Consider the following 135,692-nt stretch of genomic DNA (forward strand, 5'->3'; position numbering starts at 1 on the left):
ATATATATATATATATATATATATATATATATATATATATATATATATAACGTTATATATTTTTTCCCATTTTACTTCAGCATGGCTCAGCTAGGAGAGAAGTGGATGTAAGTAGTCCCCTGGCTGTGCCTCTCCATTCTCTGGATTTGGGAAAGGAAGTAACTGTGATGAGAGTGAGTAACCTTTGAGAGCATTTGGAATTATTTCAACGAGGTAAACTATATCTATGTAATACCCAGTTCATTATTAATTTTGTTATTAAAAAAGTACTAGCTGAGTTATATGTATGCTCAGATCTGCATACACTCAGAAATATAACTATTATTCAGGGGAAAAATTAGCTTATTCAGAATTTCTGATTGCTTTAAAAGTATTTTAAAAGCAGGATCCTAGTGATGATTGTGTGCAGAAGGCCTGAGAAGAGACCAAAGATTTATCATTAGACTATATATCTGAATAATTTCTAATACTGTAAAACTTGCTTTTGCAAACTTTCAATTCTAATTAAAATTTATGATGTTTTCATTCTTGATTCTCAGGGTGAATCTTATGAGGTGTCTGTGAAGGAAAAAGACAGGTAAATCTTTGATTTCTTTTGGCTCTCTCCTGTCCTTTCATAGTATCATCTTTAGAGGAAAGCCAACTACAGCTTAAACTAGGTCATTTCAAAAGCAGGAAAAAAGATTGTAACATATTTTAGTCTTCCTTAAAGTTATACATGTTTTTAAATTGTCGGTAAGAGTTCATCATGCAATAGGTGGTAGGTAGTCATGGGTTATAACCAGCCATAATGTTATTCCTAATGTTGACTCTTCCTAATTTTGATGCTTAAGAATTTATCTGTCTCATAATCTTCTATCTATAATACATACAGGTTTCTGTGTAACAGAATATCTATCTATTTATAATATATATTATAATATATATATATTATAATACATAGAGGTTTCTGTGTAACACCTTTCTAACATGTGTTATGCATTTACCAGTCCTCTGCAGGTCGTTTTTCAATGAAACACGTGGACAGTAATTTCTTGACTGGCTTGCAGTGACTTTCCGAAGGGCAACATTACCCCCTACTGATTAGTTAGATACATTGCAAGCACTAACTGCAGACATGATAAATTAGAGGTTTTTACTGAATATTAATTATGGGTCACAGAAGGGACAAAATAACCTTTTGGCTGAAAACCCCCTGAAACAGTAGCCCTGTGAAAATAGAAGTTATAGAATGAACGGTGCGCATGATGTTTGTAATCATGTAAGGGATACACTGAAGAGACATCTTCTGACTCAAGTATTTACAGCACACATTCTTACTAGAGATAAGCCTAACACGATATTAGGGACATTTTACCTAAAGTGTGTTAAGTGACTGCTTGGGCCCCCTCTGCTCTTCAGGAAAGACATACATAGCGAGACAACATGATGAGGTGTCCAAATTTCAGAGCTCAAAATGAAACAGCTTGAATTCGTTCAAGTTCCTTGTTTTTCATCAGCAGAGAATTTGATTCCTTTAACTTCCTCATGATTGCTTAAAATAGTTCAGGACATGGTTCTGGTCTAAAATCTCCACAGGAAGACAGAAATACAGGACCTGTGATATCTATATACCTGCTTTAATTTGCATGGAGCAATATTCATGTGCATGGAAGTAGCCTTTCTTTAAACTGTTTTTTGTTGATGATTGTGCTTGATAGTTCAAGCAGTGGCTCTAGAAATGGCTTTATAGTTAATGTGTCTTGTTCTGTTCTTATGCTCTAGTTGCAAGAATTTAGATTTGCGTTTGGGGTTTGATCTGTGTACAGAGGAGCAGGATTTCATTTGTAAAAGGAAGAAGGTGGTTGCTGCTGCCCTGAAAAATGTTCTTCATCTAGATGAAGACCTGCAGGAGGATGAGGTATGTGGGACAGCATCTTGGGAACTTAAAGTATTCTGTCCCTCCCACTTTCAATGAAGTGGATGTGAGGTACTTGCATGACTACCCATATAGCTCTTCCATATCTTCTAGAATAAAATGTATAGGCCAGATTGTCACTTGCACCTAAGACCATATCCAGGAATTTTTGGCACAGAGGATCCAATCCAAGAGGAACTGACAGGATGTCACATAACTCCTTTGTTCTCTGCCAGCCTCCATCCTCACTCAGAGACACTCAAAGAACAAATTTGTTGAGATGAATGTATGTATAGACAAGCTTGGTGTAATTTGGTTGCTTGGACTGAGACCCTTTCTCCTCAGTTTGGCACCTCTCCCCTTCTCTGCTGCTACACAAGGCCCAGAGAGGAAGGCTGTGACTCTCAGCATGCAGGTACATCAACATCCATCTTGTGTGGTTTTTGGTGTGTTACCTCTTGCTTTCTCCTCTCCTGGGGATCCCTGGATCAGAGGTAGCTGCTCTGTTACTGGAGGACAGTAATGGGCCTGTTATGGGTCTGTGATGCTTGCAGCAAGAGTCAGGGAGACACATTCTTCTGCAACTGGAAGAATGTGCCTGTGTGGGATTTCCTCCACTGCTCTGTTTGGCTCCCAGCACACCCATCCCTTGATGCTGTGTGCAGGACAGCACTTGTCAGCCAAGTCAAAGTGCTCATGAACTTAAATAACAAGTAGAATAGGACTTGTTAGTGTTAAATGAGAATAAAGGGTTATTGAGTCATATTAATTAAAAAACAAAGAACAACCCGCCGAAGTAGATGGTAAAATACAATGAAGACAGGATTAATGGTAATGGCAAGATATGTTCCTAAAACTGAATAAATATGTTGTCTCAGTTTTTAAGTGCTACCTATGGGGCAATAGAAGGATGGCTAACAGAACTGCTGCATGCCTCAGGAAAGTAAAACCAAATTACTTATAGCATTAGTGTCAGGGAAGGGGAAGGTAAACTGGGTAATGAAGAGGATGTTAAAATAAATCTGTAAGTTTGGCACCATCTGCTTGGAGAATAGTAAATGTTGTATATAAACTTAGAGGAAACAAGAATGATGCTTTACTTCTCTGACCTCTGTTATACTGAGGATTTTCAAGGGATGTGTTTTGAGGGAAAGACGTGAAGAAAACTGGAAAACATCTAGAAAAGACTCTTTACAAATCTGAAAATAGATTATGCTTAGAAGAGCTGTACTTACAGCTTCTGATTTACCAGAGCATCACTGATCAGGAAGATACTTTTCAGCACACACCAAGTCCCACCAAAGCATACACAACTCAAACACACTGCCATGAAGAGGGTGAATTGAATCCAAACCTACTCGAATCAGGGTGTTGTTGTTACTTTACCTGCACACCCATCACTTCTCTGTTTTGTCTGGTGATGAATGACTCTGTGCCTTTGTGTTGCGCAGGTGCCGGTGGTGGCAGTCGTGACCACCGCAGGGGGAGTGCGGTCCATGACAGCTATGTTTGGCAGCCTTCTGGCTCTCCAGGAATTAGGTGTTTTGGACTGTGTTTCATACATCAGTGGTTTATCTGCCACAACATGGTAAGAAGGGTTGAGCTTGTGCTTGCTGTTTGTGTTAGCAGAGTGATAACCTGGTGAAGCATATTGTCTTGCAGACGAATTTTATTCAGCGTGATGCTGGGACCTGGCTTTCTCTTGGTGCTCATCCATTTCATGGCACCACCTAGTGCTGTAGCCCTTATTTCTTCTAGCTACAAGAAAATAATTGAGTGAGAACTATTGTATTTCTATAATTGCACGGAAGTGTTTACAGAAACTAAAAGAAAAGAGCACAAGCCAGGATGGTTTACCTGTATCTCCCCGCAGTTCGGTGTAGGTGACAAACCCACCCACAGCTGTTCTGTGGTTCAAATATGTGCCTTTCTGCCATGCCATGCATTATGGGTTCTCCTGGGGGCTGGACTTGTTTTTGTCATAAACTCAGCATCTGGCACACAGAATGGGTGGGAAATGTATTTATTTTTTGGTGAAAATTCTGTATGACTTGGTTTCATTTCTCATTTCCCAGTTACCTGGCAGAAAAGATTTCTATGTTAAGATGGGGAGTAGAGGTGTCTTGGTGTTTCACTTGGAATGAAAAGTGGTTATTTATGGCTATCTGCAAGGGACTGAATAGGGTCCGCTAGGCCAAAAAGCTAGCATTTCCTTAGGAATGTAAGAAATGAGGATTGCTTCCTGGGGAAGAAGTAAACCTTTTGATTGCCAGTGCAGGCGAGTGAGATATTAATCACAAGTCAGAGAAGATGCTGCAGATGTGCAAGAGAAGAAATGCAGCTGGATTCCTGGGGACTAGAATCTCTGAAAAAGATGCAGACCTGATCCCCAAGTGTGCTTGAGAGCAATGAGGAAATGAAAGTAGGGAAATACTCTTTTCCCCTCCCTTGTAAGTCTCGTGGGTTATCTTCCATGTAACACTTCAGAAATTCTCTTGTAATATTTGGCTCAACTCTTATGCAGCTCTGGACAGGAGAATTTAAAAGAAAAGCCTTGAGAAAGAGTGTCATCCACACAATGTTGACTGCCCTGCATGACTAGCAGGGGTCTCGGGCTTTCAAATGTTTTGGCTCTGGAGGGCTGCTCTAAAAAGATACACGAGACAGAACTGGAACAAGTGGGGTGGGGATGTGAAGGGATGACTGGAATCTGCTCGAACTTTGGGAACCGAAATCTCAAGCAGACTTGCCCTGTGTGTGCCAAGAGGCTGCGTGCCCAAGGTGAGGAGCTCTTGCACTTGTCCAGGACAATGTTTGCTGCTAAACTCCTGCTTAATGTTTCACACAGCTGAGGGAACTGGCCTCAGACAGAAGCTGTGGCTTGAACCTGGACAATCGAAGGGTAATTCTAGTAAAAGCTGTGTTAAGTTATGGGTGTTGATTTATTATTTTTCTGATTCTAAGAACAAACAAGATAGGATGATTTTGAATGTGTCCCTGCAGCAAAAATATCACTTTATAGTCTAAATTCTACCTCAGCTTTGAACTGCTCTTCCAAGGTAAAAGTTGAAGGGTGAGAGACTCTTGTATCCTGAAACAAAATACTTATGTGGGGTATAAGCCCATGAATTGTAATGTACCAAGTGATGAACCATGGTATGTCGGTATGTTTCATTTTACCAGGACCATGGCAAAGTTATATGAAGATGCAAATTGGTCACAGAAGGATCTCAGGGAGCCAGTTGGTGATATCAGGAAACATGTGATCAAGAGCAAACTGCAGTGTTTCTCCTTGGATCATATGAAATACTATGAAAAGGAGCTCTGTGAAAGAAAGCAAGAGGGGCATAAGCTGTCCTTTACAGATTTATGGGGACTCTTCATTGATTGTATGTTACATCATCAGGTATTATATATTCATCACTTATTCCAGAGTATTTCTAACTTTTCATGTCTAAAGTTCTGGATTCAGTTATAGGAAAGGCTCTCAAAACTTCTGAGGGGTCTTTCCTTGGCTTTTTAGAAGGAAAATACCACAGTAAGCCTGAAGTGTAAGCATCTAGGGGAAATGTCTGAGCATGTAAAAAGTCAAGGTTTAATGGAACTGATTTTTCCATCTTTAACTTTAGATCAAATGAGCATTTTAGTAACATACAGAGGAGAGGTGGCTCTGACAGAGCTAAGTTCAGGCATAGCAATATATTGCCATGCCAGCAAGCAAAGCTTTATTGAATGAATGGGCCCTGGTAGACTTTTATCTGCAGTACCTCCAAGGTAGCTAAATATTTTTATCTTTCCTTAAAGCAAGTTTTATCCTGGTGACTGCACAGACAAGTTTCTCACATTTTTGCTCCATCACCCATTCCAAAATTCCCAGAAGCATCAGTGATAATGCTTTGGCAAAGGTTGTTATTGGATAATACTTGAACACATTTGAGTGGTCAAACACCTGAAGTACACAGAACAAAATCTGCTGAGGTTTAGGAGATGTTTCATTGATAGTCCATACTTACATACCATATTAAGGCTATGCATCATTTTCATGTTTTACAATGACTTCTGCTCTTTATAAACAGGGAAGTACTCACAAACTCTCTGATCAACAACTGGCAGTAAATCAGGGGCAGAATCCACTGCCCATATACCTGTCCCTCAATGTCAAGGATGACTTTAGCACTTTGGATTTTAAAGGTAATGATTATTATACGTACTTTTATAAATGTAAAGATTTTTCTTTTCATGCCGGCTGAATGCCAGAAGCTTTTACTGTAAGTCCAAGATAAAAAAATCATTTAAATAATTTATTTTCCCCTGTCTTCACATTTGGGTTTGGACTTGGGTGAAAAACATGCATCCTAATGCTATGGTAGGGAGATACCTGTGCAAAGACACTGCCCTGTGAGGGGTGGAGATGCCTTTTGCTGGCAGCCTTGAGAGCCACCACTGCTGTTCATTCTCTCTCTCATCCCCACCTATTCCTCCCAGCGTCTTTCAGCTGCTGGGGTTCCTGCCCAAGCAGCAGTAGTCCAGGAGAGCTCTGAAGTGCTGGGGGAGGAGGGCAAGAAAGGCAGGAGAAGTGGAGATGTGGAGAGGGGTGGGAGCAGGAGGCAGCTCCCAGCAAGCAGAGAGGTGTCTGAGGAGGGGCAGCACTCTGTGCCCTGATCAGTGACGCTGGTTACTATTTCCACGGTGTTTTCTGGCCCAAATGAAGCAGGAGGTTCTACAGCTGAACATAATCATCTGTCTGCTTCTTGACACAATCTGCAGTCCCACTGTGTTCAGCCAAGATTTGGGTGGGTTTTGGTCAGTTATTTTAGATTCCCCAGGCAGTGATTATTAGAGTATAAGAATGACTGGTAGCTAGTGTCACTGCTGACTCAGAAGAACTAAAAGCACTACATCTTGTGCAATCGGTGGTTTTCCAGCCCTTGTTTTTGCTTCCTGGTACAGAAATGGACCTGAACCCCCAGTTGAATGGACGCTCCCAGTGTTAGTGGAGGAGGTGAATTTAGCTTTTGCATTCACCGATCTAACAAGCAGTACCTTGAAGGGCACCTGTTTGTTTCAAGACATGGTGGTTTGAACTGTCTGTCACCTACATGCTGAAGCTACAGGCCTTATTCTTTCAGCTTTTGATTCTGTAAGCTGTTATTTTAAGATGTGTTCCGATGCCTGCAGTAAGTCCTTGATGCCTTATTTGCAGAGTGGTTGGAGTTCACACCTTATGAGGTGGGTTTCTTGAAATACGGGGCCTTTGTTCGTTCAGAGGATTTTGGTAGCGAGTTCTTCATGGGCCACCTGATGAAGAAGATCCCAGAGTCCCACATCTGCTTCTTGGAAGGTGATTTACTATCCCAGAAAAACATCACTTTTATAACCACGTAGTTGGCTATGCAAAATTGTCACCTAATAACTACTGGACTGCAAGTAGCATTGCTAGTGTACCAGTATCTGATGCAATTTAAATCTCAAATGAACCAGCCAAAAGGGACAAAAGAGGAAGCAAATTCTTGAGATGCAATTAATTTGCTGAACTTCTTAAGTTAGACCAAAACACAACACACACGTTAGAAATTAATTTTTGAAATATTTAAAGACACAGTCTGACTTTTGTAAACAGCAGAGTATCTAAAATGGCCTAGTCATAATCCATATATTACGTGGAATGGCATGGCCTTTGATATTTATATTAAAAATAACAATATTTGCTGACTAAAACTTAATAACCACAGGGACTGAATCTAAGTAGATTGCCATAGCTGTGCTCTAAAAATTTTAAGCGGTGTTAAGTATGGTTTTCTTTTTTTTTTTTTTCTTTTTTTAATTTAAACTCTCAAGGCACATGGAGTAATATATTTTCCCAGAATTTTATGGATGCTGTCTACCTGTCGGGTCATTCAGACAGCTTCTGGCACAGATGGACCCGAGACACTGAGCATGACATTGGTTAGTTACTTGGTTTACTCTTCATTTGCATCTGCATTGTCTTCATACCTCTCTGAAATGTGAAACATAACATTTGGTAAAGAATTTGGTTTTGTATCCTATTTCTGGGTCAGGGGACACCAAGGCTTTGGGAATGAAGGAAAAACAGGAGAGAAACAATTGTGCTGGAAAACAGGAAAAAAACATGGTGCTGCTCACTGTGCCATCATCCCTGGGGGGTTTTGTTAGTCACAAGAGTGTTACCATGAGTCCTTTGGGGAGGGAGAGGGCAGGCAGGTAACAACAAGGTGATGCTGTGACACTGAAACCCAGCTCTGCCCAGAACAGTCTGCATGTTGGTGTCTGCTCTCCATCACAGATGAGGTCATGGTGGCTTGACTGCCCAGCCCCTTTTTCTGTGTTATTACTATCAGAGAAACACTCTAAGCAAATGCAGACAATATACCCTCTTCTCATTCGTCTTACAGAGGAACACCCTGCTCTGCCCAGGAAGCCTCATGAACAGACAACTTCCTTATCCATTCCTAAAGGTTACCTTTCCACTACTCTTCGAGAAATGATGACCGGACGCCCAGTGGTTTCAACTTACCATAATTTCCTCAAGGGCTTGCAGCTACATAAGAATTATTTAGGGAATGAGAGCTTTTGCATGTGGAAAGGTAATAGTAAGTTATTTTGGATGCATCTTTGAAGGTGAATTGAGTGCTGATACTTGCTGAGTACAAAAATTTGCTAAGCTTTAGCATAAAGGCAAATTTTGATTAGTAGTATTTGATTAATATGTTTGTGGAGTTGGTTTTGCTGAGCCCCAGATGATTTACTGCTGGTCTTGTTTTGAGAAGCCACAGCAGGCTTGCTTGAATTCTGTTCTTCCTAGGAAAAGCCGTAAAAGAAGGACTTAGAGCTTCCACTGAAGTTAAACAGCCACAAATTTACATGAGTTGAAAAAGCAGCTTAATACCTGACTTCGAATGAATCTGAGTCTCAGAACTGCTCCTTCTTAATGATCTCAGAGTTGAGCTGTAGATGCTAAAATTGTGTCAAAGACAAATATTTAACTGTGGGCTTTGTGTCAAAGACTAATGTAAATCTGGGCTGTCTTTTCTTTCTTGTTATGCTGATTTGGAAAAAAAACGGACTTGTTCCTGAAGTAATCAATTGATAACGTAAGTTTTTGACTTTCAGACACAGTGCTGGATTCTTCTCCCAATCAGCTGAATGAAATGGGTGACTACCTCAAGCTGGTAGATACAGCTTTCTTCATCAACACCAGCTGCCCACCTGTTCTGAGACCAGAGAGGAAAGTTGATGTCATTTTGCATTTAAATTACAGCGGGGGATCACAGACCCTGGTGAGGTTTTGAAATACTGATTCTTTATCTGTATGACTCCAGCAGCTGAATTACCACATTTCTCTTTTTTTCCAGAAAATGGTCTGGTTTTTATTAAGTTAAATGATCATATCAGTGTTACTATTCAACACCATGGCCATAATGTCCCTGTCTTTATTGGGGCTATTTTTGGCTGCTTTCTGGGACACACACCTGGACACAGACACGTAAAATATTACCTATTCTGTGTATCTGTGTGGATTTGTCATTCTGGTACCAAGTTCCTCAGTCGTTAGTTAAGTAACATTTACAGTGTGATTAGTTAATACATAATTCTGCTATTTTTGAATGAAAATTTGGACTTTTTCTTTTGTTTGACTCTCGGTGTTAGAATAAGTTTCAGTCAGGTTTTTGTTTTGCCATGTTTGAAGAAACATTGAGGGGTGTATATGATTGAAATTAATGTGATCTCTTTGTAGGAGGACACAAAGACATTAATTGCTAGATGCACTGAATGCAAACATGCAAGAACCTGTGATCTGAGATACCATGTGTAATCAAAATTTCCTGGTCCAAATCCTCTATTGTGCCCACCAAATTACAAAAAAATGATCTGAATTTTGTATAAATTTCAGAAATCAGTAATCTTGCCTTAATGTACAGTGTTAGCAAATCAACCAAATTTCTGTTTACCTAAGATATGTTAAAACCAGGAGGGTATGCTTGTTTCAGTGCATGGTTAGCCTTATTTGTAAACGTAAGTATGCCTTGGTAGCCTTATTTCAACCTCTGTGTTGCAACTCTTCTCTTTGTTGAACCAGCCGCTGGACCTATTCTCAGAGTACTGTTTGGAGCATGGGATCCCATTTCCCAGCACGGAGCTGAGCCAGGAAGACCGGGAACACCTGAAGGAATGCTATGTGTTTGAGGACAGCTTAGAGGCACCAATCTTGGCCTATTTCCCACTGGTGTGTGATACTTTCCAAAAATATAAGGCACCAAGTAAGTTAACAGCATTAATCATTTTTTGAGGTTGTCACATCCAGTTTACCCACTGAATTTGTTCCTCTTCTAAAACAAGAGACTGGCAAGCTTCTTACTTGGCTAAATTATCATATTCCCAGTCCTGTTGTGATTGATATAGTGCTGGCCAACTAATCAGGGACTGAAGAGTTTCAAAATTAAAAGCATGAATAGCTGTAGCTTGATGAGACAAAACCCCTTATCTGTCATCTGGGACCGTTTGTGTTGCTTTGATAATGAAGGACAGGAGGCAGCTATTATGTTATATCCACTGGTAGATAACACTGTCACTTAACAGTCTTGTAATGAGATACTGTGTTTTCTTTGTTAATAAAGATAGAATCCTCTCATTACTTTGACATGAAAAAAGAAATTGAGAATAGAAAGTGTTGAAAACATACAATGAAGCAAAGGGTTTAGCAAGGTAACAAGCTGCTTTCATATCTGTCATTTTTGAAAAGTTGCCAGATTATTTTCTCTAGTTCAGCAATAGAATAAATACTGATTTGTTTGTTTCATCAGAAAAACTACTTGGCAAATTCAGTTTCAGTTTACAAATACTTTTTACGTGCATCAACCCCGATTTTCTTGTTGCTAATTTAGCATGATCCAGGACACTTTCCTCAAAAACAGAACAAAAATCCATGTACTAATTTACTGGAAAAGATTTCATGTAGCTCATCATCATATTTGTACTGCTGCAGGTGCTTAAAATCTCAGCCACCTGAGAGGGAGGATTACCAATCCAGGAGCTTCCTGGTGTCATTTTCTGCCAGTTGCTCGATAAGGAGCTGTCATCTCAGTACCCAATGGAAAAGTTCAAATAACAAATTTCCAAATCTACAAAAGTGAAATATTCTGATGGAAAACTTTAATTTAGAGAAGAAAGCATTTTGCATGAAAAAGTTGTTCTTCCAGTCAGTTCTGGATCAGCTGTGACTGTACTCAAGGAGCGAAATAGTGCAGCAGATGTAGCATTTATACAGTAATTAAATTTTGAACTGTTTCCCTGAGAGAACTGAGTTTATTGGGGTTGTTACTGTATGTTTTTCTTTGCCTGGTAGGAGTCTTCCATCTCAGTAACAGTGATGTATTGAACTTTGCTATGTTCTCACTTCAGATGTGGAGCGCAGTCCTGCAGAGATGGAGCAGGGAAGAGTAGATGTGTCTAACTGTATTGCTCCCTATGGCACTGGTCTACTTACATATACTGAAGAGAATTTCAACAAGTTGCTGAACCTCTGCAGCTACAACATCCTGAATAATAAACATTTAATTCTTCAGGCTTTGCGAACTGCAGTGGAACGCAAGAAGAAATTTAAAAAGTGTTCGTCACCTCAGTCATCTTAAACTCTCTTAAAGTTTGATGAATCTCATCAGGAGGAGATATACAAATGTTTTGGTAATGGAATAATAAATATTCAGGGAACATGAATCCATACAGAATGAACATCCAAGTTAGCTTGTTAAAAAACAAAATTATGTGTTTTATTCAATACTGTGTGTGAGGATTAGTGCTGGTTCTGTCATTAAAGTCATTGGAAAATTATGATTGCTTTAAAAATTTCTCTTCACTATTTTAGGGAATGGAAAGGCAGTTGTCGAGCTATCGGGTCCTATTTGGATATACAGCCATATAACAATGAGATTTCAACCTCACAAAAGTCTGTGCCAGACTTGGATGCAAATCTTGGTGGTATGTGGTCTTTGAACCAGGGATCAAAGCAAAGATCAAGAAAAGCCTTGCCTTGTTCACAGATCTCTGCTTGTGACTGCACGGAGTAAACCATATACCAAAAATGTTTGCACCAGGAGAAAGAAGACTGATAACTGAAGAATGAAACTGCACATGATGTCTTCTGTTTTCTTAGTATCCATCTGTTAGGCAGAAATCTGACCTTCAGTGAATTTGCTTGCCTGTCATTGCACTGAGTCTGTATTTTTGATGGACTACCCCAGAGTGATCAACACACAACATCCTGATTTTTCTGCCAGCTGCCTGATAAAAATCATCTGACTGCATCCATTTTTGCTGAACTCTCTGAACTATTGCCTAACAAATAGAATTTGCAGCTGAGGGAAGTAGTTAAGTTTTCAAATCCTACACTTAGTGTGTTTGGAAAAACAGTTTTAACAGCCTAGCCTTTGGCCATAACCATGTCTTCATTTATTAATCTGTTGCGAGCTCACAGGTGTTTGTGATGGCGACAAAATTTGTGATAACCAGCTCTGACTTCTGCAGTGTTATGATGGTCAGTGTATAGTTGCTGTTCCAGTTTTATTCTCACAGCTATCCAAAACACAGGCAGAGGAGTGTTCATGAGATTTTTCATATTCATTTGCGATAAATGTTTAAGAAAATATATTTAACTGGTCATTCTTAGATCATATTTTCTCTTGTATATATATCAATATACATACAGTGTAATAGCTACCTTTCAAATACTAAGTACCCATGCATAATCACATTAAAGACTCTTAAAGATGCAATCATTGAAGTTGGTTTTTTTTAAGTTCTATGGACTCAGCTCAGCTAGTGAGTTGATCTGGGAAGAAATGCTTCTTGCTTCTGATACTGAGAAATCAAATATTGAGGGAACAAAAGCATCCAAGAGCTTTGCTAATGACCTTGGAGGAGGGTTGAAAGAAAAACTGCCACTTCAAAGGTGGGATAAAAAAAGGGAAGGAAACTCTGCTTTTAAGACTGCAGGTGATTGGAATGATAACGAGGAGTGTACAAGTCCAAATAGTGGTATTTGCAGACACCAAGGTATTTATTCAGTAACACAGTGTAGCACTTGGCTATCACTCTATATGTGTCTGTATTTTCAATGCCATTGCTGGCAGTAACCTTTGCATCTCCTTTTCATGGAGCTAGGTGGTCAAGTCCAACTACTCTTTTCTTCTTGGTTACTGATAAATCTTTCTTTTACCACTCTGGCTTCTTAACTAGAAAGCGTTTTTCACCTTCTTTTCTTGCCCTTGATTAGGATACCTTGATACTATAGCTCAGCAGTAAGACAGCAACAGTTTTCTGTGAGCAAAAAGGAAGATGTTATTCTGAAAACTCAGTTGTGTTCATAATTTTAAAACAATGAAATAGGGTTTTAAATATTTGAATAATCTTTTTTGCTAAGTGTCTTTTAAGTATTTTAAAGATTTTCAAGATTGATTTTTACAGCTTCAGGAAGATGTAACAGAGGCAGTGCAGTTTGTGCCTGGTGTATTCTACCAACTGGTTTTTGGTGATTGCAACACTTGGCACTGGGCCTTCAGCTTTACTCACCCAAGGTGTGGTGGTGATGTGTGCTTTTGGCAGCAGACCCAGAAAATTAGGGTGACTTAGAACGAGCTGAGGAAAGGGAGTCCATTTTAAGAAATCTGGGCCTGTTGAGCAAGCCACTGAAAAACCATAGGCTGCCTGAAAATTAGCAACTTGATATTTTGACTTGAGGGAAAGCCAAGCTGCGGTGTTTGAGTTGGGACCTGGATCCGAGGATCTAACACTGTATAAGGCTAATGCTTTTCCTGGGCTCCCCAAGCTTGGTGGTTTTACCTTGGTGGCTTGTGATTTTTCTCCACAATGGACTCATTTTGTTTCTTGTCTGGGGAAGGAAAGACTTTTTTTTTTTTTTTTCTGTCCTTTTAAAAACTGTTTGTGTTGTTTGCATTGCAGCAATACCTCAGAATCCTGCCTATGATGTGCGGGTGAAAGGCGGTGGAAGAGGACAGGGGAAGAGATGTTTGTTTGAGTGGCTTGGCAGCTATTAATGAAAAAAAAAAAAAAGGAGATATATTCAGTATTACTGGTGCTGTTTTTTAAGGAAGGAGCAGAGGGTCAATGACGCATCAGCTGTATTTTTCAAAGTGATTTAGAATTGGCATAATTGTTCTATTTAAGATCCAGGTAGGTCAACAACAATTTTTTTTTTTTTTTTTGAAAACACATGTTTGTGGTCTGTCACACAAACTCTGCTAAATATAATGGCACTATCCTGTAAGCAATTAGCTGTGAATCTTTCTGGTCTTTGTTAGGACTCAAACATCTCTCAGGCTGACTGTAGATGAAGTTACCCCCTTAATTAGGTGGTGACATGAGATGACTTCCTGATATTCTGAGAATTGGTTCAGTTTCAAATTGGTTTTAGATTTCCTTGTAAAGGTCCCGGGCTAATGTGTCTTGCCGCATTTATGTCAAAGGAATTACTGGCTAATTAGCTGACACAGGCTGGGGCTGGTATTCCTCACGCCTGTGGTCTGATGGGGTTAGGAAAGAGAAAAAGCTGCTTCAGCAGTGTCTGAAGTGTTGAATGAACCTGAAAACGTCAGGTGACCTCAGACTGTTCCTGCAAAGAGGAAGAGAGATGCTGCTGGATGCTCAGATCTACAGAGCACAGTGAGAGTTGGAGAAAGGGGTTGTGAGCTACTGCTTCTTGAGACAAGGATTGGATTTGAAATTCTGTTGCAACAAAACGGAAGGCGGGATTGCATATATTGGGAACAGCTGGGCCAGTATTTTATTGATGTGTTTTGGTTGTCAAGACTGCCCAATCGCTTCGGGTGACTGAGTAGGAGGAGTGAGATTTTTATCTCTCCAAAACACATCGAAGGCATGTGGAATTGTTTTACAAGTTTCTCAATAGTCTTTTGAAGGCAGAAGTCCTCCTTCATATATGTCATAATCAGAATAGTGCCTTAAGTAAAAATATAATCCCCCCCCACCCCAAACAGCTAATGTCGTCTCTCTCTCCAGTGACTGATTTTGCATCTTTCATTCTCAAGAATTTAATTTCAGATTCAGATTGAAGGTCTCCTGCTTACAGATGGATGTTACAAAAATTTTCAGAAAAAAGAAAAAACTTTTTTCTCTAATCTGTGACCCTTGTTGCCTTCTCCAAGAATGCTTTCCCAGGAAGTATTTTTTTACATCTTATGTGATTTTATTTTTTTTTTTTTTACAAAACATAAGGATATTGTAGAGTATTGAAGGACAGGTATATTGAAAGTGTATGTATAAACATGAAAATGAAATGCCAGCATGGCAATGTGAAAGTTTATTTTATATATATCTATATAAAATATTTATTTATTTATTTACTTATATTTAATGCCAGACAGTTACTTTTTGGCCTGCTACTAATTTAAAGTATCTAGCCAAAGCTCAATTTTTCAGAGGCTGAAATCTGATACCATAGTGAAGGAAGTGACACTTTTCATCCATGGTAAATTTTCTTCTGTGCAGAGATTATTGAGCTTAAATCTATTGTGTAACTGGAATTTGACTTGGATTGCTTGCTGTCTTGTTTGATCAGCAGGATGAGATCTGTGTAGGTCTTGTAGCTTACAGAATCATTTAAAAAAAAAGAAAATAAAGAAAAAGGAAAACAAACTGATGAAAGGCTAGAGCCACGGAAAATCCCCAACAATATATTTGTTTATTTGTTAATTTGCTTTATTTGTTAGTTCTGAGTGTTTATTTTCTAATTTGACATCCGTCTATAACTTTGTAACACCTCTAGTATGGTTTTTACCCTACCTGTTACGTTCAAGGTGTTTAAATGCTGACCAACTGCAGTTGTCATCCCAAATGTGGTACAAGGATACTTTTGTCTTGCAATAACATGAAATCCCACATTAGTCATACATTTCTGTAGTCCTGGGTTATCAGAAGGTGACAAAGTGATATATAAGGTAATTGTGGGATACTGGATGCGGTTATTATTGCTACCTCAACGTATTGCACTTAGATATACAGCTATCTGAATATCATGTTGAGGAAACTAGGGCTTGCAACAGGGTAGTTTAGATGAATTTTGACTGCCTCAGATCAGCAAGATATTTATATTTGCTCCACTTTGCCTTAAGACACAGATACAAAAACATGCGTGTAAATGCACACTACAAAGTAGATGGAGAGAAGAGGAAAGTTATATCTTTTTTACTTATTATTGCTCAGAGTTTTTAAGAGACTGCTGTGTGTTCTCTCATCAGTGACACAGTCTCACTAGTCTTTAAAAAGCAAAGAGTGTAAGTAGCATGTTTATGAAGATCACTACTGGTTTTAAATTATTTACTCAGGAAATGTCGTTGCTAAAAAGAGCCATTTATGGCTCTTCAGACTTTGGGCAAGTTCACCCATGAATTTGCTTTGCTGCATGCTTGAAATTCTTTTTGAGTTGTGGAAGAACTAAGGAAACATGCAAAATACCCAACATGATACTTAACATTTGAAATACTAAACTTTTTGAAATCGTAAACCTAGGGACTGATTCTGTACTCTTTATAGACACCAGTGAATAAGCCATCAACAGTTAAAATTTTCTCAGTGGTGACAGGGACGTCCTCTTACAGGTGTTGTAAGTGTTCAGTGCTTAGTTCTAGCATGAGCTGCTTGAATTAGAATTGTTGAGATTGTAATTCTTGGCTTGTAAAAAGCTTTTAAAGATCCTATATTGCAAAGCTGCCTTCTGTGACTTGGACAAGTAGTAGTTAAGGGAAGACAATGTCAGCTACAAAATGTGGGGGTGGTCACGAGCAGGAGAGGAAGAATTATTTAGGAACATGTTTTGGATATGGCAATTATATTATTTTGAGAAAGGGAAAACATAATCTCAACATCAGGAAACCACTCAGTGGGCAAGATGCACAGACTCTGGAATAATGTTCTAAATTCTGAAGTGGTGATTTATTTATGGATCTTAAAAGCAAAGTGGGTAAGAGAATAGTGTCAGAGCCTATGAAACAGCTGGAATGATTTAAATGTATATAGGTATATATATCTGCTGGGACTACTCAGGGAAGTTGACCTGGGTAACCTACCTTCCTTCCTTTGATAGAGGATGTTTTACAGATATTTTTAATGAAGATTCCCACTTTAAATACTGGAGTTTTTCCAGGGAAGCATTCTTCTTTCAAGAGAAAAACTAGCTTTGCGAGAGTGCAAGTAAGTGATTCTCAGCTGTGACTGCTCCACCTAAATTTGTTCATATATAAAGGTAGAAGTTAAGGGAGATATTTTGTCTTTGGGGTAGAGATGCTCATGTCTGTTGGAAATACCTTTTTGTTGTTCTTTCAAGGAGCATTTCAGATGCCACAGGTTCATCTTTATGAGCCGTCTTTCTTTGATTCCGTATCTATTGAGATGGCTGTGCAAAATGGAGCGAGAAGCAGGCTGTTAAATGCTTTACATGGAAACCACCAGGTAGTACCACTGCATGTTTTGGATAAGACCTCCTGAACAGTCATCACGTATGCATCACATAGACATCAACATAGAACGAAGAAACTTGTGTGTAAAAAGGGGGTTTTACTCTATCAGTGTTCCTTGGACAACAGCACCTCTGTATCTCTGCGCAGAATTGTTTTGATACTGGCTTTCATGGCACAGGGGAGTGCATGTAGGTGGCATCCGCTGCAGTTTGCAAGGTTACTTTCTTTACCTGCATGAATTGAATTATTCATCAATATGAATGAGATTGATTTAGAAGTAATCACTTAGATCTCATGATACAAGAGTGAATACTAGCTGCCTCCTGTCATCAAGCAGAGAGACCGGAAAGATTGTGGGAGAGCCAGAGTCTGGTCTTGCAGAGTCCAAAATCTACTAGCCCGCACATATATGCTAATTTAAGGCTACTATAATACACTGCTCTTAGAGGCAATGAGTCACTGCACACCAGAGTGAAGAGGAATCAGGGAGGGTTTTGTGCCCCAGTGTTGCCCTCTGTGAGACCAAACACACACAAGATCCCTTTGAAGTAAGCTCTGAGTATGGCTGAACTGCTGTGCTCCCTGAGCTCACACAAGGAGAGCACAACATTCTCCTGCCTCGCCCTTCCACCTTCAAGTTTCACCTACTGCTTATAGCTCCTCCCTTCCCTCTCGTTGCACTTAAAATCAAACTGCAAGAGTTTTTGATGTGGATTCACTTTTCTTTTGGATAGATGCTAAATATCCAGGCAAAGAATACTGAGAACATGGCGAGATCACCGAATAGCAAAGAGATGCCCAAAATAGCTTCAGGGGAGCATGTGTCCTGCAATCGTTTAGTTGTGGCGCTGCAATAGGGTCACTTACCTTGCTGAACTACGGGAAGTCTGCTACAGGTATTTGAGTTCATGGTTTAGAAAGAAGCTGTTGAGATCTCTCTCCATTAACCTGCAGTATGATGGTGGCGGTGTAGAGATACTCTGAGAGCTGTGATTTAATTAGTCACAGGTGCTTTGCTTGGGGGTTAGAGTTCTTGCATAAATACAAAACTTCCAGCAGCAGTAGTATTTTCAAGAAAGCAATCCCTGGGCAGAAAGGGGTTTCAGTGTCCCACCCCCCAAAACATCACTGTAGGTAGGAAAGAAATTGTTCTTTGTTCTGCTGACTCAGTTGAGGTGTTCTAATAGGCTGCAGGAAGCAGGGAGGGGACTGCCTGATGACTGGAAATAATAAAGGGGTGGGGCAGGAGAGCCTTGTCATAAAATCCCTATTCCTCCACCCCTAATCTGCATGAGGAGTTCCTGCCAGTTGTACGACTCTGTATCTTTTTAACATTGGACTTACATGCAACTGGGGCTGCGATGGGATCAAATTTAAGTTCAAATGAGGTAAGCAAAGGAGGCCAATGGCAAGCATGAAGTGGGTAAAATTGATGATATTTCAGTTAAGTTGATCACAGAGGAGAACAAGCTGTTTGAGGTGTATGGGCGATCCATGGGAAGCGAGTTTGCTGTTCCTCAGATCTCGTGGTTGCAAGGATGGTTTTCCTAGTCCAGTCTTTTACAGAACTTGTGGCATTTCTGCACTTTCAAACTATGTTTTAGCGCTAACGGTGTTACTTATTGTGCTTCCTTAAGAAAAAGCTTCATGTCAAGGAAATACGAAGCTGGCACAGGGTTGATGGGTTTGGTGGTCCGTAAAGCATCCAATGAGCATTGTTAATGAGCGTAGCTCTAAGTATGTCTCTGAATGCGAGATGTTTTAAAATGTCAGCCTAAAATAAGAGTTTAACGTGTAGATTAGTTTTTCTTAACTTTGCCTTGTGTTGTTTTTCCTAGACACTTACGGGCACTTCAGCACCAGCGGTGAGAACGGTAGGTGGTAATTAGCTGGCCCTTCATTAAATGCTGTCCAGTGCTGAATGTAGATCACCAGAAAAAATGTTAGGAATTCAATGGCTCGGGGGAAAACTGTACTGCAATATTTACTGAACAATGAAAAGCTGAGCTGCGACTTCAACTCTGTAGACGAAATACTGCCTTGGCTTTCAGTAAACTCTAAGTAGTCTGGCCTCTTTTGGTGTCTGATGCTTCTGATGCCGTGAGTGGGTGCTGTGCTGTATCTGGACTGGTTTGTACTTCACCTATATTAATTTTTTAATTCCTCCATTTTTGGTGTTTTGGTTTCTTTGGATGAAACACCCATTTATCTTATATGTTAGTCCTTCATAAGTAGAGTCCATTTAAGTGGGTCTTTCAGCTGTTTAGTTCTCTAATATTCCTTGTAGTATTTCTGTGCAGTGTAACGACCTTTTGTAGAGCTTGCAGTTCTCTGTGTAATACAGTGTTTAAAAACACAGCATGAGAACAGGTAAAACTGTGGAACAAATATCTTGTTCAACCTCCTGACAAGTCCAATCTCATCAGCCTGATAGGAGTGGGAGCAGTGCCCAAACTTCTCTGCAAGTGAAAAAAGAGCAACAAGGTGTTTTGTAAAGGCTGAACTGAGAATGAATTATTTGCACAGGCAAATGAAAACTCATAGGGCAATTAGCAGATGTTCATGTTAACAGATATTAGCATAAAGGAAAATATATCACATAAGCTGCTGTGAGCCAATGAATGGGAATAACAGCAGTGGTAACAGGATGGGGCTGTCCTCAGAAACTTGCAGTGGGTTTGGGGCTGGCAATGTGAGTCGCAACTAGCGGGGGATCTGTAGTTGGAAAGATGGGCTATTGCCCCTGCTTCAGTGACGTGGGGGTTTCCCAGTCTGGTTTGTTCTGGGCTTTGGTTCCGTGTCAGGGATTGCGGTGATACAGAGATTCTCTCAAATGGTGGTAAATTTGGTCTGCCTTGTGAAGGTTTGCTGTACTGACCGTATCTGATGCCTGATTGTGCCCGAGAGCCACTTACCTTCTCTGTTCAAAGTGAAATGCGGTGACAAAGCAAAGACTGCAGAGTTTCTTCAAAAAGGAGCTTTTAAAACGATGTTTAGGCCTCTGTCTACAGTCTCATAGCCCTAAGGAAGTATGCTAGGATCGTAAAAATTGTAACTTTCAGTCCTGTAAACAGCCTGTGTTTAGAAGATCAAGCTGTTTTTTGTGGTGCTTTGTGTTTTCTGTCTTGTTTTTTTGATGTGGTTTATTTTTAATCCTTAGTGCTTTTTACATTGGTAGCAGGTCTCTAGGTGTGAGACTGTCCAGTTCAGTGGCTTTAGATTGTGCCTCTTGTCTTTAGGGTATTTAGGGTGGCAGAACTGACCTGAATATAGTACATACAATTTAGAGTAGGACTTGGAGACCCTTTCTGCCCTGACTCTTTGAGGCTCACAGAGGCAAAAATAAAGAAGGACCTGAGCTTGCTTTTTTTCCCCATTGAAGTTGGTATTTATGATGATAAATATATAAGCTTAGTATATCTGAATTGTTTTTTGTTACTCAGTGGCTCAGTTAAGGAAACCATCTTTCTTCAGAGTCAGTTTAAGGACAACCCATGGAGTGTGTATGATTTAAACTTGAGTGGCCATTTAAATTAAAGGGAATATGTAAAATATTTGGTGAGAAAATGTTGGTAGTGCCCTTAATCTGTCAGGCAAAAAAGTAGTACTTTTTGGATTACTCAAATTATTGTATCATATAAAAATAATGTAGGCTAGTGTGGTCTTGAGAAAAAGCCATGCTGAACTGGGGAAATGCTTGACTTGGTTTCTCTTCTAAGATTTGGATTTGTTCTAACATACAAATCCAGCTGTGGAGCTGCAATCAGGAAGAGGAGAAAAATCACATGAAAGTGGCAGTCTTGAAGCCATGCAAGTTTTATATAGCTCTTGGAAAGAAACAGGCCTTGAGTCACTGCTGCTCCATTTGTTTTTATTCTGGAACAACCCCAGTGACTTCTACTGCTTATTAAGACCCAGCTATGGAATATTTTAAAAAGGGTGAAATAAATACAAAACATTCAGTACGAGGAAAAGTGTTTCTTATGCATTTGACCTTGCCTGAGGTGGTAGACATAGTAAAGTAATGAAATCCTGCCTGCCTCTGAGGCTCCAGAACTCTTTGAAGTTAAAAGGTGCCACATACCTGACCCAGGGTCAGAAGCAAAGCAGTGATCCGTGTTTTAAAGTCCTGCCACTCTTTCTGACAGGGCTGAATGTTTTCTTTGTCGGTCTTCATATTTGTAAAGTAGTGTGAGATTTCTATTCCTTTGAGAAGAGAAAGCTAAGGGAACAGTGGTCTGCTCTAAATAAATCTGACATGGTGTTTTACTTTGGTAACTGCCTTTTCTCTTGATTTTAACTTGTGTATATTGTATGTGTTTCATTCTAGTGTCTTCAGAAAAAGAAAAATCTATAAGATACTTTAAAGCTTGAAATTTTACTGAAATAGAGAAGTTTTAGAGCACAGTTATGTAACTTTAATACATATGGATGAACACTCACATATATGAACACCCGTATTGACTCCCCTGGCGCTAGATATGTAAGGATTGCACAAGTGTGCCACAGGACCTAATTGAACTTTTATCTGACGTAGGATAGTATGACCAAGTCCTGCATTTGCAATCTCATATATTTAAGTAGTTTCAACAGTGATTATTAAAATACCTGGCTTGTGTTTCCGGTTTATGAGGTAACAATCATGTCTCAGACAAAATAAATACAGAAGCTGAAAGTCGAAGTGTGCGTAATAACTGACCTGGGAGGCTTCTAGCCTCAGAACTTACCCAGTCTGCGATATAGTCAGCATTACATTAAAGGGTAAGATGTGGAAGTCATTGCCTATTACTAGCAGATTATCCAGTTTAAGATACAACCCTCAATAGTTTTTCTGTGTGACTTTGAGTAAGTTGCTGACAGCTAGACTTGACAAAGCATTCAGTCACCTAAAAGTTAGGAGCTATAAGGTCTGACTTCTAAGTCTCTAGTATGGGAATGAATTCTATAACCCAGGGTGAAGCACCGAGGATTGACTTCATATGCTTGGAGAGTTAGATACACCAGAATGGGAATTGTAACAGCTGAGAAGGGAACACAAATAGGTACATCCAGATGTCCCCTAACAGGGACAGCTGAGCACAGGAACACCCTGCTTAGATCCTATCTCTGTGTGCCACTTAGGGCTGGAGGAGATGAGCCTGTCTGCCAAAGTAGAGGTCTAGATGTTTTTTTTTAGAGCTGAGCAAAGATTATTCCTTTAAAATGGTGTCAAACCTAGTTGTTATAGCAGTTTCCTGGAATGGGGAACTTCTGCTCAGGTCCATTCTGTGTTCAGGGGATGCAAGCTCCATCCTTCCTGGGTGAAGATATGCTCCACCTCTTCTGCTGAAATAGCACTGCTGAGGATAGAAACATTTGGACGAGGGAAAAGCTGTGGATATTGTCTACCTGGATTTTTGAAAAGCATTCGACACAGTTCCCCACAGAATTCATATAGAAAAACTGGCTGCCTATGGCCTGGATGAGCGAATGGTCTCCTGGATCAAGTGCTGGCTGGCTGGACGGTCCCAGAGAGTGGTGGTCAATGGAGCTAAATCCAGCTGGCAGCCAGTCACAAGTGGTATTCCTCAGGGATTGGTGTTGGGACCATTTCTGTTTAACATCTTTATTGATCTTGATAAGGATGTTAGAGTGTATCATCAGTAAGCTCACAGATGACACCAAGTTAAGCGGGAGTGTCGATCTGCATGAGGATAGAGAGGCTCTACAGAGAGACTTGGAAAGATTGGATTGGTGGGCCAATGTCAATGGGATGAGCTTCAACAAGGACAAGTGCCAGGTCCTGTGCTTGTGCCACAACCCTATGCATCGCTGCAGGCTTGGGGAGGTCTGTTAGAGAAGGATCGGGGGATTCTAATAGACAAGCAATTGAACATGAGCCGGCAGTGTGCCCAGGTGGCCAAGAAAGCCAACGGCATCCTGGCTTGTATTAGAAATAGTGTGACCAGCAGAAGTAGGGAGGTGACAGTCCCCCTGTGCTCTGCACTGGCAAGGCCACACCTGGAGTGTTGTGTCCAGTTTTGGGCACCTCAATACGAGAGAGATATCGAGGTGCTGGAGTGAGCGCAGAGGAGGGCAACGAAGCTGGTGAAGCTGAAGAATAAATCTTATGAGGAGTGATTGGAGGAGCTGGGACTGTTCAGTTTGAGGAAGAGAAGGCTGAGGGGAGACCTCATCACTCTACAACTACCTGAAAGGACATTGTAGAGAGGTTGGTGCTGGTCTCTTCTCACAGGTAATTAGTGATAGAACAAGAGGGAATGGCTTTAAACTGCAACAGAAGAGGTTTAGACTGGACATTAGGAAAAAATTTTTCACAGAAAGAGTGGTCAGAGAGTGGAATAGGCTGCCCAGGGAGGGGGTGGAGTTACCATCCCTGGGTGTGTTTAAGGGTCGTTTAGATGAGATGTTGGGGGATATAGTATAGGGAAGAACTTGTAGAGTAGGGCTGATGGTTGGACTCGATGATCCCAAGGGTCTTTTCCAACTTGAATGATTCTGTGATTTAGAATTTATTGGGTGGGGGCAGGAAAGCATAAATGTAGCAAACTTGCCAGCAGATTTGACAAGGATACAGAAGACTTGGCTGTCAGTCCCTGTGCCTGGGAGTTCTGTGTTTTTACCCAGTTCTATTTAATGCATATGGAAAAGTAGTTCTGGCAGTTCAACTGTATAGTCTGGACATGATGTCTTTCAGTTGCTTTTGATTGGAGACTGTAATAATTTTTTTTTAACTCGAAAGAACTAGTTTTTTTTTCTTTCAAGGTGTCTGTCAAATTTTCTCCTTTGTGGCCATGTTTGGGATAATGGAACAGGCAGAGGTGTGATATACTGTTTGAGACAGCTGAAATGTCCCACAGCTTGTAATCCCAGTGCTTGCAAACTGTGCACCATGAAACTGTGCCCTGTGCTTGAGTCTGGACAGGTTAAGATAACGCAGGACAAATGTGCCCGTATCAGTGTCTGCTCTGACCCTCCTGCTGCTGTCTCACTGACCTTCAGCTCTGCATCTTCAGGCCCCTTACCAACCCAAAGGGAAGTGTAAGAGGGTATGCTGGGGATTACCCAGGCTGGTTTTTTGGAGGCTGTTCTTCATCTCTGCTGTGTTTTCGAGGTGCTCAGGCTCAGAGGACCTGCTTCGTTATATTGTGTTAGTGTCCAATGTCATGTCACGGTCCAAGTTGATGAGCACTTTATCAAAGCATTGTGAAGCACTTCACGATAAGCCTTGTGCAACAGCTGGAAAGACAAATGGTCTGCCACGATGTATAACATGTATGAAGGAAATAGAAACAAGGTACATTTTACTACTTAACATCAGTACATTGTTTTTACTTTTGCTGCTTATGATTAATACAGGCACTGCAGATGCAAAGTTAAAAAACCCCATGTGTTTATTTTAGGACACTGTATTAACTTTACTAGGGTATAGTATATTTATGAATGCAGGAGTGAGAGGGTTTATGGGTAGACTTTATATCTGTTCTTACCAACATATAGATAGAAAGATTAAACAAGTTTTTGGTCACAAAACACCTGTTTCTGTTCTAAACCAGAATCAGTAGTTTCAAAGCAAAATACCAATTTCAGGTAAGTGTTGAGAGAAATAGTATCTGTACATTTGTTGTTTTTTTAAAGGAAAGAAGCTCTCTGAGGAGATACTAGTGTGGGAGAGAAAGATGTTAAGTAGTTATCTCCAAGGTGAAATGGAGAAAGAGTTAAATTATAGCCTGAGGAATATGAAGACTTTAGTATGAGCCATGGAAATTACGAGGTATTATAGAACTAATGGTTCTGAACCTAAGGTGTCTGGTATCGTGAGTTAATTCCCAAGGTCATCTCTGGAAAGAGTTTTGTCGCTTTCTGCTGGTGATCAGGTCTGAAGATCAGAGTCTTCATGAGAAGTCTGTCATGTCATCTGTCAGGTGCATGTCTGGCCTTTTAGGCTGGGTGCGGGAGCTTGTGCTGGTGCAGGAGCTTTTGCTGGTGCATGATGGTTGCTTGGCTCTACTTGCACAGCGACTGTGACAGTGTTTGGTGTCCCAGGAACAGTCTGTTCTGTTGCAGACAGTGGTGTGTAAGAGGCAAGGGCGCCCATGCATGTGCTGTAGGGGTGTTTACTGTGATAATAATGGAGCGGTGTTGGAAAGAAGTGATCTTTATCAGATCAAACTCTCAGCACCTATTCTCAACTCATATGTGGTTTTGAAATCTGCTGCCTCTATTTCAGACCTGAAAAGGGTTCTGTGCCAAAAATCTGTACGGTTTTTCCAGCTGCTCCAGTTGGTTTGATAAATGATACCGACTCAAATCTTGTTTTATCTGCGTCATTAGAACTTCAGGGTTACAGTAGTGACTATAGTATTAATCTCTATGTCACCTTTTTTCTTTTTTCATCTTTTGAATTGTTCATGCAGAGACCAGTATCTCCTTTCAACTTGCTCACTGTAAAAATACTAAGAGTGAGGAATGTCCGGAAGGCAGACTTGCGTGAGTACCTCTACTATTGTTTGATGTTTCTTATAATTCTTTAAAGTAAATAAAATATTTGGTGAATATTATTGTTCTTAAATTGTGTAGAAATAAAAAGATATGTTACTGATTTTTTTTTAATTGTGATACTGTGTAATTATTTTTGTTGTGATACTGAAGCATTGCTTTCTGCTCCTAATTGTAAAAAGGCTAACTCAAGCAAGGTGATGCATTTGATCTCTTGCTTTCATACCTCACTGTATAAGGCATATTTCCTACCCTTGTGACATCAGATTTAGCTGCTGATCAGAGGATTGCTTTTTAAATGATTACAATTATTGTACTTTTGAGTAAGAAACCTGAGTATTCCCTACAGAATTTCTGGACAGAAGAAAGAGAGCTGGTGATGAAAATGTAAAAACAGTAGTAGGAAAGCCTATGAAAATAACAGAAGTATAAGCAAAAACATTTTATTACATCTGCAAAAATTATAAATATGTAAGAAGAGATTATAAAATCCAGTGTGTCTGGGAATTTATTTAACCTAGAGAAGAGAGCAATTTAAAAGTCAGAAAAAAAAAAAACAGAGCACCACTCTGAGAGTTTTAAAGAAGTTTAAGTGAGGGATAGTGAGGGGAAGTGAGAGAGGGCTTTTTATGATAGAGACTACAAGAGAAAAATGTTATAGCCAGATCACAGAACAAAACAAGAGTTAATAGTGAGAAGAGCCCAAGACAGAAGAAATCTTTGCAGTAGGGAAGTCTACAGAGTCTGGCAATATCCACCTGTGGAAGCCCTGCAACAATTCACCTTCTCTGTCCCTGCAGACTAGTGGGCATCAGCTTGTTGAATCAGAGTGTGGCAGCAAATTTAAAATTAAAATCCTTGGTGGGAGAATGAGACTTGCGATAGGTGGAAAGAACGGTTTGTTCACTGTCCAGATGTGGCACTGGCTCACCTAGGGAAAGGAATGGTTTAATTATGAATTTTAAACTCATTGAAGAGCTTCCTCACAGCCTCTGTTCCACAGATGTAGGTCCTCCATAACCCACCCTCCTGGGTGCACTGAAGCTTGTTCAGGCGCCTTTCAAAACGCAATTATGCTACTGAGTCACTTTCATGGGGAAATTTGCATGGTGGAACATCTTGTTAAAGGGGTTGGAAAGTCATGAAAGAAAACAGTGAAATAAAGGCAAGGAGAATGAGAAAATTCAGATGTAAAGACCACAAGAATAAAATGAAAAGATGTAAAACAAAGAGGAAAAGTCCACAGTATGTTCCCCAAAATCTTGCTCAATATGGCTCAAAATTAATTTTCGTTTGCTACACTCAGAATTTCATGCAGCACATCGTAGTTTCTAAGGAAACCAACTGTAAATTTTAGTTAGTCTGCTATATATTTTGAGATTTTTATCTGGTGTGATGTGTCAAGAGTAGAGGGAAAATTTATCTGAGGTTGGATTTGGTGGTTTCTGGCAGGAGAGATGTGGTTGGAACATGTGGAAGTTGTGCTTAACAACAACAGCATTTTTGAATGAATGATGATTATCAGGGAACAAATCTCTGCTGCACTTACTTGTGGTACTCTGGGTTACTCCTGTGTCTTTCGCAATGTAATATCACTGTGCCTGTTTAGCTTTTTCCTTTTATTTTCCAGCTTTAAAAATTCTGCTATGATTTACTGAATGCCTTGTTTTCTGCTTATGTCTTAATTTTACTCTAGAAATGACAGATGATCAAACTGCTTTGTTTTATAATATTTATTGTGTCATTTTGAAAAAGGGAATTGGTTCATTAGACAGAGCGAGAGCACCTTAAAAAATGTAAAGTTCTGGATTTTCTTAGAGATTAAAGACTTATTTTTATGTACAGAAGCACACACTTTGTGGGCTTACAGTTGTATGCATGACTTTTTATTTAACAAAATCCAGGTGCTCAAATGCCTAAGTGGTGATTTGCACCAACCAAATATGTGATCTGACCAGGCAGTCACTGTGGTTGTATCTGCAAACCTGCACGCACAATTGCATGGGCGTTTGTGTACTCCAGCAGGTTGCCTGTTTATGCTTCAAATCGTTGTGTCTGTCCTCCTCAGAAACAACTTGCTCAGTCACTCCTTACTGCAGTGAACCGTACAGCCTGCCTTCATGAAGGCTGTTGGCTTGTCTGCCACATCATACCGCTTTATGACCTTGTATTCTGGTCTCAAGAACAGATTAATATCATATTTTTACACACCTGTGATGCCCTGAATCCAGAACTTGGACATCCCAAGGATTTGTTTAAAGCCTGTCTGGCAGAGAGATTTGAAAACTTTTCAGGAAGAGTATTTTCTCAGCAGAAAATTTGTTTTCTGAAGAAACTCAAATTATTGTGGAAAACCTGTTCATTTTTTGTTTGCAGTGGTAAGAATATTTCAGGCAGTCTTTATCTGTTCTGAAGCATTAAAGAGGCAAACATTTCAGTTAGCTTTCCCCAAAACCTCAGTATTTTCAGCTGTGGGAAAATATCCCTTCTCTACCTGTTTGTAATGGTAACAATATTCTGCCTGTTAGAATTCTGAGTTATTTCCTCCACTTTAGCTTTCCTGTTTTTCTCATTAAACCTCAGTGTTTCCCGTGTCAATGTTTGTTTGGTTGGTGTGGGGTTTTTTTGGTGGGTGTTTTTTTTTTTTTTTAATATATATTTTCTAGTTAGTGAAGTGCTTGTGCCTAATTTATTGAAGCAAATCTTTCTTCTTGGTCTTTGATTCTCACATTCTTATCTACTTCACCAGTGAAAACCAATATGTTTTAAAAATATTTCTCCCTACTATTGTTCCAAAGCAAGATAATTTTAATAGGCCTGGAAATCTAGACTGTGTTTTGGACACTGACACTGACCATGTTGTGGGATCTTGGGCAAGTCATTCAAGTTTTCTCAACGTCCTTATTTGCTTAATCCTTACATTGACACTGTGAAGTAACTCATCAGTGTGTCTCAAGCCCTTTGAAAATGGAAGATGTAGCATTAATCATCATTAGCCATTTATATTTTCATCTGCCTACACTTGTGCCTCTGCTGAACATCTTATTGGTCTTGCATTTCTGATCAGGTTTGGCTAAGGCCACTTTCCGGGAACACTTTCCTTCCCACAGTCATTATCAAGGTTTTGCTGATGGTGATTGCATGGTTAACTACATGATAAAGGCACAGCCTGGAAAAAATAATGGCTGGTAGAAAACCCTAAATCTGTAGTTGTTACTGAAAGATAAAGAGGAAATACTTGAAGAAAATCATACTTAATATGATGTAATAACACTGTTACAGGTTTGGAGCATGATGCAGGGATTGACTGTGGGTTGAACTGTTTGACCTCTTCTGACTCACAGGGTCGCTGTAAGAACCAGGTGACTGGTTGAGCATTGCTAATGTGAAATAGGGAGCATATGTTTTGCATTATAGGTATGAGAAAAAGGCTGTTGCCACCTGCATCAAGCTTCTGCAAGTCTCACTCCTGGCAGTTCTTCCTTCAAACGGGGGGGGGTCAGAATATAGAAGGAGCTGATGTCTTTGTTGGCACTCATGGCTTCCTTCCCCAGATATGAGTGATGACAGGATTCTTCCAGTCTGCAGGCAGAGCAGTAGGAAGGAATAGAATGAATAGTAATTTAAGTGTGATGCTGAAACTGATCTTGTTTTCCGAAAGGATCGCTAAGAAAGACACAACTTCTAAAAATTTTGTCAAATATATGAATGAATATGAAATTGGCACATTCTGATTTGTGACAAGGAAATCAAACTTTTCAGCTTTAATGGAGGAACACTTTTTTTTGAAAAAAAAAAAAAAAATAAAATCTGTTGTTCCTCATTTAAGCCAGCACTTTGATAAAGGCTTTCAATTAGTTAATGTACCAAATCTGGGGAGGAAATGCTAGAAAACAAGTCTCTGCAGCCCAGATAGAAGGTTGTGAGGTGTGTTGTCTGAGCAACAGAGGAGCCACCCTAGAGCTGCTGTGAGTGCACGTGGCAGAGGGCATATGCTGGTAGATATCCTCATGGTTTGGTAACATTAAACTGCCCCAGTTATTTGGATAGTCATGAATATAAACCTAAATGCAGCATGGATAGGTGTGCACGTACTGCATGTGGAGTACAGTGCTATTTCAAATATAAAGTAGTGTTTTAAAAGAAAAGTAAGCCTGACTAAAAGTGCAAAGGTGGGAATGAGCATGGCAAAAGTGTGAAGATGTTTCTCTTTCTGTGAGTGCTTCACTGTGTTATTTACTCCTCACCCTGTATATTTTAGTGTCTTATAAGTGTTAAATGTGCACAGTGCAGTCATTCTCTTTCTGGATACATTATCACTCTGCTTATCTTCTTGTTATCCAGTCACTCTTTCAGACTGTTATGTGACACTGTGGCTGCCTACTGCCTCAACCGAGAAGGTTCGGACCAGAACCATCAGGAACAGCAAAAACCCTGTCTGGAATGAAGCTTTTTGTTATAAGATCGACCGCCGAGTCAAGGTAGTGAAAATAAATGGTTTTCACCATTTACTGTCTGTAGCGAGTCAGTAGATTATGCAAAACTACAATAAACCAAAAAGTATATAGTTAGTTTCCAAACGCAGGAGGTAAAGATTCCTCAGAAAAAAACTCTGTTGCTTACACTCCCCTTGGTATTGTCATGTTCCAGCTATTTGTTACTTAAATATCTACTATACTGAACCAGTGAGAAGCAATTAAATGCCCTGCAGAATATGGCCTTATTATCCTACTCCTGATCTTGACATGAACAAGTGAAACCTAAGATAAAGATCACATAAAAATAACAGTAGTTCTAGGTATGGTGGAGAGGAGGTAACTAGTTCTAGGTATGGTGGAGAGGAAATCCCTTAAACATTCTTTATGTACCTCTGTCTGTTTTATACACTTAGAGCCAAAGGCCATAAAATAAATGTAGAAACATTTAATACGGTTATTATCACAAATTCATGAATGTTCTGCATGACCTGCTTGTCTTGTTTCATTTCCTCAGGCAGACAAGCCTGCTTGTTTATGTACAGTTATCAGTAACATGAAGTCTAATACTCCCAAATCTGTTTCCCTTTTCTGTTTCTCTTTCTCCTTTTGCCGCCTTCACCTAAAACTGGAGAGGGGAACAGAGGAGAACTTAGTTTTGAGGTTTTCCTGCCTTATGGAGTTCTTAGATACAGAGATAACTCCACTATATTGTTATCCTCTTTTTGCAGAATGTGCTGGAGCTGAAGGTCTGTGATGAAGACACGGTCACCAGGGATGACGAACTCTGTACCATTCTCTTTGACATAGATAAACTCACTGTAGGACGTACTGTTCGAGTGAAGTTTCAGCTGAATCCACAGGTGAGCAATGGAATTGGTGAGAACAAAAGCAAATTCTTTCCTTATTTCTAAATATATACCCTTTTACAGTGTTTCATTATAGGAAAAAATCTGCTTAAACTGTATTTTGCTGCTGTTATAAGACTCTAAATCTCTGCATGAGTGCTTCATGCTAGATTTTCTTAGGAACAAATCTCTCTGCTAAAAGTCTAGGATGGAACCACCTAGATCTAATTACCTAGTGACTTAATTCTGAATATTTCTGGCATGTTTGTTGGCTGTTAGTATAATTTCTGAATTTTCAGCCACTTCATATTGTAATAATATTAAAGCAGCTGATTCTTTTTGTGTTGGGAATCAAAATCTTAAAAAGGCTGTTTTAGCACAATAGCAGTTCTTACATCTGCAGGTTTATATGGCATTTAGATTTAAAAAAAATGGTTTTAGCAACTGCTTTTTCAGTATGTTAGAATTCAGTATCTTCAGTTGACACCACAGGATGGGTTTTCTTCAAATTATTTTTATGATCTGGGAATTTTTCTAAGTGTTATTCTAAATATATATTTTACAAATTATATGTGACTTGTATGATGAAAGCTATGAGGAAAAGTGATACACCTTTCTTTTTTCCCCTCTCTTCAGGCACGTGAGGAGCTGGAGGTGGAGTTCACATTGCAGAACACGTGAGTAGAGTCTTAAATTCTAAATAAACTGTTGTATTCATTATAAAAGTAGTCTGGGAAGATGGTTCATATGTGACAGTGCTTCTTAAACCTACAGTCTCTGAAAGCAATGTCTAGATGTTTTCATTCAAGTCTAGTTCAATGGAATTTCAGAATACATATTCTTAGATTTTAAATACCTGAAAATGTCATGTTTGTCCTTCTTGACTGCTACCTCCTAGGCACCAATTTCCTCCTGTTCTATTTTTGTCACTGAATTGATACACAAGTATGAGGACAATTATAACATTCCAGAAGTTTTGACTCCTAGACCCCCTTCTTGGGGAATGTAGCTTTTCAAATCCACAGCATTATAAAATGCTCTTCTGTTGATCTGTTCAGCTCAGCTGGCTACATATGGGTAGCTGCAGTAGACTTGAGTATCAGCTCCATCAGGGAGAGGAACTAATTATTCCATAAAGTAAGAAGCAAAGATCACTGTGGGAGGCTGAAGACTGAGCAACCAGGAAAACTGGAGGAGCAGCACTAGCTTCGCTTGGTAGGCTTGAAAGCTATTAGTGGAGCCTGACTGTTTAGGGGATGTGGTTGCTTCAGGTAATTCATGCTGTGGAGAAATCTGGGAGCCTGTCGCTCTAACTGGAGAGGGAGTCTGGTTTGGGATCACAGATATTCTACTTGAAAGGATTTCTGTTACCAATTTGATCCATGTTATTGGACTGGAAGTGGTGTTAGAGAAGGGATGGTATTGCTGGGAACTTCTGAAGGCATTTGGGGCCCTTCAGGAGTCCTAGCAGGATAATATATTGGTGGAGATTTTTAATAACATGTTTATTCCTAACAGAAGGGGGAATTAGGACTTGATGGAGAAAGGGCAGTAGCTCAGTGTTATGAATGCAGGAGGAAAGATCTCCTAGAGTTCAAAAGCAAAAAAAAAAAAGCCATCAGAGATACATGAGTCTCAGAACCTCCTGTGACAACTCATGAAGACTCACAAGGGTGGATTGTTTGTTGTTTACACCAAAACTGGCAGAAGGCCCAGCAATGACAAGGCAAATGATGCCTACCACAGCTTAGGAGTGTCACGACATCAGTGATGGTAATGGGGGAAGGGAGTTCCAGTAGACATCCCAAATGACCTGTCTCGGGTCTTCCTTCATTTGCAAGTTAGAGGATGGCTTATGGAGTTGGCACATAGGATCATATTCTTGATAATCCTGTCTTTTGAATAGGGAGGTCCAGGTAGGTTGTCTGGCTTGGATATTGTGCCCAAGTGGGTTTGCATAGGAGGACGGGTGCTGGAATTAGTCTCAGAGAATGTGTGCACCAGCTCTGTATCCAACTCTTCTCTTTGACCTTGCAGCCAATGGCCTTTTCCTGGAGATGTGTACAATAGATAAAGTCAGAAATTTAGGTGTTGTCCGAGTAGGAGTTCTACTGGTTGGAAGATGATGGTTGGGATGTACAAATAAAAAGGACCCTTGGAAGTCCCAAGGAACACATTTTAAAAAGAATCACAGTCATGGCTCAGTTGCTACAGTGAGAACACATCTGATCCACTTTTAATTCACAGTATGGTACCTGGGTGACCATGGTAATAGTTGTGATCTGAAGAACTCCACACATAAAGGGAAGAAATTGCTGCATCCTAAATCAGGGAATATCCCTCTGAGGTTCCAGCAGGACAGAGAAAAAGGAAGATGCTTCTTTGGGAAAATGGGCTTGTTGGAAGGCAGATAAACATTTCCCCCACTACCCCTCATTTGCATTTCTTGCATATACATGGCAGTCAGTGCTGTTCTGTCCATCAGTCAAATCTGGAATAAAGGCGTAAGCACATCTGAACTGGTTAAATACTGTGATTTTGTTAGGGTACTGAGAGGGGTATTTTTTCCCCTCAACATAAAAAAGTGTGATGTCAGGAGATAATTAATGAAAGGGTTTGTGTGCTAAAACTGGAGACAGTGGATCACATTACCTGTGATAAACCAAAGAGCCCTGAGAAGTTCTGAAAGACTGAGCTGAGGTAGCTGAGATAGGTCACCAGAAAGCTATGGACCAAACCAACCTCTCCCGTGTTAAACAAGCCCAGCAGGTTTTGGCAAGGATTTTTGGCATTGCTGGATGGAAGAAGTGGTGACAGAGATAATTTTCAGAGGGGGAGAGCCAACCATAGTGCTAACAGGAAGTATAGATAACCACCCGAGACAATTTCTATAAATCTGATATTGTGATGGGAACAATGAGAACATACTTTTCTTGGGTAAAAGTGGCAGTTTCTCTCTGAAATGAACAATTATTCCCACCATCACATTTTGTCTGACACTATAAGTAGTTTTTCATTCCTTCCCCATCTTCATTTCAGATTTTACCGGTTGCAAAATTTATTGTATTTAGCCTGTTCTTTCTTTCCAGCATTTCAGATGAATAATATTACACGTGAAGTGTAACCCCAGGCCAAGAAAGTTTCCTGGGTTGCACCTACCATAGTGGCTTTGTCACTCCTATTTTTGTTTGCCTATTGACCTCACCGCAAACAATTGTGTTTTGTGTTACTTTTACCAAAGAACATTGTAAAATCCCCTCACAATACACTGGTGGGCTGTATGAGATTGGTTCCTGCATTCATTCCTGCTATCTTTTATTTAAAATGGAAGAAAACCTTCATTTTGGTAGCTCGGTTTCTGCAACTGCAAGATGAATACCCTCTCTAGTTTTGCGTGTCTTATGCCACTCCTGCAGTACCTGCAAAGTCACCTCTCTGCTGCCACTACCCGTGGCAGGCACAGAGACACAGATGCGTTGAGCCTAACGACACAGAGAGGAAGGCATGCTCCTTCCTCCAAGTGCCCTTTCACCAGCAACTGAGCCAAGGGATTGCAAATGCCTGCCCAGTGTTTTATGGGCCCGTAACACAAGCCCAGCTGGCGTCAGAGCTGCTGCCCTTGAGCAGCAGTGACGGAAAAGGTAAGGTCGTTGTACACAGGTTGCTGATTTGTGTACTTCAGTGCTTTTGTGTTGTTTTCTGGTGATTATCAACGGTAACGTGGGCTTTCTCCCCTGTGTTTCCACTGGTAGGGTCCAGAATCAACATGAGCCTGTACGAGTTGCTACAGAGACAGGGTCCCGCTGGACTAGGTGGCTTCGCTCGCTCAACATCCCCCTCCCCTCTGACTTCTAATGAAGCCCACACCTGATACTGAGGGGCCACAAAGAGACTTCTGATGAAGGTAACTTGGAGTTTCTAAGGAGAGCTCTGAAGGCCCCAGGGTAGTATTTGCTGGGTCTGCTGATCTTCATTTTGGCCTCTTTCTATCTTTCAGATGTCCCAAGTTGAGGAGGTGCATCTCAAACAACTGTTAGAAGAATGAAGGACCACTCTTACACACCCTTTCTTCTCAGCTCCCCCTTCCTTTTCTTTTTTTTTCAAATGTGAAAGACGATGTTTAAAACAAAGCCCGGCTAACACAAATAAATGTAAATAGGTGTACAAAAAGCTGTATAAAATTTAAATATTATTGAAATATGGCAAAAGCATGATTTTTAGAAAATAAAAGTCTTTTTTTCTTTCTGTAGTTCTGCTGTGTTATTTCGAGAAATTTCTCCCATGTGTCGGGGGGACCAGCAGATCATGCTAGCCATTTGGTTTGGGCACTGCTGAGGAAAGTCTCAGAGTAGGCAGTCTCCATCCATGAGGGGCCAAATGTACTGTTAGTATTTGTGTTTGTGTCAGGAAGTCACAGGGCCTCAGGATCACGGAAATCAAAAGTTTTAAGTTGAAAGATAACAAGCAAAGAATCTTAGAGGTGAATACAGTTTCTTTTTTTTTGTTTTTTTTAATTGAAATAGTACCATCCCCCTTCTCTTGGCTCATCAGAAAGCTCAGAAATGAAGCCTGCACTATGTGTAAGCTACTAAAAGAAGGGGAAGCTGGATCTGACATGACAGAATTAAAATTTTGTAAATAGGTATCATTTTTTTTTTTTTTTTTGTCAAATGAGCACAGTGGTCTACTTCGAATGAGAACCATGATATGAAAATCTGTGTGCCTGTAACTTCCCATACAATATTGCCCCATTTCATTAAGTCAGGCATGACCTGAAAAGGAGGTGGTGTCAGTTGGATGCGTACAAGGTGTTGGGAAGTGTTCCCTGCACTCACGGGGTCAACTTAAGTCTTAGGTACCCCTTCAATAGACATTTAGTGGAGAAGGATGCCCAGGGTCTCTGTTCCTGGCTTCCCTTCCCACAGGCCATAATATGCTCTCAATTCTCATAGTAAAACTGAGGTCTGCATTAAAAAAGGCCACAAATCACAAAGGGTGATGGAGGAGAGGACAGCAGTATTAGTATGTGTAATGAGGGCTGTCTAATAGCAGGTTGGTTGTTAGGGAAATTACCAGCTAGTCCTGATGAGTGGATGTTATTCAGTGCTCCAAAGATAGGCTAAATATTCAAAGGTCCCTGCCAGCCTGAAAAATAAGAGCTCTTCTGCACCCAGCTCAGATGTGTTTCTAGCCACAGTTGATCTCCAAAGCCTCAGAGAAAGGTGAGTGCCTTTGCTCTTCTTAAAACAAGCATATGGATCATCAGGTTAGAAAAGTAAAAATAAAAACCATCTGTCTTACACTGTGACCAGCAGAAGTCTTGAAATTTGGGTTATAAAAGTGGGAAGTGCAGCGTGGAGAGTAACCAACAAGTGACAGCAGCTGGGCTTCCTTACAGCAGTGGTGGCAGAGGTGACACCCCAAGAGGGACATCCCAGATGTCAGCGCTTAATGCCTGTGTTGTCCTGAGCCTTCCAAGCTGTTCTATTCAACAGTGTAGGTTCTTCCACCCTGTTTGAAGGTCATGCCTTGGACCTCCTAACTATCAGCCTAACTTTATACTTTGCTGATACCAGTACCTCAGATAATACTACACTCTACTGGATATTTACCTCTACAAAGAGAGGTCTTTCCCACGTCTTTCCCCCTTCATTTCACCAGGCTATGCAGGCTGGGATCTTTTAATACCCACCATGCTCTTTATCTGCTTTCCTTATTTTTTTTAATGAAGTATTTGAGGATGGTGACACCATATGTCATGTAATGTTACAACTATTTGACTGCAAAATAGCAATTAAGTGCAAAACTTTGTATCTGAAACAAAACTTAAGTGGTACTTAAACCTGTTTCCCTGCACACAGGTAGAAACACTAAACATTTTTTTCCCATTCCTGACCAATGTTCTATGAACTCTTTTAAAATATGCTTTCAAAAAAAAAAATCTTACAAAATTCGTAAGAATAATTCTTTTTTCCAGTGTGTAATTATGGTTTTTTTTGAGGGGGTTTGTTTTGACATTTTGGTTTTGTTTTGGTTTTTTAACTGGAAATTTATTCCTGAGTGTTCTGCATTGTATTTAGCCAGTTAATAATTTCCTCTTAAAGGAAAATACTGATTTGGGCATGAAACTTTAAACTGTTTGAGCTTTGAAATTTTGATAGAATTCTTTGTCATGGGAAATTTTACAAAGCTATTTTCATGTGTGTTTATACTGAAATCTAATAGTTGTGATAAACTTTGTAAAATGGATAACAGTGTTATTCATCTAATTTTAAAGGAAGTGTATTTTCTAGTTTCAGCTGAGGTGAAATATGTATCTGTATAACTATGTGAGACTGCAGAATGTACAATCCATATGTAAAGTCTGAATAAAGAGCTCATGCTGTCTGCAGGCTGAGGAGTTGGTCCTCAGTCCTTATAATCTTATGTACATGTGTATTCCCTTTGGACTAATCTGGGTTACTGAGATACTGTATGAATTTACATCTGCAATTTAATAATAAAAAAAAAATCCTTAATGAGACATTGCCTGATTTTTCTGCGGGAAAATTATTTGAGAATATAAAACTTGGTGTTTGCATTATATGAATGCACTTCTGCCCCTTGATGGATAAGTAGTAACACATCTACACATACAGTGATATATTAAAACCTCCTGTGCATTTTGCAAATCACTTTGTAGAGGTGAGTACAATTTCTTCTACTGTTATGGCAGTTTTGGAAAATTGTGGAAATCTATGCGAGTGTGTTAGTTTTCATGTATAAAACCTTGGGTCAAACTGTGTAAGGATCAAAACCATCAAGACAGATGTAACATCCTCCAGCTCTCCTCAAACTCAGTACGTCACATATCAAAATTCATTACATGGTTTGCTAAATCAAGTATGAAAAAACCCACAGGAGTAGAAGCTCAGCTTCATATTCTATCATGGGTGGATAAAAAACCTTGCAACTTGGCTTGCCATCTAGACCTATGCTTGATAAAAGCTTTGAAGTATTTTTGAGTTAATGTTAAAGTCAGAAATGTCAAAGTTGATGGGGGGGGAAATGAGTAATGTATTAACTCACAGGCTTAAATATTTGAGTCGTCCCAGCCATTACATTGTATTTTCCATTTTATTTTTCAGTCTGGACTATCCTGATGGCATTATTACTAATGGAGTACTAGTGGTAATGTATATTTCTTACTATCTTTCCTGTGCCTTCATAACAAGTGTTCTTATTTTCAACTCTGGAAAATTTGACCTGTGTCCCAAAGTTGGTACTATCAGCCACACTGTCCTACTGAGAAAAAGGATGTGCTGTTGGCACTAAGGATCACTGTTTTCCCATCACTCTGATGTGTTGGCACCTTCTGCAAAGGCGTGCTGTGAGGCTGCTGTCAGCATGCATGTGCCACCTACTTTTCTCTATAAACTTGAGTTTCCCACCCGTTATTCCCACATTACACCCAGAACTATAGGGGTTAATGAAGAAAGTGAAAAAACGCTCATAAGGAGAGTCCCATATCTCAATACATCTATTATTTGAATGGATCTCATCTTTACTTAACTGTCTCCCCAAGTTCAATTAGCTCATGAGTTGCTCCTCTTTACTTTCAAACTTAGAAATGTCATTATTGCACTCATGTTATCTGAAGACATAGCGATAGATAACAATTGTGTTCCTCGTTGATCAACTAGAGGGGTTGGTTGAGAAGAGCATGAATCACTTGCAGTGACATTTACACTTCTTTCAATCGTCATTTATTCTCTCTTCCTACAGGCACGTGAGCTTTCCTGTTTGGAGGTTAGAGTGGATACAGGGAAGCTGAAGCAGCAATCCACAAGTGAGATTATTGCTTCATTAACCTATTGTTTTTGTGCTGTGATTCACTTGTTATAACAGATGTCGAAAAATTAATAATCTGTTGTGCATGTTACTCTAGCTGTGTCACATAATACTTAGTTTCGCCATGCCCCGCCTTGCAGCAAGATTGTATCTGTCAAAATTCAAGTTAGTCAAGTATTTAGTTCTGAGGTAAATCTTAAACTGATGCAAAAATAGAGCCATATATACTAGAATTAAAAATTTGTTCAGAATTGTTAGTCCTCTTTGTTTATTACTTGTTCAACATGAAAAATTTTAACTTAAGTTGGAGCTTCCTTTAAAATTATTTTATAATTAATAAGTAGAAATCTTATCCTGTGTACTTAATTTGGGTTTGAGTATGTACAAAGATTCTACACATTCAGGGTTCTGAAAGAGATTTTTTATTTTGGCTGCTTGAGCAAAAAATAATAAACTTAAGCTCTTAAGTTTAAACGTAGAACTGTATCAAAGGCATCTGCACAAAATGCAAACCACCACCAAATCAGGACTTTGACTATAAAATGTAGCTCTAATAAATATAGCAGGACCCTTCACTAATCCTTTAAGTTCACTCAAATAAACAGTAGCCTGTGTAAAGGTGCTCATGGAGCAAACCTCAAAAAATTGTGGCTGTTTCGAGATAGTTCATGAACAAAAAATTGACCTTTATGAAGAAATTGGTAGCAATGGTTGAGTTGCATTATAGGAAGTTTCAGACTGAAATGTGACATGGGGAGGAAAGGTTAGTGATCTAGAATTATATGCCTCTTGGCCCCAATCTTTTGAGAGAACAGCATACAGTCTTTCTGTAAATGTAAAGGCTTTTCTGTACAAGGAACACAGCCTTTGGGTTGATGGTTTTGGTGATGTGTCAAGTAGTCTGCTTGATTTTGGGGTTTGAATCATTTGACTATTGTAGCGGACACAACATACAATAAAATGCACACGATGAACCAGAATGGACTGGCATCAAACGAATAACTCTTACTCAAAGTGAATAACCCAAAATGTCTTTAAACTGACACTCCTTTAAATCTAAATCTTGGTTTTATTTATCCATGGAAAGCACCCACCAAATAGCATGCTGCAGTATTTCAAAAATATGTGATTTCTGTATGTTAATGATTTATACAGATCCCACCATGATGTTTTATATCAGTTTTCAATCTGTTTTGGTCACCCAAAGTCTACTTAATCATCATGGTGTAAGGAAAATCAGACAAAAAGTGCGCAGAATAGAAGCGGGTTTTATTTATTAGTTATGTGTGATTGCTTGGAATAGTTAAAATTCTCTGTTCCCTGGCTCTATATTTAGACCAGGAGCTTACATTTACAGTGAAAGGATCCCATGAAGGAAGCCAGAAGATTTCCCTGGACTCGGACCCCAGCCTTAGGATCATTGTATTTCACTGTGTCATAAATGAGCAGACGAGACTGGATATCATATTGCCAGAAGAGGTGTGTTCCCCTTCTGTACGTTACCATTAGCCTCAATTAAATTAGAAAAAAGAAATTAACGTAACCATTGAACCGAACTAACACTCTTAGTAGGAGAAGAGATGACAAACCTTTCACATGCGCATCCGTACTACTTCTTACATTGTTTCAGCTGACAGATAAAAATGAAACGGAGAAATCTGGGGTCCTTTCTTTCCCTCTGAATTCACTCCCTTTGCAGAAGGAAATAACAGTAGAAGAGGTGAGTGCTGTGAACCTTTGGAAAGAAATATTTTAAAAGTGTGCTTAATATTGTCCTGCTAGAAATAAAGTTACCAAGTGAACAAAATCTCTGTGTATATTTGTACAGCTCTTTATTGAAACTGTTAAAAAAAATTAACCCTCATATTCACTTTTAAGGAAGCAGGTGTTAATAATTACAATAATACAAAAGTCACTGTAAACCTGCATCCCAAAATTAGAATTAAGTGGTTTCAATGTACGAAAATGACTGTCATGTGCACATGCATTCAAAATTTGTTTTTTGGTATTGGGGTACTTCTAGAAGGCTAGTAATTAAAAAAAAAAAAAAGTCTAGAATATGAGCTTAAGTCAGCTCTTGTCTGAACAGGAGCACTGAGAGTGCATTTGGATATAAATTTTTTCTTTTTTTTTGAATAAGGTAACGTCTCATTCTTCTTGCTCCTTCTAAGTGTGCACACTGTGAGGTTGTGTAACATTCAAGCTCGTGGCACACTAACTGCCCTAAACAGACAGGCCTGTTAGGTGAGGGAGAATTTGATTCCAGAGCAGCGAGTGAGACTTTGGCTAATTGTACCAAAATAATGTCCTTAGCTATGTGAATTATTATTTGAGAACCTTGTCTCTTACTGAGTAAGGGTTGCTTGTGCTTGAAGTAAAGAAATGTTTTAAAATTTGCTGGTAATTAGCTTTATTTTTTGGATTTCCAGGATCATTCCTTTCACTTGTACTTGACAGCAAGAAAATGGTAAGATAGCCTCTTCTTGTCCTATCATCCAGGATTACTGTAAACTAGTTATCTAGGTTTTTTTCTATGACAGGTGGAGAGATGAACACCTGCCACGTGAGTGCTCTGTCCTGTACTCACGTGGTGCCTGAGGTAAGTGTAAATCTGCTGCAGTTACAGGATCATGCACTTCAATATGGGTTTATGAGCCTTGGTACGTTTCTTCAGAGTAAATTAGCCTATTTTATAACCGCTGTTCTTAAACATGAGTAAAACTGCACTACTCATACTCATTGCCCATTTATGGCAGTAGTCAGATGTGCATATGACTGAAATAAACTCTATTCCTCTTTAACTTCACAAAGCCACCCAAACAGGCACAGGGCAGCCTGGCTTCTGCCCCTTCGTCTGCTTACTGAGCAGAATGACAGCTGAGACCAGACCAGCTGCACCTCTGCCAACCTGTTCATAGGCACAGAATTGCGCCACTGATACATAAAATCGAAGACAATGAGCTTTTATGGTACAGCTGAAAACTTCATATGGTTCACAGCACCCTTACTGTTGGGTGATACACAGAAGGGAAGCCAGGTGGATTTTCAGAGCATGGGAGCAGTTTCTGTAGATGAAATGCAGAGCATAGGAGAAAGAGCTACCTGCTCAATCTCAGTCCTTAACAAAGTATATTGAAATGTAAATCTAACAGATACAGATTTGTAGAGAGAGCAAAGGAAATTTTAATCTTCTGCTAAGAAGTTGTTTGTTTTTATAAGTTCAATCAGTTGACCTTGTTCTGTTTTCACAATTATACTGTAATATACTAAATTTGCTGGAGAACAGAGGTTACTAATATTAACTCTTGAAACACTCATGTTTATGAAATAATAGTATGTTCAGGATAAGGTTTACAGCCACCAGAGGGTGATGTGACCCAGAAGATTGTCAATATTGAGTGCTCTTCTCAGTAACAAATACATTTGCGTTGTTGGAGGCACAAAATGTTACCTATCATTTGGTTGGTTTTGTACCTTTCTTTCTGCAAATGTTTTGGATTGAATTTCACCTTTCTCAAAGAAAAAAAAATCCAGTGTGGCTGCCCATGTGGAAAAAATGATGGATATTCTTATATATTTGCAGGATGAAGCTTGCAAATGCTTATATAGAAATTGGTTCAGCGCACTCACAGATAAAAGGCTGGATTTCACAGGACAGAGGCTGAGCAGGGACTGATGCTCACTCTGTGGTTCAAGCTCCATCACACAGCTCATTAGGGCTTTCACTTTAAATACTGTTAGTGAGCTGTCAAAACCTGAGAACATGTGATGGTGGCATCACTTGAGTTTTCCAGGATGTCACAGTGACAAAAAGGAATGAATACAGATAAACTTATTCATGAAATGACCTCTTTAGGTGATCTTTCCCTGACTTGTGTGTCTTGTCTGTGTTCACAAGAAATCTACAGCACTTTGGGAACTCCTCCTCATCCTCACTGCTAGTCCTTGCTGGAAATAGAAATGCTCCTTTTTTCTCTGTTCCTTGATCAATGTGCGGACTTGGAAATAGCTTGTTTTACAGATAATTTGTGGACTTTACTGATTACCTGCCCTAGAGGTCTTGAAATCAGATATAAATGACATGTGTGTTGATTTGTCCTGTTGTTTGTTGCAGCTCAGGAGACCTGGATGTGCGCTTGGGGTTTAGTCTGTGCATAGAAGAGCAGGACTTCCTGCAGAAAAGGAAGAAATATGTTGCTGCTGCTCTGAAAAAGATTCTTCATTTGGAGGAGGATCTGAAAGAGCATGAGGCAAGCCAATACAGTCCCTGGTAGCAACTCCTCTCTGAGAATTGTGGCCTGGCTCACAAATTGAGATACAAATAAAAAACCCATCTCAGTTAATCCTGCTGTTCTGGCAGGATTGGCCACCTAGGGTGGGAGATGAGCAAGAGAAGCAGTAGCTGGTTCATGCAGCAGAGCAGGGGAGACAGATAATAACGAAGAAATCCTTCACTGTGAGGGTGGTGGGACACTGGCACAGGTTGCCCAGAGAAGCTGTGGCTGCCCCCTCCCTGGCAGTGTTCAGGCCAGGTTGGACGGGGCTTTGGGCAACCTGGGCTAGTGGAAGGTGTCCCTGCCCAGGGCAGGGGGTTGGAACTGGATGGTCTTTAAGGTCCCTTCCAACTCAAACCATTCTATGATAATGCCTTTACAGCTTCCAAAACTTCTCAACAGCTCCTCATTTCAACCAATTCCTGTTTATTCTTGATATTGCTCATGGGTCTCGAGAGGAAAATTCATAGTGGTCAGACATGGAACAGCTGGGGGGATGCTGCCTGGGAAATAGTGTGTCTTAGCTCAGTAACAGAGTCAAGGTGGTAATCATGGCATTTGTAAAGGATTTTGAGGGGAGGAAGCAAAAAATTTCACACAGACATCTGAATAAAAATACTTTGGGTGGTTTCTGTAGCAGAAAAAGTGTATTGTTGGGAAAACTGACTACTAGAATAAAACCATCAAGCTGGAAGAGTGAATCTTCCAGCATCTTTGAGTTGTATAGATGAAATAGCTGATTAAAAGTGTAGCTTGGTCACTGTAGCCCCTGCTTCTGCCTCCATCCATAATACAGTCATAAATTTTGTAACTGCTTATGCCTAGCTGGGTTGTTGAAAATCAGAAAAGTACAAACATACTAGCAGCAAAAATTCTCCTTAGCTGACCATTAAAAGAAATGATGCTGTGGATAGGGTACAGATTTAAAAAAAAAAAAAGAAAGAAAGAAAGAAAAAAAAGGATTACAGAGAATAATATAGGCAATAAAATATTCAAGAAAGCCAGAAAGAATATTTTTACGTAGCTAAGAGTTTCCTGACACACAGAAAAGCGGTCGAGGTGGTAAGACCAAAGCTGTTTTTTTGAAAAGGTCTAATTACTGTGGCTCCCGTATTCATGTATTTTGGCTCTCCTATTCATATATTTAAAATTGTGGAAAAAATTCCCTCTACCTTCTTAACTGATATGTTTGAATGGAAAACAAAAAAATAATTAGAATTTTAATTCATAATGAAAAAGGTTACAAAATGTAAAAAGCAAAATGTAACTTTTGGAAATTATTCTAATTTAGTTAAGATGATCAGATTTTTCATTATTATTTTATAAAATTTCTTAGGTTTTAAATTCTTATTGAGTTTTGTGTAGGTAGAATATCTATGTGGGTGATTTTTAATTTCATAAAACGGGAGAAATATTTTCTTCAAGCTGAATTAATTGACTTTAGAACAGCAGATCACCTGATAAAATTAGAAGCTAATAGCTGAAAGGTATAAATAGACATTTTCCGTAGGGGATGTAAGCATCACACAACTCAGGATGCTAACGGAAGCGAAGGGTGTACTAGATCAGGAAAAGATTAAGAGAATAGTCCGTCTCTTCAATTACGCTTGGACCTTGGAGTGGGGGAAGGCCTATTGATGATTGTGCTTAGGACATAAAGTAATTAGTGGCCTGAGGCCAGAAATGCTTTGGCTGTTGTGGGGTCTAGCTGATTACAGGGTGCCGTGCATTCTTCTGAGACACTGTTCATTGTTAGAGGCAGAATCATAGATCCCTAATCTGCTCTGGCATGGTAAATCTATTTTTTTTTTTTTTTTGGCAACTTCTAATAATACACTTTGAGATGAATTCCAGGGTGATGAGGTTGATTTCCAATTGCGTATTAAGTAAACAGCCTCCCACCCTCGCGATCTGAGTGGGTAAGACATAAGCCTTCCCTCTCCCATCGGGCAGGTGGTGGCAACAGAAGCCTTTTGCAACAATCGCATTGTTTTTTGCATGAAGTAACGCCGCTTCTTGTATCAGTGCCTGTAACCTGTTATCTGATTTTGGCGGTAAGAAGGATTGCCTGTCTCTCATACACACACGGTTATCACTCCTTCTGCCTTGCTGTGTTGAACAGGTACCGGTGGTGGCCATCACGACAACTGGGGGAGGGACAAGGTCGCTGACAGCGATGTACGGCAGCCTGCTGGGTCTCCAGAAACTCAATCTGTTAGACTGCATTTCCTACATCGGTGGTTTATCGGGTACCACATGGTGAGAATGACCCAAACAAGGTTTATGTTTGTACATTCTGCTCAACACTGTTGACTATTTGTACAGCCCCATCAGCTTATATGGCATGTAGTAAAGCAAAAGCATTTCCATTTTCCCCACAATCTCCTCTGTGTTCACCTAGAGCAAAGAAAAAAAACATATTGAATAAGAAATCAGTCATCACATTCAACAGCTGCTTTTGTCACCACACTGACATGGTCTATGCCTGATATTTTAATGTAAATGCTCTATTACCTTTTCATATTTTATCAATTATACCTTAGACTGAATGCAACGAATTTGTCTTTAGACTGGAAATTGAAGAAAGATGGGAAGAAGAATTTATGCCTGCCATTTGCTGGTTATTCTCACTTCCATTTTGGATTTAGAGTGCATCTCCCTCTGGTAAAAGATGTATTTGGGGCTAGTGGAATTAATTCTGTCACAGACAGTCCAACAAATGACGCCGAGTTACTGACCTCAGAGAGACTGCAGCTATGGTTGCTCATTATAAAGTGCTCTCTTCTCTCAGTGGGCAAACAGCAGATGAAATCATACTTAAAACAATTTAAGTATTTAATTAAGTGGGTTCTAGGTAGCTCCACTCCTCTGCATCAGGTTGGAAGGGGAGAGGTTTTTTGCACTGAACTGTGTGTCAGTCCTTTATATAAGCCCAAACCTTAACGGCAGGTTTGTCCTAAGTGTTTGCCAAACTTCTTTTAACTTCTGTGTATGTATGTGGAGATCTGAGTGTAGCTGTTACGATTTTAAGTAAGAATGGCTGTACCAGGACATGCCCAAGACACAAGAACCGCCCAGTTCTCTTGCTAGCAGGAGCTGATAGAAGATAGAGGAAAGAGTAGTGACTGCTCCCTAGAACACTCTCCACCTTCTAAGAAATGGATTTTCTGAGGATGTGTGGGGTTTTTGTATTTAATAGCCTTGGATAGTTGTTTCTTTTTTTCCTCCCTTGAATTTCTCATATCATTTTTGAGCCCCCATAAACTTTTATCATCAAAACCAGGAAAGCTTGGATGCTTTGTCTGCTCCTGAAACGAGAGTGTTTTAGGTGTGTTTAATTTTTAGTTTAAAACATTGTAAGAATTAAGAAACAGGCAAACAGTTTGCACAAAAGTTCTCTGAAGCCAAACCACAGCATTATTCCTCTTTCATTATTTACTTGTAATGTTTCTTCAGGACAATGGCAAACTTATATGAAGATGCTAATTGGTCACAAAAATACCTGGAGGATGCAATCAAGGAAGCTCGCAAGCAAGTAACCAAATCCAAGATCTGCTGTTTTTCTTTGGATTGTCTGAAGTACTATTACAATGACCTGATGGAGAGGACTAAAGAAGGACATAACACTTCTTTCATAGACCTTTGGGGGCTTGTCATTGAATCCATGTTACATGATAAGGTATTACTCCTTTTCTTCCAGAAACTTGATGAACTTCTATAGCTATAAAGGAGAAGAAAATAAATCCTGAGATGCCATTCAGGACTAGTAATGCAAATAATTAGTTTAGTGGTTGATTAAATTCTGTATATTCACATCCATTATTAAAACACTACTCTTGCTTTGAAGTGAGGCTGACCTTGAGCTGCAGGAGCCACAGCATTGCAGTCAAAGGTGTTTGTTGTTCTTAAAGAAAAAAAAAATTCTGATGAAAATTATTTTGAAATGTAAACTAATCACTTTGCTAATAGTCTGATTAGAAGACTTAAAAATTTGAAATATTTAACTTCACTAGCATAAATGAAGACATGCATTTATAAAGTGATTTAGTTATAGACTGCATAGGAACATGATTCAAATTGTGGGAAAGACCATTCTCTGAATATGTTACCAAGTTTCAAGAAAGAGTGATAGGTATTTTGGTACTTTAAAAATAGTATAATTTAAGTGGTTTCCTTCTGGCTCATGTTTATACAAGGAAGTTTTAAATTGTCATGTGCAATAGAATATATTCTTGCATATGAATATACTTGTAAAATGTATTAAAATACGATCAACTCTTCACTGACATCCAGCCAAGGAAAGTACCTTACCTTTCACTTAGCCACATATTTCTTCCTGAGAATTTTTTTTTTTCCTTTGCTGAATCTACAGTTAATCTCTCTGCATATCTCAAAATCTGAGAACCCGTATAGGTTGTAGCTGCTTCTTATGGGATACTTGCCAAGCTTGGAATATCCCATGGTAGATATTTCTGAACAACTCAGTGAGCTGAGAACAGGAAAGAGAATCTGGATAAAACTGATAACTCACGTTATATTATTTCAAGTGCAAGCTTTTTTTCATCTCATTCCATTAACCATTTTAAATCAAAACCAGAAAGACGAGCATAGACTCTCGGACCAACGGCAGGCAGTGGATAATGGTCAGAACCCGCTGCCCATCTATGTGGCCATCAACCTCAAGTCCAGCTATAGTGCTCAGGCATTCAGAGGTAATGGGTTATGGTTTAGACTTCCTAACAACTTTATAATTTAAGTAGTCTGAAGTAAGACTAAACGCATGTAATCAGCTTTAATAATACAATAGTCTTTTCATTCTAATAGCAGAAAAAAAAACCCCACCTTTAAAAATTTCAGATAATGGTGACTAACTCTTAAAAATAAAAAATCCAAACATTTTTAGTCTTTAGAATTTGGGTTCTCTACATTGTCAGAAGCAAAAAAATATAGTTCTACCACAGAAGATCCTGGTCACAAAATCCTTTTAACAAAACTAACTTGTGTGATGGTTCCATGTGGTCTTGTTTTGGACAATTAAAGGGAAAACTATGAATTTTTGGGTCTAGTGGCAGGAAAATCACTATTTCCTCTAGTATTTATTTCCACAGTATTTGTTTAATACGAGCAGCTAAGCTACCTGTCTGGTGCCCTAAAGGGAACAAGCTATACATGAGCAATCATACTTTTGGGTAAGATTAACTGCTTATGGTTTCATTCAAACCAGAGGTTTTTCTGCTGGAGATTGCTGGATCACCGCTGGGACTGCCCTCCCTTGATGTGAAAGGACCTCAGGGCATTAGTACTGTAGGCAATGTGGATACAGCTATAGCTGGTGAATGGCATATTATGAACTAGCCAGTGTCTTTCTCATAATTTGTTCTCTAGTACTCTTCTGTTTAGCAATAGATAACATACTGTCTTTTCATGATCTGGCTGCCGTTGCTGTAGAGTGGCTGGAGTTCACTCCTTATGAAGTCGGTCTCCTGAAATACGGAGCATCTGTTCGTGCAGAACATTTTGGAAGTGAATTCTTTATGGGAAGGATGGTGAAGAGGCTCTCAGAGACTCGGATCTGCTATATGCAAGGTGACTACTGCCTAGAGGGAAAAGTGGCCTACGCGGGAGGCAGCTTTTGTGAGTGAGCCCGTGGTCTGTGTTGGAGAGCACTGGGAAGACACCAGCAAACAGGTTCAGCAGGTGTGAATTTAGCAAGGATATACTTAGGAAGTATGCCCACAAAGATATCCACCCAGACATAAAGGAAGCATCCAAAGTGAAGGACTGAAGGTATGTATCAATTAAAATTCTTCCAAGACTACTCCATCAATCAATTTCTATTCTCTCTTTCAATTACAGGCATGTGGAGTAGTATATTTTCCATAGATGTGATGTATGTCTGGAATTTAGCTACTGATTCAGAGGACTTTTGGTGCAGGTGGACCAGAGACAGTTTTTTTTTTTTTTTGTTTTTGTTTTTTTTTGTTTTTGTTTTTGTTTTTGTTTTTGTTTTTTTTTCACCACCGATTTATATTGCTTATGTTCTGTGCAGGGGTCAGATGCCTAAAGAGATACAATCAAAGTCAGAGAGAGAGAGAGAGAGATGAGAAAAGCAAAGCAGAGGTGTCAGCTAAGAAATTTTTCTGCCTGATTTAGAACAACTAAATTGTGCTGCTTTGACAAGGCTGTACCTTTTTTCTAAAGGACATGCAGACACAAAACCAGTCTCCAGCAGGCATGTAAAAATCATGTTGTATTAAGAACACATCAAGATTGTTAGGAGACAGTCCTCCTTGGCCACTAATACCATCAGCAGAGAAAATGGCTCTTTCCGAGGGCTGTTTTCTCCTCTAAACTGCCTGCACATGGAGAAAGCTCGATTTTGTCAATAATTATACAGGGAACCTGGAGTGACTGGCCTCTTAACTTAGCTCATGTTTGCAGCTGGGTGATATTCACAAGCATTCTGAAGGTGTCCTGTTCAAATGCCAGTGTTTTCCTCCTGTATGTTTTGGGACTCGGCTCTCCCCTCCACCACACGCTGCAATAGAGGTGGTCATCGTTCGAGGAAGCCTGGAGTGGGAGGTGGTGCTTGCTGCTTGCAAGTAGCTGCCATTTATTTCACTATCTAATGCTGAGTTTTATTTGGTAGCATAGACTTTAAGGGCTTACAATGACGTTTGATTTATCTATGGGGTGGGGGGATGATGACAACTGTGGTTATCAGTTACTCCATTTTTAAAATACTGATCATTTCAGAAAAAATGTCCTAAACTCTGAACTTTGCTTCTTGCAGAGGAAGACCCTTTTTTGTCCATGAATCCCTATGAGGTAGACACATGTCTATGCACTCCCTCGAGCGTCCTCTCCTCTGCTCTGCGAGACGTCTTAACAGGACGCCCAACCATTGCACAGTATCCTAATTTTATCAGAGGCTTCCAGATGCACAGCAAGTACCTGGAGAGTGAAGGATTTTCTACTTGGAAAGGCACAGTAACACAGTGGTTTTTTCAGTAACATTTTGAGGAGGTTTAGGTTTGGGAATTCCTTTGTGATTTCCAATGAGGAGGAAGAAACAAAACTGACTTCTGAAATTCCACTCCTCCCTACTGCAAATGGAAGATGTAGAACCCAGATTTGAAGAGCATTTCGTTTTCCTGAGGGGTTTGAGGGGTGAAATTGAGTTTGGTTGTCTGGGGATTGTGTTCCAGTGGACAAGTCTCCCCTGTGGGGCCAGAGCTGCTTGAGGTGTCCAGGAAGAAAGGATAAAGCTGTCACCTCTGTAGATCAGTGCTGCTAGTGAGTCAAAGGCAGGCAGGGAAAATGGGGGTGTAAAATTCTCCATTCTTCCCTCTTTAACTTTCTGCAGAGCAACAGTCAGTCCTGTTTTATATTTGTTGTAATGAGAAGTGTTTGTGTTTCAGACACAGTAATAGACTCCTTCCCAAATAAACTGATGGAAACAGCAGATGATGAGCTCTCCCTGGTTGATACTGGTTTTTTCATCAATACCAGCTACCCACCACTTCTGAGATCAAAGAGGGAGGTGGATGTAATCCTGCATTTAAATTACAGTGGAGGGTCCCAGACACTGGTAAGAAAAGCCATGGTATTTTTTCCTTCATGGTCTCTTCCTCTCTAGCATTCGTCACTTAAACCAACTAATTTTCCAGTACTGGAATGGGAATTAGATGATTATTTCCTGATTTATTATTTAGATTATGAGGTGATTTATTTCTCAGTAATTAAGAAGGATATTAGAAGACAATGATGGATATAGGCATTTTAAAATCATCAAGGTCTTCACAGCAGTGGATCCAAGACTTTTTGAAGATCTGATGGATGAGTGTTCTGGAGTTCTAATACTGACTTCTATTATCCTTGAACTGAGCAAATTACAGAGGCAAGGGGAAGTCCTCACAATATTTTAAATGGGAAAACCTGTGTCTCTGTACCTCATATCAGGCTTAGCAAAATGTACTGGCTGATGCTGGACTTAATTAATAATGAAAAATAATATAATTAGTGTTGCATGTATAATGAGAATAATATAAAAATAAACATAGGCTTATAGCAAATATAGCTGTTAAAGTTTTTTTTCATGAGGTCATAAGTTATGTTGATAAATGTATTTCTTAATAGGGAGTCATTATCAAACAATCGGAAACTATTTAGAGGAGAGAAAGATTGGAGAAGTGGTAATAATGACAAGGTCAAGACATTGATGCAGAATAATCTGGACTGATGTGTTCCTTCTCCATTTGTAGTTTCTTTGTCTTACCCTTCTGAACCTGCTTCATTTGACTTATAAAATCAGTCCTGTGGTTTTTGGCTTCACTTGCAAGCTCAAAGAAAGTGACTCTTTTCTTGTTTTGCCTAAAGCAGTGCAGAAAGTAAGTTGCAATTACTGGTGTGGCTATGGCTGTTTCCATCTGAAACTTAACACCTTCCCAGAGGAAAATTCAAGCCTTAGAATATTTATGTTAGCTACTGGAGTTTAGAAAATCCAGGTCTCTGGATCTTTTTTGAGTTTTGATTCTTTGTATTAATTTTGTTTATTTTATTCATACATCCAGCCTCTGGATCAGATTGCAAAGTACATCTCAGGGCAAGGAATTCCATTTCCCAAAATTGAGATAAGTGAGGAAGACAGGGAAAACTTGAAGGAGTGCTACGTGTTTGAAGATGCTGACAGTCCACAAGCTCCAACAGTGCTTTTTTTCCCCCTGGTAAATGACACCTTCAAGAAATATAAAGCTCCTGGTGAGTCATCTGCGGCTATCAATTTTAATAAAAATTCACTTGCCTGGTGTGTGCTCTCCATATCTAACATCTCACCATCCTATCCTCTCTGACCTTCTTTACAATGCCGGCATTATCAGTCTTATCACTGACAAAAATAACTGGTCTGTGTCAGTACGTCTGAACCATCAGAACTCTTGAAACTTTCCTAATACATTTGAGATGAAAATAGCCATTTACTCCAGGCTAGGACTCTAGACTTAGAGACTCTAGGACTCTAGTCCTAGACTCTAGGACTTACTAGAGATAGTACGAAGGTAAAGCTCCCCAAATACGTACAGCATCAGTGATAGATCCTCAGCACAAGTTGTTTTGCTCTACAGACATGGACTTGTTATGCACTGCTGCTTGCAAACAAAGGTGAAGACAAAACCTTCTGGAGGTTTTGATGTTAGCCCATTCATCTGGGTTTTGTTCACATATTTAGAAGTAATCTCCCAGATTGAGGACTCATTCAACAGAGAACTTTATTTTTAATATGAACTATGTCCTCTGTCCGAGTGCCATCATTTCTCCTGAACTTTTGATGAGAGGGTTGTTATTTCATCCAATACAAGAGTATCTTCTTTTCCTTTTGCTTGCTCTTTTCTAGTTTGTGTAGCAAAGACTTTATGTTGTTCAAGGAGTGGTCCACAAGAGCTGCTGCTGCTAATATTATTCTCATTCTGAGGTCTTTTGTGTTCACATCATTTTTGGACAGAGGCTTGAATTAGAGGCTGAAGGATACAGTGCTACTAGAGTAGTTCTGTGTCCCTCTGGAAAATCATATCTTTCCCTCCAAATATCATTTTTCTATCTATAATTACTTAAATGACTGATATGAGAGACATATTATAATAAAACCTTATTGGTGCATGTCCTTGTGGTTTGTCTCTCAGGTGTGGAAAGGAGCCCTGAAGAGATGGCTGAAGGCAAAGTTGATGTCTCCAGCATCCTCTCCCCATTTACGACAAGGGAGGTGTGTTTCAGTGAAGAGAATTTTGACAAACTGGTGAAACTGACTGATTACAACGTCCTGAATAACGAGAAGTTTATTATTGAGGCCTTGCGCCTGGCAGTGGCACGGAGGAAGCAGCGGAATTATTAGCCACTGCCCACTAGCTTTAACATTCCGTTTCTTGGGTTGTCTGTTATCTGGTGAATATCAAGATGTTTGATGATTGCCAGTGATACCTGCGGTAGAAATTGCATCATTCTGAGAACATGCTGGACTTCAATTCATCCTATTTACACGGCTGTTCAGATGAACAGACTGGAATTTACCAGTGGTTTAATTTAAAACAAACTTCAAAGCAGCAAATTCGTGTTTAGTTTTGTTACCTTATTACGTTACCAATTTATATATATATTATGTATGAATTAATACAGTGTTGTGTAAGATAATGGAATATGTAGTACATTAAAATGTGAATCAAAGCAGTATTTATACAGAATTTTTTTTCTATCTGGAAGAACAGCAGTCCCTTGAACTGGATTACCTATTTACCAGATAAATTCCCTTGTGTTAGTCTTGCTTATCTTAATTATTGAAGGTCGTCATCTCTGATTTGATTGTCCACTATGAAGAGTTTTATTTAATTGGTTTTCTTCACTAATCTTGGAAAATAAGTTGTTACTATTGGTGTTGTAAAAATCTGTACAGTTTTCACCATCAATAAAAATACCCTTGAATTAGGTCGTCTTTGTTTCAGATAATCAAACAAGTCCTCTGAGCTGCTATTCACAGAGCCACCTATATTCAGCCGAAGTAGTAGTCATGTTACCCAACTTTCCTTTCATTTTCTCTTGGAGTTGCTGCTGACTATCCTGTCTCACTCATCTCCACTGCCTTGACTGTCCCTGAAATATGGCATCGCAACTTCTTCCAGTGTGTCATAAGATGGGAAGTGGCTGCTAGCTGTTTGCATAGAATAGGGCAATGCAAAAGGGCCTTTTGAGATCCCTTCCAGATGTATTTTTTACAACTGTTAAACGCTTACTTGCAAATGGTCTTGTGCAGGGATTGTTCTGCGAGAGTGGTTTCTCTTCATCAAAAATCCTAGAGGTCTACTAGGGGAAGGGAACTGCCAAAGGCTCTCTTCTCTCAGCTCTGCCACAGACGGGTCATAAGCTCGGTCTTTCACAACAGCAGTCCTGCACTGTGGAGCTGAAATACACGGAGAGACTGGTCACAGCAGCTCAACGAATGCTTGGGATTATCTTCCTTTTGATAATAAAAGGCTCCTACTGTTGCAGTGAACTTCAGACTGAGTCACCAGAGCAGAATTGATGTTGAGATCAGGAGAGTCTTGATTATGCTCAGAAGTGACAAATCTGTTTGTATGGAACAAAGTTCTGGAAAATGGATGGGAAAAAAAGATCCTCTCCTATGGGAAAGAAATAGCTGGTGATGCATTTTAGAGTTAATTTGGATGGTGGAAGAGGGGGAGTGGGCCGTGGTTTCCATCAGTGAGCATGTTTGTTGTGTTCATGCACCTGAAACACTTGAAAGGGCATGGTGTAACCCTGGCTTCAGGTAAGCATTGCATGTTTAAATGTAGATTATTAGCCCTTCACAGGTGAGACAGCTGTAATTGTGGTTCAGCTCCAAAATACTAGAATATCAGCTCATGGTCTTCCTCTGGGTCTTTTCCAGAGATATCTCTGGGTTTACTCCCATGGTTGCTAAGACCTTTTTGCTGAAAATGAAACAGAGCAGGATCGAAGATGTTTCAGTCTGTTTTACAGGGGAAACTTACTCAACAACAGGATGGGAAAAAAAAGCCAGATAGGTGTATGACACAGCCTGAGCCTGATTAACCCTGCTTTTCATCGGGGCTAATTAGCCCATCTTATAACCATGACTAATTGCTGTACTGACATAGGTGTGCTGCATCCCAAGTCAGCCTTGGAGCATATCTGCATTGTGTCCTGCTGGCTGATATGAAACCTGCCTTTCCCTATCTGAGGGAGTTCCTCCTACACTCAGGATTATTCTTCAGCATTTCCTTCAGCTTCTCCAGTATTTCAAGAACATTGCAATAGTCTTATAACTGAGCTGCTTGCAATCTCTCTAGGACTATTTTCCTTTGGGGTTACCTTCCATTGACTACTGCTTTTTGTGATCTGTTAATTATCCATCCTTAACGTGCTTAAAGTTTTTCTGGGTGACATTTGCTGCATCTAGTTCTTAAGTTAGAGTGCCTTAAAATGACAAATGTTTCATGAAATTCAAATGATAGCGTGTCTGTGAAGTTACCCTTATCAATCAGTTCTCAGTTCTTCGCAAAGTGAAAGTAGTTTATTTGGAATTTGATTTTTTTTTTTTGTTAAAAATCATAATAGCTAGGATGATTTTTTTTTTTTTAATTCTCACATTTTTTTACTTATTATGTATTCACTTTGTATGTTCCCTCACTGAGACAGGGACCACCTGACATCACATCCAGTGCCCTGCACAGTGAAGCCTTATAAATATGAGGACATGAAGAATACAAGAGAACATAGAGAATAATTAAGATTAATTTCAACATTAATTTCACCCTCCCAAATGTATTCTCTTCGAGATCATTCACCAAGGCACCTTAGTTCAGATGCACAAAGTAACAAAATTTTTGAGAAAGTAAGTGAATTTTTAAAGCTTTTCCTTTACAAGGGCAACTCTCCTAGAGTTTCAACAGGTGATTTGGGAATTTATTTGTGCAATATTTGTTACTGTAAATGACACTGAAAGACAGCTTACTGCATGAGTCGAGCATGGAACATGAAATGGAAGGTGAGATGTGGATAAAAAAAAATTATTTCAGATGTGTCTTTAAGCAAAGACCCACCTACTTCCTATAGGCAATAAAAAGCTACAAAGTCTTTTGCATGTGCATTCGTTTGTTGGGATGTCCTTGGCCAAAGAAATCCTTGTTGCCCACTCCTGAGCATCCAGATGGACCCTGGCTGGTGTCAGCCATCTCCACACAAGGGGCTGCAGTTGACAGCCCTCCAGTGTGCTGAAGGACTGTGGCTTCCTCAAAAAGTGATGGGGATGCTTTAGAGTGTACAGCATTTGCTCAGCACCCATAACTGTAAAGGGGAGATCCCTTTCAGGTCTTAATGTCCCTCTAAGTAGAGCTGCAAAGCCCGTCCTTCTGCGGTGCTGGAGCCTGCGTGCGGGTGTGCAGCATGCACTCACCTCCCAAGAAGAGGAGGAGGAGTTGGGGATTGCTCAAGTGGTGGTGGCGGGGTGAGGCGGTGGTGAGTCAGTCACTAACACACCTGCCTGCTCCTGGCACCTTAAAGCACAAGAAGCTGCCTGGCTGAGACTCCCCTGTAACCATCGCTGCCACATTTTACACCTGGCTTGGACGCGGAAAAGACCACGATGGGGCTGTTCTACAGTAAGATCCAGGTAAGAAAAAGAAAGAGGACTCTGTTCGATGAGCTGTGCAGGCAGCTCCTTGGCAATAGGGGACCCGCTGTAGGTGTTTTTCTAACTCCTGTATCTTCAGCTGTGAGATTTCTTCAGCACCAAGGCAGAGAGGAAAGGGGCACTTCTGTCTGGGTTTTGTGCCTACTTTGTGTTTTGGCCTTCAGGAATGCAAGGACTTTAATACTGCAGTAATTAAATTATTTTGAAAATCTCCAATTAAAAAAAAAATCTCTTTGTTTGTTGCTGTTTTCTTTTACTTCCATCCAACTGGGCTAGGCAAAATGACCCACTGAGGAAAAACAAGAAGGTACCACTAATGTCAGTGAGAGCGTGTGGAAATCCAGGAAACTAATATTATGAGAGATGTTACATATAGCTCTTAAAAATTGTGGCAGTTTTGGGGCGTAAGGGAATGAATGGTGACTGTCATATATTGATATATTGATCTATGTATTGCAGTACTAGTCCCTGCTCTACTGGCTGAGCACTACCCCATGAACTGCCTCTTATATGCATTTGTTCCATCACTACGTAGTTTTACTCTTTCTTTTTTACTCCTCTTGGTTGTTGGATTTTGGTTGGGTTTTTTGTGGTTTTAAGGGTTTTTTTGGTTGGTTTTAGTAGCTGTGTTTTTGTTGTATGGTTGGGTGTTTTTTTTTTGTTTTTTTTTTTTTTCACTTAGAGCATTAAATGTGCAGCTTTTCCTCCTTTTATTTTCTAAAAAAAGACAATTATCTAGGGAACAAAGTGCCTCTCCTCCAGTCCCCATACTTTTGATTAGGTATCATGTTTGATCCTTGCTTAGGATAAGAGAGGATGACAAAATCAAACCAGTTTCCTGGTAGGTTTTTAAAATGTCTTTTGATACTTAGGTTTAGGTGGTTTCCCAAAATTTTCATTGATACTTTGCTTAAAGGAAGATTGGATGAACTGAATTATTTGGAGAGAAACAATTAGAGTTGTTGCTTTCACTGCTCCCTTCTGAGAAGTTTGGAATAGGTCTCTGAAAGACACTTTCAGGTCCTCATTTTCTAAGAGTCAGCACCGCTCTGCATCAAACATAACAATGGAGTTATACAGCTATAAACCAGCTGATGAGCAGCATCATTACACCATGATATCTTTACTAATTCCTGCCCTGCTAGATTGTCTGCTGGTTGTTGTGAAATATAGTGGATATATATATGACATCCTTTGAATCTGCACAGACCAAGATGTGCGTCAGCTGTATTAGTAACACAGCAAGGCTCGCTATCATGCATGTCTCTGTGATTGGGTTGTAAGAGTCAGACACCTCAAGTTGAGGCTTACCACAGGTTTCATAAGAATGGAAAATGGAGTACACCAGAGATTTGGTCTGTGACTGAATGTACATTTTGGGTCTTGGGCCACACCTGGCCGCAAACCCTCTGGGAAAAAGGACAAGACAATGCACAGGGAAGAACATCTGTTCATGTTTTGGATGGTTGGAATTGAAATACTTAATTCAATGCTCTCTCTGACTGTGCTTCTGTTCTTTCTCTCTGCATGCTCATCCCGTGCATTTTGTATGCTGTTCAACAGACAGAACCCTCTCCATGCAACTTGCTCACTGTAAAAATCATACGGATGAAAAATGCCAGGAAAGCAGACTTGTGTGAGTATCTTTTTTTTCCCCCTGGAGAATCCACATGTTTGTAAAACTACTCAGAAAAATAACCAAGAGTCACAAGCACTACGGAGTATTTATAAAAGGAGAGAGACTGTATGACTGTAGATGAAGGTGAGGTAGCATAGTTACAAGATATTCTTCACCAGTGTAATGCTGAAGTCTAGCCACCAGTTGTAGTTCGGATGTTTGCACAGAGTGCGTAAAATGTTTCACATCGGGATCTGCAAAGAAAGGTTTTTTATTCACAGGGAAGTTTAGATGGAGCACTTATTTCTGTGGTTCCTTCTTACAGTAATGTCCACCCCGTGCATCTCCCTGTGCCTATCGCAGAACATTTTATGTGAGCTCAGGACTGCATGCTTGACATCTCTCAGGGACTGCCAAATTTGATTCAGCCATAGGAACAGCCACGTTTCAAAACTTAGTTGCGGGCTTAACACTGTTGGTTTCTTCTGTTCTTAACTATCTTTACAAAATGCCCAGTTATGATAGTTACGTAAAAGTTTATTAATGCTCCATATATATCTGAATTACAAAGCACTAGGAAAAAAGGTGTGAATGACGATCACCTCCAACCTGAGGAGATGGTGGATGGTCTTGCATTTATTCATTTATGCAAATAAGAATCCAGAAAGCTTCTGTAGAAACCAGGCGCTAATATTGTTCGGTTAAAATGTGTCAAGACAAGACTTCTGTTTGGTCCTTTCCAAAGTGATTTGCTTTGAGTTCTGCTGTAGTTTCTCTAGAGACCAAAGGTATATGAAGAAGTTTCTCACACGGATTTTTATCGAAGAGAAGATACTTTGTTGTTGCTGAATGTATGGGGAAGAAGAGTCTGTACGAACCTTCCCACTGGACTATTTCTAAAGTGCAAAAAGGAGATTTGAAGCTCTGATATAGCCTGGAGAGAAATCCCTTGCTACAGCTAAAACCTATTTGAAGGTACATCCATGTGCTCTGAACCGAAGGAAGGAGTTGTGGAAAATTACAGCCCTCAGATATCTCCCCACACAATCATGTTCTATTAAATCATCTGCATGATAATGAGCTTACCAAATTTCCTCTCCACCTTTTTCTCATCCAGATCAATGCTTTTTTTTTTTTTTTAGTCTTGAAATTATCCTTATTCTGAAGGGAGTTTCCTATGTTTTGATGTTGTCCTTCCCAATACTAGAAAGTTTCTAAGACAAGGGGCAGGCACTGAAATGCTCAGGCATTTCTGCTTCCCAGTGAAAGATATGTCACGGAATGACAGACATTCACCACCAACATTGCCAGGCTATCATCTGTTTGAAATGGTAGTATCAGTCAAAATATTGAGGGGGAAAAAAATTTGCACAAGCAAAACAAAACCCAAACTTACAAAACATTAATGTTTTGCTTGTTGGGTACTTCCATCATGTAGGAAAAGAAAATCATATCAGTCGTGGCACTGCCTTCTTTACGCTTAATTGTCGAATCTGTTTTTGATTGACAGCTGATTAATTTGAGTCACACTCGATTATGCTGAGTGTAAAATCTGTCAGTTGCATTTATCAAAAAGATCTGCTTTCAAACCATTTCAGGATGTAGTTTTCTATGTAGCCAGACTTGTAGAAGTCACATATTTCAATGACGCGTTCTTTATCATATAAAATAAACCTATATTTAAAATATTTTAATAAATTAATTTAACCTCTGGTTAAACTCACCGGCAGTGTAAAAACTAGTGTAAATTGCATGTTGGTAACTGTATGTGACTTTCACTGAGAAGCAGCAAAATGGGAGGCTTAAGACAAAAGATGTACCACTTGTACAAAGTTTTGCTGGCTTGTGTGTAACACTGGGGGAATATTGTTGAGTTGTTTCAGTCATCTTTACAGTTCCCTGGAGACTAGCCTGACACAGCCTTAGGAAACCCAGAATTCCATCACCAGTGATGTAGACTTTTTTTACAGTACTATTTTTCTTAACACTGATTTTTTTGTTCTCATTCTTCCTTTTCTTAACTCTGTTTTTATCACTTCCCTTTTCCTGCAAACTTTTCTAGGTAGCACAAGTTGGCAAGTGTCACCTATTTCTCAGTCACTTTATAAATTTTTAATGTTTTAAATCAGCTTCTTCTACCTCTCATCAATTGTGCCCATCCTTTTGTTTCCAGAGTGAATCCCGTATTGTTATTTTCTCCTCTCAAAATTCCTTGTTGCACTAGGTTTATGTAGAGTTTTTGGATCGCTTTGTTTAACACTCCGATGTTTAGAAGGTCTCCCAACCTGTTGCTGCAGGTTAACTTCATTGTATCTGCTCCATTTCCCAGGTAACAGAGACAGGAAAATTAATCCATAACAACAGACTCTCGAACTCACTTCCTACAGAATAGATAATACAAGAATTTAATGGAAGTTCAGTGCATAAGATGATAGTATTTTTATCTAAGACAATTTAAACAGTTTCATTTGCTTTTTAAGTCCCAAAGCTTTTTTATGCCCTCTTGCACTATTTTCTGTCTCTTTTTCTCATTGATCCATAAGTGTATGAATTATAACACTAATTTCCACTTGTGTATTTATGCACAGCTGGTATCATTGATAACACCTGGGAATTTAGTGCCTTGTTTGTGTTCTCCACATTCCCCCTTCCCACTGAGCACACCCACGTCCCCATCAGGCTCACCGGGGCTCTTGATGTTCCTGGTCCTCTGAACGCTTGCCAGTTCCCAGATTTGGGTGTGTGTCCCATCTTCATCCTGACTCCCTAATGGGGTGACACCTGGATGTGCCACCAATCCAACTCACCCTTAAAAACACGGTTTTCTTTGCAGAGAATTTCAGGTTCAGCCTCTCACAGTCCTTGGGCAAGCACCATAGCTCCAGAACAAACAGAAGGATGTCTTTTCATAGCATGTGCTTCAGTGTGGGAACTCCCCATGGAAGGAGATCACAGGTGCCAAAAGTTTATGTGGGTTCCAGGCAGAGAACTGGGCAAAGTTTCTAGAAGAGAAATACAGTGAAGGTTGGCTTAGGAAGTCTCTGAATTGTGATGGTTGGGAGCACATTACCCTCTCATGCTCTTCCTTAGACACCCACCTCTAACTGTGGGGCTTATTCCCCTCTGGCACTGATGTCCATTCCTAACAAGACCAAAGATCCTTCCCCAAAAAAGACAAAGGGTCTAAAGAACAAGATACTGGAGAGAAACAAAATCATTAATCAGAATTAACACATTAAAAAGGTTAAGGGTTAAACAAAAACATAAAAATAGGCAGCTAGGTGGGAACACTGAGGTCAGCAGATTTAAGCCATTATTCCCTGTTTCCTGAAAACATGCAAGTTCCCTCAGTGGAACTGCTTGTGGGCTCTGGGCTAAATAGACCTTGATTGGTGTAGAGTTGAAAATACTATTCAGCATTTTCTTAGTAAGAAAACTTTATTTTTGAAGCTTTTATGGATTTCTTTTCTAAATTAGGCTTGTTAATTCTGAAAACTTCCAAGTTTTTGACTTTTTAATATAAGGGTTTTATTATTTTGGGTATTTTATAATATTATTAAGTATGTTTAACATTTTAATCAGAAGAAGTATTTTATACCATGGCAATAGCCGTTCTGCCATACATGAGATCAACTCATGGAAAGGCCCTTGACATCCTGAAAAGAAATATAGCCAGTGAGATACATTATTGTTTGAGGAACTATGGTCCAATGTGATACTTATTGCAGGAATCCACGAACTTCCTCTGGTGGGTTTGGGGTTTGTTATGTTTTTGTGGTTGTTTTTTTTTCTTTTTTTGTTTGTTTGTTTTTTTTTCCAGTGGTGTTATTGTTTCATTGTTTATTACTCACTTCACCATTTAAGCAGTTACAATTATATACCAACAGCCTATTGTTCTAGGTGCTGCTTGAAATCTCATTATAAAATAGCAGGAAGTAGATTGATAAAGCCAAAGAGAGGAGAAAAGGAGGAAAAAAGTAAGGTTATTTAGTAACATCTCAACAACGGTATGTTTTAATGAGGGATGTAAATGAGACTAGTGGTACTGGATTAGGGATACTTGTAGGGTGCTTCACCAAACGTGAAGGGCAGGTGGGAGAAAGTGTGAAAGCTTTTTTGTTGAAGTTTAGCTATTAGGAAATTAATGATGAGCCCTCCTTGGAGGCTGGAACTGATCTTCCAGGACTGAATGAATTCTGATAGCCTGACTGTGAAGGCCCTTGAGAAGAAAGATGTTTACTTTTACAGAAGTAACCCACATTCCTATTTAAAAAGGAATATAAAAATTTCCAGTTATCTAAATTATCTAGTATTCTGCACTCTATAAAACAACAATGCCTGCCTGTCTACCCACCCTCAGCCAGATTGCTGCTCAGCTCCACAGTATGGGAGGAAGAAGAAAAATGCTTTTCTCAGCTGGTGGTGACATGGATGGGTCCAAGTGAGGTGAGACATGATCAAGGAGATGATCTTGGCAAACCAGTGTTTGAGACCACATCCTTGGTTCGAATCTCTTCAGCACAATAAAAAAACCTATACGCTAACAGTCATGAAAAAAAATCTACTACTCCCTAGAAATAGCTTCAATGTGAGCGACGAAAGGCAGTCCAAGAGGAGAAGGATGTCCAGGTTTCTGTCTGGGTTACACATGGGCCGGTGGTTGCATCGGTTAGTATTAAAAAGGAGGTAGAAATAAAATATGATCCCAACTTATTTAAATTTGGGTTTTCTATGAGACAGGTGAGATTTTTAGCTCAAGCCAGAACAGCTGTTGCCCTGCTGTTGTCAGGGGTGCTAGTGTGGTGCTTGGGCTATGGTGTTTCTGAGCATGGGTCATGTCACTGTAATGTTTTTTAATGGTAAAACGCAATTAAGATCCAGTCCTGCTGCTATTCTGGAAGATAATTACAAACTTAGTGTAATAACTGGACGAAGAGACCGTGCTGTAATAAACACCTGCTGCCACGCCTGCTTTTGGCAGGATATTGCCCCACAGCGATACCTCCACGGCTGCCACCCCAAGCGTGTTTGACGGCTGCTCACGTGCTGTGGTCCAGGGGAGGGACACAACGTGTCGCTGCTGTGACTCTGCTGTGTGTACCCTGTGCGAGCGTAATCGCCGTAGTTAGGTGCCGGTACGTAGTTACGTACCAGAGTGATGATGATTTGCTTGCATGTGGCTGGCAATGGGAGCCTTGTATGTATACGTGAAGGGGCGTTTGATACAAGGCCATGGGATATTGCTGTGTGGGCACAGAGTATGCTGTGGAGTTCCAGTTCTTGCATCTGCTTGCACCTGGAGCTGGTTGGGCAGAATACAGGCCTGAGGTATCTGAGATGTGTAAAAAGGATTTCTGGGTATTGTAAGTGCCTCTCTTATAACACCTGGAAAATACTTCATGAGCAAGAGGCAAGTAGGTTTCACCTCTGAAGTACAAAAAGCATCACCAAACATGTTTTGCAGATGGGAAGAGAGAAGCGTGCTCGTTTAGTGGCTGTGTCAGAAGTCCCCTAGAGAAAGTCAGAGATCTGAAAGGAGATGTCAGAACTCTCTTGTCTTACAAGGAGTTATTTATTAAAGGCACATGATACAGTACAGTAGCATACAGTGATCACTTGCAGAAAAGAAAAGATTGGTGGACTTCAGAAGAAATATTTTGTTCTTTGCCATAGATCTAGTCCGAGCATGTATTGCTCTTTGGGAAATGTCAGTGAAATAAACTTTGGATTGATCACACTTTCATGGACTCGGGTCCTTCTGATCCTCCTCCGAGTGTGGACAAGAGCCAACAGCAGACTGTGCTAATATCAATCTGAATTTCCCAAGAGCCAAAAATGATTTTCATAGGGACATTTCCTGTATATACACAAAAGTTTGGGAGTGATAAGGACTGTTGCAAACTCAGATATTTTCTATGTGTTTGGATTTTTTTTTTTTGTTAGAATTCATGTGTTTTTGTACATACCACAACTGCCTTCATCAAAGTTACTTTTTTTTGGTGTCATTCAGTTACTCAGAGAAAGATGACTTTTTAGTTTCAGGGGAGTCAGGAAAAAGAAAAAATAGAAGGCTGGCTTTGTTAATTTTTCAATTACACATGGAATGCAGTAAAGGTCTAAGTCAGTTCTGTGTTTCCCAGAGTCAGGTCTACCAGTAACAAGACCAACTCTAGTCAGATGAAGGTGTGTCTGCTATGCAATGGCAGGAATGCTCGAATAGGTGGTGTTACACATAGAGGAAATAGAATGCTAATGATGGGATTGGCATTTATGGGCAATACTCCCCCATGCTATCTTTGGTGCTTGTGTGGGTGGTTGTCCCTAACTAACAGATCATATTCTGTAGGGTGATCATCCCTGACTTTTGAGTGTGGGTCCACAGGACTGTTGATCTCATGATTCACGTTTGCCTTTTATTACTTAACTATGACAAAACATATTTGCAGGCAGATTATTTTGACCTCAGAAGGAAAGTGCTGCTTGATGGTGTAAGCACTGCAGACTGCTGTGAACTGCTGTTTCCTACTGAATCTTTGGGTCTGAACGTCTCTCACCTATGAGGGAGCTCAGGTGGAAATCCAAAGTTTACAATTGGCCTCTTCATCTGGGAGAGGAAAATTAAAATACTAAAGATGCCCTCCCTACATCTAAAAATTTGTAAATCACAGGTGAACTTTATGACCTGAACACACCTCTAATTGAAACAGCGAAGCCAAAGCAACGCAATCTTGTGCAAAGAAGCAACATCACCTTGCTCTGTGCTGGGAAGCACAGACAAGTTTTCACCTGTCCATCAAGTGTTGCAAATACTCTTATTCGTTTCTGGCTGAGACACAGAGATGCTGGTGAAAATAGTGGCATTAAGAAATAAATTTTTATATGGTTTTACTGGTGAAAACTCTCCCTTGGGACAGCTGCTTCTCAAACCAAATGCTACGCCATCAGACTCTTCAACATTTCAATGTTTTTCTTACATGTGCTCATTTTAATCCATGGAAGATTAAATGCAATTCACCTTTTCCTTAGATGATGAATTTATTTTCCTTGAAAATTTTTCTATTTTTTTTTTTTTTCTTGAAAAGCTCTGTTGTTGAATTCTGTGGTGTGGGTGCATGTGTTCCCTTTAACTTTTCAAAAGGGAAGAAGGCACACTGAGATTAAGTGCTTTGGTGGAAGACCTTGCCTTCTGTGACAGCAATGGGGCTTCATGGGGACCTTCAGTGAAATGAGCTTCTATTGCCATTGTGCTGGCAGCCAGATGTGCTAGAGAAAAGAAAGGTGCTCCAAAAAAGTAGACAAGATGGAACTTGCAGCCAGAGCTGCCTCGGAAACATGAAGGCATGTTAAAATTAAATTAAAAAATTAATTTTAAATTTTGAATTAAAAAATTTTAAATTAAAAATTCGCACAGTACAACACCTTATGGGGTGCAAAATGTGCTTCACTGGTCCATTGCTTTCATGCTTTCCGTCTCTTCAACAGTAACCCAGTCAGACTGCTACGTGAGCCTAAGCCTGCCAACAGCTTCAGTGCAACATTTCCGCACCAGAACAGTCCAGAACACCAAGAACCCAACGTGGAACGAAGCTTTCCACTTCACGATTCAGAGCCAGGTTAAGGTAGGAATGGTGGCTATCCCCAACAGGTATTCTTACCAGATATCAAACCTGCTGTATAGCCCTTCCATACTGCAGATCTCTCTGAGTTCCTTTACAAAGTATTCACACTCTTTTACTGTAGTTACTCGCTTTCAGTGGTTGGATAAGACTGTATCTTTCTGAACAGTCTATTGTCTGCAAGAGTACAACTGCAAAATGTCTATTTCACTGTTGCCTTTGCTTTCATTCTTGAACTTCTTTCCCAAATTCCTTTAGCTAAAATGAAGTATCTGTGGCATCTTATGTTTGTTACACCTTATACAAGATTTTTTTTTTTTTTTTTTTTTTTTTTTTTTTTTTTTTTTTATTCCAGAACATTCTGGAGCTGAAAGTTTGTGATGAGGATAAAGTAACTCAAGATGACCATCTCCTCACTGTATACTTTGATGTCTCCAAAATTCAGCTTGGAGAAAACATTCAACTGTCTTTCCAGCTGAATCCACAGGTAAAATTCGAGGACAAAGATAAGGAGACGTGGTCAGGTGAAAATGTGGTTAACGCATCTTTCTTATCATGTCTCCCATACACAAGCCTTTCTTACTGCCTATTTAGCCATCTGAGTATGTCTGTTTCAGAGGTTGTTACCCAGTATTGATTCTGTAATTACTGCAAGTTTTGGATAGTGCTTCTACAGATAGAATTGGCCAACATTGTTCGGCTTGATTGCCTGGTTGCTGTCCTTGATATCAAACTATTGAGAGTTTACCCCAATAGTTTTGGCTATCCCTTTGCAGTTGTATCTGGTGGTTCTGAGCTCTGCATTATGTTCTGCTAATATAGAAGTAGATCTGCAGTCATAAGCTGCAAACTCTATATCAATAAGTGAGTTTTTCAGCGGGTCTTGGTTTCATAAGGTTGAAACAACTTTATACTGAAATTTTAAGGACAGTGTTTAGGCCTAGAAACACTTTACTTCAGTGAGTCCTGAACTGATTTGATACCTTTTATGTAAAGGCTGGCTCTCCATGCTGTGTTTCTGTTAGGGACCAGCAAGGTAATTGGAGTTGCACCAATCCTGTGAAGGAGGAAGGAAATCTCAGGGGGAGGAAATTAGAAAAGACAAAGATGAAGACAGCATGCAATGAGTCTATGTGTGCAGACTCCAGAAAACTGAAGCACACCCTCCAGAACACCCTGGATTTCTTATGCCCAAGTGCCCCACCATATTATTGTGCCAACAGGCCCCTCTGCATAGTCTGGGGGTGAGGGCTGGGAGAGGGGTAGGATGACTTGGCTGCACCAGAGAAATCCAGCCTCGCACGTGCTGAGGATCAGTGGGGACCACTGAGAGCTTGTGGAGGAGGACGGGAAAGTGGAATTGTAGGTGTCCTGCGAAACAGTGGGGGATGGAACCTATGACTGCAGACAGGGGAGCAACCGCCAAGAGTCTTGCAGTAGCTATTACATTTGGCCTGCAAGGTCTAAACTAGGAGTCTGCTAAAATAATGGATATGATGTTAGAAGTATGTGACACTAGAAGTATAGTGGATGGGACATGAAGAAAACCAAATCTGTTGCATGTGCAGTAACAAAAGGTGGACACTAGCTTATAGAGTCCCCTGAAGAGCAGATTCCTTAGGGTATCTCTCTTTGCAGGAGAATCAACCTGCAGTGACTGCATTCATTTTCTTTTGCAGGGAAAAGAGGAGCTGGAGGTTGAATTCACAATGGAGAGCAGGTGTGTAATGTCAAATAGGTGATCAATAGAAATGGAAGCCAGAGGCAAACCGTTACTGACACAAAACATCAGTTTACACTTGCAGCCCCTAACTTTATTCAGTCACCATCTGAATAAAGCAGGGGGGAAGTTTGGGTGTTCAGGAAATGTTTGCGTAGGACACTTAACAGAGAAGGAGTGCATGACCATGCCTGATGTGTGTGCATCTACGCTGGGCATCCAGACATGCAGAGAAGCTAGCACAGATGCTGATGGGAGCATAGGGATGTCCATGATGGCTGCTGCTCACTAGGCTGCAAGGGGCATATTCTGCACAGGAGGAACTTTTAAGTTTCAAACCCCTCTTGTTCCTTACTGTGCGATCTCAGGTGTTTTCTTTGTTGTAAGAATGTGGGAAAATAATACTTGGAATTTGTTTTAGTTGTGGGAATAGATAAAAATTGGTTTTAGTGTCTCTATGCTGACTGTACAGTTGATGGGGAGAATGGGTGTGTAAATCAGTCCTAGCACTGCTAGCTGATTTTTAAGCTAAATGGTATTATTTTTTCTTTTTTTGTTATGGGATGTTGGATGAATTCCCTAGTTTTTTCAGCTCTGATCTCCCAGGTTTTACTGAGGAATACAGGACAATAGTGTAATTATGCTATCCCTGTGTAAATTTGCTTCAGTGTGCCAGAAAACAATCCTGTCTTATACAGTGAGGAGCTTTTTCATTCAGCTGATCTCCAGACATAAAGTTCAGACTCAACCCTAGAGGCAAATAGGATTGCATGACCAGCTACAATTTCTGATGCTGTTTGCTTATGTTGCCTGTCCAAAGATGGACTTTTAAAGATACAGATGATGAAATAATGTTTGAAGAAGAGGGTTTTTTTAAAACAAACAAAACAGAAAAAGAAGAAAGCTGAGTTTTAATTGCTTTTTGTTTTGTCTTTTAGTCCGGATGCTCCTGAAAACATTGTTACTAATGGAGTTTTAGTGGTAATTTTTGTTTCATAATCCTTTCTCTGTCATACAGTAATGCTTATTGAAAAGCTGGTATTAGAGGTGCTGGGCAGCTGCTCCATACAGTGGCATGAAGGCATTGGCCAAGAGGCAGCCTAAGGCTGGTGTCGATGTTGGCTTTCCTGTGCGGTCCTCGCTAGTGACTCATGCTGGGAGAGGCTGCCACTGCGAAAGCTGTGAGCTGTCGCCAGCGCTTGTCTCTGCCCAAACTGAGCTGGGCTCAGGCAGACGACACCCCTCCATCTGCCTGGGGAGAGCCGGGCTGAGCATCCTGCCCTGAGACCCTTCCCCTGTGGCCCATCCTCCTCATGCCCTTGTGGGACTGCTTCTCCAGGCAGGACCGAGCAGATCCCTTCTCTTTCCTCGTCTCTACATGATCTGTTATTTCCCATGTGGAAACCCAACGCCACCTCCTTAGACCTGGTAGGGAGGATTATAGGCTGGTACAATCTCTCCCCTGAGGCCCCAAGCCCTGCACCCTGCATGAGCCCAAGGGACTGGACGAGGCAGAGCTCTGCTGACAGCAAATGTCTCTTTCTCTTTCCCTGGTTGTCTCTTATAGTCCCGCGAGGTTTCATGCTTGGAGGTGCAGGTGAATGGCGGGAGGCTGAGGAAGGACAGTACAGGTGAGCCTTTCACTGACTTATGGGGCAAATCTGGATGCCACTTTATGGCAAAAGCGCTCAGTGCTTTACACTTGAATGCCCTGGTTTAGAGTTATTTACGATGCAAGACAAAATCTCATGGATGTCATTGGCCTGTGGAGGGGGCTGTAGTTGGTCAAAAATATACAAATTATTAAAAAATGCAGAGTGATGACCATGTGGTCTGGTTTCCTCACAAAATACTTTCTTCTCTAATAACTGCTTATCAGATACTTATAACTTTCCAAAATATTTGTGCAGGGGATTGGAATTTTCTGAGTCTTAAACAGGAGCAAATTCCTGTTGTTTCTGAATTCAGAGATAAAGAATATGAGCAGGATGAAGACTGGGCCTCCTTTATCAGTTTAACTTCTCAAAATTCCTGTAGGACTAACAATATAAAACATGGCAATAGGCTAAACACCAGACACACAGTATATTGCCAAAGACACGTGTTGCACATTTTAAGCAGTGCATCACTCCAGTGTCAAGTCCATGCTTGTGGACCTGTGTATCTCCTACGCAATTTTTAAAACATCACACTTGGACATCTGATGGCCCCAATCCTGCAAACTGCTTTAGCACATGGATGATAAGTTGAACTCAGCTGTCACAGTGAAAAATTTTGCTAGATGAGACTGAAAATTCTTGAGTGGGATAATTCTTTTGAAGGGTGACTATATACCTTTGAGTGTTTGAATTTACATAGTGTATTTCACCTTGAACCTGGGTTGATATCATTCTATATAAAAGATCATTTTTCAGTTATTTTAAGAGACATATCTGGGGCTTATTACATGAAGGCCAAAAACCACCAGGCATTACTTTTGTAAGTGTTAGAAATTATTTCAGAAGAAATATTACAGGTTGAAGTAAAGGGAAACATGATAGAGGGGCTGAGATTTTAAAAAAAAAAAAAAAAAAAAAAGTCTCTCAAAAGTCTGAAATTTTCAAAATACCTTACTATTATACCAGAAATATATTTTAGTACCACACACTGTCTTATTGCTGAAGTACTTTGGACATTTCAGACTTTCAGGAGAGAGCACTTTTTTTTTCCCAAAAAACTGTTACCAGCTGTGAATCATCATCTAATGAGTAGAGCAGTAGTCTCAGCAATAACAGTGTATATGGAAGTGCGGTGGTACTGTAGCAACATTTACTGTATAACATATTCTGCACACGAGCTCTAAATCAAAGCCCAAAGGCTCAGAAAGTCAGTCTATTTATCTTATAACCTGGGTATCAAAATGAAGTCATTACTTAGGAAAAGCATCTATTACATTACTGTGCAAAGTAACACATTTTTTTGAAGAACTTAAGTTTGAAACTCCTTTACTTCAGAAAGAAAGTTTGCATTAACCGTGGACGGGTCATACGAAGGAACCCAGACCCACACGCTGAGCTCCTGCCTCTGCCCGACCTCCCCAGCCAGGTTCCATTACATCAAGTATAACCAGTCAGCGCTCACTGTGGCTCTACCGCGGCGGAGGCGGCTCAGCAGGGTACGTGATCACCGCTAATGTGTAGCTGGCTTTTTGCTGTGTATTTCTTTGGGGACCTCCAAGACCCGAGTGTGTGTTGCAGGTCTGTGTATGCAGGGAATTGGTAAGTGTATGTATGTAAGTGAGGCAGGAGAGACTGCTTTTCCCCTTTTTCCCCCCCCTTTTGTACGCTAGTTAACTGTCATTGTTGTTTTTAACCTTTACTTCCAGTCTCTGTCGAGTCAAAATGAAAGCGATATGAACCAGTCTGTCACTCTACCTCTGAATTCGCTTCCTATACAAGAGAAAATAACAATAGCAGAGGTGAGAACAAGTCTTTCTTAATAAAAAGCAGTCCAACACACATTCAGTTTGGTGGGTGATGAGAATCTTACAGTTCAGTGATTCAGTTCCTGTCAGACAAAGTGCATGCTACAGTGTAAGGTGTGAATTACAGTCACTCTACAACTTTTTTTTTTTTTTTTTTTCTCTTTTTTCTTTTATTCTGCATGTGGTTTCAGGCATGCTGTTCAACCCTGTTCTGAGTTTAAATTAATTTCCTCAGGACATATATAATATGTTCATCAACATAGTGTAGAAGCTAACAGTAATGGATATGACAATTAAGACTTATATTTGCAAAGGGAAAGTCTGAAGCAGAAGATAAACCAGAGAATACCCATATTCCTGTGGTTCAGATGCCCAGCTTTCAATGACCTTCCCAGAAAATGAAGGTTAAACTAGGTGTTCAGCTATGAAAAGCTGAGGGGCCCTAAGCCCACCTGGCTTGGATGAATGGCCCACTTCTATTCCACCCAGACTCTACTGGAGCTCATTATATCTCTCACAACCCAGACCTTTGCTGGCCAGATTCTGCAGCTGCATTGCTGATATCAAAAATAGTAAACCAGCCCATAGACGGAGCGGGGGAGGAAGGCGCAGGATTAATGACCTGAGCATGCTTACACTGTTTGTATTGCGATTTTCAGGACAGGACAATTGACTTGTACACAAAGGCAAATGAATGGTAAGTGAGTCTCCAGCAAGACCTGATCCTGTAACTGAGAGATCTTTGCACCTACACAAAGCTCATTTGAAATCAGCAGGGGTCCGTGCAGGCTCAGTTGTAAGTGGAGGTGTGTTCATCTTTGGGTTGCAGGCTTTTGTTTGCCAGGTTCTCCTTTTTCAGTGATGGAGAATTAAAACATGGGTCCCTTTTCCTCCAAGTTTCCAAGCTGTTAGTGCAGCTCAGTAAGTAGATCTCCATTTGTGTGTGCTGTTATGCCCACAGATGGAGCGAGCAGCTCCACAAAGAAATAATATTTCTGTATTACACAAACAAAATAACACCAAGGCATGGTAAGCTCTTTCCCTAATCAACTGCAATGCCTGTTGACAGCAGTTACCTAGTTAGAGGCATGTATGGCAGGCACTATTAAAACTTGAAAAATGAGCAAATAAAACCAGAAGTGTGTTGTAGGAACCTTGTTACCATACCAGGAGAGTCATGTTCTGCTCTGCCTTCCCATTTGCATTCTTGTTAGCAGCTACAGCAATTAGCAGAGGACTGTCTGTGGTGTTGCTCTTTCTCATTTATTACATTATACTGTCCATAAACTGGTCTGTAAACACATACAAGCATAGCTGGAGTTGACCACTGAGGACAATAATGATATTTGTGCCCTGGTCTCAGGACTCAGGGAATGTGTTTCAGGCCAAGAAATCTGGACGCCCGCTTGGGGTTTGACCTGTGCAGTGACGAGCAGGTTTTCCTGCAAAACCGTAAGAAGGTGGTTGCTGCTGCACTGAAGGATGTTCTTCATCTGGAGGAAGATCTGCAAGAGCATGAGGTAACCAGAAAAGGCACTGCTGGGGGATTTTTCTCTTTCTTCTCCCTCAAGCCTGGAGATGAGGAGTGATTTCTCACCTCCATCCAGGTCAGGAGTGAGGATTTCTGTCAGCAGATCCTCCTCCAGGGCACTGTTTGCAGCCAGGGTGATCTCAGCTGGAGAGCTCAACAGTCTATCTGGATGAGCAAAGTCTCTATTTCCACTTGGCTTTCAACTGAATCATTTGAAGGTGTTTCAAACCAATGAGTTTGGTCTGTGTTTCTTAAAAATCCTTCCTGAAGTGCCAAGATCTTCTAGTACATCCCACAGGGATGTCCAGCAACTTGTATTATTTATAACTCATAGAGCAATGTTGCTTTATCTTGCTAGTTTGGATGTTGCTTTTTGATGTCTGTCATCTTTTGACATAGATGTGCTTTAATGCCACTTTCCCACCTATGCTTTCTGCCCTTCTTTGTGTTGAACAGGTGCCTATAGTGGCTGTGACCACAGCAGGATGTGGGATAAGAGCACTCACTGCCATGTATGGCAGCATTTTGGGTCTTCAAAAGTTGCGTGTTCTGGATTGTGTTTCGTACATCAGTGGCTCGTCTGGCACAACATGGTGAGGAGACATTTTTCTGCTGTTGTTTGGATCTTGTTGTGTTAAGCAAACCCCATGTTTTGTCTAGGGCTTTAGATCTCATGGAGAGTAAAAGGGGTCTATCGAATTATTGCTTCCACCTTTGGTCTGTGAATGCCAGGGTCACCCATGAAAGGCTTTTTGTACATCATACATTTGGTGTCACTGAAGTAACTTATCCCTAACCACAAGAGGAGACTTTCTTGCAAGTGCAAACATCCTCAAGTGTATGCAAAATGATCCTTTATGGTTATTTACTGTTGGACAGAGACAGCATAGACAGCTGGTGTAGCTGTTCGTGTTGGATTCTAGTGTAGCTGTTTGTGTTGGATTCCAGATCAATTGATTTTTGACTGATTGCCTTTAGAATTGCATTTCTGTTCAAAGTAAGCTGAAAGAAGAGGGTAACATAAAGATTAAAGAATAAGTGCCCAAAGCTCTGCAAAGTATATCCTGAGTTTCAAAACCATCTTAATTTCTATCTGCTTTCCATCATGTTTCCCGTCTGCAGGACAATGACAAAACTGTATGAAGATGCTGATTGGTCACGTAAGGATCTTGGAGAAATAATTATTGAAGCTCGGAAGCAAGCAGCCAAATGCAAGATGGGGGCTTTTTGCTTGAGAAGTATGAGGAATTATTACAGAGAGCTGAGCCAAAGGACCCAAGCAGGACACAAAACATCTTTTATTGATCTGTGGGGGCTCATGATTGAATCCATGTTAAACGATGGGGTAATGTCTATACATCTTTCTTCTCATAAAGCTGTTGATTTGATCTTTATGACAATTATGAGAAATTAAAACCCTAGGAAGAGACACCTGGCCAATAATACTGTGTTTGGTATGTAGGCAGAACACCACTTATTTACATTAGTAACTTGGAGACATAGTGTATGTCTACACGGCAGCATAAAGTGTAGCATAGAAATGCTCGGACTAACTCTAAAGTAACCAGCATGCTAATAAACACTGTAGCTGTCCAAGAAATTCTTTAGGTTCTTAGAGGTTTTTTTATGGCCCCATGCTTTTGTCTCTACCGTTGCAATATTTAAACAAGCTGCAGTCATACTTTGAACATACTGCAGGTGTACTTACTGCACTTTGTGATTTAGTGATGAGAAAGTGTACAGATCCAGATCTCCTGAGACGTCCTAGTTACAGAAACTGTGCTATTGCAGGTTCTTTTCAGCTACTTCGGATTTGATCTTTTGGGACCTTCCATTCCTAATTTTGCTGTAATGACATATGCAAAACTTTCCATGTAAACTAGCAGACTGATGATAGCTGGAGAAAAAGCTATTTTGTTTTAAAATCCTGTAAGCATAGTTTATATTTTGTCTAGGTGAAACAGATAAAATGAAATACTCTCATTTCACATATTTCACATTTTATTTCTGTCCCCAGTTGTACATAGGAAAAATTGCTAGAATGTAATTTGACTGAAGTACACTCCGTTTCATATATAAGATAAACTGTTAGTATTGGACAGTTCAAGGATTTTTACTCTGTGGATGTTAACTTTCAATATGATTTTCAAAAGAAATCTTGACTAGAAGGGTCTTTAAGAACTCATATGTGTAACAGATAAAGTATGTAATAGGTGAATTACCCAGATCTGCTCTATTGTTTCACTTACATTTAGCACTGCAAAGTTAGCATAGCATGTGAAGCAACTCATTACTGTTATTGCATACTGAATGTAGAAGAAGGCTGGTTATCTTAACAAAAATTATTCCCGTTCCCACATTTTTCTTGCCCTCTGTTATTCAGGCACATGGAAGCAAATTTAGGAGGGAATTCGGGAAAATGGTACCTCATATTCAGACAGCTGATATTTTTAAGGAGCTGATATCTTTAAGGAGCTGATTGTCAGCTAACTGGTTGGTTTTATTTTTCCAAATCCAGAAATGCCATCACAAACTTTCTGATCAACGTCGGGCAGTGAATTGGGGTCAGAACCCACTGCCTATCTACCTTGCCCTCAATGTCAAGGACAAAGTTGCCACCAAAGATTTTAGAGGTAATTTTTCAATTCTGGAAAAGAGCTGATTTTACCTGGGGAGATATAGCATGGGGATACTGTAAATAATGATTTGTTTTAAATTCTCATACCAAGGCAGGAGAAGTCTTGTTCTCCTGGCATGTTAGTGTGCATATTCAGATGTTAACTTCAGACTAGTAGCACAACATAGATCTGTGACATCTCAGAAACCCTATGAATTTTTAAAGAAAGTGATTCACTGGAGCTTTAAGGTTGCTTAATGTATATTTTTCATGGTTGGCTAAAGGCAATAAAAGCAGTAGAAGTCTATCTGTGTTCTAGTCCACCTTCCATGAGAAAACTTCCCACTTGCTAGACAAAAAGAAAGAAGAATTAAAATTTTTCATTAGCCCTGACATTGTTCTTTCACAAACTTGCAGACAGTGCGATAGCTGATTTGGAGGTGGCTGTCAGTGGGGTTTGCTCAGGGCACGTGTTAACCCATTTCTCCTGTGAGGGCTGATGCCTGAAAGGTTTATCCCGTGATTGGTGACCTGACCATTTTTAGGAGCAGAGCTAACATTGTTGGTGTGTGTTTTGGCAGAGTGGGTAGAATTCACACCATACGAGGTGGGCTTTCTGAAGTACGGCGCCTTCATTCGCGCAGAGGATTTCGGCAGTGAGTTCTTCATGGGTCGCCTGATGAAGAAGCTCCCCGAGTCCCGGATCTGCTTCATGCAAGGTGACTCACCTGCCTTAGGAAGTGACAAGAAAATACAAACACTAACGGGTCTGAAAATTAGTCCCCAGCAACCTGCTGTTTCGCATGTCACCGCAAGGGTACTGGGTCACATCAGAAATGGCTCAGTATCTCAGCCAGCTGAAATTCAGCATGTCTCCTAAGACTTGCTCAACTGCTCAGCTAGCAGAGATGGTTTTACCATTTGGATTGAGATAAAATGAAACTAAAATGGTAAATAAGTTGTTATGTACCTTTGTGAGTGCTTTTGAGGCATCACCATTTCCTGTAGCTTGCAAAACATTTTGAAAGTTGGAAATCTATGAGACTTTGTGGAAGCTGAAGGAAATGTTGAGAAGAAATAAATAGGGCAAGAAAGAGGGGAATCAGGGAGGGAACTGGCTGAAAAGATTTCTCTATCAGAGGAAAAAGGAAATGAAACCAAGAGAATGACAATGTAAAATTAAAAAAAAAAAAAAAAAAAGTTGTTCCAGGTAAAACATGGTGGAAGGAAAAAAAAATTGAAATTTCTTCTGAAGTAAGTTTGCCTTTTAACTCAACTCTACTACTGAAATAGGTGTGCGGGCTTATGCAAAAGTTGGATAGAAATGCAAGAAAGTTAGAGAAGATCTGTGGAAGGAAGAGAGGCAGCTTTAAAAAGAACTTCCTTGTGCTTACCTCAGTACTACTTATTACACCATTCCCACTTCCTAGGAATGTGGAGTAGTATCTTCTCCAAAAACCTCTTGGATGCCTGGCATGCAGCTGACAATTCAGAGGACTTCTGGCACAGGTGGACCCAAGACAAAGTGACTGAAATAGGTAAATCACAAGTACCCTTTAACTTATGGCATCCTTTGTCCAGGCCCCTCTGATATGGCAGCTGTGCTCAATTTTCTCATATTCTGAGTTCTTCTGTCATCCTGGTGCTTTCATACTCTGGGTATGGGAGGCACTGGGAAAATAAAGTGATTTGATATAAACAAAGAAGATAGGGATGGATACATAAGGTGTGTTAAAACACTTGGAAGGAAGAATTTTTGTCAAAGCCTCGTGTCAAATATTTGTTAGCCCGACAGAAGCTCGAGCACTTCCTTTTCCAATATCTGTCCTGCATAGCACACGCCTCCCTCAAAATCTGATTGATTTAGAGGAGGTCAAAAGAGGTCAGTGGAGTGGAGCTCTATTACACCAGCTGAGAGAGGCAGCTCTGTACTGAAAGACTATTCTTTGAAAATACTCATGAGCATCTTCATGTAAAAATTCAAGCAAAATCAGTGATTTCATAGTGAACAGACTTGAGTCAGGATTCTGTAGACTATGTTTTTGGAAAAAAACACTCAAATCCTTATATTTGGGTTTATATAAATAATTTGCAAGTTTGTGTTGGATTCAGCTGACCAAACCCAAACCAAATAGAGAAAATTGTTTGGTTTTTTTTTAAATAAAAATATTTAATTGAAAAATAAAACATTAAAAATTTTATTTTCATTTTATAAATAAACTTTGAATTTCAGATTTAACCTACATAGAATCTAAAAGCACTAATCCCCTCAAATATAGAAATAAAATTATTTTCCCTGTTTTTCAATATATAATGTGTACTAAGATCATGGGGGGTTTTTATGAGAAAACTGCTCCTTTAGACAGACATGACCAACCATGCTTTGGAAAACAAAAGTAATTTTATATTTTGCCAAAAGATTGAATGGAACTCACTGCAGACCACAGGGAAAAATAATTCAGTGCTGAGCGCTATGAACACATGGTTACTGTTGACACAGAAGAGTCGCTGACCCTTTCCCCTCTTTGGGACTTTCCCCTCTTTGGGACTCCTCTCAGTCGTGGTTATAATTCAGTTGCATGTCATTGATGCCATGTATCTCCAGAGGAACAACCAGACTTGCCTGAGAAGCCGTATGAGATGGCTACGTGCATGTTCACTCCTACGAGCGGTCTTTCCACGGCTCTCCGGGATATCCTGACAGACCGCCCTGCCGTCTCCAAGTACCACAACTTCCTGAGGGGCTTCCAGATGCACAACGAGTATATCCAGCAGGAGCATTTCGCAAAATGGAAAGGTGTGGACAGCACTCCTGCCTACGTGCCTCAGCAGTCATTGGGGAAGGCACAGGGGCTGCGATTTAGCAAGGGGCATTTATACAGCCCAAAAAGGACTGAGTGGGTTTTGTGGTTAGTGGTTGGTGCTTCCTAAGAGGAGAGGAAGAAGAACGGTTACTCCTCACATCTTTCATTTCCAGTAACACATGGGTTGTTTGGTACTGAAAGTCCTCACTGGGATGAAAATCACTGGGGTGGGGCTCTGCACATATGTAAAACCTGCCATGGCTTTGGTGCAGTTCATGGGTAGGAAAGACCAGCACAACACGAGAGGCTGAATAGAGCTTTGGGACTGCTGTGAAAGCAAAGGGAAAATCCTGGATGGGAGGGAAGCTTGCCTTCCTTTTGCTTTCTAACTTGACAGATGTCTTTCTGCAGTTTGCTAATATCTCTGAATCTTTTTATCTTTAGACACTTTGTTAGACACCTCTCCTAATGACCTGAGAGGCAACGCGGAGCACCTGGAGTTGGTGGATGCAGCTTTCTTCTTTGAAACCAGCTGTCCACCCCTTATGAGACCAGAGAGGAAAGTGGATGTCATCATACACTTAAATTACACTGGTGGATCACAGACCTTGGTGAGAACTCTCAAAACTGTCTTTGTTCAGTAATGGCTTTTCCTTTACTTTCCACAGCTTTTAGACAGGTGTCTGTAAAATGTGAAATTTAGTGGAATTTAATAACATGGAGTTGCCAGACCTTAGGAGAAGAATAGCAATTCCCAGAGGGGAAAATATCTCTATTCTCAAACCACTTTTGAAACAGTCCTAAGTGCTCCACCAGTGAAGTACAGAGAGAGTGGTACAGTGAAGTTATGATGGTTGAGCTGGAACTTCCATTACAATATGTGGAAGATTTTCTAGCATAAATATAGCTGGAAAAACTGTGTCTGTGACCCAGATGCTGAATTTAATTTGCATTTTCCTTAAACATATAAATTTTTATTTGTCTTTATTTTAATATGTGATTTTCTAACTGTGCAAGAACAACCTAGCAAGTGAAGAATTTCTCCATTTTTATTTTTATCTCTTTTAATAAATACAATTTTTATCCTTATATAGTGGGCTTGAAGCAAGATATCAAATGCATCTACTAGGTTTGCAGAAAATTTCATTTGATTAAAATGGTTATATAGATTTTGAAAGTGATACCATGTAAAAAGAAGATTTAGTTTGCCAAATATATACTTGTAATTGTAAGCCTGTCCCTGAACGGCACCACAGAAAACGCAAAGTTCACTGGCTAAAGTTCCCTCATTTTCTCAAGAGGAAGATAACCTCAATGCTGTTCTTACATTGTGATGCCATGTGGAAAAGTATTGTTCCTGTACTGTAGCTGAAAAAAAAAAAAGCATATGTCATAACTTGCATTACATTTCTTTCTTGTAATCCAAAGTCTTTTGGAAATAATTAATTCAAACAAACTGAGGTGGTGCTTCTGTGTTTTGTTAGACAGTTTAACAAAGTTGGTCATCACAAATGAGCTTTCTGATGAATGCTTTTAGAACTATATTTTGAGACCTAAAATATGTTAGCTTGAAATCTCATATTGTTTCTAAAATTCTAAGTTATAGAAATGGTTAAATTGGTCTCAAAACCTTGCTAAAGCCTACTGAGGTCAACTCACAAGTTACACTGCTATTATAAACTGCTATGACTTGATTGTGAATCTTACTGTCTTGGGCTGCAAATTTAGTTTTGATTAGATCTAAAGTTTTCTGTCTTATTTCTCCTTTAATTAATGATGCTTTATAACAGTCTTTGAATTCATCTGTTCTGTTCCTAAATCATACTCCCACTTTAGTGTCTTGGTACATATTTAAACTCTCTTTACCATCTTGATATTGGGTGTTTTCCTGCAAGACTATTTTCAAACAGCTTCTCAGGTAATAAAAGAACAGTCCCTGGGGTTGCAGGTGCTCACATTATTGCCAGATGTCCAGCTATCAGTCTATTTTTTTCAGTCTGGCAAGAATTACTGGGCTTTTGCAGCAGCCTGATCTTGTGTATCTTCCTTTCCTTGCATTGCTGCTGTTGGTCCATGACCAGCCCCTGGAGCAGGCTTGCAAATACTTCTCGGAACAGGGAATTCCATTTCCCAGCGTCGGGCTGAAAGATGACGAGAAGAACCTGAAAGAGTGTTACATGTTTGACGGTGCAGACACCCCAGGAGCTCCTATGCTGCTTTATTTTCCTCTAGTGAACGACACCTTCCAAAGATACGTAGCACCTGGTAAGTTAGTACCCTGCTAATTTTATTGACCCGATGAACTTTCTTACTCCCTAATTGGTTTTTTTCCTCATTCCAAACAAAAATCCTTTGATTGCTTCTTTCTACTAGCAAATACATTGCAAATAGGATGACACAAACTATTTGGTATGAAATCTTGTGCATAGTTTTAGTTTGAGTCCCAGTGCAATTCAGTGGAAAAGAAAATGTGCTCCTGAAGCAGATGAATGGGAACCAATTTATTCTTGTGATTTCCAAAAGTTTACTTCAGGGTGTAGAACAAAACGTAATTTTTAGATTATATATTTTTATGACAGTCAGATCCAGGGGACAACTACCTGTAGAGTATAGAATGGTTCTATGGAGGGCCACTGTTCTTTCTGTTTGGGTTGTTTAATGTGTTGGTTGTATATGTTGGAAAATCAAAACCATAGTACATAAACTAATGCAGTCACAGTGTCCTTTTGGAGCAGTATTTGAGATGCAGGCTTTGTTTTTATGATGATTTCCAAGGCTATTAATATTCTGCTTCCCTCTGTCCTATACATCTCAGTATTTCTTCTACTATTAGTATACATTCTACTCAAGAACCTGCAGGGTAAGATGAGCACTTGTGACCACATAAAAAGACATGCCATGAGCTGGCCAGTAGAAGGTGCTGGTTGCAACGGAATGATGTATGACACAACTATGTTGTTTTTTTTTAATTCCAGCAGGCTTTGTTCAGAGGTAGATTTTTTAGAGACTGTAGCACTGGACTTGTCTTCATATCAATTGTATCTGCGACTTCTCTAAATTATTCTGGACTGTCTGTCAGAGGAGTGTAATTCCCTGGGACTATACAAAATCTTCCTTTTTTACCTTAACAGGCATGTCACGTAGTGCTGCTGAAATGGAACTGGGCAAGGTTGATATCTCCAGTTTCTGCTCTCCATATTCAACCAGGGAGGTCTCGCTGAAAGCAGAAGATTTCAACAAGCTCTTGAAGCTGACCAATTACAACATCATGAACAATGAGAACATGATTCTTCAGGCCCTGCGCACGGCTGTGGCACGGAAGAAACAAGCTCCGAGCCAGCCAGTGTCACAAGCACAGCTCTCTGATTGAACAGCATTTTCCTCTCTCTTACTAAGTATTTATCAGTTATATGTTGAATGCAATAGCTACTTCACTGTTCGTGGCAGGCACCATCTCTTTCTAAATAAGTAGCTTTCTCAAAAAAGAAAACTTGAAGCATTTGTTTCACGTGGTTTGGTTTACTAGGCACTAGTTGCTTTTTGGTCAGGAGTTGTGATACCAAAAATAGCTGTCTATGTTGCTAACACCTTCTCACTGTGATGCTCGAAAGGTGAAGATTCAGCTATGTGTGATAGGGAAATAGCTTTAGGTCTCTCTGTAAACTCGTATTGTGTTGGTGGCTACTCACTTGCATTTTTTCCATCTGCAAAATATTCTGGCATTTCACTGGGACCATTGGCAGGAAATCCATAAAGCCCTCTTCACACACAGAAGGTGGTAGGTAACCATGCAGTATCAATTTAAATAAATTTTACTTGATTTTAATAACTTGAATTAAATGGTGTTCTACCTTTCAAGAATTTTGTTTCACAGATGCTTTTTTTTTGTTGTGAACTGTCATGAAATATATGCATCTTATGAAGGATATTTAATTTTTCAACTGTGTGGATGACAGATGCATGGATGGTGGCCTTTTAGGTCTTTGATGACACCTGGTCTTATGAATTAAATCAAACTTATGAATTTGTTTTGAAGGACCATTGCCATTTCCTCAAAATCAGCTGTGTTCTGTCTCCGATCACGTGTGTGCTGCAGTTCTCCCTGAAACGCAGGTTTGCTTCAGCATCATCTGGAGCTCGTTCGTGAATTGAAATATTACTGAAACAGCCTGTGAATTGAAATATTACTGAAACAGCCTGTGAAGGAGATTGCAGGATGTATAGTAATTGCACACACAGAATCACACTGGAGAAATGGAGTAAAATATCAATATTCTGTTCACTGCATCACAGTTGTTAAACAATGATAAAACGTAAAATAGGGCTGCTAGGCATGCTAGGGCAAATTAAGATTATATGATTGTCACAGTCTAGCTAGTTATTTGACAAGTACATTGAAGTGCAGTGGCTGAGGGGTAAAAGCTGATTTATACACACATAGCACAGAACCATAAAGGCTCTCAAACACCAGTGTGGTTGCCAAAGAACAGAAGAAATGTCCATCTTGGGAATGCACCAAATGTTGTCTGCGCACATCTGATGAAGGACCTGATAAGCCACCCACTAACAAAAAGTGGCACTCCTCTTCAGGTTGTACAGGGAACAATCATGTATCATTCACAAGGAGAAAGAGTCTTTTCCACCAAATCATGGACATTGATCAACCAAAATTACATACCTAAATGTGCACATATAACAGAACAAATACCTTACATTTCTTCCTCTTCAGCTAATGAGACATTTCGTAAGTAAATCTTTTGCCCCTTTGGACAGTTTTTCAGATGTTATGAAAAAAATATTAACTGTTTGGATTTAAAAGAAACAAAACCAAAACCCCAGGTGTTTTGAGAAGGGAATCTACTCAGACACACTAAAGGCCAAAAAAGGTCCAGCAAAGAGACATGTAGCTTCTGTTTCTAGTTTGAATAATTCCTCTGAGGCAAGTTACTGGAGAAAGAGAGATAGTTTTTTTTCTAGAACTGGAGCTGGTTAAGAAGTTGGTTTTTGCTGTCTTTTTGGTTGAGGCTGAGACTCACAGGAGTCACCTCCTATGTAGATTGGCCTAAAAGAAGTAGGGAAGAGCTATAGAAGAGTGTTTTCTCTCCAGAAATTTACCAACAAGGTACGTAGACAATTTTAGTCTTATCTTCTAAAATTCTGTCCACTCTTTCATCTGAGAAGCCACTGATAAGCTGAAAATAAGGTACCCAAACTGTCAAAATGGGCATCGTGACTGACTCCTTAATGTCTGCCAGGGAGAGTGTCATCATGTTTGTCAGTCTCCTGTTACTGCAAAGTTCTGGGTATTGCATCAGCTTTGCAAAGTCTGTGCTCTCCCTGAGGTACTCCTGTCCAGTTTCACTTTTCAGCTGTTGGCCGCCTTTGAGGACTTTTTTGTCAGGATTGACAAAAGACTGCTTGACTTCACCTGTGGACTTTTTGATAGTAAATGGTGAGCACCCGCTCCTTCCTGGTTTTACCAGCCTCAGACTGGTCAGAAAACACGTATTTCTGAGACAAGTGAAACAGTTCTCTGAGGATCCCTCCTACAGCCTGCTTCACCTTCTGCATGTCCCTTGTCAGAATTTGTGATGCACCCTAAAATCTCAGACAATGTAAACCAAACCAGAGATAGAAGTTTTTCAGACACAATGTTTTGGGTTACTGGGTGCGCTATTTGCTGTACGTTCACGCTAGACATCTTGTCCCTAGCGCCTGTGCTGGGACTACTACGAGGTCCAATTCCAGCAGAGACACTTCCTTGCCCGCCTGTGTCTGGGACAGGCTCCCCCCAGCACCTTGTTCTGCAACACTGGCTGTGGAGGAAACTCCTGTAAGGGCCAGTCATGAGTGGTGTCCCCCAGGGCTTGATGTTGGGGCCACTGCTGTTTAACATTATTGATGATCTGGACAAGGGGATGGAGTGCACCCTCAGTCAGTTTGCAGCTGACACCCAGTTGGGTGGGAGTGTTGATCTGCTCGAGGGTAGGGAGGCTCTGCAGAGAGACCTGGACAGGCTGGAGCCATGGGCTGAGCCCAACTGGGGGAGTTTCCATAAGGCCAAATGCCGGGGGCTGCCCTTGGGCCACAACAACCCCCAGCAGCGCTACAGGCTTGGGGAGGAGTGGCTGGAGAGCTGCCAGTCAGAGAGGGACCTGGGGGGGTGATTGACAGCCCGCTGAACAGGAGCCAGCAGTGTGCCCAGGTGGCCAAGAAGGTCAATGGCATCCTGGCTTGTGTCAGCAATAGCGTGGCCAGCAGGGACAGGGAAGGGATCTGACCCCTATATTCAGCACTCGGGAGGCCGCACCTCGATTCCTGTGTTCAGTTTTGGGCCCCTCACTACAAAAAGGACATTGAATGACTCGAGCGTGTCCAGAGAAGGGCAACGGAGCTGGTGCAGGGTCTGGAGCACAGGTCGTACGGGGAGAGGCTGAGGGAACTGGGGGGGTTTAGTCTGGAGAAGAGGAGGCTGAGGGGAGACCTCATGGCCCTCTACAGCTCCCTGAAAGGAGGGTGCAGAGAGCTGGGGATGAGTCTCTTTAACCAAGTAACAAGCGATAGGACAAGAGGGAATGGCCTCAAGTTCCACCAGGGAAAGTTTAGGCTAGGTATGAGGAAGTATTTCTTTCCAGAATGGGTTGTTGGGCGTTGGAATGGGCTGCCCAGGGAGGTGGTGGAGTCCCCATCTCTGGAGGTGTTCAAGAGTTGGGTCGATTTAGAGCTTAAGGATATGCTGTAGGTGGGAACTGTGATAGGCAAACGGTTGGACTAGATGATCTCCAGGGTCCTTTCCAACCTAGATGATTCTGTGATTCCCCCTAGGTAGGTGAGGTGATAGAGGCCTGGAGACCGGGCCTCCATTTCTTTCCTAGAGTTATTCAAGAAGCATTTGTTTCTCAGCTGTTTTGGGGGGAGCCAGCCATTTCCTACCTCTTTCTTTATGTCAACTAGACACTCCTCAGTGTTGTTCAGTTGTGTTGTGTTTTGTTGAATTTGGTGTTTTTTTTTTTCCCCTGTGGGCAGACATCATCTTCCGTAGTCTTGGTGCTACCATAGCCCGTCATCCCCAGGTTAGACTTTCTCAGGGGAACAGCTCAGGAAACATCAGTTTTGCAGAACCCAGCAAAGAAGTCCAGGTTTAGGCACTTTCAGACCAGGTTTCAAGTATCAGTTTTGGGACTGATAGCCAAGGCTGCTTGTCTGATTCAGGGTCTTATTTTGCCAGACACGATGTTAATGGGAATGTTATCTCGTGTCACTTTACATCTTCAATCAGGAGAGCACTGAGGGCAGATTTCTAATCCGGAATTCATTGATGACAAAAGTAATTTTAATTCAGTGAGCAGTTGTAAGGCCTTTACTGTGCATTTTCTCAATATATTTGTATAGAAGGGGAAGACAGGTCATTGGTACTGTGAGTGTGTAGTGTAACCTCCTGCAGTTCTCAAGTTGTCATTTCAAAGCAGATATCTGGTCATTTTAGCAGCGGGACCTGTGCAAGAGCTATTCACCTGTGTATCTGATGCTGCAGTTTTCTGCCAGAAAATGAAAAAGTTGAGTGTCATTTTTATATCATAATTTGATGACATCGTGTTTAAAACATCTAGACATTAGCATTTGATCTAAATCAGTGTATACTCTAATTTGGAGAAGAATTTGTTCCTTTTGTCTTGGTTTACTCAGGAGTTTTGTGTTTGTGGAAGGGTTCTGAAAGCAGGAAAACATATCTCCATCTGACAAGTGTGTATGAATGAAGGTAGGGAAACATCTACCAGCAAGCAGCTCAACTGCCCCTACCTCCAAGAAAAGGAAAATAAACAAAATTTTGTTGAAATAGAGGGCCTTTCAAAGTCATTTTGTCCACAATACTTTTGATTGTCGATTGGGGTGCTGTAGAGCTGTTTTCCTCCAGCCTATAGGTATCTGCTATTATTTTCTCTGATCTGTGCATTGTTTAGGCTGCCAGTTCACAGGTATCCATGCGTAAGTGCTGTGTGTTATCACTCCCTTATCTTAAATAGCTAATAACTTGGCACCTCCGTGAGTACAGCCTTCCCCCAACACACACCTCTGGTGCTTAGCATTCAAATATCCCTCCCCTTCTCTCTCCGTACTTTCCCTTTCAGGCAATGAGGAAGGTGGGGCATGGCTAAGACACTTGCTCCTCAGCAGGTGCCTCCTTAAAGTTTGCAGAGGTACTTTGTGAGTCACTGCCAGCCATTGCCTCTAATGCTGAAGTGACATCCATACTGCCTTGTATGCAGCTGGGAGCACAATGGGATCATACTGGAGTGCTGGTGAGGTAAGAGTGAGAAAATTCAAATGGTAATTCGTTAGAAGCTGAAGATGACCTGAGGTGGGTTTGTGACTGGGATGCTGGTGCCTAGAAGAGGACCTGGGAATTGTTAGTCCAAATTCACGTATGTATTTACTTACTTATGTCAGGCTGACTGATAGCTTTGCTGATACTGGCTGCCCTGTGAAGGCACTTCTGGTGGTGGAGGGAAGTTCAGCTGCAGTGAGTGATCCACACGGAGGCTGGGAAGCAGTCTGAGGTGCCTCAAGGAGCTTGTTGTGCATTTGGGCTAAATCTATGTTTTGATGCAAGCTTCATGTAAGTTCGGCTCTTCCATGGCACAGCATCTGCCAGCTATGAGCATTGTCACATGCTGTGCCCATGTAGCTGTGTTACCAGCTGCTTGGTAGTGGTGTACGCAGAGAAGTCGCTGACTAAAACCAGTGCTTAATCATGGAAACAAAGATGACTCTAGTTCAACATTTGTGCGTGGCTAAGACCCAAGAAATTATTGATCTGCCTTTGTCCATAATCTCTGAGATATTTTTTTTAATTACTTTTTTTTTGGTGGACTGTAACTCAGGCTGGGGGAAGCCCTAAAACTGCCTTTAGGGCTTGAGGGAGTCACATGCTCTGTTCTCTCCTAAGCTCTGATATTAACCCGCTGTTTGACTGTGAGCAAGTTATTAAATCATTCTGTGCTCTGCTTCCCCTGATGTAAAATAGAGATTATAGAGCTGATTATAGAGCTTCTCTCCATAACATGGATGTGTGTTAGCATAAGTGTGCACTGATGCTTGGAGGGACTTCAAATGTAGGGCCCCCATGGCTTAACAAATAAAAACCATGAATGTCTAACCAGACTGGTTAAAGAAACACTAAGTATCTACAGGTTCATCCTTTTGAAAGAAGGGGTGAGTAATGAACAGTCTGGCAATGGTCTGTGCAAAAACTATGTGCACAAAGCAAGGAATAGGACTGCCCACTCTCCTCATGCCCCTGCCCTTAACACTGAAGGAGGCTTGTGAGAAAGAGTAAAAGCAGAGGCTTCTTGGTGAGGGGAGGCAGGATAATTGTTCCAGTCAGAAGCTGAATCCAGACAGAAGCCATTAAAACATGACGTTCTGTTTTGGAGAGAGACATAAAATACAGACCAAGGTTGGCTTATTGTAATTCAAGAATGATAGGAGAGTTTGCATCCAACTTCTCAGCTGGGTCAATTTCTAACAAGAAAAAGGAATTACATAACCCCCCTAAAGTATTTTACAGAGTCATTTTGCTAGCAGAGACTGAGAGAGGGATTAGGTAATGACCTTCAGTGAAGCATTAGCTAAAGTTTCAGGTACTAAGATCTGCAGGAATTAATAATTTACTTGGGTTGTGTCTAGTTAATTGTCTTTCCGTCTGTATTTAGTGTTTCAGCTAATGCTCCTTTTTGCAAATATCCAGCATCTGGTTTAGGTGGGGAAGCTTAGATAACATCTCTTCCTAGGTTGTTTTCTTCTGTGCAGATTCTGCTGCATTTGTACTGGTGGTGTCTCAGCTGAACAGTTTGATTTTCCTGTGGGGTCATGATTCTTTTGAACGTAACTAAGACATTGAAAACTACAGTATCATGACTGTATGTTTTACCACGGATTGTTTCTGTTTCCTAACAGTTCTTTGTATCCCTTCATTCTCCTCTTCCTGACCACAACAGCTGAACACCTCACTACCTTTCATGTATCTGCTCTCCACCATTTCTGGGAGCAGTTCCTTATAAAGATTTTAAATGGAAAGTTGGAATTTTTACTAAATAATCTGCTTTCCATGTGAAATTTCAACTGTTCAAAAGAATTGAAAACTCGTTTTTTGTCTACAGATGTTTAATGAAGAGGTTTCTCATGCACACCCATTCTTTGATAGCTTATTTTCCCAGCTTAATTACTGATAAAGATTTATTTTAAATTAAAATACCCTGTCATGTAATGCAAGCATCAATTTAAAACCATTGCACTGTGTTACATGTTCTACTGTTACTTCTCTCATCAATAGCCTCCGTAGACAGAGGACTATTTCCTCTTTTTCTGCCCTGTTTTTTTAACTCTACATAGACAGGGTTTTAACTTCCAAAGCAGTGCAAGTAGTTCATCTTCCAATTTTGCTGCATGGCTTTCAACATTGCAACATGTGCTTATGGGAAGGCACGTGTTATGAAGCATAAACAGTTTAACATTTATGCAGGTAATAACTTTGCCATTTTCCTGCAGAGTGAAGAATGCCCGTGCTGCGCTCTCTCTGTAAAAATCATAGGAATGAGAAATCTGAGAAAGGCAGATCTGTGTGAGTATAACAGTCTTTCCTTGTGGTTCCCAGTAGTTCAGTTCTGAAAGGAGAAAGTATAAGCAAGCACTGTAACTTTTATCTGTGCATGAAGTGTCACCATGGTTTCAAATATTGATGCATATTTGAGTTCAGACTATTCTTAGAATACACTTTTGTATAAATGATATCTTCCAGTTTAGAGAATGTTACTATTAGTGGAAATATCAAAGGTCTACTGTGATATAAAGTATTTTAACCGCTAACAAGCTTCAAATTGAGTTAGAAAAAGAGTATGAGAGTGTCATATCGTACATGTTGACCCTTCGCTATTGCCGAAATGTTGTGCAGAGAGGTTTTACTACCTAAACAAAGAGAGAAGTCCTCAGAGGAAGAGATCTAAAGGAAGCTGTTAAAAACCTCTGCCACAGAAGAGAGAGATATTGGCATGTATAGCAAAGTTCCCTTTGTAGTCTATACCAAGTTGAGAGTTGTTTAGGCTGAAGTGCATTTAAGGACAGTGAAACAAGTGGAGACTTTGAAAGCAAGTTGGGGATTCCTAATCTATGCATTTCATTGTATATAGAAATAGTTGCTTGAATGTAGCAACAGTAAGAAAGAAGATAACTAGTTACACATACGTATCTGTATTTCTGTAGATATTTACTTTCTTAAAACTAGTCTTTGCTCAAAAATGATTAATTTAAAAAAAATAATTTTTGTGGGAATGCATTTTGTCATGTAATTCACATATATATTCAAACATATGTAAAAATTTGAAATATATTTAATTCAAAATCTATTTTAGGAGAAGGAGAATCAGTTACGTTTACCCCTCAGAGTTATTTGTTTCAGTCACTATTTCTGTACAACTTGAAGTTGTTAAGAGACAGAGATGAGATCAGAGAGCTGAAAGATGGCACAGAAATAATTCAAACTGCAAAGATCCATCAGGTCTTTGCTAGAGTCAGAGTCTTATTAGACCAAGCTGTGGGTTTTGGAAGACCAGCTGTCAAAGATGAGTATACTTTGCTTTTCTTCAGCTGTGTCACTGTGCAGTTGGTGTCCTCCTTGTGCAGAGGAACTGGTACCCACAACCCACAGCATCCATGCCTCCTTAGATCTTGCACATGTCATATAATATAGGACTTGTTTTTTTATTATAGGATAGCTGTGGCAATCATCTATAATCATGATCTCCTGCCCTTTTCCCTTTATGTGAGACAAAAGATTGTATTTGTACATGGTATGAGCATAATAACAAGAATTAGGCTACTAATGTGTGTTGAAATCTGATACACATAAGGCTTACTCATGAATCAGTTGAAATCTGATACACATAAGGCTTACTCATGAATCAGGAGGATTTGCTCCTACATTATGTAGGTTATCAGGCAGCTACAATCTGAATAGTATATATCACTCTCAAGGCACTGCTGTTGAAATTTCTGGGAAAATTTGAGTTTGGCTCAATTTCCCCTGTCGAGTCATAAGAACAGTGATACAAGCCTGGTCCAGATCTGGTTTCTCCAGATCAACAGTATGACCCCAGAACTGACCTATAATAAATGCTTTCAGACAGGGCAAACACCGAGACATGCTTTTCCTTGCCTCACTCTCTCAAGACACCTGCAGTTCATGAGGTTTGTGGCTCAGAGGTCTGGCTCCCAAGTCAAAAGTAGTGTTTGCATTTTATTGCCATACCCAAAATTTCTGGCACTTGGAGCTCACTAAGGGATTTTACTTCAGTATCTTTCAGCTCACTTTGCACTAGAGAGGAACTCAGATGCTCTTTCTTGGTGTCATAGGAAAACACCAAGCCCACTCTCAGGGTATTATTCTTTGGGGACATCTGTATACTTATATTGCTAATTAAATAGTTAGAGATACTTCCTTTTTCTCTTGTTTGCCTTGCATGGGCAGCAGAAATGCCTACTTGAGAAAAGCTGACCTTTTTCAGGTTGGCCTAAGAAGGTCTTTTCTGCACATTATTTAGGGTTAACTCTTAAACAAAGACAACAGACCCCTTGTATTTATTCAAAAAATGGCAGAAAACATTATTAACAGCTGCATGACTGCAGGTGTCTCTTGCTTAAAAATTGTGGAAGTTCTGTGTCTGTCAAAAATCTTCATAAATGCATCCATCATTCCTGCAAAATCTGGATTCACTGCCTGGGTGGTTCTGTTTCTTTGCAACTGTACAGGATGATATGAGGGGATCTTGGAGAGAAGTGTTTAATTGCCCATAGTCCAAACATTGGTCATGCAACCAGGCTGGCTTGAGGCACAGGCAGAACAGGGAGCCACGGGCAGCATTAGGATCATGGGTCACAAGCTGAGGTGGCTGGACTCTCCATGTTCCTGCGCCCTGTTGCAGTGCACAGGGACACAAGAATGGCTGCGCTGGATCAGACCAAAGGTCTCTCATGTCCGTGTTTGAGAGTGGCCAGAGGCAGGTGCCTGGGCAGGAATATGAGAGTAGAGCAAAACTAGTGTTCTCTGCACGTTGTGCTCTCCCAGCATTCGATCACTTCAGAGTTGGCAACTTCCCAGGCCAAATACAGTTTTTCTATGAGTGCAGCAACACCTCCAATCAACTCTTGAACCTACATAAACTCCATACATCAGCAACAGTCTTTGTCCAGCCTCTGGTTTCCGTGTCACAAAAGCCTTTGCTGCAGTCTCAAAGCCTCATCCTTGTAGTGGCAAAAATCAGTTTGACCTTCAGTGCTGAAAGGCTCTGACTTCGTTCCGCCATCCAGTGACTTCCCTTAATTTGTTTGTCAGTTGACATAGTGGAGATTGACTTTCAGAAGGCTTCCCATGTGTGGGAAGGGATTGGTTACACAACTCTTACTTGCTAAGGACTGGTCCACCAGCCAAGTTCACTGGAACTGGGCATATCTTTCATCTTCAAGTTCCCCCACCCATTTCTTCAGAGATCCCCATGAATCCACCTTTATGAAAGGCTCTGCATTTTTGCCATTTAACCACGGGAGACTGCTGTGCCGCCCAAGCACCGCTGCATTTCACTCCTTGTGTGCCGACTGTAACAAGAACTAGTCCCACAATGTGTAAATTCCCCAGAGCAGATGTTCTAAGTGTGGCTGCCCAGACCTGCCTCACCGTGCAGGGTCTCGGGGCACACCCAGCACTCACTGCTCCCCGAGGCTGCCACTGCAGTCACAGCAGGGCATGGGCTGCCTCTCATGGCTGGCAAATCTCGTTCAGTGCTGCCCTTTTCTCGGTGGCAGAGTTCACTGGTCTTCCAGAAGGGAAAATAAATACCTTCTACACTTCAGATTGACACCTATGGGAGAGAAACCTGTTTGTTTCATGGGCTACAAGTCAAATATAAACTAACATTTCCTATGTACCTGCATTTTACAGGAATACTCCCTTCAGGAGGCAAAAAATATTTTAAAAAATATTGGCTTGCCCTACTTTGTATTTAGCAAAGTCCAAGGCTCCAGAAAGCTTTTTCTGGAATGGTGTACAACTACTTTTTCTTTTCTTTAATATGACAAGTCAACCTCAATCAGCATTCTCATTAGATAAAACCATAGGCTTGTCTTTAACTGTAGTATTAAATCTGGTTCTTGTTAAATCTGGGCCTTGTTGCTATGTAATTTCGTAGCAAACTCCCAATACTACACTGCCTAGTGATTTTAAAAGTTGGAAGGCAATATTACTAACGTTTTCCCTTATATCATCTAAGTCCTCTGTGATACCATCATAAGAAGCATTCCCCTTTCATTGCCGTGTTCTCCAAAGGAAACTACTGTGTGCAGAAAGGACCAGTTGAAGACATGCACACAATGAGCTGCACATACTTCTTACCTTTTTCATTGACAGTAGCCTTGATGTGAGGGGCAGCAGCAAAGAGGGCAGGCAGGCAGCACGGGCAGTACCAGCAGGCAGCCAACTGGGCTGGCCAGTGCTAACAGCCTGTGTGCTTTCAGGGAGAAATCACTTCCCTGTCACAAGCTGGTGTGATCACTGACTTTTGCCATGGTTGAGAGAAATCGTGGGACATGGTCCTCTGAAAAAGAGTGCTGATGTCTTTGCAAGGCACCGCACCTAAGTTCCTGATGCCGCTGGCTGTTCAAGCTGCATTTGCATTAATGGAGAGAAATCCTTAAAGCAGCCCAGGACAAACGCTTGGCAGTAGGAATCTGCACAAGGACAGACAAGTAGTTACATGAATAGCTTCCAAGTTGCAACAAGGCCTGTAAACAAGGATTTCCTCACTGGTTAAGAAACTGAAACAGGTACAAAAGCAACTGTTAATCACCAGAAGCTCCTCCCTGTGATGTCATATCCTGAAGCAAGGCTTTTCTTGTTGTAATTGTAAGCTGGTTAGATCAGGATCAAGAGTTAATTGCATAACTACTAAGGTACCTGTCAGAATGGAGCCCTGGTCCTGACTGATGTTTAGAATAACAAAGTTATAACAACAGTTAATAATACGATTAAAAAATCAGTGGATAATCTCGATAAATATGATGTGGATCAACTTCACAGTTGCAGTTGTTAACAACCTCTGCTTCTTTCCATTCAATATTTTGTTTGGTTTTATCCACTCATGTTACCCAACTCTGCTCCCACTCTTCCTCAGTTCATTGCTACCATCTAAACACATGCAAAACCCTGGTTTCCCTCAGATCACCCATTTTGTGTTCTCTAGTCTAAGAGATTATTTCAAGTTTTTTTCCCTTTCTCAAGTCTTTAATGTATTATCACCAGAAATGCCATGATGGAGGGTATTGTATAGACCGTAGTGTATATTGCATTATACACAATTGTATTGTAGACATGGTAAGAAGTGTGGTGATGAAAAGCCTGCGCTGTGCCTTCATAGTGTCATAAACTGCCACAGAAAAGGACAATGGTATGCATAATCAAGGAGCTCATTAATATGTTATTTGTTTAGGGATCTTGGTCAGGGCACTTCCTTACAGCTGTGAAAATAATTGCATCTCTACTGCTAGGTATCAGCGGTTTGTAAGTAGGTATCCATGCATCTTGCAGCCATGCTGGCTTCTGTGTACTCCTGTGTGCAAGAACAGAAAGCTGTTCTGGCAGTTAAAAGATTATGTGTGATGTTCCCCCATGATGTCCTCCAGATTGTTGGTGTAACCTTGGAGATGAATTTCCTCAAAACCTTAGTTGCTCATCTCTGAAGTAAGGAATGCATCAAGGGCACTAGGAGCCCCACAGGGGCATTAGGAGGATGAACTGATTACTAGCTGAAGGACAGGTTAAATGAGTAAACAACCTTACATAAATGTTAGGCTCATCTCTGTCTCAAAGGCAAAGATGAGAGCAGCTACTGTGCTCTAATACCATCTTAGCACAGGTGATATTGCAGCTGTTGTCCTTCGTTGGAGATGGATGATCTTTAAAGCCTTTTGTGACAGTACTACATGTTCCTAGTAGACTTCATTATCCTCTTGTTTAGAGGAAGCTTCTGGTTAACAAGTGGTTGAAACAGGTTTTTAAATGTTTAATAATTTTTTTTTTAAATGTCAAAACCTGTTTTAAAACAGGTTTGAAAGGGTGGAGGCAATGGAAATGAACAAGGGAGAAGCTTGGGTGGAGAAGAGAGGCTGGAATGGTAGGTGACAATGACAGCAATGTAGAATCACATAGTGCTTTGAGAGGACACGGGTCCATGCAGTGATTCATGACCCTTCACTCCTCCTCTGCTATTTGGCTTACAGAGGCAAAAGGCAGTGGCAGACTCTGCTCAGGATGTGACTTTATAGTTTGCACTCAGAAAGTTACAGCAGACCTGGATGGATGTTGCTGCAAAAGCTGAGACACGTTTCATGAAGTGCTGTGCTAATAAATGATACAGATAGCACGAGACCAGCATGCAGCTTCTTTTAAAAATATGTAAGCAACTTCTGCGGTTGTCAACAGATAAGGATGATGAAGTACGTGCTTTGATTTCTGCATAGGCTTTCTATGTTTACAAATTTCTTTGGGCTAGTTGTGTAGCCCATGTCTTCTCACCACTTAAGAAATTAAGCTCAGCATTGCCTTTTCCCATGCTTACAGTCTCCCACATCTTCCTAAAAGTTGTTGTACTGTGAGGTTTTTGATCATCCTTGATAAGGACCAAATTTTACTCTGTATTTTGCTTACTATTGCCCAACAATGTATTGAGTTTAAGACCAAAGCATACTTTGCTTGACACTGAACAGTAACCACAAATTGAATATCAGCTGATTTGTGTTTACAGGACTATTAGTGGTTATGAGGGACATTCAAAGAAATTCATAAAGAATATGAAGATTGATACAGGGATTTATACTTATTGCAGAACTTGCTTCAGGATTTTTTTGAGGTAGTTCTTTGATGAGAAGAAAGTACAACTTCTCAGCTTCAGTGTTTTATTGTGAAAAATACATTTAAATGCATGTTTGTTCATTGATTCCCAATAGATTTTCTTATACGCTGTTAAAGAACATGCACAATTTGTTCTAGTTCTGTCCTGGTTGTTTTGGTTTCAAGACAGCAGCATCTGCAGTTCCTCCAACTGTGCATTAAGCAGTGTGACTGATACCTGTAATCAGTGTTACACTCTTTCCCGTACCATCTGAGCAGAGACAGGTTTTGTTTTATGCATCTGTGTTCCCTTAGTGCTCTTTCACACACATCTAGATGAGTGCTGCTGAGGTGAGGTGTACTCTAAAAATGCAATGTGATAAGGTCTGTGGTATGCCTTAGATCCCATGGAGGTTTGTTCTGAGGGCTCAGAGCAGCGCCAGGGAAAGCCTTACTCACAGGTGGGATTCACAGAGCTTCGGGACCTTAGTCAGTGATGGTCTCTAGAGAGGAGCTTCAGTCAACCTTTTTGCTGAACCAAGGACATTGTTTACCTTGTAGATAAGGACCAAGAACCCAGTATGTGATTTGCTGTTATGTGGGAGGCCAATGTAAAGTAGAGAGGCTGGATTTAACATGGCTGTGATCGTCCGCATTGCTGAAAAGATGTGTGAGAATGTCCACATGAGACTATGGCTTCTCTCCCAGGCACTTTGTTTGACTGTATCCTCAGCAGGAGCCAGTAAAGTAGTGCTGCAGTAGTAGCTAGTGAAGGTTAAAAGTAAGATTCACTCACAAATATTGGTGCTGGTTTGCACTAAAAAATTGGTGCTTGCACAGTATTCTGCTATTAAGTTGGCAATCTGTTTGAATGTCTGCCTGGCAACGGTATTTGTCTTTTCCTATTTGTTAAGAACCAATCTTTACCCTTTTTTAAAGAGCTCCCTTTCAGTTCAAGGATGAGAACTAGACAAAAGAGGTCTTGGGTATAAATGCTCCTTGTAAGCTGGATATCTCTATTCTTAATGCTTTCATTCATTCTTACTCACAGGAAAGTTTCTGTAGACTGCTAGATCAGTTGGGAGTCTTGGAGGACTCCAGCCAGAACATGAGCTCATTTAATTTCCCTGTGAAAATAGGATTAGTAGTAGTCTTGTGATAAAAGACAGTCTGGAGGCTGTGGGTTTATCTGTGGCTTACTTTGATGTGAAAGAAACTGGTGGTGACATCTTTGTAGAAAAGATGTATAAAATGTGAAGACTTGGCTGCCAAAAGCAAAGCGCATGCTGGCAACACATCCAGGTTGTAGTATTTATGTCAGGATGAACTGCTGCTGCAACGTAAGCTTTTAATCCAGCCTGAATTAGCTCTCTCCTTAACAAATAAACCAAACCAAACAAACTGTAATCTTCACATGTGTGATGTGCCCTGTAGGTCCAAAATTTAGTTCACAAAATGGTGACTGTCATTTACAGACTTCAGGCTGAATTCTCAAGGCACGCGAAGACCCATTTACATTGTGGTATAAACGCTCTTGCTTCCAGTGATTTGTTCCAGTATGTTATGGAATTTTTCTTACCAAACTAACTCATCAGCATTGATCTTTACCTTCATACTGGCTGCTGCAAACCATAGTGTGAGGGAACGAAGTGACTGCACCCTACTTTGGTTACTCACTTATAACAATGTGCCTTATTATTTCCATGCTGTTTCCCTAGCATAACTCTTCTGTCCCCACCATAAAAAAAACAAAGAACATCTACAGGTATCTATTTTTATTTATGAATACAGATCTACAGTAAACTCCTACTTATTATCAGTGCCAGCTGATTCCTGTGAGACTTTGGTATATTTTTAACCTCACTCATCATATTTATAAACACCTCCTGGTTTTCAAAAACTCCAAACCCAGTGGAAAAGGAACACCTTGTGCTGGTCAGCTGACCTTGTCCTCACCATCATAACTGAGCTACAGGTTTTTAGTAACTTCCCATTCAGTACCAACTTTTACTTGAAAGAAAAGATATCTACGAGAACTGTCCTTGCCATAAAGTTAGTTTATTTCATAGCAAAGTTTTGATTTCAGTGATTTGAATCTCAATTTAAAAGTTCAAATTGTAATTACTGCTCCAGTGCACAGTCGGTGCTGCAGCTTAGCCTCAGTTCCTGCACAATATTACATCTCTCGTGATGTATTACTCCTGCTTTTTCAGAAAAATCCTCCCGGAGGAGAATGCAAGAAAAGGTACCATAACGAAATGTTTTTATAAAGCATGTCAGAGGCATTTCTGAGTCAAAATAATGATGTTTAAGGCAAAAGGTATATTAGTTTTAGCTACATGTTAGAAACATTTTTGTTTTAATTCCCTTACCAGGTGAGTAACATTCTTAGGAGTATTTTCTGAAGAAAGAAAATTTGTGAGGGTTCATCTGTTGATTCATCTGCTTCTGATATTGATTTTGTTCCCACTCCTGTTTTCTCTGAAATTCAAGGCACTTCAGTGTACTGCTTTCAGCCTGTTTCCAACTCTGTTTCCATGATGTTTTCCTCAGATATTGGTTTCTTCAGATGCCCAGCAGTTCTGAGTACTCACATTGTCTGCATCAACAGTGTTGATGTCTGGCCAAGATGTAATTTTCAGCAAGTATATTTTTAAATGGAAAGTGAAAGAACTTTCTAAAAAATATTTTCCAGTGATAGATGTGAGACTGCACCACATACCTTTTCAAGAGGGTCTGAGGTAGAACAGAAGAAGTCTGGACTCTTAATAATACCTCTTAGCCAAAAATATATGGCTTTTTGGTTCCTACTGGCTGACACTGAGAGTGGGAACAGTGAAATAGTGGCAATGCTTATGAAAAGTCTAAGAATGGGTGTACCTATGGAAATAAATGATTTCTAGTTCCACATTGCCAAAAGAGAGCATCTGTAAGGGTGATCTAATGATCTCTGTTAGCATGTACAAATCTTGCAAGAACAGCTTCAGGTACCCGAAATGCCACTTAGGCAATATAATTTGACCCTTGTTGCTTCATGGAAGAGTTGGGTTGAATGGGAGAAATTGTAGCACAGCTGTCTGTGGACTTGTCTGCATTGCATTGTGTTGCTTTTCATATTGTTTCCTTTTGACACTTATACTGGGATGCTCTGCAGAGGCCCTAGGTATGGATTTAGGCCTTGTTACTTGAGCACTGTATGTGTTTGGAAAGAAAAGGTGGCAACTTTTCCAATGAACTTACAGTCTTACTTTGTACATGTCAAAGAAGGAGGTTTGGAGTTGTTTTGGAGACAGCGCCTAGATATCTGGGAATTGATCTCTTGGGCTGGTATACAATATAAGGGTGTCCTATCACTTCCTTCCTTGGCAGGCAAGACTGACAGGGAGACTGGTTAGTTGGTTTCCATGCAATATAATTGACACGAAATAATTATCTTGTTTATTGCCTTCCAGCATAAACAAGGGCATCATGCGGCAGCAATTCCATATGATACCTTGCAGGTTCACCTGTGCTGGTCCTCTTCTCCTGAAGCAGGATCAAGTTTACCTTGTCTGCCACTCTTTGATACATATCTGGGCACCCTCTGAAATGAGTTACCTGAAAAATTTATAAAATCTCTCTTGCTAGAGCTACCTCTCTGAGAGAGCAGTTTTCCTAATATTTGTCTTTGCTTATTTCCCTCTAGCCATGCAGTGCCACAGATCGTTGTCTTCTTTGTATCAATTATCTGGATTTACAGAGCTGAATACCGTGTTATTTGACAGTCTGTGTTGTTGTTGTTGAATTAACAAACCCAATTATTTCAGCTCTTTCTCGTACGCCAGGCTAAGTCAACCATCTTCAATACGGACATGTTTAATTTTATTAGCTGGTAACAGTTAAAGCCTTTTATGGTGTGAGGAGGAGGAGAGTGGAAAAGAACTACAACACAGAAGACACTGAGCATCCACTTGTTCCTGTCCAGGGCTGGGAGTGTATGCAAAGACATCTCAGTGCTAAATCTCATCACCTGCACTTACATTTAACATTGTGGATTTGGGATCTGGTCCAAAATTGATCTAAATCTGTGTAATATATATAACTTACCAGATAACTCTTGTAACATTATAATTCAGAGACATAATTTGTTAGTGGCCTGGCTGTAATTTCTTGTTTTCAGATTCAGCTATCTTTGTCTCTATCTGCATTCTTGTCTTGGGCTATGTTGAGATCGAGGCCTCGCTGGTTGCTAACTGAGCTGGTGTTACATGTGGTTCATCAGGTTGTGGGACTTTGGGTTTGTTCTTATTAAGGGTGAACAGACTTGCTAAAGACTGGACTAGCTTCTCAAGTTGGCTATAAGTCCTCAGAGAGGATGAAGAACTGAACAGAAATCCAGCCACAGCTCTATGTAGATGCAAGATTATAAGTCACAAGTTTAGGGCTTCTTTGATACTCTGAAAATATCCAGTGGCTGTCTTCTAAATCAGGATTCATAGTTAGTATGTACAACAAAGAGATATCCCAGACCACAAATGAACAAATTCTCTAAAATGCACATATTTCAGTAGTCCCTAACTGACAGATACATACAGTTGCTGAAGAAACAGATATTCTCTGACACCATCTGGAGAAGTAACTATGCAAAGGTAATATTATCTTTTCCTAATGTTAAAAATCGATGGAAGAATTGTAGAAAATATTGTGGGGGAGAGCTCTAAAGAAATTATTTTATCACTGCTTTTACTAATAAATTGTTATCTGCAGGTACATTGCACATATTCTGCTTTCTAAAATTGCAGTAGTAACTCTAAAAATATCTTAATATTACTTACAAGAATTATAGACACCTGCATTTGCAGTGTTAAAGTAATTTCTTCTCTTCTATGGACAGTAAGGGGGAAACTATCAAATGCATGCTGAAAACCTGTAAGATGTTTTGTGTTCAGACCGTAACAGAAGACTTGGAAGATAAATCATACATAACATAGATTGCATAGATTGCTTTAAGGAACACCTGTTCCTTGCCACAAGGGTTACACCACCAGTTTAAAGAAAATGTGCAATGAGAACCAAGAGACTCGTAGAGAAAGAACAACATAATTACTGATAAGGCACTCTCTTCTTGTGGGTCATGTGGCAGTATTAATAACAGTAGTTATTTTTTGTATAATGCTTTTAATCATGGGATGTCAAAGCAGATTACAAAAGAGGAAATTATCATTATCACTGATTTATTGATGGGACAATAAAGACAAAGAAGCAAATTAAATTTAAATGGAAGCAGTTGCCCAGAGTGACTTATCAGCCTGGAGCAGAGCTGGGACTGGAGTCAACATGTCATGACACCTTTTCCAGCAGGTTACCCACTTGGTCATGCGGCCTCTTAGCATGTATCCCACAGTTTACACCCAAACGCAACCTGTTGCTGTGATTACAAAACAAGTTCCTAGAGCTGGAGACATTAGAGACAGCTGTAGTGGCCCAGCAGACTAAAGAAATGTCCGCTGTCTAAAAGTAAGTGCAAACAATGTACAGGACTGAAGGACAGCAGGTTTGTTCCAAATGGGAGGGCTGGAAAGGGTGAATGACAGTGTGGAGAGAGCGAGACCCACCACTCTTCCCTGTATTTTCAGGTTTATTACCACAGGCTCATGTGACATCAACTCTTATGCACTTAGGTGCAGATGCCCAGCACTGCTCCCTGCTAAAAGAAGCATCATCTTAGCAGTATCAGAGAAAATCCTAACCACCAAATACTCTACATACATCAGGTTAGCACACAAAAGGAAAGCTAGTTTCACAGACATACAAATACCCAACATGCCTCTCACCCAAAAACTGTGGCAGTCCCTGAGTTTGACAACTCATCAAACCCTGCAGCAGTGCCTGGCATTGCTGTGCTCATCTGGCCAGGAGGCTGTTTGCCCTAGACTGGGGCTGGGGCTGGTTCCTGGGAGCCAACCCCAAAGTAGCCCCCCTGTACTATGAGGATTTAATGCCTTACTTGTAGCTAATTGTGCAACCTTGTGTTACATTAACACCTTTCTCAGAAATTAGAAGTTTCTTCACTATCAAGGCTCAGAGTTTAGATCAGTAAGATAAAAGTGCATTGATATTTGTTCATGGTGAAGGGATGTGATTGCATGTTGGGTGAGACAGTTGGCTCGTTATATGGAATGGGCTACAGCTACCTGGGGGCAGCAGGCCAGAGGGGGGGAAGATCCTTCATACCCAGACCTTCTTCAGCTCTTCTGTTCCCCTCTCAACAGCAAAGGACAAATATAGACCCTTGTCTAGATGCTCAAAGAGTTAAAAGGTTCTCCTAAAATGTAAACCTTTTTCTCCTCCGTCACAGAATTCTGTTGATTTGTGACAAATGGCACATACCAATAATGGGTTTTGTTAAATAAAACTAACTCTGCATATTTTTTTCTTGTCTTTTGAATCTCCATTATTGACCAGAGCTCCCACCTGCAGGAGGGAACAAATAGTAGTGAGTGCTATTGAATAAGTACCTGTAAAAAAAGTAATGGAAATAATATCTCCTTTTTGTATCTTGATGTCTATACAGTGCTGTAAGGCTATGCTCTCAGATATTTATAGTAATTTGATAGTTACAATACATCTTTTCAAATACAGCTAGTCAAACTGATTGCTATGTAAGCCTGTCCTTGCCCACTGCTTCCCCTGAGACTGTCCGGACCAAAACTGTGAAGAACTGCAAAGATCCAGTGTGGAATGAAACATTTTCCTTCAGGATCCAGAGCCAAGTAAAAGTAAGATGCAGATTGAACTTTTTTTTTTTTCTCTTTTGGGGCACAGATCTCATTGTGTGATCAATATGTAGGGTACCATAAAAATAAATGTGTGAGTGACTAAAAGGATATAGGTAAGGGGATATGGAGTAGCATGCAGCAGCAAAATTGTTATTTTCTGATATGTAAAAGATAGCCAGGATATTTCACAACTATTCATATAATGTTCTACCACTTTCCACTTTTTTTTTTTTTTTAATCATCACTTTTCAAGATTAAGGGTGAGAATTTCAAAGTAAATTGAACTGCATAAAAGACATGTTGGAGCTAAGTAGTGGAAGCATCACAATGCTGTACTTTTTTACTATTCCTTTGGAACAACCTACAGTAGGAAACCCCACAAAATAACAGTTAAAATTTGCAAAAGAGGACCAGCTGAGTTTTACCATGATGCTAAATATTAGAGTTTAAGAAGATTTGCAAGTTTCACTATCCACTCCCTCCAAAAGACAGCATCATCAGAGTCTAGGAGTCCACATAGATCAGTGGTAGACCAAGTAAACCAAGCTTGCTTCACATCTGGGGCAATTAAACTCTTCTTGGGAGCTCTCACCTTTCGTTTCCTAGTGCTGGGTACTGGTGTCAGAGCAGGACAACATTTTTGCCAAGTGCCAAGTCAGAAGGCCAGTCTCCCAGATCTCTTGAGCATTGATAAACTTTTCCAAAAGATCATTAAGAATAGCTCAAAGTGTAGCTCCACCACAGGGTCTCCATTGAATAATTCCTCTTGCCTTTGTCTGCAGAAATTGCCCATGGTACAAGTTCTCAAGCTTCCTTCCGCAGAGTTATGTGGTACTGGTCCTGTTTGGTACAGCTTTTGGCTTTAACACATCTGCCCATCTGTGGCCAAACCCAGTGCTTTCCCTGCAGACCTAAACAAATTCTGACTTCTTTCAAAACACCAGTGGCGCACAATTCACTGAGTCCTGCAGGTTTATCAGTGAAGTGAAAGGCAAGGGACAAACACTGCAGCATGGGAAAAAGCGCGCACTGATCTGCAATTCTTGCACTAGAACACCTGCTCCTTGCGATGGTTTGGGGCTGACAGGTCTTTCGAAACTGATACCACACTTTACAGCTGAAAAAAATATCTTGGCTACAGGAAGCTGCTTGAACTAGTCCTTCATGGATTAGTATTTAGGAAGACCTTACATTTACTTTGCAGTGTTTGCAGCAGGAGACAAAACACATGGCATTAGCTGCAGTAATTTTCAGTGTCTGGTAACAGCAGCATGGGGGTGGTTGCTGTAGCTTCAGTGTGAGCTCCCCAGTGTGTCCTGGAGATTGGTGACAACTAAAGCATTCTAGCACGTCTGTCAGTGCTGTCTTGCTGCTGTCTGGGCTCAACAGGCCAAGTTAAGGCTCTCACAGATTTCTCTGCATGCACTGCAATTGCTCTGCTCATTACTTTCCAAGCAGAGGCAAAGTCTGCTGCTCTGGTTATTTTCTCCTTGCCTGTCTTGTGTATCATTGACGTACTCACCTTCCTAAATCACGGGAGCCAGAGCTCAGTAAAATTGTATCATACACTGTCACTGTGGAAGAGAAAAACTTGTTTGGTTATGTCAGACTGGTTCCCATCTGCAATGGGAGTGTTTACTGAAATGCATCTGTTTTGATGAGCACCTGACAAAGCACAATTGGCTAGGAAGGGCTTCCTGGGCTGGTGCTGTGGGCAGTGCTCCCCCAGCTCAGGATGGCCACCCTGCCTGGACCTTGTGGCACACAGCCCTGCCAAGGGCTGGCCCTGCTCGGTGCCTGGCTCCCAGCAATGCTGCCCTCATATCCTTTGTCAGGAGCAGATAGAAATGGTGAAATGCCCAGAGAGCCCTGGCTGTTAGATAGAAATGGTGAAATGCCCAGAGAGCCCTGGCTGTTTCCCTCACGGCATCCCAGTGGTGCAGACAGAGATCTCCCTTAGCCTGCCAGCAGCCTGTGCATGCCCCTCCTGGCTAGCTGGGAGTAACTGAGGGACTTCAAATCAGTCAATCACTAATAAAATAAGTCAGCCATTTTAGCTAAATAAGGATGGTCTGTTGCAGTATCACAGCCAGGAAAACTGATCCGGTCTTCAGTGTAAGCCTGCCCTCTACACACTGCGAACTATTGCTTTTAAGCACATCCCCTCCATCACTTTCCATAATCCTTTACAGGCTATTTATGGCTGGCCTGTAAACCGAGTTGCTGTGGCTGCTTCTCTCTGCCTCTTCTCAGTATGTGTCTCTTAGTAAGAATGGTTGGCAGGAACCCACCGCTGACCCTGCCAGTTCTCAAAAGAATTGTTTTTCTGGCTGAAGCAGTGTGATGATGCATTTATGTTTATGGTCTTGAAGGGCGGCAGCTTTTCTGTCTTCTGCCAGCAAACTGCAAACTCAGGTTCACTCCAGCTTGCTGTCTCTCACTTGCTGGTCTCTTAAAGGAATGATAGATGTCAAAATTGAATGCTAGGATTCTGGATCATCTTCCTTTCAGTATATTTGTATATTCAGTCACTTATCAGATTTAGTTATGGACCTTCCTGTGATTCATTATGAACTTTTAAGGCAAAGAAGCTCATGTGCTCACTCTTTTTTGAGCATGTGTTTGTTTGTGAGACCATGTGCTGTGTGTCTTTAATAAGCATTGAACCTCTTAGCAAACTTTGGTTAAATCTGATGGATAAGTAAGAATCTCTGAGATAAGGTCCCTGTAATTTACATGAAAAAGAGATGCTGAATATATGGAGAGAGGCCTGAATTATTTCCCCACTGAGAAAACAGCCGTTAGTGTTAATTTTCTCAGCACTCTGGGAGGCACCCCTGAGCCAGCCTATGTGCACCTATCAACCAGGCACAGCCGGGGCTGTTAACCCCAAACTGGCAGGTGACAGAGGAGGGAGAGGAAGAGATTTGTGCAGTGGGAGGAAGGAACAGGAGGTTGAGAGGTGTAGGATATAATCCGATGGAAATAGGCCTTTGTTCTGCTGCTTTCTGTGCATTTTGTCACCAATTTTAAAAAGATGTATCAGTTTCTGTAGATTCTATGGTAATTATCTTCACGTCATCTGTTTAATAATTTACTGGATATAATTATGCAACTGTGCAGGAGTTATATGGCACCTCCTTAATGCATTTTAATTACTGCTTATATCCAAGGAGGTGGTTTTTTTTTTTTTTTTTTTTTTTTTTTGTTTGTTTGTTTTGTTTGTTTGTTTTGTTTGTTTGTTTGTTTGTTTTTTCACCAATAGTAATAAAGCCCTGACTGCAAGATGGTTTCCTAAAATTCAGGGAAAAGTGGTGACCTCAAACCAAATTAGAGGTCAGACATGTTTTTTTTAATGTGGGAGCTACATATTCAGTGATTCTACTAGTCTTTGTCACTTAAATTACTCTGCAGGGGAAATTCATCAACAAACCCAACTATGTTAGGTTCAGAATATCTTTCTTCAGCTCTGTGTGGATGAAAAGGTGGTGCATGCTCTCTCACTTCTCCCCTTCCTTTCTCTGCTTTCCTTAACATGCTGAGTACGTCATGTTGTGCATCCATAAGGTCTCAAAATAGAGATGTTCCTAATTCTGTATGTCTGTTCACAGAATATTCTTGAGCTGAAAGTCTATGATGAAAATGCAATCACTAAAGATGACCTCCTCTTCACTGTCCTCTTTGATGTTGCTAGAATCCAGCTCGGAGAAACTGTTCACTTGACTTTTCAGCTAAATCCGAAGGTGAGGAATAAAACTGCTTTGGCCACAGGAAAGAAATATATTTTTGTTATTACCTCCTAAATTACTGCTTGTAAAGCAGTTACAGGTGGGAGGTTTCTTTCCTATTGGCTTGCCACTTCATATATCCTGTAAATTACCTTCCAAACCTTGTTCAGCAAAGTGGACAAGTTTTACCTCCCTACCTTGCACATACCCCTGAAGGTTTTTGCTAGCCCCTCAAGACTCTTAGCAGGGTTTTTCTGAGAGCAGAGTTCCCTTTTTTTTTCCTTTTTATTGATTCTTCCTCAAATAGGTTTTATTGGAGATAAAAGACTTCATCACCATTGCACAGTTTCTCTGTTAGAATTTCTTTTCATGGGACCAGCACTTGTGTGTTTGGGCACAGTCTGGCACAGAAGTTGGAGGACTCACTTAAAAGCTGATACTCTGCCCTGTAATTCTTTTGTGCATACCTGAGTATACGACAATGATCCATGCTGAGGTGATAAAACCCATTGCTGTAACAATGCCTGAATGCATACGTGATGACTTCAACATGGGATCTGAATGTCTGAGTTGGATATGTTTGTAGATATGCTGTTTCACTGACTTTTCTTATAGGGTATGTATTGGTATTCAGCTCTATGGGGATATCAGCAGGCAGTCTGTATTGATTTGTCTGGTAACTGGTCACTGTATTGTCCATATTATAGGTGTCCTTTTGAATTGAGAATGCCCTCTGCTATCCAACAGTTTCAGTCTTCTGATAATGTTATCCAGAAAAAGCCAAAGCTTTAAAGAGTTTTAAGCCACCAATTATTACAGGTTTAGGACTGGGGATTGCCTATGTGACCATTTTACTCTGCCTTATCATTGAATGGACAAAGGCAGTCAGCCTGGGTACTGATGGTTAACGAAGGAGGTAAAATACTTATCAAAATCACTTTAACTTGATCGTTTTCACCCATCCGAGCATACCCTAGAGCAGGAGGGAAATTTGATTTTTAAGAGCTGTTTCAGGAGCCAGAATAATCATTGACAACCATCGTTAGTGAGAAATAAAATTAATTCAAATGCTTATAATGAATGAATCTTTTACAGACACAAGAAATGCTGGAGGTTGAGTTTGCATCAGAGAGCATGTGAGTAAAACCCATAAGGGACTGAAGAATGGTACTTTACAAAACCAAGCAGTCAAACACGTTAGCATTTGGCATAATATAGTTTAAAATGCTCAGCATCACAGTGACAGCTGATCTTTATCAAGTTATTTGCATATTGGCTAAAACACTGTGTTCCTTATCTACCAAGAATCACGCTGGATACAATTTATCCCATTATTTGCTGGAAGAGGGAGGAGGATAATAAGAACTGTAGCCACTGTGCTTATTACGACTACTGTTTGCCATTATCATTAAAGAAAAAAATGAGTTACATTTCAGATATCTCCCAAAGCTAAAAATCAGTGACATATTTGAGACAATGCTGGACAAGGCAAACTTTAAGAAATTTGTTATTCCTTGGTGTTCAATTAAGGACATATTTAGGTCATATTAGTTCTGACTGCATTTTTTTCTCTCTCTTTCAGTCCAGTACCTCCTGAAAAGCTTGTCACTAACGGTGTATTAGTGGTAATTTTAAACTATTTCTCTTCCATGGTTTTTTTTCATGCTAGTGATGGGAATGGTGAAATTGGCAGGTGCCCCAACACCTCACTGCTGCAGGGCTGGAGGGGAGGGAGATGGGGGGGGTTGGACACTGGCAGTCATCTTGTTGTGCTACTCCCTGTGGGGGGATGTATAAGGAAAGAGTGAACACAGTCACTGGGGATACCCAGAGACCTGTCCATCACCCCCAGCTGATAGCAAGCCTCCTGACAAAGCCTGAAGTGCTCTTTCATTGCCTCTGTGTCATTCCCTCTGGGGACTTCTCCTGAGACCCCCTCACAGCCATCCTGTTTCCCCACCTCCATAGAATGATGTGGAAGTTGCTTTCTTGACTGCCCCTAACTCAGTTCAGAGGATGTTGCACTCGGCTGTCCAACTTCACCAAAGCATGGCTGCAAGAACAACCCTGTAATTGAGTCAAGCCATCAGTCCACCCTCGGGAGGGCTCAGCACACTCCCATTCCCTCCCCTGTTGTTTCCTCTCACTTCCCGACCCCAGCCCTGTAGAGGGCCCACAGCACCACAGCCATTCTTCTTTTCACCTGAAACCTGGCACACCTTCAGAGTGCCAAGGTCTTTCTCTTATCAGCCTAACACAGAGTGGACATTTTTGCAGACCCCAGGGACCCAGGTACCAGGTAGCAGTGAAGTGACTCAGACATAGCATGTTTTGTATACTTAAGTCTTATCGTTCATCCCTGCTAGTCTCGTGAAATTTCCTGTTTGGAAGTCCTGGTGGACAATAGACGGATGAAGAAAGAACCTTCAGGTTAGACTTTAAACTAGAAAGAAAAATTCTTATTTTATAGTAAACTGAAAATGTATATTTTTTTTTTTTTGTCATTTTCTTATCTGGTAATTTTCCTAGTTTTAGAGCACACAAACTGGATGATTAGGAGTATATACAGTATCCAACAATTATAGTGTGTCTGTGCTAACTAACTATAAAAACTGGACTTTGAAATTAGAGTGAATGATTAGAGTGATAATGAATCTTATTGGTGCTGTAAAATAGAAATAAAAATATATTTCTATCTCAGTGATTTACATTTTGACTGATTTGCCTGTATATCTGAATTTTTAAAACAGCTACTGCTCTTTTATAAGGTCTTTGTTTCCTTTTTCTTTCCTTCTTCCTGTAATCTTCCCTGGTTGGATGAATAGAGTCTGGGAGCTTTTAAGCATTTTTGAGTGTTTTGTATATAATAATGACAACTTCTGAATGACCATTTGATGTTCTATTTCTAATATCACAGTCATTAACTTCTCTGTATACTTCTCATACTTTTTTTTAGAAAAAGACTTCTTGTTTTCAGTGAAGGGATCCTACGAAGAGAGCCAGACCCTGTCACTGGGCTCCTCCTGGCAACCAGTGGAGCCTCTGAACTTCCATTACATCAAGTACAACCTGTCAGAGCTATGTGTGGGTCTGGCAGAGAAGAAACCTCATTTCTCTTTGGTATGTGATCATTGGCCAGCAGGGACAGGGAAGGGATCTGACCCCTATACTCAGCACTGGTGGGGCCGCACCTCGATTCCTGTGTTCAGTTTTGGGCCCCTCACTCCAAAAAGGGCATTGAATGACTCGAGCGTGTCCAGGGAAGGGCAACGGAGCTGGTGCAGGGTCTGGAGCACAGGTCGTACGGGGAGCGGCTGAGGGAACTGGGGGGGTTTAGTCTGGAGAAGAGGAGGCTGAAGGGAGACCTCATCGCCCTCTACAGCTCCCTGAAAGGAGGGTGCAGAGAGCTGGGGATGAGTCTCTTTAACCAAGTAACAAGCAATAGGACAAGAGCTAATGGCCTCAAGTTGCTCCAGGGAAGGTTTAGACTGGATATCAGGAAGCATTTCTTTACAGAATGGGTTGTTGTGTGTTGGAATGGGCTGCCCAGGGAGGTGGTGGAGTCCCCATCCCTGGAGGGGTTTGAGTAGAGTTGACACAGTGCTGAGGGATCTGGTGTAGTTGGGAACTGTCAATGTTAAGTTAATGTTGGACTGGATGATCTTCAAGGTCTTTTCCAACCTAGATGATTCTATGATTAGCTTGAGTGAGCATAGTACACTCGCAGTTTTCCATACTTGACTGAGGGGAATGGAAAGAATTTGTATTTTTAATTAAAAGCCATCTTTTGTGATCTTCTGCTCTGGAAGAGCACTGTACCTCCTAAGACACCCAAATACTAGATGCCAACTTAGAAACTGTGGGACAGTGACCCCATTTTAAAAAAAAAAAAGTTAGTTACAGTGCTTTTTGTGGTATATACATTACATATTTTTCTACATTATCGTTTATTTTCCAGTGTACTTCAGGTGAAGAGAAAAAAGATTGCCATATGTCCCTCACCATTCCCCTGGATTCACTTCCCTTTAAGGAGAAAGTAACAGTAGCAAAGGTGATTGATACCAACTTTTTAGAATAAATGTGAAGCTATGGACCACGGATCAGTGAGCAAGAGTTAATTATATCAGTCTGAACTAGGGGTTTACCTAGTGCCCTCGCATTCCTAACAGAGAGTTATGGACCTCTACATTTTCATATAAATTGATTAGAACCAAACCCCACAGCCAAACGTTTGACAGAGGGATTTCTGTGACTGGGGATTTTCTGACAGCTGGGGGACTAACACAGAACAAATGCAAATGATGAGGCAAGGTGGGGCATGATGGCAGAAGTGGTGCTGGTTTTTACTGTATACTGCTCTTTGTATCTTTATTATAAAACTAAAACTAAAAATAAAATGGACTTGGAGAAGTTTTTAAAATGGAATAGATTTTCTGATAGTTATGGCTTTGTGGCTTCAGTATGGTTCTTAGAAAAAATGAAGGGCTTCAAAGCTGACTTAAAGGAAAGGATATAAAATCATCTCCAGTGCTTATATTGTGGGGTTTTTTTTCTAGGATGAAACAATCAATTTAAATGTGAAGTCAAGTGACTGGTAAGAAATTTGGGTTTTGGGTTTTGTGGATGTGAAAAAGAGATGCTGCCCAACTTTTTTGCCTTCTTACCTTATTCTGTAACTAAGGGAGAAAGTATTGAGTCAATGATTATATTTACCCCTATTTACCCCATGTTAGTTAATAATATTCACTTTTTGGACATGGGTAACTGTGCTGGGTGAAATTTCCTGTTATGCTGCTATGCAGGAGTTCATTTTGGATGGGGAGAATAACCTTTTCTGGCTGCAAAATCCATGGAGCTATGAGTTTAGAAAAATATGTGTTTATACCTCACTTTCCTTACTTGTAAAGAATCCAGAGTGTTTATATTTATAAAATCTGGAGGTCTTCAGGCAACAAATCCTAAATATTCCACTGTTCATGTTATCTGTATATGGATTGCATGTTATTTTAGACACTTCTTGAAAAGCAGTGTAGCAATAAACAATATTTCTGGGGGTTTTTTGGTTTGGAGTTTGTTTTTGTGATTTGGTTATTTTGGTTTGGGGTTTGGATTTATTTTTTTTTTTTTTTTTCAGTAAGCTTTTCTCTACCTTGCTTATACCATCTGTGATGTGCTTTTGTGGGGCTGCAATAGCAGTTTTTCTAAGCTTAATAGTAGAATTTGTGACTTGTAAGCATGGGTCCAGACATCAATTGTAAGTGATCATGCACATCCTAATCAACCCTGGGCTTTGTTTGAGGTCAAGAAACTTAGATGTTCGCTTGGAGTTTGATCTGTGTACGGAGGAGAAAAATTTCCTACAGAAACGGAGGAAGTTTGTGGCTTCTGCTCTGAAAAAAGCACTTCATTTAGAGCAAGACCTTCAAGACCATGAGGTATGGGGGGCATCACAGAGACTGGATCATGCTGTGTAACAGGAATGTGTTATACTTGTAGCCATTCCCGTATTGTTCCTTACCCAGCTCTAATGTATCCCCGTGCCCCTTGTAAAGCATCCAGAAATATTTAGCTGAAACAACGAGAGCGCATGGGCAGTATCAAACCCAATCGCTACACATTTGCTCAGAAAACAGAATGCCATAAATGGGCATTTTTTCCTTGTCTTATTTATTTTTCATCTGTGAATTATAGACCTGTAACTTGTCTTCCTGTAACACAATTTAGATTTCCATGCGATTAGGCTTTGTGGTTCATCACTGCAATTATATACTCTAGGTACTTTATAGGAAAAGTAATCTAGTCATTATACTTACAAGAGAGGATGAGTTTTGCTTGTTCTCACAATAGAGCTCTCATGAGATGATGTTCTGCTGAGGAAAATGCAGTCTAACATTGAAATGCTTTGAAACAACAAGTTTTGAGCTGTTTTGGTAAGCCAGCATGTAAAAATTTAGAATAAAAATTGTTTAATTTTGATTTTAAAAGTAAAAATTAACTAATTACCAAATTTTAAAAAAAATATGTGGGTTATTATTTTTTTTTTTTTCTGTGCAAAATACCAGGTTTTAATCTTTTTCTCCCCTGCTTAGGGAAATGGTGAAATGTTGGAATTTCGCGTGGGACAGAAATGCTGCAATTTACTCAGCTCTAATCACATGTACAGTTAAACTAAGTTCCTGCTTGCTGATGTTGAAACAGGTACCAGTTGTAGCAGTCATGACAACAGGAGGTGGCACCCGGGCGCTGACATCTTTGTTAGGCAACCTGCTGGGTCTTCAGAAGCTGGGTCTCTTAGATGCTGTTTCATACATCACTGGGTCATCTGGTTCGACATGGTAAGGAGATCCTGAGCAAATACATCATTTGTCACCTCCATAATCTGCTGTGTGAGAGATTTATTCTCTTTGTTTTGGTAAAGACAGGTGTACTGCTTCAGTCTCAAGCTTTTTTTATTGCTGCATTAAGAACACATCACCTGAGCCAGTGTATGGCCTAGGTGCTGCTTACAAGAAATAACATTTTCCTTGACCCTTTGTTTCATCTCTAGGATCTTTCCTAGTGAGTGGCCCTGGTGCAAATCACAGCCTTGGGCATAAACCTACATAATGCAGAGGGACTTTTTGCAAGTCCTCAGGTTTCACTAGTGATTTGAGGGAGTCCTCTAAACCAAACAAATCTTTTCTCTCCAATAAAAAACTGAGCCCAAAAGATGTTTTTAATGAACCTCAGCTAGTTCATTTGATGTGGTCCTTAAATCCAAGTCTAAAAAGTGAGAGCATCTCAAGCATATGACAACATACTTCCTTTCTTTTCCCCAGGGCTTTGTCACATTTGTATCAGAGTGCTGACTGGTCACACAAGGATCTGTCCAAACCAATTGGTGAAGTCCGCAGACACATGACCAAGTGCAAGTTAAGCTGCTTTTCACTGGAGAGCTTGAAGTATTATGACAAGGAGCTAAAACTGCGGAAGCAAGAGGGATACCAGATCTCTAGTGTTGATTTCTGGGGGCTTCTGCTGGAAAAGGCATTGAGTGATGGGGTAGTGTGTCTATGTTTTCCTTAACACCTCCTGAATACTGTTGTACGGAAAGTGAAGCTTCGGGGACAGATGCTAGCCTGAGCTCATACCAGCATTATCCCACAGATGATTTCTGCTGACTGACAAAGGGGATTTATCCCCATGTATTTCTCAGCATATAATTAACAGCCCAGGGGTATTCTGTAGAGCAGAAAACCTGTCTCCTCCTCCCAGTATGAGTATCTGAGCACCTAACAGCAGAGTCCTGCTCTTGGTTTTTTTTGCTCCGTTCCTCCCTCTGAGAACTTAAATAATTCATGTGAAGTGGATGCATTTACTGGGAAGAACAAGAGGCCGTTATATCACAGTGTCCTACAGTTCACCTGTAATTTAATAAGTTTATGTGGATGTGTAAATGTTTAGATCACTCCTTGGTTAAAAAAATGTCTGAATGCAAAACGAGTGGAGAGAATTAGAAAATGAAGACGGAAAAAGGTTTTTATTTTGCTGTAATCTTGCAAGCCCATATACCATGCCAAGAAGGTCCCTTGGTTTTGCTCTTTCTCTGTTTCTGGTCAATTCACAGAAAAACAACCACAGACTCTCAGATGAGCGACAGGCATTGAGTCAGGGTCAGAATCCCCTACCTATCTACATGATCCTCAACATCAAGGAAGACTACAGCCTTTCTGAGTTCAAAGGTGATGGCTAAACTGAGCTGTATCTGGACTCAGTTGGTATTCAAATGATCTGCATTATCAGTTCCTTCACGTTCTGCAATCCCTTGCACTGCTGAACCATAGCATTCATAAACAGTTCCTTTTCCACCTTAACTTCCTCTTCCTCTTTCATTTCTAGACTTTGTGCCTAGGGTCTGTGAGGAACCCATCTTCTATGGGGCAGGAGAAATCCGGGGGAGGTGCTTAAGGACAGCCAAGGTACTCACAAGCCTTAGCTCCACATACAGGGTAATTAAAGGCTGACCCCCTTTTGGTATAAACTTCACTTATATCCTATCTGGAGGGGTTCATTGGAAAGTTCTGAATGACCAGGTCTGGGATATGTTACTGAGTGAGTGGCTGAAACCAGCTGAATGAGAACTCCTTACCCTGAGGAAAGCCAGTGTGTGATCACCTGGCTGATAGGTTTTGTCCTTCAGCTGTTCCTTGTCACTTCAGAGCCCTTCCTGCAGGGAGGTAAGAATAGGATTAACCTTTAAAAGTTCATTTTGTGCCTCTGCAGAATGGGTGGAGTTCACCCCTTATGAGGTCGGGTTCTTAAAATACGGCGCCTTCATTCGTGCAGAGGATTTTGGCAGTGAGTTCTTCATGGGTCGCCTGATGAAGAAGCTTCCTGAATCCCGCATCTGTTTCATGAAAGGTGATATGCTCTATTGCTAAAATTTGAATTGCATAAAAATGTACTTTAAAAAAAAATATAATGCAGACCCTGCATATTGCAACCAGTGTCCTACATGGAGGACAGAAGCAGAGTATACAACACGTTGTTCTCACCTCTGCCTGAATTCCTGAGACACTGGAGATGAGCTAAAAGATACTTAGAGGAGATTTCAAATAACACTATTCACTGTTGCTTTTGTCTTGAATGGTAACTGTCATGCCTAAAGTTTCAGGGCTGCTTAAAGGGATTAGGTTTGTTTTGAACCCATCAGCGGCAGAATTCCACATGGAAAATACTTGTATTTTGAAAGTGGAATCTTAAAACCAAATTTGTCTATGAATGTCGTGATTTTATAACATAAAGCAATGTTGTTACTGAGTTTGTTATAAAACATGGCAATTTTGAGTAGTTTTCTGAACTGTTACTGATATTTTTACAAGTTTAATTCTATTCTAAATCCTTTCTAATTTTACTAGCATGATTAAATTAATGAGTTTCGTCATCCTTATTTCAGTAAAGTGGGTAGTTCCCAGTAATGCATCAAAGACAGCTTTGCAGTTTTTATGCAATTCTTGTTTTAATTTTGCGTAATGGTAGAACCATCTACCACATCATTTTGTACACTGGTTCTCTGGGGCGAAGCTGTCTGCAGAAAAGTCCATCTGCTCTTACACCCTGAACAACAGATATGTTACATGTAAAGAAGCGTGACGCACAACAGGAAACCAAAGATGCCACTAAGAAAGGGTTTACTTAGGAACTGAAAAATCCACATCACCAGCAACACCATGTGGTTTTCCTTATTTGATGTGCAGGGAAGTTGTACGCCCCAATGTATGATGCAGGAGGAGTCCAGAGTCATACTGGCATGATCACAAAAGAATAGCTGGGCATGAGGAACAGAAGATTATGCTTAACCACACAGATCCTAAATCTCAGAGCTTTAATGGCTATGCTTAGAGCTCTTAGTGGTGACATGGGTTAAGAAAAGACGTGACTGAGAGAAAAGACTTAGAAGGTAACACAGGATCCAAGAGTATAGATAGGTCTGAAAAGGGGAGGAGAAATTCATGGAAGGTAGTCCCTCTAGTGGCTCGGAAACACAGTAGTTCAGATGCAGCCACCAGCACTAGAAGTACCAAATCCAGAACCTGGAGATGCTGGAGAGTGCTCTGGAGAAGAGAACCCTTTATTCTTTCCATTTTTTTTTTTTTTTTTATTCTTCCATTAAGCACTCTATGCTCACTGCGAGAGATAGGAGGTAGATCACAGAGCTGGGTGGGACTACCGACCCTTCCGAGAACATCGTGCCTCCGTTGCAGTTGCACAACGACGGTGGTGTAGCATGTTCATACCCGCGGTGGCCAGGTAGCAAGTACACCCAGCACATCCAGTCTGGCTGAGCTCTGTTCTCACCCTCAGCACGGGAGTTAGGCTGCTGACCCCCCAGCCAATAGGTGTATCTTTAGAAATAACGAGTGGAGAGTTAAAGCAATGTTGCCATCTAGTGATACAATATGTAATGCCCTCTTGGGTTGTACTACTAGTTACAGCATGATACCTTCAGGATAAAAGCAAGGTGTCATTTGCAGGGAGAGGTAAGGGGTTTTTATAAGAGCAATAGCTAGCGCTGGAAAGATTGGATGAGCTTATGGGGATACAGAAGAAAGGCTGGCGCGCATACAAACTTATCTGCTATTTTCAACTCTGTCAGCCTAGTAAAAGATACCAGCTCTCCTCATAGTTCTTACTTCAGTAAATACAGGTACCATGAAAATTCAGTGCAAGAGGTTAGGGAAAAATTGCCATGTAATTACAGCCAAGTTCTGGGGCGACAATAGTGTTTGGAAGATAACAAAATGCATGAGCAGTGTGTAACTCTGGGAACTTGGGAAGCCAGAAGAGTTATGGAGTGAGAAGGCACCAAATGAAGACAGGAGAAACAAGAGGAGTTGCCTTCTCACAGGCCTGGACAGAAGTTTCTGTCCAGCAGAGAGATGAGGTTGTGTTGATGGAAACTGGCCAGTAATTATGTGCAAATGAACTCTGGTTGCCAGCTAAGTGTAGAGCCAGGGAGCCCCTATCTGATGACTTAATTATGTTTTTCTAATGTTTCTCAAGCAAGTCACATCCTTATGGAGACTTCCTGTGAAGCAGAAGACCCTTGACTCTTGTCCCACTCCACAAACAAGCCAGGTTTAAAAGGGAATTGTATTTCTGTTACTGATTTATGGAATGCATAATTATTGTATTGTCCATTTCAAATTATTGCATCCTTTGTGATGTATGGCTTTTGCAAAGCTTGCACTGGTAGACGCTTTCAAGGCAAAGCTCAGCACTGTCTTCTCTGGCAGAGTCCTTCTCAGGGCCGTGGCAGAGCTGTGGAGGAAGAAACACCTTTCAAGATCCAAGAGGCTTTTGGAGATTTCTATACTGGGAAGACATTTTTAGATGTTCTTTTAAGTGGGAGGGCAAAAGTGGAAAAAGGACTATTGGGATAAGAATAACAAGGAGAAGGAGAGGATTCTCACGCAAAAGAACTTGTGACAAGAAATCTTACAAGGGACAGCAAAGATGCCTTGTTTTAGAGGACTACCCTGCAAACTATCCCAAACTGTGCTTTAAACAGTTGAATCGTGGCTGTTCAGGAGCAGCCTCCAAACCTTTAACTGAGTGTATGGTTGTATATGACATACTTTGTAGACTGAACCCTAATTTTATGGGAAATAGCATGGTTTTACTCTCTGATGACAGCTGCTGATAGGACAGAAAATGTTGGCTTGCAGTGTATCGGCAACAGCTGCATGTGACAATGAATATTTAGGTTCCTCTTTGAGGACAGAATGTGAGTTGCCGCAAGAGAACTTTGTACAGCTTTGGTGAGAGTTTGGAAATCCTGAGGCTTTCTGATAAGCCTTACAAAGCTGAAACGTTATTTTTTTTAGAAGGGATTTTTTTCCATTAAAACGTTTCCAAAGCAGTTTCCATGTTCTCTACCATTGCACAGGCCTGTGGAGCAATGTCTTTTCCTACAACCTGCTGGATGCCTGGCATTCGTCGGACCCAACAGAACGGCACTCACTGAGGTGTACCCAACACAGGACTGTTGATGTTGGTAGGTTATGTTTTGGTTTCTACTTTACCTGTTGTCTTACAAATATTTAAATGACTGTTACATTCAGATGCATATAGTGTGAAATCTTTGTGAAAGCTTTTAAAATCTTAAAACTGAGGCCAAAACTGCACTGCTGTTTTTTGATTTTGGTTTTGGTGGTGTTTTGTTTTGTTTTGTTTCCCAGAGGTGTCATGTTTCCAGTGTTATCTAATTAGGTTTCCTCTCTGAAGTCATTCATGGAAACATTATATCCCTTAGTCTCTCTTGGACTGGATTTATGCAAGTCATGATTTGCTACCAAATATAAAACTACTGAAGTTTTCTATCAAATCATCTTTGCCAGCAGCCTTTCAGTGAACCTACACGCTGTAACAAACATCTCAGTGCTGTGTTCTTTGTCTCCTTGAGCAAATAGTTCTTTTCATATGTTGTTGTTGTTGAAGACTTGGATATATCTATTACATGGAATTTCATTTCAATTTTCTTTGATCTTGTTGTAAAACTGTGTTCTCTTTGGAGATGTTGATTTTCCTTCCTGTGTTCAAATGTGGTTCGAAAGTTTGGTTTATGGGCTTTTCATCACTTTCTCCATGGTTGCAGAACCCAAGCTCAATAAATGCTTGTGATAGAAAGTCCTTGGCCCTCTTTCCCAATCTCATGAGGTGCCATTTAGCACAGCTCTTTGTCTCTGTTCTTTTCTGAGTGTCTCCTGGCAGCATTTTTTTTTTCAAAGCCTTTATATACTAATTTTGAAAGAAACTGGTCCAGATTCTCAGCCTACCCTGACCTTCACACAGGGAACCCACCTATGACTTCTATCAAGCAGTAGATCTTTATTTCCAGCTTTAGGAAGTTTGTTGCTGCTCTGACTTTGTTTTTCACAGAATATCTTTTACTGAAAATTGATTTTCTTCTTCCTGCTTTGACACTGATTTGACTGTATCTTGCTACGTCTTATTAGAACCTTCTTTCCTCTAGGTAATACTAGATGCCTTTTGGTATTTTAAGTATTGCAAAGAACTGTATCAAAACAACAACTTTTTCATTTCCTCTGCCCTTCAGAAGGAAATGAGCCTTCCCCACCAGCCAGGAGCCATGAGTTGGAGACTTACTTAGTCACCCCTGAATGTGGCATCATGGGCATCATTCGGCAGGTCCTGACTGAGCGGGTGATGGTTTCAAAGTTCTACAACTTCCTGAAGGGGTTCCAGGTGCACAATGAATACCTCCAGAGCAAAAGCTTCTCTATATGGAAAGGTAAACATCCATGAATATTATTTTTTTTCTGCTTAGATGGCTGGTGTTCTAATCAGCATCAAGAAGTCCCTTGATTCCAGGGAAGGCCAACTACTGCTAATGGGAATGAAAAGAAGCATGTGAAGTGAAGGAGCTCTGTCTTTTTACCTTGGACAGGTCTTTCTTTTCTGTATCAAGGCTGAGCTTCCATAGTGTGATAGGGTCTTGGAAAACAAAAGTAATGGGGAGACAAGAGGAATATTTTCCTCCCTTGTTAACCAAACAACACATATATTACTTCTTCATTAAATCACTCATCATAACAAATATTTCCTTTTAGATACTGTACTAGAGAATTTCCCAAACCAGCTGACAGAAGCAGCAAAGTTCATGTGCCTGGCAGACACAGCGGGATATATCGATATCAGCTACCCACCACTCATGAGGCCAGAGAGGAAAGTGGATGTTGTCCTACACTTAAACTATTCTTCTGGATCACAGACATCGGTGCGATGACCACTTTATTTTCTTTGATAATGACTGCTGTCTTTTAGCCCTTTTAGCCCTTTTAAACTCCTAAGGAGTCAGCATAATTTATGTAGAAGAAACTGATTCTAGGAGAAAAGGATTCTTGGTGTACAGCTCCCATTTTGTAGATACCTAGGGCTCTTGGTGATGCTGGTATACCATGGCAAATCTCCTAAGGAAAACAGAAGTAGTATCAATTTTCTAAATCTTTTAATTAACACTCTGCCAGGTAAATGCTGTTTCCTAACCCTGTGTGCTCCTGGGATCTTGATATGGCTATCGAGGCTGCAATCTGTATGGAATGTTTCTCTGGAACTAGTACCACCACTGATGAACTCATTTTGTCTTGTGATATCCATCTAAAGATATCTACATGTAGTTGAATTAGAAGTAATTTGTCCAGTTGTTTTTAGAATAGTAACTGGATTTTTTTTTATGTTATGATTTGCCCTCTGATGCCATATTTACTGCTTCAGATACTAGCTAATAACCTGGTCTATAATTCATATTACTAGATATGGATAAAACAGAATTGCTTGAAGACTAAAATATTCATATGTGCTAACTAGATTCAGGAACAAAAATCCTATTTTCAGAAATGACTTAGACACCCACAAGATTAAATCAACATTTCAATCAAGATCATGTTTGCTCCCAAATGCCTACATCATTATTCACAACCATCTTAAGGCATCTAAGGCAGTTAGTCTTTTCAGTATTTCTTGCCAAGTCAACAAAACGCTTGTACCTTTGTGAATCTATTTAAAAACTGTACCATTTCAGATTCTTGTCAGTTCTGCTCATTCAGTAAGTTGCATGTTTCTGTGTCCTAAGCAGCTAGGCCAACCTTGCCCACAGCCATGAACATCTGAGTTATCTTGCAGATAAATGAAGAGAAGGAGGTAGAACAACAAACAGGAGTGGAAGATGGAGACTGGGTTGTGAACTGTTTTCTGTTAATAACTAGGACTTAATATCTCCTGCAAGAGACAAAGGCCAGAAGGAATACTGACAGCGAACTCTGCTCCTGGATCTTTGTGAAGGGCCTTTGATGGACATGTTGTGCATTAGGAAAAGTTATGGAGGTGGCAGAATTTCTGACCTTTTCTTTTGTTTGGTCTGAATGCAGCCTTTGGAGGAAGCCTCCAAGTACTTCCTAAAGCAGGGAATCCCATTTCCCAAAATCCATCTGAGTGAAGAAGAAAAGAAAAATTTAAAGGAGTGCTACATCTTTGAAGACCCAGAGACCCCAGAGGCACCGACAGTGGTGTTTTTCCCGCTGGTGAATGACACCTTCAGAAAATACAAAGAGCCTGGTAAGCCATAGGACAGAGATGGTCCTCCCACCACCTGGCTGCCCTTTGGCTGTGTTGGGATGGAGGACATGGCCTAGCATGGTCCCCTCCCTCCCCTGCTGTGGCTCCCATGGAAGAGCAATGCGTATGTCTGGGTTGTGAGGAGCAATGCTGTACCCCATCTGGAAAGCAGGATATGGGACCACATCTATACCCCATTGATGACCTTTCTTTATTTCTCAGGTGTGGAGCGCAGCGCTGCTGAGATGGCTCAGGGAAACGTGGATGTTTCCAGTGTTTTTTCCCCATACTGCTTAAACAGCTTTACCTATACAGAGGAGGAGTTTGACAAGCTGGTAGAACTGACCAGCTACAACATTCAGAACAACAAACATCTGATCCTTCAGGCTCTGAATTCAGCCATAGAGCAGAAACGACAGTGCAAAAAATAAATGCCGTCCTGAGTTTCAGAAAGATATCTGTATCTTTTTTTTTTTTTTTTTCTTCCCTGTAGAAAAATAGAGACCTGTTTGTGAATGAGCATGACACGCTTGGGAAAGTACAAAGATTTGTCTCAGCCTGTGGTTCTTCTCCACTATATGGTGATCCTAGATAAACAGATTGAACATTATAATGATTAGTCTTATACTATGTTTATGTTGGATTTCACTGCTCGTGAACATTTTTTTGCATATGCATTAAATCAAAGATTAGGAAATATGGGGCTTATTGACAAGCTTTTTAAATGCATGAATGTGGGACAGAAATACAAATTCTTTCAAAATTTACTATGCTAGTAGAAGTTGTATGTGTAGTGAAGACGAATGAGCCACAGATATTGAGATTATTTTAAATTTAGAGCAACAGAAAAATACATAATAAATGTGGACAATTTCAAAGAAAAAGAGAAAACTGTATTTTTCTATAGTGTCAGCAAGGAATTCTGTTAAAATAACATGCAAAAATAAACATAAGATATATCTGAGATTTTACATGGAAAATACAAATGTTCTATACTTCTGAATTTACAAGTTTTATTACATCAGCAATATTTAGATTTGGAAAACCCCTTGGAAGTGACCATTTCAAACCCTGTTGTGAGTCAGGATCAGCTCTTTTGGTGCATGTGTAAGTACCTAACCTGGAGTTGTGCTTTTCACTGAACACTCATGGTATTTAGAGGATCCAGCTCAGCATCCACGTCCCATTAATTTCAACAGGTTTGATAGTATTTTTTGTTATTACAGGATGGGATGCTGTGAGAATAAAAACATCAAAAACTAAGAGGCATTCAGATTTTGTAGTAAGAAGGCAAGCTAAGTGCTTTACACTGAGATTCATGAGTAATTCATAGGTAATTGCATAATTTTGTCAGTCCCTGACTGTATATAAACAACACATGCTCTATATAACTACTATAAATAGCACAAGGCAATTTGCTGAAACTGCTTATTTCTGAAATGAAGACCAAAATAATTATTTGTTTTATGAAGCATTTTAATAATGCAAATACTCTGTAAGCCTGTTTCATTGCAACAAAGATACTAATCTAAGAAAGGTATAATGCTTCAGTCAGTATCAGCTGCCCTTAATTACTTCAAATGTAAATGAAACGCAGTCGCTTGTCTGTGCTGAGGTAACATGTATTGGCAAACATAGAGCTATGAACAATGAATCATAGACAAAATAGAAAAGAAATCCTTAATTCAAAATGAAATGTGAACCTCTAAAAGTCTGAAAATTTCTTTTCCCTCTTGTTATCATCATCCGTCTCTCTTCAAGCATTCCTTCATACCTTGTCTTCCACTAGTCTTTGTCATCTGCAGTCTCCCATACTCACCTCTGATGACCTCAGTCCCCTCAGGGATGGTGTGTCCTTGCCCCAGCTGCTTTTCCAGGCCCTCACACCTCCATCTGATTTGCAGCCGTGGTTCAAACCTCCAGTGTGCTGAAATGGCTGTTTACTTGCTGGTGCTCATCAAGGGCTCCTCTCTTTGTGATCTCTGCTGCTGAGTCATGCAGTCCCTTTAGGCATTGCCTCTCCTCTCTCCCAGCTCTAACTCCCTCTCGACCTTCTCTGTTTATCATTATGGCAAACCCACTTAGGGTGACACATGCGTTTGCTTCTCCTACATGCACAACTTCCAGCAGGGGTTTCAGGCATCTTCAGGAGCTGCAAATGGAGTTCCCACTCCTGCCATCAGAGTCTTTTGATGACACCAGATTTCAAGAACCATGCCTCTCTCTTCCCATCCTTGTCTTTAACTATGCCCCTTTGCTTCTCTTGCTGTGTGTTTGTTGGTTTAACAGAGGGAAGCCCCATTTATTCCCAGTGTGCCACTAAGGCATGCTCTGCTGTACCTGCCCGGGCCTGAGCCCATCCCAGCAGTCTGGCCAGGCCCAGACGATAGCTCCTAGTGGTGCTTTCGGTATGGGTAAAGCTCTTGGACAAGAACTGGATCTTCTTATCAATTCTCCCCTTGCAATCCTCAAACATCCATGACTTTCTTCTTTCAGATACGCCCACAGCCACATGAGTCCTTGCTGTTACCCAGAAAATGCCTAAATGTCCTGCGTTGCTGTAGACCCTGAAAAAGGTCTAACTTAATCCTGCATCCAGCCATCTTTTTTCTGGGGCACTGGGAGCCTTCACCTGGAGATAAGTAGCAGCCACATAAGTAATGCTCTTGAGTTGAGGGGAAGGGCACCAGCCCCATCATGACACCTACAGTTGGTTTCCTCCTCTCGGAGACATTGTAGAGGTGTCTCCAGGTGCCTGTTCCTCAACAATGGCCTTGTTCTCCTGCATCCCATCTACTCAGCACTCCTGTTCCATGTTTAATAGAGGTGATTTGTTTGTGATTTAGGGGGTTGCTTAATTTGTCAGGCTCACCTTGCTTTTTATCATTAAAATTATTAATTAATTGCACAGAACACTTGCAGAGGATCCTGGTTGTCAGTTCTTGCAGGCCAGTGTGGAGGCTTTGTGTGGCTTTGTCTTCTGGCAACTTTTGTTCTGGTTTAGCTGCTAATGGGGTATGTTTCCCATGCTCAGCCTCTGGGCTGTACTGAGGCATTGAAAGAATGTAGGTAACAGCTACAGATGTGGGCATTTAAAAGACCTTTTGGTTCTGCAGGTTGGGAGTGTCCCTTTTTACAGGGAATAGGAGTAATTTCATGGAATTATCCCTTCAAGGGAGGAAGTAAACTGGGGGGGGAGAAGCACTGCAAAAATCCAGGCCCATGCTCTATCTATCACAGTGTGAGCACCGACAGGAGTTAGCACGATTTTTCCTAAATGTTTTAAAAGACAGAAATCTTGATAGCTGTGGTAATAGGAGCTACAAACACTAACACGGTGACCTCCTTAATTGTAATTAATATGTTCTGCATCTTTTCTGTGTCTGGCTTTTCCTTCTTACCTATTCATTATCTGTAGGTAAGTGAAGGGATTAGCATGCAATTGCACCTTTGCCCCAGCCCTTCTGATTATCACAAAGGTGTAAAGACTGGGCAGCTCAGCGAGGTGAGTCAGCCAGCAGGAACCTAAGGAAAGCGGTAGTGGGATTTTTTTTTAACCCCTTGTGAGGCATGTGACAGTCCTGTCAGCTGAGTGCTGCTGAGGAAGCAGAAACTAATGGAATGGTTGGCAGCACCATTTTACACTGTAGCCCCAAGAGTGATCAAACAAAAGATTATTGCAGTCCAAGTGAAGTGAGCTGTTTTCTTGTGAGACTACAGGTTGCGCCACATGAATGATGGGAATTGTGTCTGCCACAGCAGATACAGGAGAACGTGGGTGGTAGAACAGGACTCAGTGCTTCTGACAAACCCTGTGCCAAAACCTGTTCATAGCCCTTTTGTGTATGTGCAATATCCCACTCTCTTACTAGAGTGATAAAGCTGCAGAGAAGTCCATCAGAGCCTCATTTCCAGCAGGGCTGGTTTCCTCATGCCCTGATCATGGTATGCTGGTCAACAGGTCGCAATGGGTGAGAGTTGTGTGTCTTTCATGCTATTGAACTTTTGTACCTTTGAGCTCCTCCTGAAAGTCTGTCCCTTGCAGGGTTCCCACTGGACCCCAGTTCACCTGTAGCATTCATAAAGCACTTACCCTATTACTTCAGCTATTCATATCAAAACTCTGGTATGTCTTGTCATGTCTCCAGTTTCTTCCTCCTTGGGTTCTGAGGTCTTCTTGGCACTCCCCTCAACCCACTATTGCTTATCCACTTTCCTCCATGCAGTTTGGTGTGACACCCAGGTGTAACAGCCTGATCCCAGCTGCCCTAACACTTGTAGTATTCATGCTCATTACAAATATGACCAAACCTCCATCACTCAGACTTGAAGCTTCTGGAGGTACCATTTCAGTATGGAGAATATATGTAAGACAAAGGGGAAAGATTAAGAAAAGAGATAGTGTGAAAAGTAAGGGAGGGAGGAAGGGGAGAAAGAAAATTTTTATCATGCCCAAATAAAAGTGAAAATGAAACAGGACAAAGGAAGGCAAATGGGTATTTTGGAAAGCCAAGAAGTCAATAGGAAAGAAGAGGTGGCAGGGAATGGAAAGAAGAAAAGAGAGAGGAAATCAGAAACAAAAGGGTAGTGGAGACAAGTATTTAAAATGAGCTAAAGGTATATCCCTCCTCTTCAAAGCAGTCTTGATAGGCTGTTCCCTTAAAACGAATAGCATGTAAAAATCCCTAATCCAGAAACCATGATGACATTAAACCCTACTGCTGAGATTCTGACCTCTCTGGGTTTACAGATGCCTGACATGCATGCTGTGAGTGCTTTCTAGCTCCCAGTAGTCCCTCAGCCCCTAGCAGTACAACTTTTCCTGTCAGCTTTCTCTCTCTCAGCTAATAATCTGTAAATTAGTTGTAAATATATGAAATGTTTTCTCAACTCCTATTTCCTTTCTTCTGCTGAGGTAATGGAGCATCCTTAGAGGCTGATAACTATCAGGTAAGGAGCAGCAAGTTTCTACATATTAACATGCACTTTTAAATCTTGAGCAATTGACAATTGTTTCTTTAATTTTGCAATTTCTGTTACTCAGATGGCTGACATCTGAAATTGTTCCAACCAGTCTTGAAAGTAAGCCATGCTCCAAGTTTCTCCTTGAGCTGCTGTTGTTTTGGTTTGATATCTACTTTGTAAACATGAGGTAGTTTATTTCCGAGATTTAAGAGATGATATGATATCCCAGAATTTATTACAGATTAAATGTTTTGGTCCCATGTGCGGAACAGTATTCAGAAAATCCTTTGTAGATCCTTAACAAATACCTTTTCTGGTCACTCTTAAGCTCTGGTCCATGACTGCTGCTTGTGCAGGAGGTAATTGCTTGTAACCTGCAGCTGGTCTGGGATGTGGGAGGAAGCACCGTACTGGTCATACTGCCCTCATGCTGGTTTCCAGCTCGTGAGGAGATGCTGAACTTGCATGTAGTCTGCAGAAATGTGGAGAGCGAACAGTGATTCAGAAAACTTTGGGAACCACTCTTCTAGTTTACTGCACTCCTGGGAAACCTTCTCCAAGTACAGAAAATGTCTCACAGTGAGACAACTCCAGGCACAGAGGACGTTCTCAGTGTATGGGTAACCACTGAGGACTGTACATTTGTAACATGCATAAAATCTGAGAGAGTTAATAAAATGAAGCATAAATCTCCACTTCAATTAGGCTGCTCTAAGACTGCTATGGTAAGTGCTGGGCTTTATCCAGTGTATCACAACTGTAACAGGAAATAAACATAGACAGGCATTTAGCTGTGAGCACAGTGATGTAAAAAGTCATTAATGATCCCTGTCTCTCCACTGGGAAAGTAATACCTGTCAGTATCAGAGCTGTGTACTAGTTATATCGTAGATGCATACAAACGCTGATGCATATATGTAATGGATATATTTTCTCAGTATGATCATCATGTCCTAACAGAAATATATGCCAGTACTTTTAAACTCTTTGGTTAAAGACTTGCTTTAAAATTAATTTCCCCAAAGATTCCTTGTTACCTGTGACAGGGATAAGATGACAGACATCAGTAGTGCCCCTGCCTCCTGTGAGTTTCCTCTCCTGCTCCACATCTCCTTCCTTCACTAACTGCACAAGTCATGGTGTAGGACACCGCTCTTCCTGTGGGAAGAGGACAAATCCAAGCCAGAATGCCCATCTGACTCTGCTCTCCAATGCTGTTTTTTATATAGCAGTACCTATATATGTAGACCTACATTCAGAGCTATGAACAGTGGTCACAGCCAGTCTTTGTGTTTCAGCTTGCCAGAATAACCCCAGGCTCATTTTGCCTGGCCTGTTCGAAGGCTAGGCAAGCATATACAGTTGCAAGGCAGTTAAGGGGAGGCTGGCCATCAGCAGTTTTGGTCCAGTCCAAGACTGTGATAAAAGAAATCATGAAGCTATATTTAAACATGTTGAAAAAATGTAAGTTTGTTAGGGAGCTCCATTTCTCCACAGCCTGTCTCTACAGTCAGATGTAACACAGGTACCTTTGCCAAGTGACTGATGCTTCTACAAACTGGCTTGCAGTGTGAATAAGAAACTTAAGTATTAGAGGGAGTACGAGGTCTAGCAAGCACTAAAGGACGAGAGTAGTGTGCTGTTTGCTGCCAGGGCAACTACAGTTAGATCTTTGAAGCAGATGGGTTATTTTGTTTCATCTATGCTTGAAGTACTTAAATATGAAATGTAAAGAAATAAAATAATTCCACTTGCAGCCTCTGCTTTTCATTCTATAAATTGAGACCATCCAGCTTCGTACATTCAGATTTAAAATTAGATAACACTAGTTCAGTTGTTAATGAGAGCCTTGTGGTTTTCTTTCTTTATGGCATTCCCTGTTGCTCAGGTGGGAGCAGAATACCTTGATTTAGCTGAAGGCCATACAGATCATTCCAGATAACCAAGTATGCATATAATGGAGAATGAACACTGCAGACATGGAAGCCTGTACACAGAGTCAGCCTGTTCTTTTCTACGTTTCCTTGAGGACAGGGAATCTCAATTTTCTTAAGATTCATGCACCTTAAGAGGGGTTTCTAGGTGAATATCATCACTTATGCTAATGGTCCTCTGAACTGATCAACCTTGGGAAAGCTGGCCTGCTCTAACAACAAGTATAATGGTATTTTTAGTGTACCGTGGCAGGTCTTCCAAGGTCAGACAGGTCTTTTTTTTCCCGATGAGGCTAAAAAAAAAAAAAAAAAGATTGTTCTCTAAATTAAGCTGCAAGAGGAGTTCTCCAGGATGCAGCTCTGAGTGTCCATGACCTGAGGCCAAAGGATGCTCTTGTACTGGTAGTGTGGGCAGAGCTACTTTTCATGCTGGAAATGCAGATGCTATGACACAGCCTACTGTTACTGGAGCTGATAGTTTGTTATTCATTTGTTTTTCTGTGTTTGAAGATCATAATTTCCACTGGGTATGCCTGGAGATGTTCATGTGCTCTTTTGTTCATGCTCTTTGGTTGAACAAAATCTCTGTGAAATTAATAAAACTAAACCACTGGAAACTATATTCCCTTCATCTTGACATGAGTTTCCTGCAGTTTCTGTGTAAAGTTCAATTGCCTTTCTCTGGAAAATGTACAAAAGCGTAACTCTTGTCTGCTTTGCACAGCTATTATATATTTCCTTGCCTTTTTTTTTTTTTTTTTTTTTTTTTTTTTTTTTTTTTTTTTTTTTTTGTCAAATTTACAGTACTGCCAGGTGCAGTAGTTGTTCTGGGTAATGCCTGTAGCCACAGGTATGGACCTCAACATCTCTACTACCCTCTGCAAATGTCCACCTCCTTCTCCCCTGACATTGTATTGCACATGATCTTGGTACTGTTACTCCATGCCTCTCACCTCCCCTACCTACAGCTCACCTCTGCAAACCAGAGACCCAGTCCTGTGCCCACACCTTGGCCTTGCTCCTCTGGGAAGAAGAACAGGAGCAGCCCAGGAGGAGCCGAGAGCTGCTGGTGCATGCAGTACCTGTCAGGTGGTGGGGGTGGCCCTTTCCAGGGGGGTTCCTGTGTGGCACAGGGCAGCACCTCTTTGCAGGCAGTGAGTTTGGATCACCCTGCCTATATGGATGCTTTGGTCAAAGTGGAGAGGTGTGCCTGCACGCAGGCAGGTCACTGGGAGTTATTTACACACAGGTTTTTTCCAGGGCTCAGTTTCCCACACACAGGAGCTGGCATCATCTCTGCTCAGGGCAGTCCCTGTGCCGCAGGTGGGGAAGAGCGGGGTTTGAAGGAGTAGACTTCAGCAGTGGTGCCCTCCATGCTTCTCTGCTTGGCAGGATGGGCCGGGGCTCTGCTCACCACAGAAGAAGGGTGGCAGCAGTGCAGGACCCAAGGGGCAAGCGCAGGCTGGGAAAGGTTCCCGACCAGAGGAAGGTACTGCATCCCTTTTGGGTGTTGTGCTTGCCCCATAAGATCCTTCCCTGAAGCAGTCATCCTTGGCGATCCACTGTCTTCGGCAATGGGAGGGGAGTCCTTTACTTATAGAGATGAGATGGGTGGGGCCTCAGGTCATTTTATAAAATAACTTGTCATTGACTCCTACAGAAGTAAATCCTGCAAACATGTCTCAGGAAGTGCTGCCCGTGGAGGTGCCAGAAATACTCTCTTACATGAATCCAGGGAAGGCCATGATGCTATCAAAAGCAACAGCACCACAGGTAAGAAAACAGCTTTAGAAGTTTGCTTAAGGTGCACTGTATTTGACAGAAAACAAATTCCTGCTTTGTGAGTGTGTTTATATACAAGCTACTGTACAAAGTTACTGTCTAATGGAGTTAGGCAGCAATGTCTCTGACTGAAGGAATTTAAGGTGAAATGTTCTCTTTGCGGCTACCAGTGGTAAAAGTCCTCCTAATTCCACTGGAGCCAAAGATCTCAGCTTGAAAGGCAAAATGAGAGAAGTTAGCATAGCAAGAGGACAGAAAAAGAAGAGTAAGTGGAAAAAAATGAACAAGGAAGGAAACAATTTTTAGGGGATTGAATAATCAGCCTGAATTCAGACCCAGCCTTAAAAAAATCTTTTTTCTTCCATAATTAAATGCTACTTTTATTAAAAGCTTAATATATAAGTACCAATAGCAAAATTTTGACATGCATATTAATGTGAAAAGCCCATTTTTTGTTATGGGAAGAGGGTTAAGGACAGGCTAGAGCGTAAGGATAGGGAATGGAATTCTATATTCCACATACTCATTCTTGTTCTGAATTTTCCATTTTACTTTTCATTCTCTGGGTCATTTCAACATTTGCATTTAATTTTAACTGGAGTATCTTATATGTTGTTCTGTCTGCTCTTTGACTGGATGAAGGCAGGTAGCTTTAGGAAGTACTCTGGAAGCAGAAACAGACTACTTTCAATAATATTTATAAGGACTGTCCTTTAATGGTGTTTTCCTGTAAAGAGTTCCAAAAGGGGGCATCTTACATTGTAAAAGTATTTTGGAAGTATATGTGCTGAACCATGTGGTGGTTTGTTCACTATGCTGAGCACTGTAACACAGCTGGGTGTAACCAACAGCTATTCTAACTGGGGTTTCCGCATAAGTTATTGCAAGTAGGAATTAATTAACTACCCTGATAATGCGGCTGTTGTTGTTTTAATGTTATCATTCGTTATTTCTTCCTTTCCTCAGGATGAAGATTCAGACATCAATTCCTTGGGAGATGGTGAACAGAAAGAAGAAAACGAAGGAAGTACTGTACCAGACAAAGGTGATTTCAAGGTATTATGAACAAGAGCACTTAGAACCAAGGAGGGCTGATGGTTTTGTTTTCCTCAAAAAAGGGAGAAGGCTCAGGTAGATAAATAATGATGGCAGCAGTTTGAGTGTTTCAAGGGAAACACCCTTAAATTTATTATTGTTTGTATCATTTTACTGTATCCACTTATGTTTATGATTTTCAGAATTGCTTGTTGTATTTCTCTTAAGTTTTATTGGGAGCATGCAGAATATCTACTGTTTTAATCACTTGCTTGTAAAAGAAATCCATTGGTGAGCTTTCTGCTTCACAATTATTTTTGTAAGGGCCAAAAGTAACAGTGATGCATATTCTGCTGTAATGGCTTTGGAAGTGCCATCTCTATCCTATCAGTTTAGGGGGGAGTCCTGGATTATTGAACCCTGATTTTCCATCTCTTCTGTGCTCCATTAGAAGAAAACTGTAACAGGGGATTCTGTGAAAGGAGTGATGCTTGAATGTGCTAGAGCTATTTCTTGTTTTTAAACATCAGTCGTAGGTTTATTTTTGTTACAAATAACTGATTTTGATAGGGGTCCTCATTCAGCCACTTTGTTATCTGTGCAGTAAGTACGGGCATTGTTTCCTATCTGTGAGGATTAGAGAACTGTGACTCGTATAACTGTGTTGTCCCAAGAAGCATCTACTTCCGAGGCAGATAGTTCTATGAAAATTTGCATTATAATCCATGCAGACAAGTTAAACTGAGTCAAAATGAAGCTGAAAAGGAACTTTATCTGGAAGTTGAAGTAATCCTGTAAACAGGCAGTCAGGTGAGTTTTGTGATAAGCTAGTTATCAGGTAGTCCTGGTACAACTCAGACACTGAGAAATGTAAACAAATTCTAGTTGACATTTACAGTATTTTTACTTTTTTACACACACTTTTCAAAGTTTAGCTTTCATGTTTGCCCAGTGTTAGGATTTTCATTTAAAAAGATTAAAAAATCAGTGGCATTAAAAGATTATACTGTATTTTCTCAGGATATATTCTATCAGTCCTGGGCATTTGTGGCATTTCATCTTGCAAATATTTAGCTTACAATATCTGGTACCTCCAGCCTGTGGAGATACCAAACTTCTGGACCATGCATAAGATAAAGAATTTTGTAGATAGTTAAAACAGGCTGAGAAACAATTAATTGCTCAGTCTTTGGTATAACGCCTGCTCCTTACAGGATGTAAGGAACCTAGAATTATGATGAGAGAAAGCAAAAAGATTTGATCTTCTGGGTTATAATTACCTATGATAATTACAGATACGACATGTAGCTTCTTGTCTCCATTTCTTAATCCCAGCAATGTGTTTGTTTTTCCATTATCTATTCAGGTTTAGATCAAAGACATTTAAGGGTCATGAAATTTCAAGGGGGCATGTATGTCAGTAATGGACCAAAAGAATAATTTTATGTGTGTGGGACCATAACCTTCTTCCAGACCACTATATTGCCCCTGTCTCTCACCTAAGGATTATATTTAACATTTCATAATTCCAAAAATTCATGACGATCCATTGGTGATGGACTGAGGAGTTGTTCTTGCATCTGGTTACAGTCACTGTTTTTCCTCTATGACCAGAACATAGCACTCTATCCTATGCACTTGCATGATCAGGACTTGACTACTGTAGCAAATCATGTGTTTATGTGAAGGACACATAAATGCTCTTATCTTCAGCTCAGTTTTTTTCAAATGTAAATTTTTAATCACTGAAACTACCAGAAGATTTAAATATGAGGCTCTCTGCCTGCTAAGAGGGATCATCTGTTAGAAGCATACCACAGCATATCCCAGCAACTGCATGTACCTTTAGGCCAGCATAACGATTTTTATCTTCATTAAGAAATCTATATTATTCAGGCCTTGGCTGGTCCTTTGCCCCATGCTAAAGCAGCAGGCAAAGCCAGCTCTGGTATTTCAGACAACAATGCTTATATTAAAATATTTAAGGATTGCAGCAGGTCTCATACAATAATTAGCATGAGGGAACGGGAGGGGAAAAATTGAATGCATAGCTCTGAATTCAGCATGAGCCATGTCTTAAAAACGGTAAGGTGCCTCATACCTCGGGTCAAGTGGTTCCTTATTTCCCTGCCAGGCAAGGGCTCCTTGCTCTTGCAGGGTTTGTGCAGCTGGGAGAACAGCAGTACTTGAACAGAAGAGGGGCAGGTTAAACCCTCACCCTTGTGCAGAGCAGGACCTCTGCTTCTGCTGGGTTTTGGAAGCTGGAAGCAGCTCCTGAGATCATGGGAACAGTGGGGAGCGGCCATGCTGCATGGTGAGCTTATGAGGAGGCTGCAGCTGCTGCCTCTGTTGGAGGTGGGACTCCAGCATGTGAGCCAGGAGCTGAGGCAGGCAGGTGGTACAGGTGTGGGGCCCCCGTCTCCCCCAGAGACAAGAGCCTGCTGTCAGGAGCAGCTCCAGCTTTGGCAGCAACTCCTGAGCCACCCCCAGCCCTGTGGTTCTTGCAGGAGTGTGGCACCAGCAGCGGCTCTGCTCAGCTGCAGAAGCTGTTCCGATCCCAGGTGCCTCACCCCGAGCGGTGGTATGGGGATGTCTGGGATGCCTAAAATGCAGAGTGCTGAAAGGAATGACATGCTCCAGCATGCCTCCCACTTCAAAAATGAACCTTGCAAGGTCAAAGGAGGCCACTTCCCATCAGCTCATAACTTTGAAATACGGTTTGTCTTATCCACATTTGACCTCAAAAATGTAAACCATCTGTGTCTAAGACAGACCTGTAGATTCCCTTGAGAATCAGTAGTCAGAAAAATAGAGATTTTCAGAGTATGATGCATGTCCTGTGGTAATGTCTACATTAGGATGAGACTCCAGAAATGCCTAACAGCTGTCAGATGTAAACACCTATTTTACAGCTATCTGGAATTAGGTGTGATGATTCTCAACACTCAGATGGTTAATGCTCACTCTAGTTTCTTTCTCTCATATTTGTTCTGGTTGGGAAGGGCAAAGCAACTCTGTCTTTTCATGAATTGACTATTCTATTCCCCTGGCTACAGTTCTACATATGGAAATAATTTTGAACAGGCAGTTGCATGCTCTGTGTTTTCAAATGGACCTTTTTTTTCAAAATCAGAAAAAATCCGGTTGTTAAACATACGGGAACGCTAAAAGATGCAAGACAATGTTAAAAGTACCGAAAGGGCTATGCAACTAGCCTGAGTTATCAGTCAAATAATAAATGTCTGCAGAAGTTGCTATTACTGTGCACTGAGAGTATCCATGTCGTGTCAATCAATATCTGAAGTTCTGCTTGTTGGAAATGTGTTTCAAGCACAGTATCATCTGCACAGTCTTATTCCTTGAACGTGTTCAGAGTCCCATGGTGGATGTATGTATGAGCAAGCAATGATCTGAAGGACAACCATCCTTGTGGCCTCGCATATACCTGTCATGCTCCTGTGGACACAGATAAGTTTTCCCAGATGGAACAAGGGTTACAGTGGCCATGTGCATGAAAGGGGTGTTTTCATCCAGCCGTGGGAGTTTTTGATTCACCGATATCCAGTGAAGATTTCTGCTAATTCTGGTGAAAAGGTGATCTGATTAGAAGAAGTTATGTTACTAATAAAACCCATGAAAGACACGGCTTGTAAAAACCAGCCGGTGACAGCAGCGGTCCTCGGCACCCCCCAGCCCCTGCCCAGCCCTGCAGCTTGGATGGAGCTGCCACAGCCCCAGCATCTGGAAGAGGCAAAGGAAGGAAGCAATTAGAGTGGCTGCTTTTCTGTCGTGGAGGCTGGCTTTGTCAAGAATGAGGAAGACCTTCGGAGACATGACTAAACACAGCAGCCAACCATGCTCAGCCCAAGCGGTGTGCCACAGTGGGGTCCCTGGCACATCCCACAGCAGTGGGAGACAGGCGCCAGGAGGCTGGGGCAGGGCTTGGCTGAGTGATGTCCACAGCCTGAAAGATCCCGATCACAACTTCAAAAATTTGAGGATGCACATTCTCTCAGACAGCTCAAGATAGGCACTTCACACACCACCAGCTCTAGAAACACCGTCAGCTGCAAAGTATTTTAGTTCTTTTGATTTGATCCCTTGCTACCATCTAGTTAAATTAGCACCTGGTGATGAAGAAAAGAGTGCCTTGGTGACATCCTGTGTGTGATTTCATCTCAGCAGAATGCTTCTCTGGGCCAGGAATGCGGGGGGACCTTAGTCAAGGCAGGGAAGCTATCTGTGCCAGGAAAGGCTGCTGTGCCAGTAGATGACATAGAAACAGATAGAGTTATTATTATCGGGTGACTGCAGGAAAAACGTGTGGGTGGAAAGGAAGCTCTTTTCATAGATAACACAATATTATTTTTCAGGTTGGCCTGCAGAAATGGCCTTTTTCAACTGCTGAAAAAGTAAACTGATTGTCTTCAAGGTAGTCTAAAATCTTGTCTGATCTTTGCGTGATGGCTTGTGGAATAGCATGCAGTGTGGTTGCACTGAAATGGGTAATGGTACCAGCATACTGTGGCATATAATTTTCGCTGCTTCCTCATCATAATGTTTCATCCAGCATGACAAAGGCCAGCTCTTCATGAGACTAGATGGAGGGCATTCCACATTTCATGTAGAGAAGCAACAGCTGAGCACCTGCTTGGAGGACAGTTGCTTTTTGGTGATAACAGTTTTCATCACACACATTGAAGATGAATTTAAATATTTCTGTATTATTTTTTCTGTTATTTTATGATTGTTTTGAAATAAATACCAATCTAAAAGGGGCAACAATCAAGTCTGAGAATGTGTTGGCTGGCCCTGCTGATTCAAGTGTAAATTCTCCTCTCTGGATCAGTGTCGTTGGGTGACTGCTCTCTGTTTTAGGAAGGTGGCTGCAACATTCTGTTACCTGATCAAACATGTATGAAAAACCAAGGAGATAACAATGAAAACCATAATATGCATTGACCCAACATTCATTTGGCTGTACTGGTGTGGAATCATGAGACTGGGGTAGTCTGCAGTAGGCATGGTGGAGTGGTGAATGTCCGTACCACTGGTACTGCAAGCCAGGAAGGTGTTGATAGCAATGAGGGAAGAGTCTGTTAGATGAAGAAGCCTAGAGGCTGAAGAAAGGTACTGAGAGAAAAGCAAGTAAAAAAAGGTAAATAGGCATATCCATCCTCTGGTCTCATGGACTCTTGTCTCATTGAGTACATTTTTGAGCTACACAGCCACTTGTGATGTGACAGGATGTATTAAGCAGCCAAAATAGTGGAGTAATTTACAGCAATGCTTCTTGAGATGGATACATACCACACATACCTACATCTGAATATAAGTGACTTTAAAGAGGGCTGGGACAGACCTACAGAGGCACAAATCTGCCAGGAATGCAGACAGCCTGCATCACCAGAGCGCTCACGACAGAGAAATTTCTGTTTTCAAATTCTTACCCACCCCCGGGTGGGAGAAAGTTGGAATCATTCACATGACAGAGAAATCCTTTACTCCCACCAACATAGTAATTTGGTGCCGAGTATCATACCGTATTTGTTTGTTTTGTTCTTTTTTTTTAATGGGAAGTGATGGAAAATTGGATGAAGAGACTATGAGATCTGCTCTATGTTTGATGGAGCTGTTGTGTGGAAAATCCCAATAAACTTTGTTTCCCTGGGAGTACAGAGAAAATAGCGGAGTACACCCTGCTTGCGCACTGTCATTGCAGCATGCTATATTGCAGACATCTATGCTATACACATGTGTACATGAAGCATGTGGGAGCACAATTTGGGAAGCACCAAACTGAAGACAAACCAACAGATAGACAATCAGTGAAACAGTCACAGAGTGACCACACCAATCTTGATTTTATCAAAAGCAAAGCTACAATGTGACAGTGCTAAACAGTTGTTGTAGTATGTCCTTGTTAGCCCAAGGGCAAGACATTGCTTGGGGTCTTCCACCACAAAAGGTGGAAACACTTCCGTATGTGGAACATCATGACACAGCAGCAGCCTTTTTTTTTTTTTTTTTTTTTTTTTTTTT

The 135,692-nt window shown here is 40.6% G+C and overlaps 5 protein-coding genes across 8 annotated transcripts in view; all 5 read left to right on the forward strand.

The window, feature by feature from the left end:
* Positions 1-12,670, forward strand: part of LOC113480580 (cytosolic phospholipase A2 epsilon-like) — a 23,571-nt gene extending 10,901 nt beyond the window's left edge. For 2 of the 4 annotated variants that reach the window (XM_026849455.1, XM_026849457.1), the window contains 12 exons: positions 81-173; positions 540-577; positions 1,765-1,900; positions 3,349-3,485; positions 5,081-5,303; positions 5,974-6,088; positions 7,101-7,238; positions 7,736-7,843; positions 8,311-8,508; positions 9,029-9,195; positions 9,996-10,176; positions 11,318-12,670. In XM_026849455.1, the coding sequence (XP_026705256.1) occupies positions 81-173; positions 540-577; positions 1,765-1,900; positions 3,349-3,485; positions 5,081-5,303; positions 5,974-6,088; positions 7,101-7,238; positions 7,736-7,843; positions 8,311-8,508; positions 9,029-9,195; positions 9,996-10,176; positions 11,318-11,547 (1,764 nt within the window). In that variant the 3' untranslated portion in view covers positions 11,548-12,670. The remainder of the gene's footprint in view (positions 1-80; positions 174-539; positions 578-1,764; positions 1,901-3,348; positions 3,486-5,080; positions 5,304-5,973; positions 6,089-7,100; positions 7,239-7,735; positions 7,844-8,310; positions 8,509-9,028; positions 9,196-9,995; positions 10,177-11,317) is intronic. The other 2 variants (XM_026849456.1, XM_026849458.1) reach the window with 2 other exon arrangements.
* Positions 12,671-18,740: 6,070 nt separating this feature from the next.
* On the forward strand, positions 18,741-53,525 carry LOC113480581 (cytosolic phospholipase A2 epsilon-like). The gene is made up of 21 exons (XM_026849460.1): positions 18,741-18,794; positions 19,245-19,280; positions 25,824-25,896; positions 30,250-30,386; positions 31,112-31,243; positions 31,865-31,905; positions 38,356-38,398; positions 38,993-39,056; positions 40,395-40,537; positions 40,689-40,778; positions 41,488-41,525; positions 43,173-43,308; positions 45,455-45,591; positions 46,789-47,011; positions 47,930-48,044; positions 48,781-48,918; positions 49,189-49,281; positions 50,126-50,317; positions 50,754-50,923; positions 51,906-52,092; positions 53,010-53,525. Exons 1-21 carry the CDS (start codon positions 18,768-18,770, stop codon positions 53,216-53,218), a joined length of 2,424 nt encoding a protein of 807 aa, XP_026705261.1. The 5' UTR covers positions 18,741-18,767; the 3' UTR covers positions 53,219-53,525.
* A 2,941-nt stretch (positions 53,526-56,466) lies between these two features.
* LOC113480509 (cytosolic phospholipase A2 epsilon-like) lies at positions 56,467-81,269 on the forward strand. The gene is made up of 20 exons (XM_026849326.1): positions 56,467-56,509; positions 58,094-58,166; positions 65,631-65,767; positions 66,120-66,251; positions 67,444-67,484; positions 68,423-68,465; positions 69,052-69,115; positions 70,478-70,638; positions 70,849-70,941; positions 71,607-71,644; positions 72,311-72,467; positions 72,935-73,071; positions 73,601-73,823; positions 74,997-75,111; positions 75,677-75,814; positions 76,526-76,633; positions 77,701-77,892; positions 78,344-78,510; positions 79,981-80,164; positions 81,031-81,269. The coding sequence occupies exons 1-20, from the start codon at positions 56,483-56,485 to the stop codon at positions 81,267-81,269; spliced, it is 2,469 nt and encodes an 822-aa protein (XP_026705127.1). The 5' UTR covers positions 56,467-56,482.
* A 4,908-nt stretch (positions 81,270-86,177) lies between these two features.
* LOC113480583 (cytosolic phospholipase A2 epsilon-like) lies at positions 86,178-120,365 on the forward strand. Its single transcript, XM_026849462.1, has 20 exons — positions 86,178-86,204; positions 88,448-88,520; positions 101,454-101,590; positions 105,202-105,333; positions 106,414-106,454; positions 106,901-106,943; positions 107,685-107,748; positions 108,275-108,438; positions 109,277-109,369; positions 109,875-109,912; positions 110,618-110,753; positions 111,517-111,653; positions 112,137-112,359; positions 112,925-113,039; positions 113,581-113,718; positions 116,747-116,854; positions 117,917-118,111; positions 118,431-118,597; positions 119,748-119,934; positions 120,157-120,365. Exons 1-20 carry the CDS (start codon positions 86,178-86,180, stop codon positions 120,363-120,365), a joined length of 2,427 nt encoding a protein of 808 aa, XP_026705263.1.
* An 8,145-nt stretch (positions 120,366-128,510) lies between these two features.
* Positions 128,511-135,692, forward strand: part of LOC113480582 (cytosolic phospholipase A2 epsilon-like) — a 34,936-nt gene continuing 27,754 nt past the window's right edge. The window contains exons 1-2 of the mRNA XM_026849461.1: positions 128,511-128,606; positions 129,582-129,671. Of these exons, the coding sequence (XP_026705262.1) occupies positions 128,511-128,606; positions 129,582-129,671 (186 nt within the window). The remainder of the gene's footprint in view (positions 128,607-129,581; positions 129,672-135,692) is intronic.

The sequence above is a fragment of the Athene cunicularia genome (assembly GCF_003259725.1).
Source record: "Athene cunicularia isolate RWA chromosome 5 unlocalized genomic scaffold, athCun1 chr5_part1, whole genome shotgun sequence".
NCBI classification, from domain to species: Eukaryota; Metazoa; Chordata; class Aves; order Strigiformes; family Strigidae; genus Athene; species Athene cunicularia.

Coding starts and splice junctions, on each gene's coding strand:
- LOC113480581 (XM_026849460.1), top strand. CDS start 18,768: ATGGGATCAAATTTAAGTTCAAATGAG. Junction 39,057..40,394: donor GCTGAAGCAGCAATCCACAA/GTGAGATTATTG, acceptor CTCTATATTTAG/ACCAGGAGCTTACATTTACA. Junction 45,592..46,788: donor GGTTTATCGGGTACCACATG/GTGAGAATGACC, acceptor ATGTTTCTTCAG/GACAATGGCAAACTTATATG.
- LOC113480509 (XM_026849326.1), top strand. CDS start 56,483: ATGGGGCTGTTCTACAGTAAGATCCAG. Junction 56,510..58,093: donor TGTTCTACAGTAAGATCCAG/GTAAGAAAAAGA, acceptor GCTGTTCAACAG/ACAGAACCCTCTCCATGCAA. Junction 73,072..73,600: donor GGCTCGTCTGGCACAACATG/GTGAGGAGACAT, acceptor TCCCGTCTGCAG/GACAATGACAAAACTGTATG.
- LOC113480583 (XM_026849462.1), top strand. CDS start 86,178: ATGGGATCATACTGGAGTGCTGGTGAG. Junction 105,334..106,413: donor CTTTTCAGCTAAATCCGAAG/GTGAGGAATAAA, acceptor AATCTTTTACAG/ACACAAGAAATGCTGGAGGT. Junction 107,749..108,274: donor GATGAAGAAAGAACCTTCAG/GTTAGACTTTAA, acceptor ACTTTTTTTTAG/AAAAAGACTTCTTGTTTTCA.